The sequence below is a fragment of the Paramormyrops kingsleyae genome, chromosome 16 (genome assembly GCF_048594095.1).
Source record: "Paramormyrops kingsleyae isolate MSU_618 chromosome 16, PKINGS_0.4, whole genome shotgun sequence".
Classification (NCBI taxonomy): Eukaryota; Metazoa; Chordata; class Actinopteri; order Osteoglossiformes; family Mormyridae; genus Paramormyrops; species Paramormyrops kingsleyae.
The window spans coordinates 22,007,528-22,121,818 of NC_132812.1; the positions used below are offsets into that span (position 1 = coordinate 22,007,528).

At 45.7% G+C, this 114,291-nt stretch overlaps 5 protein-coding genes, 1 long non-coding RNA gene and 1 other non-coding gene across 14 annotated transcripts; 3 read left to right on the forward strand and 4 right to left on the reverse strand.

Annotated features, from left to right (window-relative positions):
* Positions 1-4,002: 4,002 nt before the first annotated feature.
* Positions 4,003-9,263, reverse strand: upp2 (uridine phosphorylase 2). The gene is made up of 8 exons (XM_023840125.2): positions 8,622-9,263; positions 8,453-8,526; positions 7,984-8,101; positions 7,486-7,644; positions 7,123-7,237; positions 6,223-6,432; positions 5,548-5,694; positions 4,003-4,374 (listed from the first exon to the last, which is right to left on the reverse strand). The coding sequence occupies exons 2-8, from the start codon at positions 8,503-8,505 to the stop codon at positions 4,196-4,198; spliced, it is 981 nt and encodes a 326-aa protein (XP_023695893.2). The 5' UTR covers positions 8,506-8,526; positions 8,622-9,263; the 3' UTR covers positions 4,003-4,195.
* A 142-nt stretch (positions 9,264-9,405) lies between these two features.
* LOC111858379 (uncharacterized protein C7orf57-like) lies at positions 9,406-19,205 on the reverse strand. Of its 2 annotated transcripts, XM_023840126.2 has the most exons (9): positions 19,191-19,205; positions 17,051-17,189; positions 16,688-16,773; positions 15,594-15,776; positions 14,349-14,451; positions 13,685-13,841; positions 13,027-13,106; positions 10,400-10,506; positions 9,406-10,149 (listed from the first exon to the last, which is right to left on the reverse strand). In XM_023840126.2, the coding sequence occupies exons 3-9, from the start codon at positions 16,722-16,724 to the stop codon at positions 10,082-10,084; spliced, it is 735 nt and encodes a 244-aa protein (XP_023695894.1). In that variant the 5' UTR covers positions 16,725-16,773; positions 17,051-17,189; positions 19,191-19,205; the 3' UTR covers positions 9,406-10,081. The 2 variants fall into 2 exon arrangements, with proteins under 2 accessions (XP_023695894.1, XP_072556404.1); XM_072700303.1 differs by lacking the exon at positions 19,191-19,205.
* Positions 19,206-19,215: 10 nt separating this feature from the next.
* On the forward strand, positions 19,216-40,184 carry LOC111849720 (activin receptor type-1-like). Of its 3 annotated transcripts, none has more exons than XM_072700298.1 (11): positions 19,216-19,579; positions 31,224-31,297; positions 31,782-32,045; positions 32,374-32,631; positions 33,353-33,564; positions 34,320-34,419; positions 34,976-35,122; positions 35,420-35,695; positions 37,795-37,992; positions 38,363-38,493; positions 38,983-40,184. In XM_072700298.1, the coding sequence occupies exons 2-11, from the start codon at positions 31,231-31,233 to the stop codon at positions 39,115-39,117; spliced, it is 1,788 nt and encodes a 595-aa protein (XP_072556399.1). In that variant the 5' UTR covers positions 19,216-19,579; positions 31,224-31,230; the 3' UTR covers positions 39,118-40,184. The 3 variants fall into 3 exon arrangements, with proteins under 3 accessions (XP_072556399.1, XP_072556401.1, XP_072556400.1); XM_072700300.1 differs by lacking the exon at positions 19,216-19,579 and adding an exon at positions 30,545-30,965; XM_072700299.1 differs by lacking the exon at positions 19,216-19,579 and having other exon boundaries at positions 30,992-31,297.
* On the reverse strand, positions 39,290-52,607 carry LOC111858381 (uncharacterized). Of its 3 annotated transcripts, XR_011982914.1 has the most exons (7): positions 52,355-52,607; positions 51,252-51,296; positions 50,527-50,570; positions 49,967-50,011; positions 47,571-48,868; positions 40,402-40,560; positions 39,290-39,517 (listed from the first exon to the last, which is right to left on the reverse strand). It is a non-coding gene; the product is annotated as an uncharacterized lncRNA (long non-coding RNA). The 3 variants fall into 3 exon arrangements; XR_011982912.1 differs by lacking the exons at positions 39,290-39,517; positions 40,402-40,560 and having other exon boundaries at positions 48,432-48,571; positions 52,355-52,606; XR_011982913.1 differs by lacking the exons at positions 39,290-39,517; positions 40,402-40,560 and having other exon boundaries at positions 48,592-48,864.
* On the forward strand, positions 41,199-61,949 carry LOC111858375 (activin receptor type-1C-like). 3 transcript variants are annotated; one of them, XM_023840123.2, is made up of 9 exons: positions 41,199-41,484; positions 48,373-48,603; positions 56,475-56,717; positions 56,802-57,032; positions 57,325-57,492; positions 57,729-57,885; positions 58,382-58,506; positions 60,005-60,135; positions 60,532-61,949. In XM_023840123.2, exons 1-9 carry the CDS (start codon positions 41,415-41,417, stop codon positions 60,649-60,651), a joined length of 1,476 nt encoding a protein of 491 aa, XP_023695891.2. In that variant the 5' UTR covers positions 41,199-41,414; the 3' UTR covers positions 60,652-61,949. The 3 variants fall into 3 exon arrangements, with proteins under 3 accessions (XP_023695891.2, XP_072556402.1, XP_072556403.1); XM_072700301.1 differs by lacking the exon at positions 41,199-41,484 and having other exon boundaries at positions 48,192-48,603; XM_072700302.1 differs by lacking the exons at positions 41,199-41,484; positions 60,005-60,135; positions 60,532-61,949 and having other exon boundaries at positions 48,192-48,603; positions 58,342-58,486.
* trnag-ccc (transfer RNA glycine (anticodon CCC)) lies at positions 49,079-49,149 on the reverse strand. Its single transcript has one exon. It is a non-coding gene; the product is annotated as a tRNA-Gly (tRNA).
* A 3,783-nt stretch (positions 61,950-65,732) lies between the features above and the next one.
* Positions 65,733-75,479, forward strand: LOC111858377 (cytohesin-interacting protein-like). The gene is made up of 9 exons (XM_023840124.2): positions 65,733-65,749; positions 69,298-69,538; positions 70,242-70,288; positions 70,431-70,485; positions 70,656-70,758; positions 70,890-70,983; positions 71,915-71,981; positions 72,282-72,348; positions 72,704-75,479. Exons 2-9 carry the CDS (start codon positions 69,365-69,367, stop codon positions 73,099-73,101), a joined length of 1,005 nt encoding a protein of 334 aa, XP_023695892.2. The 5' UTR covers positions 65,733-65,749; positions 69,298-69,364; the 3' UTR covers positions 73,102-75,479.
* Positions 75,480-114,291: the final 38,812 nt, after the last annotated feature.

Sequence of the window (114,291 nt, forward strand, 5' to 3'; positions counted from 1 at the left end):
AGTCATCCAATAAAATACTGCTCAAGTAAAAAAAGGCAAAATTCCTGATTTAAAAGTACTTAAGCAAAAATACTATACATTCTAATCTATTGATCTTAGAAAAAGCAACATATTCTTTTAAATTCACTGACAAGTTAAGACAATATAGCACTGCTCATTAGAATGCAACACTCTATCTGAGTCGCATATTTTCTTTTAATTAAGGAAAAGCTGCAAAAAAGCTACGTGCACTAAGTATGGTAATGGAGTATTTGTTCCTCTATACCTCTGACTGTTCCTGAACATGGCAGCCTGGGCTGGGTGCTATGAAGCCTCCCGTCAGACTCCAGGGAATATAACCAGGTGCCCCTTTTGTAAATGCCCTCCCAGGGCAGGTGCCAGGTGCCTGTGAGTTTCCAGTTCCCTCTGGGAGGTGCGCTGGTCGTGTACTTTGGGCAGCCTGGTTCAAAGTAGCAGAGCAGAAAATAAAGCCTGATAGAGGACTGGAAGTGTTTAGGCTGGAGGTGAAACCTAGGAAATGAAGGAGGCATGGAGGGAGCAGAGACGCACCCAGCCATGCAATAGACCCTCTGCTGTTAGCAAAAAAAAAAAAAACTGCCTGTGTAATAATGAGCCTGACCACCAGGGGGCAGTCTTTTAGGTGAAGGGGAGCCTGGGAGGATGCAGAGAATGATAACGGAAACTCTGTTCTGGGGTCCCTGGGTTCTGCACTCACCATTGCATCCAGCAGTAAGAAATACAGAAAACAATCACCATCACGCAAGTTCCCTGCCTGAAATCTCATCAGTTTATTAGCAGATAGTTCCTGCAACATTACATAAATGGCGCTCAATATTCTTTGAAACTTAAAATAATAAGCCACGGGCCATCTCTTACTTTGACAGGGGAAAATATAGGCTTATTAGTCACTGATTTTAATGATGAAAGACTTAAGGACTTTCCAGTGCAGTCAGGCAAACAAAACAAAAAAGGTCATCCAAATGAAAAAGAAGATTAAGGTCTGCCTTAAGCTGTCCTTCTTTTTATTGCTCCAGAATTCTGTGTTATAAGGAAATCTTTTTTATTAATTTTTTTTATAGTAACTGTGTGCTGTGATTTCACTGTTTCTTTTGATTAAGAAGGGCAGTTGGGTATGACATTAACATAAGCATGGCAGGCCAATGGAAAGAAAAACAGCCATTTTAGTGACTATGGGTGTGTGTGTGTGTGGGGGGGGTGGCAAAGGGTACTGGTTCAGAAAAGGGTTATGGGGGAGTGCTGGTTGGGCACTAAGGCTCAGGCATGTTTACTGGGGGTGAGAGCAAAGTCCTCAGCATTTCGGATAAATTAATGGTTATTTTACAGTATATGTTATTTCTATTCCTCTGCAGTGTTTCCGTGTGAATCCCTCGTCAGACCATAACCACTCGCTGGGAATTTTGCCAGTATCATCCATCAAATCCCTAACAGTCTAGATTGTCTGTCAGCAGAGTCTTTTAGAAATTATTATTTCAATCACTATTGATGTCACCCCCCCTTAATATACAAAAAGTGCATTAGTAGGACATAATTGTCTAACATATGCATTAAGAATGACGATACAGTTAAAATTTATGCATAAGAAATTACAGTAGAAAAACATGTTCTTTAAAATGATTGGAAGATGGATATATAGATGTATGACAGTTCATCTTCCCATTGATTTCTTCTGATGAGGGCTGTGATCGGATGGATGAAAATAATAATAATAATAATAATAATAATAATAATAATAATAATAATAATTGCTAGGAACAGGACGGGAAGAGGCCTGGAGCTTCTAGGTCACCTAGTCCGCTTAGAAAGAGGAATTACTTTTAAAATGCTTTAAATTTTCATTAAAAGAGCCAGGTTTGTTCACCAGAGACCCAATAACATGTTTGCCACTGCCACCTGCTGGTGCAGTGCAGTTACTGCATGCAGCGTGGCACTGGCCCCTTCAGGTGTTTTGCAAGGTGGCAGATGCCGACCTCATGAAAGACGATGGGTGGGGCTTGAGTCTGGAATGGCCAATAGCAGGAAGAGGAGGGGGTGTTTACCTCACCTCTCCTCCAGAGCCACTGTCTGGTTTTGCTTTCCTGTAAGTTTCACTGCCCAGTGCAGGAGAGTAGGGTTATGGCTGTTATGTAAGGCGTGGGGTTGTTATCATACAATAATATTTGCCCTGTTGAAACTGTATCTAAACTGCCAAGGACACACAGTGAAAGAACACAGAATGGAATAGTTTTATTTCTTCTCAAGCCTGACAGACGCTTACACAACAAGGGCCCTGTCAGGCCAGTCAACTCCCACTGAAATCTCTGAGCGGAATGGCAGGACGGCGGCGCGACACCTTGTTTGGCCACGAGAAGTGAGTGAGACTGCAATACTTCTTCCTAATCTTCTGTAAAAAAGAAAAGGAGTGTGGATGAGAATCACACTTAGAGGAATGTGAGAAAGGCCCACATAATCACCTTCACGGTTCGCCGTCAGTAAGGACAAACCCAGGAAGGTCTGTGTGAGACGGGGAGGGGAGCGGATGTTTTAGGGAGCAGCGCTCACCTGCAATTAGTTACTGACTTCCGCCAGTGTGAGGCAGCCTTTCCTCTGGATGGAGTGAGTCACCTGAGAGCCGCAAAGGCTGGGGAGCCAAGCAGGGAACGAATGCTGGGTCCCCTCTGGTCACCACCTGCATCTTTCCTGTCAGTGCATTGTAGATTTAGAGCAATTTAGAGCTGAAATTCCCCCCCAATCCCATTCTCCCAGCTCCCATAACCGGCCTGTAACCAGCCTTGGGGTAGGCCCAGCTTGGGACTGTGTGGACCAAGCTCACCCAGGGCCTTCTCAAGCCGGGCATGATGTGGCCGAGGGCAAAGGGACTGTCACCCATTGGCTGATCACCCTGAGTAAGGTGCTTAATCTGAATTAGCAGTCAAATATGCAGCTGTATGACTGGTTAAGACTGAGAGCAGATTTCAGTGGAAGTCATCAGCTGACCTGTGTGGTGAAAATCTTAATAATTGACAGGAGAAGAGCAAAGTGACATAAAAACTGACAGTGAGTTACACAGGTGGTGGGAAGCTGGAAAGAGAGAGAGGGAGAGAGAGAGGGAGAGAGAGAGGGAGAGTATGAAGCAGACACTTCTCCCCCATAAAGGTTCCGTCTCTCAGCTCGCCAGCGTAACACATATTGCTTAGACTGAAGCTTCCTGCATACAGCCTGGTTGGACACCAGTGCTGCGCTCTGCAAGGCTGCGGGTTCGATCTCTGGTCCCAGAGCCGTGACTCTGTGCTGTCTGGGTTCTGTGCTGTTCCTGAAGGCCTTACTGAGCTCCCGTGCGGTTAGGTGTATAGTAGCTGTGAACGGTGTGTGAGTGTGTGTCCTGTGAGGGACTGGCACCCCATCCACTCTGCCCCCCACCCTGTGCCCCCCTGCCGCCTCACCATCAGACTGTCCCAGATATGACCACATTATTTCATTGCTGTTATTTTATATTGGAATATATTGCAAGAAAAAGATAAATAAATGTAATAATTATGTAAAACAATCCTGCTAACAAACCTGCCACCATTCAAACACACCCACATGTCTGAAGTGTCACTTTATTTTAACATGGAGTGTTATAAATATGGTTTAATTTGGCTGAATAGAGATGGATGTGCAGTTATAGTTTCAGTGTCACGGGTGCTAATCGGGCAGGTTATGCCTCTGAAGCTGTAGTTCCTCTCCATTCATACTGCACTTCTACCTGCTGAGCAGTAGGTGGCGCTGTAGACGGTTAGCGGGTCACGTACTGGGCCTCCTCTATCTATGCTTCTGTAAGGCCCACTTCAGGTGTCACGTGACCAAAAACACCCCTTTAAAAGCCGACAGGCATGCCGTTCACATCCGACCGCAGGCCAGATACGTTATTTGACATCACGCTTCACAATCATCCGCATCGTGCATCACATGTGATTTCCAGACCTACTCAGACGCCAGCATCCCAAAGAGAAACGTGACTGATTCTGTCCGTACAGTGATTTATTAAAGCAAAACAGCATAACAAAATCAAGATTACAGCAATAAAACATGGTTTCCAGAAATCAATAGTTACCAAACATTCTTATCAAGAAGAACAAAGCCCCCGCTTCAAATAAGGTTGTAAATGCAAATATTAACACTATTTACAGAGGAGGTTCATGCTACCATCACAGCCCTACATCCCCTGCGAGGTCTGGGGTGGGGGTGTCGGCATGATGGGGAGACCCAGGCGCTTCTTTATGAAGTGGGACACCAGGCACTGGGGGCGCTGCTGGTACTCCAGCAGCACATCATGGGGGGTGGAGATCTGGTCGCCCTCGAAGCGGTCCAGAAGAGTCACGCAGACGACCGCCGCTGGAACAGGCCACAGTTTGTCCTCGTGAGGACCAGGGACCAAGAGTCATGGGGTGACACCAAAATACAGCGAAGCATCACCGAGTAGTTAGGAATGTCATGAGTAGGTGGCGGGGGGGGGGGGGGGGGGGGGTGGCACATGCCATTAAGTGGTAAGCTTTATTATTATTATTATTATTATCCAGTATGTGTCTCTTTTCCCCAGCACAAAATGCAATGTTCCCGTTTGCCTGTGTGATGTTCCCGTTTGCCTGTGTGATGTTCCTATTTGCCTGTGTGATGTTCCTATTTGCCTGTGTGATGTTCCCGTTTGCCTGTGTGATGTTCCCGTTTGCCTGTGTGATGTTCCCGTTTGCCTGTGTGATGTTCCCGTTTGCCTGTGTGATGTTCCCATTTGCCTGTGTGATGTTCCTATTTGCCTGTGTGATGTTCCCATACGATATTCCCAATCTTTTCCAAACCAGCTGAGGGGATCAATTAACTTTCCCCATTTTGCCTATGCAGTTCCGCCCCCCCCCCCCCATCTTCAGAGGTGTAAAGTTCCAGTTCCGAAAGTAGACCAAGATTTTGTTTCAAACAACCAGTTGAGTATAAAGAGTCACAGTCACAGAGTACTCGACTGGTTGGTAGAAACAAAATCTTGGTCTGGATTTTTACTTTCTGAACCTGAATTTTCTACTTGTGCCCATGTCCTCCTTTCTCCACACTTTGAGAGAAGGGTAAGTGGCAAAAATAAAACCCGAGCCACCTCTCCCCAAACGCCTTGTTGCATGTGGGGGGGGGGGCTGGGCACCTTCTCAGGAAGCACAGACACAAATTCAGCCTCATGGCAGTGAACGCTGTTTCTGAGTGGCGCAGTTAGGCTTCGGCAGGAATGTAACATCACCGCGCTTCTCACATCCGATCTGGCAAACTGGGATTTTCTGTCAGCTCCATAGCAACTGTCTCCTTAACCTCCATGCCCTCTGGCTGCTATTAACGGTATAGCAGGAGAAAAGTCTGCCCAAGCCAAACTTCCACTGTGCAAATGACTAGATACATTCTGCAGGAACTCTGGTTCAGCATCTGGGATTGAGAGCAGAATACCCACAATCCCCTTGGTGTTCAGTACCCCTACTGTCGGCTGACACATCAGCAAGTCTCAGAAAGGGAGTTCATGGCCCAACCGGTTACCTCTGAGGCCACAGATGTGGCACATGGCGGCGAAGACCGTGGACTCCATCTCGATGTTCCTCACCCCGGCCTTGTGGGCCTTGTGCAGGTACTCCAGCTTCTCCTCGGGGGAGAAAGAACAGAGTGCGCCATCCAGTCGCCCTTGACCTGTAGGGGGAGCACTATTCTTCAGCCAGGAAGCCAAACATCTAAGCCAGCGGTGGCCAATCTTATCCAGATAGGGCCGGTGTGTATGCAGGTTTTTGGGATAACCTTCAGGTAAGCTGTTTAAACCCAGGTGTGAGGACTCTTCAGGCAATCAGTCCTCTAATTAGTAATCTAATTAGGGAGTCGCAGCGAAAACCCACATACACAACGACCCTAACTGGATAAGATTGCTCTAACCTCTGCTCGTGGACCAAGACCACGACATCCAGGATCATGTCAACATTTGCCAGAAACAAACAGCATCTTTCATAGAAGGCTGTATCCACTGAGTATAACTGCATGCATAACCTGTGCCGTACTCTGAACTTTAACCAACTGCTCCACTTGGAGCATGAATCAGCACATATTCTCCCCAGCTGGGTGTTTTTCTAACTCTGCGCCGGTCTCGCCTGTCTGCCACACCTCCCACGTCCCTGCTGAGCAGAATGCTGTCTTGTCACACCGCGGTGGCGTCGAAGGGAACGCTACCTTCGTAGAAGTCGAAGGTGCACATGGTGTTGCTGATGATGGCGGGAAGAGCCGGGAGCTCGCCGGAGCACCGGAGCAGCTCCTGTGCGAGGCCCTTGTCCAGCTCCGTGCTGCGGACGATCACCTGGCCGAGCACCACCTGCTCAAACTGAGGCTGGAAGAAGGAGTCGACTGCCTTATCGGTGATCACCACCGTCCCTGGCGGCAGGCCTGCGAGAGACATTCACCACCTGCTTATTTAGCACCATGGATACAACATCTGCCGATAAGCGCAGTAACACAGCAGCCTAGTACAGCGTTAGCAGCATTTGTCGCTAAGTGAATCAGGTTCAGTCTGCACAGGACACCATGTGACAAGCTGTCCTGTCAAACCAATTTACTTGTTCATAAGACTGTTTTCTAATGGAGCCATTTGCATGACTTTATTTGACGACAGTGCTGGAGATCCGAGTCCGGAAAATTCTCCAGCTCCGACTATCTTATTTAGGGCTCAGATAGGCATTTAAATAGCTTAATTTGCTCTAACGAGGTTTAATAGGTTTAATCAGGTGGTTCAGAAGAACCTCCAGTGCTCAGGCCTTCTGGAACATGGCTGAATTCCTCCATCTCCATCCATGAGAACATTTGAAAAGTGTCATTTTAATTCTGCTAATTTATGCTAAATATTGAAACAATAAAGCCCAATTATAATTATTATTATTATTGTAAAGCATTAGATTTATACAATGATTTTTAAAACCCAAAGATGCTAAAAATTGATAAAGATTGGGGCAGCAAGGTACCATCCTGGTAGATGTTGAGCAGGTTCTTCACTCTGAGGGCCTTGATATTTTACCTTTGAACAAGATACCGAACACAATGCGCCTCAGTAAAAAGGACCGGCTGTATGGATCAGCTCACCGATGCCGCCTGACGTGCCGATGCGGAAGAGGATGACATCACGGCAGCGAGCGTGGTGAAGCAGTTTGATGAGCTCATGGAGCATGATTGATATGGACGGGACCCCCATGCCGTGCTGGAAAACCACAGTGGACAGTCACATGACGTTCTGCCTCTGACCTGACATGCGTGTAACGGGTCATCGTTTTGTCAGGGAGTGTTCAACCCTCAGCGCTAGTACCCCCTCTGTAAAAACAGCATGCGCGTGTGAGGGATGCTGTCACTCGTCAGGGAGACGGGTTCCGTACGGTTGCCGTGGAAACTTCAGAACCCACATGTGGTGGAGGTGTGTGTGGGGAGGAGGTGGGGGGGAAGTTTACTCACACTGATTGACAGCACAGGTCCCACTTTGTACATGCAGTAGCGATCTGTTCCGGCACAGATGTCCTGGATGTCGCCGGCATTCCCGGACAGACCCAGCTCCTGGTGCATGAACTCAGCGAAGGCCTTCATGCGGCTGGTGCTGCCCCCAACACACACAAACTGGGGAGGCAGAAGGCGGCGCTCGGCTTATTATACAAGCGACAATGGCCTTGCTCCCATCTCCAGTGTGCCAGTAGTCCAGGCAGCCTGATTGACCTAAGAATCATTTTTTTCCTCTTTCTTTTAAATTCCTCTAATTGGATTTTCTCCTCTCCTTGGGGCTCTCTCGGTTTTAGATTTTCGCATCCATAAATTTCGATTAGTTGTCATCTGTTTTAGATTGCTAAACATTATTTTAATCATATTTATATGTTTCTGCCGTTAAGGGCCTTACGGCAATGTCACAGGAAAGCGAGCTCAGTTCACTAACAATCTGCGGGAAGCTGAACTTCTCCCCACCTTGGTGTCTCCGAACATTTTCGGCAGGTTGTGGGTTCTTGTGCTCAGGCTGAAGTGATAGAGGATGTCTTCTTCCATGGAGTCCAGGTATGGGTTCATCACATGCACCTCCTGGTCTCTGCAGAATATTAACCCTCTCTTTACCGGGATGCCACCCCAGGGCAGTGTATGTCAAACAAAACCAGGCTGATCTTCGTTGGTTTCACCATTAAAATTAGACCACTCAGCACTCTTGTATTTAAAGGGCTTAATAATATAAAATTTACATTCATGAATCAAACACGGCAAATTCATCTCATCACCTCAACCCTGCTCCTCTTTCCATCAGAACATACTAGAAAGTTTTCGCTGTACATGGAATTTAAACAGATCTAAACAAATGGAGCTTCTTATTGTTTTAGAATGCTGCGCCGAAAATCTTGTTGAGATGAATACTGCATTTTAACAGCAAGTATTCACAAGAACTTACTTTGTATATTCATTGTGCTCATTCCCCGTGCTTTTGAGTAGTTTTAGTGGCATCTTTGACTAACTGCAGTTTTCCTGAAATAACAATAATGTCAGAACACAGGAAGTATGTGTTAGACAAAGTGACACATGGCTCTGTGATGTCGATGCACCTCGGCGCCGGCTCTTACAGAGTGATGAAGCGTCGTCTTGGCTCTCGGTACGCAACCCCACTGTCACGTCTGCGCTTGAGGAGGATCTTAAAGACCTGCCGCAGACTGAGGAGCTGTTATAGCCTTTGACACACCTGGCCCACGTCACCGAACGGTCCTGGGGACAATGAACCTCCGGCTCCGCCCCCAGAAAAACAGCACCCCTCCCCCGCCCATCAGATGCACAGTCGCTCCATGCGACGCCCTCATGTCGGCTGTAGCTACTGTTTTCACATTACGAACTCACAAACCCTCAGAACGATTCGACACTCATTCTCCATATTAAACCAGCAGACCCGTGTGGCTGGTATCACAGCACTGTGCATCCTTGCTGTATGTAAAATGCTATGCAAAATACAAGTAGAGCTCATTGATAATTGCAAGTGGGGGGGCTACAGTTTTTTCACAGACACTGTATATTTGATGTTTGCAGTCTGGGGTGGGGTTTGGTGGGGGTTAGATTTGTTTTCAAAGTTGTTCCTGTCAATGTTCAGCTAGTTCCAGAGCACTGACAGTAAGGCACGTGTCTTTGGTAATACAAGTTAATCAATAAGCATCCAAAGCAAGCACTGTTTATACTGGAACACATTGTGTCCAAAACATCTAGAATTTTCCTTTGATGATTCCTCCGGTGATGAACAAAGTTGGCAGCTCTGTGAAAGTAGCCAGCGGATTCTGACGGCGTTAAGGTGAATGATGCCGAAACTACACTGAAAAGTCCATTTATCAATATAAAGTCCTTTTTAAATGAAACAACAAAATAGACAGTCCATGCACGTGCAGGTTTAATGTTTGGTTGATATGCCTTCAGCAATGACGAACATTTGGTTTTGGTCAAAACATCGGAAGACCTTGCATTTTACACTACAGCTTCCAAAAAAAAAGTAACAGTTACACCAAAGCAAATTAGAATGTCACAGTGAAGCCAGATATATATCAAGAGAAGGTATTCGATGAGGAGAATTTGCTCAATTACTAATAGCAACTTACGAGAAGGTTCCTGCCTAATATCGGACTCACAACCCTGACTGCAATAAGAGGTTGGAAGATGGATTGACAATCATGCACGGCAGGTGAGATGCTTCTGTAAGAGGACAGCTTGACTTTACATAGGCCTTAGCAATATTTGAATGCAGGATGAGGGCCGCCTCAGGCGCCGAACAAAAACTGCTCCTTCACAGTTTAAACAGAGGATTCCAGAGACTGGGTCCCAAGGGGGCGTGGTCCAAGCGAGCGACAGAGTCATTCTGATGCTCGTTAGGAGCTGCTGCGTTTGGTAGACCCAGCAGGGAATGCTGAAAGCAAACATCGGATGTTGGCAATAATAATCATTGAAAAACATTATATATACAGATGCATACAAAAAAATGATAGAAGATGGCCATCTGGAGTGAAGGAGGTCAGATTGTATGGGCGGCATTTGCGGTACGGTTCCTGCTTCACTCTGCTTCACCAGGACCTGTGCTCTCCTCTGCCAGGGTGGGGTCTCTTGGGTCAGAGGTCACACCTGAGGAGCAGAATCGAGCTTCTGAGTAGTAGTTCATAGTGGTTGTACAAGTGAAATTTTCAGCTATAAAGAACGTACAGTTCTAAGTGGTGCATAAAATAATTGGAAGTTACCATTCAATCCCTGGGTAAGAAACTCCGACAAGCAAATCATATCAATGGCAGCATCATATAAAACGTGATCATGAAATCTGTGGCAATGCATTGTGGGAGTCTGCGAAAATGCCTTAACAAAATAAAAGACCCCTTACTAGACTCGTCGTCGTCATCGCCGTTGGGCGACTTCTTCTCGTCTTCGGCGTATCCAAAGCTCAGCAATTTTGACATGCTGACAGGAGTCGGCTTCTTCTCGAAGGACCTTCGGGGAATCGCAAAACAGGTAAGATGTTGCCCAGCCTCTTCAGACTGGAGGACAGGGGGCATGATGTGAAGACTCAGAATTGAGAAAAGACCAGACAAGGTCAACCCTCAAGACGAGTCCACTGGCAGCAGTGAGGCGATAGAACGTAGTGGGACCAGATTAGAGCAGAGCCAAAAGAACAGCTGATTTCACGCGGTGTACTGGGGGTGTGGAGTTACCGCCGTAGTCGTATAGCCAAATGGACACTTCGAGGTCTGTAGGCTTTGAAACCATAACACCTCGTCATTGCATACTGCTATCAGGCACATATACTGCCATCGTTCTCCAAGAATTTGTCATGAATTTGAATTCAAATTCATTATTTGTGCTTTACAAACAGTCACATCATACCCCCCCCCACCCCGTGAGGGGTGTAAATATTTTTTATATGAGACAGTCATGTGATGAGATTAGCATGCTCAAGCAATAAGGTCATAGTAGCGCCAAGAGCAGATAGCTATGTGGTTAAGGATTCAGACTTAGCACCTGAAGGTTGTTGGTTCAAATTACACCCTTTTGAAAGACCCTCAGTCTAATAATAGCTGTAATGAAATATCCCGCTCAGTTAAGGGCTTTGAAAAACGCCTCTGCTTATGCCTTTCATCCATAGTAAATAAGAGTACAGTGAGAGGATCCCAGGAGGTCGGGCCCATGAGGACACCGACGAGTTCAGCTGTCTGCTGCAGACGGCCTTGGAAACGGGGAAAAGTAAACAGCAAGCCTGGTTACTCATTACCATCAAAACATTACATTAACAGCCTTTATTTATTTATTTTGGAAAGGTCAAACCATGCAGTTTCAAAAGAAACCAGAAAGGAATAATTGGTTAAGATGAGCCAGGGAATGAGTCTTGGCACTAATTGTCCATCCACATCCTCATTAAACATTTTCTTCTCCGTGTGCGATCAAAGGTCTCCGAGTTAAACGAGATGCAAATTCACTTCTGATATGGGACAAAAAACAATGCTGGTCTCCAGTGAGGGTGACTGTGTTCCCACCGAGATCTGAGGCCAGCACTGCATGAGTGCTGATGCACTGGAATTGGATGGAGATAGTAATGCAGAGACAGAAGGGGGTGTTATCTGTGCCCTAAGCACACAGAGCGACCACATACAGCACACCCTGTGTGCAGAACCTGGCACCGTGACGACAAACCCACGGCCATGCAGTTCCAGACTCTCTGATGAGGACACGATGGAGGTGCCAGGCTGGAGGGACCAGAGGTACCTGTGTCATGTGTTAAGATCTCAGCCTATAAGCTGGTTCATACTTACTGCAGACGTGCCTGCAGTAACATAAATCTCATCACGGGGGGGTTGGGGTGAGGAGGCCGCGTTTGAGGGCCCTGCGTACCGATGGCAGGACACGGTCACCTTCTCCACAAATAAGTGGATAATCATTTCCTAACTCGTCACAGTGTAAAACACAAGCCAATTAATTGGTAGCTGCAATCAAAACTGCTTGGAAAACTAACTGACCTCCACTGTTTGGTTTTAGTTTAACTTACAGTACTTGTCTTCTGAAAGAGGACAGAGAGAGGTACTTTAGAAAACACCCTATATTACCAGGTGGAAAGTGGATCTTCTGGGACTGTAATCTCTAGTATCCACAGTGATAGCACATAGCACATAGCATGTTTTCTACATTTTCTTTTGGCAATTTTAACTTTAACTCATTTCTAAGGGATATTTAATTCTGACTCGTCATAACGACAATTCTTGATATCAGAAATACAATTTAGTTTGGGAGATTCAAAATGCTTCTCATTTATTTTAAAGGGAGTTACAACTGAAGTCCAGGTATCAGAAAATGGATTTTCAACTAGTTAAAAATTTATTTCTGACATCAACATTAGGTTTTTTTGACCAGTTAAGGCACAAGGGAAAGGCTGCTGTGGTTATCAGTCTCTAAGCATGGCACTGGCGGACTCTGGGGATGATGAGCACTGGGAACATTCCTGGATCTCCCCCTCAACCATGCTTGTTCAGGTCGATTATTCAACAATGTTTGATGAATTTTAAATAAAACTGAAACTTATGGCAGCCTGAAATTTCAGCAGGTGATTTCTCTGTACATATGAAACTTACATCCTGTCACTTCTAATCATTAACGCTAATTGCCTTTATCATGCAGATTAGTAGTTAAACTTGGATTCACATGTTCTGGGACAGGGGTACAGAAATAAAAAAAACACACTTGTGCCAAGATACAAAACTGAGTCATTTTCAGTATTAACGCCACAGGATGAATGAATAATCAAAAAAAATTATTGTTTAAAAATACACACCATGCCAGAAAACTGATTAAAACCTTTTAATTATATCTTATACAATATGTCTTACTATTTGAAATGATATATGAATTGTATATTAGCTGCAGAATATTATTACGCTGTTACTGCAAACTGAAGTGTTGATAAAAGCATACTGCCACCTAGTGAAGAAATGCGTGAAGTGCACGTAGTAAGTCAGCACTCACGTTTTCTTGAACTTGTTCACCTGATGAACATCATCAGACGTTAAAGTCATTTTATCCATTTCCTGGTTCACTTCGGAGATCTGCAAAATGAAAAGGGAGTTAAATCAGGTCCGCTACACATCAAGACCTACGATCACTCAGGATGGGAGCTGGGAGAGTTTATAGTGACACAAAACAGGTGGAAATCAATTGAAGTTAATATATTTATGGCTAAAAGCTAGAAAGCGATAATATTTGCTTCATGTTCCCTAACAGAGTCAGGATAATGATGGGCTCTGATATCAGTCATTTCTGAGTTATTGCAAAGCAGAGAGAGAGATACAAGCCATCTGCCAAAGCAGAGAGCTTGGCGAAACTAAACCGGAGCAACTGCCACATCACAAATTTGTCATGAGCGTGACTTATGCTGGATATTTGTAAGCACATCTCCGGTGCCAGATTCTGGACAGCTGAAATACGACCAAGAGAAAAAAAAAAGGACATTTCATCCCACCAAAGGAGTTTGAAATTCCCGTATTGTAAAAATGTGGATTATGGCCAGACCATGTATTCATGCAGATGGTAAAAATATATTTTTTAATCCAAGGCGCAAAATGAGCAGCTGCAAGGCAGAAAGTGTGAGGCGAAGTAAGTTTGGGGGGCGATTATGGTCACTCACCTTCTCTTGATCAGGAGATTTGATGTCATTCTCTCGCTCCCAAGCTGACTTATTGTCACCCCCAAAGGGAGCAGTGATTGGCTGGAAAGTGCCTTCGGTCAGAATTTTCTTGGTCTCCTCAGGCGTCATGATAACAGCACTTGTTCTTTGAGTCAAGCTGTAAGTAGAAAAGCCATAATCATTTTCCTCTACACCTACGGCTGAAATACAACATGAATTATATAACACTGAAAGTTATGCAATTCAATGGCATCAACACAGACAGTTTTGCTTTTTAAACATTGGATAGTCTGTAACTAATGTATAACTAAATATGCATAACAAGTAATGAATATCCATTAGGAATTCAACAACATGAAACTGGCGCTTAAGGGTGAAAACAGGAAAAGTTTTTTTTAGTTACATAATTAATATGTATACATATGCATGCTTCTCTAATAAAATTTAAAAAGTAACATCTTAAATACTCAAAATTAATAATTTTGAAATTAATTTTCTTAAAAGCATAAAATAATAAAAACCATGAAATATTGGAACCATGCAACTATGAAGAAAATTAAGTTTTATTTCACTGTCAACGTGAAAAATATTGATAATCCACAAGTTCTCACACAAATTATAGCCCAGCACTTGGTGGGTGAGGGTTAATCGTCACATCTCTTACCACTCATTTTCTTTAGAGTCTAATTCGGCAGCAAACCAGTCAGGGGGTTTATACTGACCACCGGCTTTGGTGGCCACACTTGGTTCATCATGCCACAGCAAACCTGGGCATTTACATGAGGGACACAGGATTTTAATGTCAACCAGCCTTCTCTGCTATCCATAATTCCAACATTCAACAGGGTGCCGGATGCATTGACTGAATGTAGGGATCTGTGCATGGCCGGGCCAAAACAAAAACACTGCTATACATTTGAAACAATTCCCCTTATCAGGAAAAAGGAAGCATATTTCATTTACAGTTTATCAGTGGTGGAAAGTTCAGGTTCAGAAAATACAAATCCAGACCAAGATTTTTGGTTCAACCAACCAGTCGAGCATAAAGAGTCACATTCATAGAGCTCTCAACTGCTTGGTTGGAACAAAACCTTGGTCTGGATTAATACTTTCTGACTGGAACTTTCCACAATTTAGCATGTCTGGTTAAGCATGTAAGCAGAAATATAAAGTACAGGTATTTTATGGGACCTACTGAAATAAAGGTAGCGGATTATGAGAAAGACCTTGGTGTGTATGTTGATGCTTCCATGTCTCATTCTCGCCAGTGCGGGGAAGCAATAAAAAAGGCCAATAGGATGTTGGGGTATATCTCCAGGTGTGTGGAGTTTAAGTCAAGGGAGGTAATGCTAAGATTATACAATTCCTTGGTGAGACCTCACCTAGAATATTGTGTACAGGTTTGGTCACCATATCTTAAAAAGGACATAGCGGCCTTAGAAAAGGTGCAGCGTAGGGCCACAAGAATGATTCCTGGTCTTAGAGGAATGTCATACGAGGAAAGGTTATTTGAGCTAAATCTGTTCAGCCTCAAGCAAAGGAGACTGAGGGGGGACATGATCCAGGTCTATAAGATTCTAACAGGTTTGGATGCTGTTCCACCGAATAGTTACTTCAGCATTAGTTCAAATACAAGAACTCGTGGCCATAGGTGGAAATTAGCGGGAGAACATTTCAAACTGGATTTAAGGAAGCACTTCTTTACACAGCGTGTAGTCAGAGTATGGAATAGTCTTCCTGATAACGTAGTGCAAGCTGAATCCTTGGGTTCCTTTAAATCAGAGCTAGATAAGATTTTAACAACTCTGAGCTATTAGTTAAGTTCTCCCCGAGCGAGCTTGATGGGCCGAATGGCCTCCTCTCGTTCGTATAGTTCTTATGTTCTTATGTAGGTGCAGTTGATTGTTACCCTTCTGCCCCCCTTGCTTGGCGAGTTTAACGTAATCGGAATCGGTCTCAAAAATGCCGACACGGCGGCCGCGTGTCCTCTCCTCAGGACCCGCCTCCACGTTGTGGGACAGCCCGGGGATCTGCGACGTCGGGCCCCGTGATCCATTGCTCACTGGGTCACCCAGCTGGAAAGTTTTTATGCCTGAATGGAAAATGTAGTGGGGTTCAATAAGGGGGTATTTAAGGTAGGAAAAATGTCACGGTTCATAATTAACAAAACTGATTGCACTATTGCAGAATAGTGCTACACTAATAATAGATCATAAATCACCAGAAATGTATAAATAAATCAGCATGTCCAGAACAGACACTTGAGCCAAGAGTGAGGTGAGGCCAGGCCGCAGTATGCAGAGTCATCAGTGCAAATTTTTCCTGTGTGGGTTTTTATGAAACTGCACGGTAAACTACACAGGCAGAATAAAACACTATGAAAACCACCTGAGTTACGGATGTATTACTTTGTGTATGAAATAGCGGGGAAAGAAGACAATACCATTCTGATCAGTGCATTTAGTAGCATTTACGTTTGATTTTGTAATACATTGGATATTCGTTTACTGCTTATCTATTTGTAATGCAGACCATATAGAAACTGGTTTGTATTTTCCTTACCAATATTTCATTAAAGATTCATTGGTACATCCATTAGATATACTGAATCAAAACCAGCGAAACCTAGATAACTTATTATAAAACTAAAAACAAAGATAGTTGTGGTGCCAGCGCTAGTGAACTTTACCAAAACATTTAAAAATGAAACAAGAAAACTATAACATGATTATATCTGAACGAGTTTGTAATGTTAAGATGGATGTAAAGTAAATTGATTTTTGAAGTGTTTGCAGTCTACCGTACTACCTCACAAAAACGCGCACTAGAAAATTACGAGCGCTCGTTTTTCCAAAGCAACGATTAACCACACAAAATAAGCCCAGTGCCAAGTGAGATCGTCAGGGAGTATCAGTTGACTGACTAATTACACTCTTTAGTTCAATGACACCTTACAATGACTACGGACAGCCAGCGCTCCAATTTTAGATCTGGGACACTTGCCTTGCTTCTTCCGTCGATGATCTGCATCGCCGCTCATGACTGACGAAGATGTTTTAAACAGCGTTTCTCTGATTCTGCAGAAAAAACTGGAAAAGGGATAAAATAAGCTAAATTACTAATGTAGAGACAGAAACAAGGAACGCAAATGTCATGCTAAAGCAATAGCTACCGCTGTGAGCAAGCTATGCAGAAAAAGGCAAAGGGCCTTCGATTTAACGCCATTTAAAAAGTACATTTAGTAAGACCAAATGATTTTCTATGTTAAGTGAAACGATCCATCGCATAGCTAAGAGAAAAAATATGTCAAAAATCGGAACTCTGTTTCTCCAAATGAAGTGTAAGGCGATGACGAGTATTTGCTACCTGGCTCCTTCGCTTCGCGATGTCAGCGCTCTGACTGTTTCCGGAAGTCCAGCTGAACAGTTGCCATGGCGATGGAACGGAAACCCCAAGGATGCGGAGCATCCAGTGCCGCACGAAATCGCGTGCCGACGAGAGTTACCTATAAATACCTCTATTAGACTGACATTATCATCATCATCATCATCATCATCATCATTATTATGATTATTATTATATTTCCGTCATTGTTGTTTGTTGTTATTAAAGTACATAGCTTACTTAGTTACTCCTGCCAGCAAAGAACCATACATCAACAATCAGGGGCGTCATAAGCATGTTGAATATGTGTACATGTGTGTGTGTGTGTGTGGGGGGGGACACACTGCCATAAAACTAATATTTTATATTAAATGGGGGGAGGGGGTCAAACGAATAATTATGAAATGTGAGGGGGACACGTCCCCCTTAGGTTTCATGGCGTCGACGCCCATGAACAATGGAACACATAGAAGCACATACACATAGTGCAAACAATTTCGTGCAGACCATAAACACAATAAAAACATTTATAGATTTCTTCCTCTTCTTTTTCGACTTCTTCTTCTTATTAATAATAATAATAATGATAATAATAATAAACATGCCCTGCGATGGGCTGGCCCCCCATCCACTGTTGTTCCCTGCCTCGTGCCCGTTGCTTCCGGGATAGGCTCCGGACCCCCCGCGACCCAGTAGGATAAGCGGGTTGGACAATGGATGGATGAATAATAATAAACAGTGGATGTAGCAATGTGTTACGCCCCCCAGCCAATAAAGCGGATTCCACGCCCTCCAACCTGCTCTATTTAAACCAACCGGGCTTAGACGGCCTGTGAGAAGTATTGTTGCCCTCTCACGAGCCGTCTTGAGTGTGCTGATCCCCCTGTCTCACCCGCCCCGCCCCGCCCCGCTCTGCTCTGCTCTGCTCTGCTTCCTCTGCCTGTTCCTGTCCTGCCCCGTCCATGCTTCCTGGTGTTCCTGTCTCCCCGAGTCCCCGTCTCCTGCCTAGTGCTTGCCCCGTGGGTCATCGGCCACCGACTCTCTGCAATCTCTCACTCCGACTACCGCCCCCTGCCTGCCGACTTGGATTTAATTGTTTTAATCCCAATAAACTCCCTGGTCTCCTGCAATTGGGTCCTATGCCTTTCCTGAGTCTCGAGTGTAACAATAGGGACGTGGACTGGACAACAAAAGTAGCAGGCTTGCTAGTGATTTATTTCGTTTTTCCGCTTATGTTGCTTTTGCAGCCGGCTTGGCCAGTTTTACGGTGAACTCGAACCTTTCACCGTATTCAGAAGAATGTTCATATATTTCAGGCGACATAACTCGCTTGATATACGCCGTTTCGTGTAGGGACAACTAGATTAAAATGTTTTTCATTAATCACATATCGTGGATTTGTTGTCAAAGCTCCCAGCTAATGTTTATAAATACTTTCCTATGCCCGTGTATTACTAGTCTTGATTGATTTGTACTTAATTCAGCTTGGCTATATATCTTGAATTGGGTGTCAACGTGCTTTTGGGACATTTCCCGAAAATAAGAAAAAAAGAAAACAACATTAAGATTCATCAGATATGTTATAGCTGTTAATTATGTTCCAGATGAAGTGTATTTTTATTTCTGGCGCACAGCCGCGCTCATACAGCATATTACGTTTAGCGGCTACATAAAAGGCAAGAGCTTCGCACATTGTCCAGACGTTTCTACGAGGCTCGCTAATGCTCGCCCTAGGGACCAGAACTCTATATAGCTAAATTACATTTGGATTTATGGAGCCGATCGCCACTTTAATTTTTTTAATCAAATATCAAATTATTTTGCAGCTACATATAAGCCTACATTAAAATTCAAATTTACCCCGACCATGTCGGCGGAGTTAAAAAAGACATTAATTAATGGTTTCAATTTGAATAATCATCCTCCATTTGGACGCTAACAAAGTCTTAAATAGTTAGATGTTAATGTTAAAGCCATTTGAAGGCTACTCTGTATTTACATAGTCGTTTGGGTTTTAGATTTGTAATGGCAGCCCTTGTTATCTGTAAAGGGAAAACCAAAGGGCTGAAAAAAGTGTGTATAGTTTAGAGGTGACGAGGGACAAAGCTTCCCGTGATCAGACCTGCAGGCGTCCTTCCCAGGTAGCGGCGGTGGGAGTCACACGGAGGAAACTATGTCTCGGTAAAATTCCTTTAATTATTCGGAGCCTCAAGGCCACTTCCTCCGTCTAGGTATGAGACGAGGACTTTCTCGGCCCCCGCAACGCCAACGGAGAAGCAGGACGGGTCTAATCGCCGTCTCGCAGACTTGCGATGCAGCTCGCACACAGTAAAACTTCATGGGAGAAACTGAAGAAGGACGATGTCGGCTGAATTTGGACGCATGCCTCTTAAGAGACAGAAAAAACTCCGTTCCCCGCTTCCAGACGGATGGCTTAATTACTGATCGCACTGGAAAGTACGCATTGGACCTCAGTCTGGAAAGCGTTTTCTTATTGTATTCTAAGTAAAGGTAAGTTTTGGCTTTATGTTGTTGGTTCTAAACTTTGCTTGCTGTTTAGTATAAAGCATGCACAAATAACTCTGCATTAAATGTGAACCTCACTGGTTAGAAGCGACTTTAATTTGGTATCCCCCAGATTTCACAAAAAGGGAAAGCGTGCCTTTTTAATGTTTAGTTGAGATTCTTGAGATTTTCGCGTTATACGCTTAAAGTGAGACTGTTAAATAGCTGCATGTTCTCTGTTTTTCCTTCATATCCGAGAAACACATTTGAACGTTTGGAAAAGACTTCGAACTGTAGCTTCGTCCTTAACTTTGCTTTCCAGTAATGAATCCCATCCCATCCACTATGCATACATATTTTTACATGCCGGGTTATGTTTTCATGGCGTCTCTGCTCTGGCGCTTTTTTGGACGCAGGATTGCGGGGCGATCGCCACTTTACTGCCTTTGTCATGTTAAAGGTGCCCGAGGCTGATCGCGCTGGATCCGTCTGTGCCACGTCGGGCGATGACCATGACAAAAGAGGGGAGGCTGATTACTATCATGCTTGCAATGCATTTTAATGAGTGACCTAAGTGCTGTAACGCCTATGGGACCAATTCCTCATGACCAAAATCTATAGACTACCCCGAACGTAGCGATGGAAAAATAAAATGTATTGCTATTTACTCGCCTTACTTAAAGGAAATCGTTTGGTTTACTGGTTTTCATTCATACGAGGAACAGGATAATGCATACAGTGTATGAAATAAGCCAGTCGTCAGCGTGATCGGCTTTAAATGTCAATACGTAAAACTTAAAGTTGTAGCTATTCTTGGGAGAGGCAGAAATAAATGTGACATCTCCAGCTAACCGTACACACTGCATTGGTGTGAGGCGAGAGTGAGCTCAGGTCCACATCGGGCATGTCGGGACACACGCTGGTAATTTACCGGCTGTCCATACGCCGTGGCTTTGCGTGGTACCTCCGTGAAAGGTTGCCTATGGTTCAGGCTGCACTGAGTGGTTGAGTGAGCTTGAGAACAATTTAGACCATGCTTAGAAAATACTTGGAGGAGGAGTAAGTGTTTCAGACCACTTATTAAACAGTTTGTCATGGTGAGATCATCTTGTCAAGCCAAACCAGGTGTACCTTGAGGATGACTGGTGAGTGCGGATGACTGATGGGCTGGCTGGTGTGTTTTTCGTCTGAGGGGCACCTGGGGGTGCTGAGTGACGGGCCGGTACCATGGTGATAGTTCAGCCTCAAAAGTCTGCACAACATCTGCGCAAACCCATTATTACAGGCAGTGGTGGGGGCCAGGCGTGAATTGCAGAGTGGTTAAATGGGGAGGGGGGGGGGATCTGGAACGATGATGTCAGGGTGCCTGTCTTTTGGCGCCAGGATGCCCTCCCCTCCCTGATTGGTGTGCTCTGGTCCCCAGATAGCAGATAAGTTTCATCTGAGGGCTACATGTTGGGGGGGGGGGGGGGGTTATTAAGGTGGGGTGTCTGATGTAGCTGGCTCTTTGCCTCATATTTAAAAATCACGTTACGTTCCTTCATTTGGAGTGAAAGGCGTCAGATGAGGTGTAGAGCTGAGCGTGGCGTACACTGTGCCTGGCCGTGATTATTATCAGTGTGGGGGCCTAGATGGACGCAGTGGAATGGGATGATATCTACCAGCAGCTCACGCCCCACAGCAATGGTATGAGTTTAGATGGATGTTTGTGTGGGGTGGAGACAGAGTAAAAACCGGTGTCCCTGCATGTCGGTAGCTGGGATTTTCTTAGTCAGTCAGCACACACTGATATCAAAAACTAACCATGTACCTTGAATTTTTACACTTTACTCATTTATGTTTAAGCTTGTATGTAGGAAATGAAGTGTAATCTCTTAACCTGATTGGCTAATAGGCAAAGTTATGTCCATGCCCCCCCCCCCCCACATACACACACAGTCAAAGCTCACCCCCCCCAAGTGCTAGACGCACTAATCTCTTGTAATCTTGGAATATATCAATCAATGGACTTGTTTATCTATCTGTTTACCCTGTGTCTGTTGTTTAAACCACAGACCATCCCCTACAGTCTGATAGCTACTCTTCCACTGTAGCTGTTTGCTTTTTGTTTGAGCAGCATTCTGAAAGGCATTCTGGGTAAGGGCGTCCACTGAGTGAAGGCTCCGTAAACGCGATGGGCAGCCTGCGGTGTCTGACGCCCATCCTCCCTGTGGATACGTGTGTCTGTGAACTGCTTGCATGCTGGTGCCTGGGCGGGGGGCCGCGCTTCTCCAGTTTGCCCCCGTGATGAAAGATACCCACGAGCCCCGCCAAACCGGCTCCCGGCCGATCTGCTGTGCCTCGCCCTTCATTTTCAAAGTACTTTACGGTTGGGAGTTTAAGGAAAAGGCCGTCGTTATTTGCGTATGAGTAGATAAAACAGGATTTTCTTGCCCTTTGATGAACCTGGGGAATGACGACGTCAGTATCTGGGGATCGGACATCGATTCGGATAAATGAAACCCAGGCTTCGGTCGGCCCGGCCCGCTGTGAGAGAACCTGACATCGGTTCCTGAGCGGCGGGCTTAAAACCAGCCGGCAAGCTGAGGCCAGCTATGTACACTAAGCAGCAGAGATAAGATAACAAAGTTTACAGTGTTTAAGGGCCCCTCCCCCCTGGCTTCTTTATGTATGTGAAGAGCACCTTTGAGTTAAAGACATGAAGAAACATGGCATGAATTCAGAAGGTTATAATGGCGTTTAATGTCATCATGCAAGGCTGAATATTAAACACCCTTTTCTGAGGGGTCACTCAGTGGCCAATTTATGGACTTGTACCAGGTGGGACTCACCTTTGTCTCCATAACAGTTTCAAGAGTGAAATTTAGCGTCGTGTTTTTCAACTTGCACCTCGGGGACCCACAGTAAGTCCACAATTTTGCTCCCTCTTGGGAGCTGGGAGGGAGCAAAAACATGGACTTTCTGTGAGTTCCTGAAGACCAGGTTGTGTAACGCTGGTTTAGGGAGTCACTGCACGCCGCTGTTGTACTGAGCTCTTGCTTTTGCACTTGTGGCCTTTCTGTTAGTCTTAATGAGTCTGGCCATTCTCCTCTGATCTCTCATTAACGAGGCGTTTTCCGCCATAGAAATGCCATTGACTTGTGCAATTCTAAACACTCTAGGCCAGGGGTCTCCACACTTTTTCAGCTTGCGAGCTACTTATAAATGACCAAGTCAAAATGATCTACCTACTATAAAAATGCAAAACATATATTTATTTATATATATATCGGGTATTCTTTATTATTCTTTATTACTATTATTAATTTCCCTTTGGGATAAATAAAGCATTTTTTAATTGAAGTGGGATTTTAGTTCCTTCACCTTTCTCTTCCTCAGCTCGCTTTTCGGAGGGAAGTTAATGTCGTAGTTTTTATGAACAGTCCAAAAATGCCGCTCCACATTTCCCTTCTTTGGCAAAGCAACGGTAGACTGACAGATGAAGCAAACGCACTTCGAATATGACATGGTGAAAAAAACCACCTTTTTCCATTCCGTATGGAAGTGGTAGGTTTTTGGCTTACTTGGTCCAGCTCCCCCATTCATTTTTATACCCTTTCTTAAGTTTAGTAGAAATAAATTGGAGGCTAACTGGGCGACTCGATCGCTTGCTGGAGTTTTACAGCAGTTGGTGCGGTTGAACGCGTCACCCATCCTTTATTTTTTTATGCCATGCAATCTACCCACTCTACCTTTGTGATTGACCAGTAGATCGCGATGGACGTATTGGGCACCCCTGCTCTAGGCACTGTAGTGTGTAAAAATCACCAGGAGTGATTCTGGATTAAGCTAGAAGTCGTGATTGTCCAATAGGAATGCTCCTTTCTAAACTATTATTGGACAATCATGACCTGAGAACTTTGTGGAACACCCGCCACTTTGGGCACTAACAAAGATATCATGTTTAAACTCAGATCTTGGCCGTTAATTGCTTGGTCAAACAGCGGGGGCACCTCCTGATCCCGTGTGTGTCCTGTGTATATATTCAGTTGCAGCCTCATAAGCGTAGTAATGAGTAGTGCTATTTTTAGATGATTGACTGGCTATGAGTCCCGCTCAGGGCGGGGTGACGAGCAGGGTCATGTGATCGGGGGACCGGGGCTTTATTTGGGGACGGGAGTGATGGAGAGGAACGAAGGGAGGGGAGCCACAGGAAACAAAATGGAGATTAGGTCATGGGGAGGGCTTGGGGGGGGGGGGGTCCGGGTCTGGTTGTTTATTCCGGGGGGCGGCGATAAATGAGACCCAGTTGATTTTCAATGAACAGGCTCATCATGTGACCCCCCCCAGTGAGTTTCTATGTTCCTGTGGACAAGAAGCACCCCCTTTGTGCGCTATTGCATTAAATATGTGAAAGCTAACCGCCCCCCCCTCCCCTCCCAGTTTGTGTGCGCTGAGAAATGGGAAGCGACCGCAGTCTGCTGAGATTTTGCTGCCCCTGTGACTGGGATAAACGTGCCTGTGTGTGTTTTTTTTCCTGGAGCCGTTTACAGGACATCCTTGGACCTGAAGCTGCTGAAAATGTGTTTTTACCGTTAATGTTACTGTTTTTTTTTTTGATAGCGGTGGGTCAGAATGGAAACTGCATTGTAGTGCAGTCAAAAGTTTGACTGTTTTGTGCTTCTGCCTGGAATCTGTCTTTCCCCTTTGGGAGGGGGCCCTTCACCAAACTGAGTCACATCTGCAGAGCTTTGCACAGAGCTGGGGGCTGTGGTGGGGGGAGGCAGACGGGGCTGGGGGTGGTTAGCGCTTTGACAGCAGTGATTTTGGGCCACGTTGCGATCTGGCTGTTTGGTGGCAGCTGGTAATGTGGGCTGGGGGCGGGGCCAGAGTATGGAGGCGGGGCTATCATTCAGGCTCTCACTAAAGACAGGCTGTGAAGTGCTCGGGTGGCCAGAGACTGCAAGTCTGGGCAGGTGTCTGGGACTGTACTACAATGCTTGGTCTGTGTTTGCGCCTGTGCTCAGCGTGTGTGTGTGTGTATGTGTGTGTGCGTGCGTGTTTTTGTAATTATTGCATTGTGGGGACCGGATTTCCCCACAATGTGATTAAAAACCTGCTGCGCTCTCCTGGCCGCAGTCACTCACAGAGCACCGCCCCTCCCGACAGATGGGGGGCGCTAACCCGGAAAACCGACAAAGCTGCCTGGGATCCAAGTGCAGTTAGACACATGAAACCTTAAAAGTTGAGTGTGACGGTGGAGCTTGTGGGGACGGCGATAGCTAGTTTGGGGCTCTGGGAACCGCAGGACCGAGTCTGGAAGGAAGTCTGAGAGGAAGCCTGGGGCCAGAGCACGCCACTAAAGGCTGGTGGGGGGGGGGGTTTTATTAGTGCAGCAGTGGCACAGCTGTGAATATCTGCTTTAAGGACAGCAAGACGCCTCAAAGGGGCTTGGTTGGGGGACCTTTGTCGTTTGGTCCTGGGGGCAGCTTCTGTGTCTGAGAGGGGCTTTCTAAGGGGCACGGAACTCTGTGGCCGAACAGCGATAAAATGTCAGAATGTCAGACATCTTGTTTCCTTTACAAGGGACGCAGAGGACTGTAATCGGGGAACGGATGCTGGCCCGTGTGAACTGGCATTCCAGTCCTGCTGGAGTGTCTCTGACAGACTCGGGATGGGGAAACTGGGAAGGTACAAGAGTCAGACTGTCTCAGAGTCTAGAGTCGGGGGGTGGGGGGTTGCTAACTGAAAGCTGGAAACCTGTGCAGACAGTTCAAACAGCTGGTCAGGCATCTCCTGTATATCGGGATGAGATTCTGACCTTTGACTTTGGATGTAACTCAATATAGAAGGCTCATCTTTCCAATTAAGGAGGCGTTAATAATATAGTTTTATTAATATGACCGTTAAACTCACGTAGAGCACGCTCAAAGTGACCGTGTAGATTCTTTGTGTTAATTTCGTAGGCCTGAGGTCTCACATGTCACAATCCAGGGCTTCCAGTCGCTCATTAAATCGTTACCACGGCGATGTTGGCCGTGAGGTGGGGTCTCGGCTCAGTTTCCTGTCCTTCCCTGGTTCAGCTTCTCCGTCGGCTCGGGAATATTTTGAGATTTAAAACTCTTCTCTGCTTGGTTGTGGGCTGAGTTCTTTGGTTGGCATGTGTGAAATGGCCCGGCCCCTATGTGTGAAAGCACCCCCCCCACCCCCAGCTTGGGTTAAGGGAGGGATAATTGCCGTCTTATCCTCATTCCCTGTGTTCTTTCACCTGGAACTGCACTAAGGATTGGCAACGAAATAAGGAAACATCCCAAGCCAAGACCTCGCCTAGCTGGCTGGTCTCCTTGTAAAGCCTTTATGAAACTCTGTGATCAACACAACTGGCTTATTTCTATGTCATCACCTCATTCGCTAGTCCATTTAGTCATCCTTTTCTTAGATATAAGTTTAAGGAGTGGCTTCCGCATTCAAAAATTCATTTGTGAATTCACTTTAGGTGTAAGTTTGACTTCCGCACTGCAGGCTGGATCTGTTATTTTCTTAAGTTTTCCTTGTGTGTGTGTGTGTCGTGGTCTTTCCCAGAATGCACTCCTGTCTAATTACTGCCATGCATAATAGATCTGTTGCACGGGAATCACTATGAAGTCGTGTATGCTGTGAGTTTTCCTGAAGGTGCTGGATTTTTGGACAGAGGACAGAGCCACTTGTTGGGATGTTTTTGTAGAGATATTGGGGGGAGGGGGGCCTTCTCCCACCAGCTGAGTGCCCTCCGGGTCCCCTTACGCCGCGCTCTCCTGCCTGCCGTGTGCTGGAGCTTGGAGTGACATTGGAGTGACATTGGTGGCTTCTTCTTGTGAACATTGCCGGGTTATTACCTGTATGCCAGCCCTTGTGACAGTGGTGTAGGGAGCGGCGAATGTGTTTTAATGCTGCGAGGCTGGAGGTGTGGAAGCCCTGTGGGGCGGGGCTAATGGAGTGGGAGACCCCGGGTGTCCTGTGGGGGGGGTCTCTGCCTCGTGTGTAGGGGCTGTAATGCATCTCCCTGAGCTGTCCTGTTTCTGGCTATTCGACTCCAGCCCCGAGCCCTTCGACTTCCAGGTCTAGGCGAATCCGGATCTCCTGTCTTGCTCTCCCCGCCTCAGGGGGGTCCCAGCAGGCGGTTGCACCCACAACAAACCAACACCCCTTCCGCAACCTTCCCAGGGTGCTCATGGAGAGCCCACTGTCCACTCTGGAACCATAGATCCAGCACATGACTCTGAGAAACACAAACTGTCGGAAACTCATATTGGGATTGTATTACATCTGCTGCTATGTGGGTTTATTCATTATTTCTTTAAAAGCTTACTACTGCTTTAAACATATTTCCCTTGGTGACAACCCCCCCACCCCCACTTTGCTGACCTGGGGGGGTTTTCCAGGGTGGGGGCTGGTTGGTTGAGGATCTCTATTCCTATCTACGTGTCTTTAGTCGATGCTCTGCTGGATCTTAAAACACGACAGGGATCTGTATGGGGAGGGGGGCTTGAATCACATTCCTCATAGTGAGACACTCCAGACCGATCCTCCTGGAATGGGGGGGGGGGCGGTCGGGGCAGATGCCATGAGGAGCAGCTGCTGTTATCTCTCCTTCGTGGGGGCCTCAGAGGTATTTTTCTGGGTCTTCTCCCTCTGCCCGACGCCCCCGCACCAGTTCACCTGTGGCGGCCCGTGTGCTTGGGCAGTCTGGATCACTGTAACTCATTAACGTGGCAGACTCGTTTAACCTGGATTCTGACTGGCATCTCGCAGGCTGTTTTCCCTTCTGCCGCCAGTATAGAGCTGCCCTAACCGCCGGAATTCTCCCGCGCCACTGCGTGGGCATTGCGTGGGCATTGCGTGGGCATTGCGTGGGCATTGTGCTAAATCGGGCAGGTGACATGGGGGTGAAGCGTTCCCACAGGTGGGAGTCTTTAAACCGAAGGCCTGAAAAGTATGGCCAGGAGTCTGGAAAAATAGGCCCGGTGGCTTTACACGGTCAGCGTGTTCTGGTGTGAAGGTGTGCGGTGCATTCTGGGGAAGGAGAGGCAGATAGGGATCAGGGTTTAGTAGAAAAGGGTGATTTTTATTTTACATCATTCCGCTTTGAGATTGCTTTTTTCATTCTTGAGGCCTTTGGTAATTCTCTGACCACAGCGGCATTTCGGAAACGTGCACGTTTTTGGAATTTCAATCTGTTCCGTCCCGCGGCGGGATGTGGAATTCTCATCTTTGGCGACGCAGCAGCTGTATCAGGAGGATTTCATGGCCGTTTTTCCCGCTGTGTTGGGGGTGTGCTAAACAGATTGTCCCCATATATAATGCTGCACCCTTACCTCACAAAGCAGACACAGGGTCTGCAGTACGGGGGCATCCTGTTTGGGCTGTGCTGCTGCTTTCTGCTTCCTGGAAGATGCTCCAGGCTCCAAGTGAACCTGACCAAGATGGATGGGTGGATGGATTGATGGCTATTTTCTTCAGTTTCTTCAGAGGTGCTTACATTGCTGAGACTTGCTTCCATTTCCTCTGGAGGATGCAGACCTAAGGGGCAGCCCCTCCATCCATTTTTCTTTGGGGGGAGGGGAATAAAATAAAGATCCATGTCGACGTTTTTCCAAAACGTAGGACGACGGGCAGGTTCGGTAGTATTCATGATGGAAGCCTTGCCTCATGATCTTCGAGCCACGACACTTTTGGGAAACTCGCACAAAACACTCTCTGTAACGGTTAAGAATCTTTGCGCTATGACTATGCGGACGAATGTCCTCTGTTATATAGCGCAAAAAAGTTATTTTTTCCAAGCTGCAGAAGCAATGATTAAGAGCCTGTGGTACCTAATTAATTAGCTAAGTAAAAAGTGATGTTTGCCTTAGACATATTGGTTAATATATTGGCTTCGGGCAGTATTCAGTAAAATCATGACATTGGCATTGAGCAGATGTGTCAGTCTTGGCTGATTAAATTAAACTTTATCAGTATTCTAAGGTAGCAGCACCAGAGCTAAAGAGACGACTACTGAGATAATGGAGATGATTGCATTGGACAAGCAAGCTTTTTCCGTAGTGGAGGATGGGGGACTTTGTCGGCTCATTCGTCACTTAAAGTTTCTCAGAGTACCGAGCCCCAGCATGTTTACAATTGATTATTAAATCTGTTCCGTAAAGGTTTCATTTCTGACAGAATAAAAAAGGATGTAACGCCATTCTGCTAATCTGTGCCAGCCAGCCTAGCAAGTCCCCCCCCCCCCAAATCAGGAAGTGCTTCCTTGATGTTTGTTTTACTTCCTGTACGGTTCAGTGGCTGCTGTGCTCTCCCTGTTTAAAATAACAATAAAAATGATTGTTCAGAGATTCTACTTCATTTGTATTGCATTAAAAGTGTCTAATTGAGCACCCATGGTAATATTTTATCTTTTAATCTTTTTCCGTAAAGTTAAAAAAGGTTTGAATTCACGTTATCAAAATAGTCTAATAATCAAAACATGACGTTCCCACAGTAATTTTAATTGAATCGATTTGCATTGAGGTCAGCGAGTCACACCCCTAATGAATAAATTTTGTTTATTCATTAGGCTTATTATGCGTTATTGATTATAACAATACGGAGATCTGTCAGTGCTTGCTATATTAATTACCAGTATGCTTTTATAATATATGAAGTGCAGGTTATTTCAGTCATTTCTCAGTGTAGTTTTGCTTATTGAAACCCTCAGCCAGTTTGTTTACTGGGTATCAGGTGTCCCTCAGAATTCACTCTTTTATGTGTGTTTGTTGAAGCAGAGCTTGGTCTTCTCCAGATGGGGGTGGGATGGTCTTCTGTGCCTGTTCAGGAGGATAGATGGTGTATTGGCATGTGAGACCACCCCCTCCCCCCATACAGGGCACCATCTGTGTGTCTTGCCCCTTCCAAGGCGCAGGCAGGTGGGCCGGCCTCGGCGATCTGACTCCGCCTCCCGGCGCCCCTTCAGGCCAATGATTCACCGTCTCAATCCCCTCCTTTCCATTATAAAAACAGCTTCTGTGCTTCAGAGTGGCCCATTTATGCCTCTCTTAACAGGCTGCTGGATTTCAACATATCATTCAAAACTGGCGGAATTCCGGAATTTTCCACCCCAGTGCGACTTTAGCCTGGGTTCAGGGGTGTGACGTGGGCCCTGGTGGCTTCCGTGTGGCCCCCAGGCGGTGCCCCTGGCCGCCTGTCTGAGGGATCTGTCCAATCTCTGCTCCGCCTCCTCAGCTTGGGATGTAGTGACACGGCTGGAGACGGGATGCTGCCACTGCCACTTCCAGTATGACGGGAAACTGGGCGGGGGTGACTGGAGGAGGGGGCGGCGCCCTGCAGACCATCCCTTACCCAGATGCGGCCGGTGGTTTCGGAGGCTGACGCTCCCACCCCCGAGAGCGCTGCATGATGGGAGACGCCGTTCTGCTGCGGTTTTTCACAGTACACACAGGAATGTTGTTCTGAACCCAGCAGCCCTTGCTCGTTATGCGTTTTTCCGTTGGTGTGGCGGATGGGCTGGGGATAGAAAGCTATTTATATGCCCCCATCGCACATACTTTTTAGGCGAGGCTCCGAATGGCTGCCTGCGAGAACGAGCGCCGTCCTGCTCCAGGCAGCCCCAAAGGTCCCGGGTATGACAACATTTTGGCATCGTGCGTGATAGAAGTGGCCTGACTTTGTTTAACAGTGACAAACTGCAACCTTCTGGAAAATGCGGTATTGGTTTATTTGGACTAGACAGGCTGGAAAGTTCTGGATCTTGCAGGGCACAACGCCAGCCCCCCCCCCCCCCCCCACCCCTTCTTCTCAACCACCCAGGTGTGACGCCACTGAGGACCACATGGGGGCGATGTGTGTAGCCTGTGGTTAATCATCTCCTTCGCTTATGGAGGAGTGAGGCAGGCCCAGCGATGCTCCCTATTCTGTGTGTTGCCTCGGATCCTGTTTGGGGGGGGGGGGGGGGGGACACTTGTAATGTATTCATCAAAGATTTTACCCCCAGCCTCCAAGAAGAGGAATAACGGGCTGATTTTGCTGCAAAATCCTCTCTGTCGGGCTCCCTGCACGTCCTCCTCCTCTTTCTCCTCCCACGCCCCTCGCGCCTGCAGGGCCTGCCGTCCCTTCCGCCTGCTCCCCAGCCAATGGGAGCGCGCTGGTCTCCCTCTGCTCAGCGCCGTGTTGCCGGGACGACGGAGCCGCATGCCATCCGCTCAGACTGAGCGCTTCAAACTTGGTGTTGACTCTCCGCTGGCGATGGAGCGGCCTTTTATCTCCGCGTGAGAGTCCTCCCCATGCACCGCCGGCCTGCCCCCCCACCCGCAGGGCGCGCTCTCATGCTCAAAATGCCATCTTAGAGCGTGGAGTCCGTCATCTCCGTCTGACTGGAAGCTCGGTGTGTTCGGCGGCCGTCCGCTGTCAGTTTGCCGCAGGCGCTCGTGGGTTCGAGCTGTTGTTGTTTTGAGAAAACACAGCTGTTTTTTTTTTTTGTCTTGTCCTGATTGTTCCTCAAACTGCGCCAGCGTTCCTCCTGTGCTGAAGACAGAAATATTTTGAGGCATCCTGGACGCGGAGAAGGAGCTGGATGCGCGTGAGCTTGGTCTGCAGTTTATTTTTTGTTAATAAGCTCTGCTTCCCTCTGCCCCGTCTCCAGGTCTGTGATGCTGCACGGCATCATGGTCTTCGTGGTTCTGCTGACGTTGGTGTTAAGTTCTCCCAGCTTGGAAGGTAAGTCCTGTTTGGGCTGACACCCCCCCCCCCCCCCCCCCCCCAAGCCTTGAAGCTCCACTTGTCTGCTTAAGCAAGACTAAAACTCTGACTGCCTGTCTGGAAGTTCTGCTCCGTTCTGGATTCCCGGTTGTGTGTTGTGTCCCGATCCACACTGCATGGGACTGCTGGCCTGGCACTTCTCTCCTGACCAGCCTGTTGAGGCTCCACAGAGCACTTTTTAAGGCTTTTCCCCGTATTTGAACCAATGTTTGTTTTTAAGTTTTATTTTTAGTGGAGTCGGATCTTTAAGGCATTATCTCACAGCCGTGCCGCGGAGCCCTGAGATGGTTCGTCATTGTGGGGGTTCAGGATGCACCTTCCTCCGTCTTTCCGTCTTGCCCTGTGCTCGATCACGGCAGGGGAAAATTCCCACGTTTTTCTGTGGGCAGACGGATGGATGATTCAGCTCTCTGCATACCCCCCCGTCCCCCTCCCCACCCAGGCAAGGAGGTGGAGCTCCAGCCCAGGAACAGCGAGTGCGTGTGCGAGGGTCCGGCGTGTGCCACTGGGGCGCGCTGTCTCAGCCCGCAGTGCTTCTCTGCCCTCCTGGTCTCGAATGGGACCGCGACGCACCGCAAGGGATGCGTGGTGGGGACAGAGGATGGGGGCGTGGACTGCAGAAGCCCCGCCTCCCCAGAGTTAGTGGTGAAATGCTGCCGGGGCCAGCTCTGCAACGCCAACGTGACCGCGGAGCTCCCAGTCAGAGGTGAGCGGCGAATGTGCGGGGAAGGTGGTGCCACGCCCACATCACTGAATGTATCCCTGTATCGGGGACGGTCCTTCTACTGCGGCTGCATCTTCAACTAGAAGGTCATGTTGGATGGTGATCCTACAGCCTCTGTGGACGGGGAACAAGTCTGACCTGTTCTTGGATTTTTTTGGTCTTCCCCAAAGAGAGAGTATATGTGTGTTTGTTTGTTTTTCCTGTCTGTCTGTTAGTTTCGAGAGTTGTGGCTCCACCTCACTGAAGGATGAGTAGTTTTGTTGCAGGTGCCCTTTACTCACCGCTCTCCCTCTCCCTGTGCCCCCCCCAGAAGAGAAGCCCTCTCTCCGGGAACATGAGTGCGTGTGTGAGGGCCGCTCGTGCGTCAGCAGCGCCCGCTGCTGGGGGCATCAGTGTTTTGCGTCGGTGACGCTGAGCGGCGGCACGCGGCTCTACCTGAAGGGCTGCTTTCGCGTGTATGAGCAGGGCCGCATGACCTGCAGGACGCCGCCCTCTGCTGGCCAGGTGGTGGAGTGCTGCCAGGGGCACCTGTGCAACCACAACATCAGCGTTGAGCTGCCCGTTCAGAGTAAGCACCCCCCCCACATAGTGCACACACCCGATTGGCTCGGACCTTTCTGTCCAATTTTTTTATGCATTTTTAAAGCCACTGGCTACATCCTGAAACTATTTTTTTGACAGCTCCCTCGCTCCCTCCCTTGATGACTCGACTGTCTAATGTTGAAAGTTTAACTGATGAGGGAAGGAACAAGTGAGTGAGCGAGGAAGGTAGCATGAGCATAAAGCGGTATTGGGACACACTTGCATCCGTGATGACTTACCATGCTCTGCTTCTATGTATAAAATCATCCCACTCAGCCAAGTAACGCGTGGGTGTCACCGAGGGCGAATTTTTCTCCGCAAAGGGTAGTCTCAATATTTGAGTGAAAATCGACCCTCATTGACTCGTTCCCTAGGGTATTGGGACAGCACTTCAGCACCTGGAATTCGGAGACGCTTTCGGGACGAAGGAAAGAGAGCCAGGGAGGGGGGTGCTGAAGAGTCTTTGGATGTTTTGGGATGTAGCCAGTGCGTTCCAGTGTTAGCACATGGCACTGGATTTCTGGGTCCTGTATTCCTGTCTTCCTCCTGATTCTCCATCCTTTGGATAGTATCCCAGGCACTTTGGCGTGAAGCGTGTGACACCGTGCCTGTCGGTAACGTGACAGGTTTAGCGTGCGTTTGGCCCGATGATCTGAGCCGTCTGGCTGATTTCTGACTCTGCCCCCCCTTTCCTCCCACTTGCTCAGGGGAGCCCCCTGGTGGTCTGAGTGACGGCATGTCCTCGCTGGCTCTGGTGGTGGTGGCCCCCGTGGTTGTCCTCATCGTCCTCTCCTCCGTGGCCGTCCTGGTCTTTCGGCGCATCCACCAGAAGCAGATGGAGCGGCCGGTGTTCCGTGACGCGGAGTACGGCGCCATCGAAGGGATAGTGGCGTCCAACGTGGGCGAGAGCACGCTGGCGGTGAGCCGGGGGTGGGGGTCTTTGGGGGGGTCTCCCACATTTACGTCCTGTCACATGCAGAACCTCTGCCAGCTGTCTGGGGCCTCGTTCGTGGGGCTGTGCTGATGCTGGCAGGACTTCTGGGCTGAATTTTAGGGCCCCCTGTCCTCTCTCTGCCCCCCCCCCCCCCCATTCCCTCTCTCCTGCCACCAGTGCTGCTGTCCCTGCTGTGCATGTTAGTTCCTCCGCACAGCTGCAGATTAACTGCTTGTTTTTTTTCTTCTTCCTGCGTCCGACCAAGTCACGCCTAGCCCTCTCATTACAGGAATGCTTTAACTCCGATGGGATAGACCTCCTGGGCGTGTGTATGGGGGCGGTTCTTCTTCAGGAAATCTCCTCTTCAAATTTGTAGCACTTGTGTCTGGCTTTCTTCCCATTTCTTTGCGCACCAGCGCCCTCTTGTGGCAGCTACAGCCTACTGGCAGGGGCTGGCCTGTAATCTTGTGTGGAGAGTGGGTATAAAGACAAGGCTTAACACCAAGCGCCTTTGGAGTGCGAGGAAGGGATTTAATTAGATCTCTCGTCCACCCACTAATCGCAGAAGGCAGTCATGGTGGAGTCGTTGTTCACCCATGTGACAGTTACATTGCCCACTTGCATACAGTGTCTATTTTTCCAGTCATTGTCTCCTGCCCTGCCGTCACCCCCACGCCGCCTTGAAGAATGTCTGGCTTGCGATTGGCCGGTCTGCTGATGCCCTTCCGCTTCCCTCGCAGGACCTGCTGGACCACTCCTGCACTTCAGGCAGTGGTTCCGGACTCCCGTTCCTGGTCCAGAGGACCGTCGCCCGGCAGATCACACTCAACGAGTGTGTGGGTCAGTTTCCCCGTTGTCCTGGCAGAGTGCAGCATGATCATTATCACATCCTGCCGGGAAGGTTTTACTTGTGGTGCTCAGTGGGTGGCGCTGTAGCCTCACGCCTGTGCGACTTTGATTCTCACCCTTGGCTCTGTGTGTGTGTGTGTGTGTGTGTGTGTGTGTGTGTGTGTGTGTGGGGAGTTTGCATGTCCTCCCCATCCCTTGCTGGTGTCCCTGTTTGTTCCTCATACTCTGGCTTAGGCTCGAAGCACAGTGAGACCCTGTAGTGTATCAAAAAACTATAAGTCCTAGAAAAACAAATAAAACAGTAAAATTCTGGCCTGTCTTCTATCGGGAGGAAAAAGCAGAAACCAGATATAAATGTACATTTTGAGGGTTTAACCCTTCCTGCACTCGGCAAAGCGATTAGACGACAGGGGTCAGAGCCTATCTGTCAGCTGCCTCTCAGCCATTTCAAACATTCTTTCATTAGTAAGAGACCAGGTCGGTATCTGTCCATCTACACACACCAGTCGACCTGAACAGCCCATCTGACTTCCCACCCCCACCACAGGTAAGGGGCGATACGGGGAGGTGTGGAGGAGCCAGTGGCAGGGCGAGAACGTGGCCGTCAAGATCTTCTCCTCCCGGGATGAGAAGTCCTGGTTTCGGGAGACTGAGATCTACAACACGGTGTTGCTGAGGCACGACAACATCCTGGGTGAGGTCGCGTTCACCTGTGGCATTTAGCGTTTGCCCTGTTAGCATGTGCGCAGTTAGCATGTGTGCTGTTAGCGCGCGCTGTTAGCATGCGCGCTGTTAGCATGCGCGCTGTTAGCATGCGCGCTGTTAGCATGTGCGCTGTTAGCATACAACGGTGCATATTTACTCCAGTTGTGTTTAGATCATGCAATCCAGTTAAATTGGTTCCATGGCATCACTTATTGCTCTGAAGTTCAATATTTAAGGCTCTTTTAAGGCGTGGTCTGACCCGGCCGGCTGGCTCCGTGCCTCGCAGGCTTCATCGCGTCGGACATGACGTCCCGCAACTCCAGCACGCAGCTCTGGCTGATCACTCACTTCCACGAGCCGGGCTCGCTGTACGACTACCTGCAGCTCAGCACGCTGGACGCCTCCGGCTGCCTGCGGATGGCGCTGTCAATCGCCAGCGGCCTGGCACATCTCCACGTGGAGATCTTCGGCACGCAGGGCAAGCCGGCCATTGCCCACCGCGACCTCAAGAGCAAGAACATCCTGGTAAACAAGACGGGTCAGTGTTGCATCGCTGACCTGGGTAAGTGTGGCGCAGCAGGGGACAGGGGGACAGATCTCAATTCTGACTATGACCATGAAATATGAGCAAATAGCAATGCCTGAAATGCAATTATGAAGCAGAACTTCATAATTACCTACCATTGGAGGACATCTACATCCATAACTTAAAGGTTAATGTTCTGCACACTTATGTTTGGTAGAAATCTGCAGTCTGGTACCTCACCCCACCTTGCCCCTTCATTACACCCCCCACTAATCCCCCATCCCCCCTCCCCAGACGGCACACTGTGCAGAACTGTGCTGAACGGAATCCAGTCTGCTCCTTGTGAGCTGATCAGGGCTGTGCTTCTGACGCAAAGTCAACAGTTATAAACCGATTAAAGAAAGAAACCATCCATGCAATGTTTGCACTGCACATTTCAGCAGATACCGTGTGACGACAGACCTGTAAAGTAAACAGGAGGGCACAACGACGATTAACATGTTAATTTCAGGATCAGCAATAATGATGGATTGTTTGTATTTTAAATACAGTCAAACCTTGGATTGCGAGTAACTTGGTTTGCGAATGTTTTGCAAGACGAGCAAAATTTTAAAATAAATTTTAACTTGATAAACGAGTGAGGTCTTGTAATACAAGTATTACGTATATGCTTTATCTGCCGAGCGTCACGTGATCACAACTGAGCCGATGGTTCTTCTCTCTCTCACTGTGGGATTGTGGGTAATTGTTTCCCATGCTTGGTCTCAGTCGGCGTCCCTCACTCGTATAGTCAAAATTTAGTAGAAAAGCACCACCCAAATAAGGCCGTAGCAGTGCAAGCGATGAATCTGTTGAACGACAATGCAATGTCACATTTCCGCAAAATCGAATAGGAGGCAAAATCAGCTGTCATTGGATAGGTTCCTTGTTAAAGTCACACAAAAAGAAAAAGATTCCAGTGAGCCAACAAATAGCAGTGATTCCGTTAGTTATAGTGAAAGTCGTCCTACAAAATAAACCTCCTCTTCTTCTCTCTCTCGTCTCCCTCACACCATCCACCATTCTTTTCAAAGGTATAGTGCAGGTTAATTTGTATGTATTTTTTACTTTATATTTTGTATTAATAATTTTTTATGAATATTTTTGGGTTGTGGAAAGAATCATCTGAGTTTCAATTATTTCTAATGGGAAAATTCGCTTTGATAAACGAGTGCTTTGGATTACGAGCACGTTTCTGGAACGAATTATGCTCGCAATCCGAGGTTTTACTGTACTTTCATGGTGGAGCCACAAGGGGGCAGTAGGGAAGTAAAAACTGCTGTATTGGTTTCAGCTCCAAATGCATCTCAGGGAAAATTTCTTAGCTTGTGATAGCAAAAGTTACCCAAGCATGTTCAGGGTCATCCCCCCTGTTTGCAGAAACTCGCAGTTAAGAAGTGTTTCAATTAAGGCACCGTAAGTGAGTTTAAAAGTGTCTGTGTGAGATTTAATTTTCAGTTCTTTGTCATTGTACACGACTACAATGATATTGGGATAGCAACCGGGGTCTCCAGTTGTCTGGAGTGAAATTTTCATTGAGAAGTCTGCATAGGCATTTACATGTATGTAACAATTTTATTACCATGTAAATAGTCTTGCAAACTACCCCAAACGGTCTGATGTAGCTAATTTTAGGTTTATGATGGAATAATATATATTTGCCGTACAATTTCGTCTGTGTCACGCCAGATGCGTGAGTATTGGCAACTCTGATAGCAAACAAAACACAAGCCAAGACATGTAATATTTAACTGTAGTTAATAAATATGTGCCAAGTACAAATGGATAGGTAGAATAAGGTGATGTGGTGCTTTTTTTTTGGGGGGGGGGGGGGGTTCAGCCTGGCTACCCCATTGGGATACTGTTCTGGTAGGGTGGCTTGACTGCCCTGTGTCTTCTGCCTGATGCTAACAGTCCAAACAAATGATGTCCAGGGTGTGTGTGTGTTTGTGTGTGTGAGAGAGAGAGAGGATGGATGAGCCATTTGCCCCTTTGCGTTCCTGTTAATGATGCCCCCCCCCCCACACTTTCTGTTGTAGGTCTCATGTTGACCTTGTAGCTGTGTGTTATAATTCCTGTTACCCGTCGTCTTCTAGGCCTGGCCGTGATGCACTTCCAGGACACCAACGAGCTGGACGTGGGCAATAACCCGAAAGTAGGCACCAAGCGCTACATGGCGCCTGAGATTCTAGATGACAGCATCCAGACGGACTGCTTTGAGTCCTACAAGAGAGTGGACATTTGGGCTTTCGGCCTGGTGCTGTGGGAGATCGCCAGGAGGACTGTCAGCAATGGTTGGTGATTTTTGTCCTTGTGTGGCCACCGTAGACTTCCTGTGTGGGAATGGATGCAGCCTGATTTAAAGGTTTAAATACCGTTATTTATTCAGGCTAAGGGATGGACTGTCACCCCTGTTTGTTAAACTAAGGTTGCTAGTAAATTAAGGGCTCAGCAATCCACGTAGTTTTAATGCTAATATTGACTGCTAGATTAAGCTGTTGCTACATTATGGTTCGGCTGTGAGTTTAACTATATTGCCAACCGTTTTGCTGCAGAGACCCTCCTCTAGCAGACCTTCAGATCTCTGTGCCCTGACTGTTTCTGTGCACACGGAAGGACCTTTTCGATGACATGCTTCCATTTCTCCGGGTCCCTTCTGCTCAGGGATCGTGGAAGATTATAAACCGCCCTTCTATGACGTGGTGCCCAGTGACCCCAGCTTCGAGGACATGAAGAAACTGGTGTGCATAGATCAACAGAGACCCAATGTACCCAACCGGTGGTGCTCGGACCCGGTGAGTAGATCCGACCCAGAACCCCATTGTGTTTCATAAACCCGAAAATGTCTGTTGTCGACAGCATGGGCATATTTAAATGAGTTGTCCTTTAAATTACGGATAAGGTGAAGGCAGGGACGGATTATGGGTTGTGTGGGCCCCTGGGCAAAACGTTCGCGAGGGCCCCCCCCCCACCACCACCACCACCACCACAACCACCACAATTCAAGGGCCCTTGGCAGCCAAACGCCCTCCCTCCATGTTTCCATCAGAGGCCCTATAGGGTAAGGGGCCCTTGTAGGCAGAGGATCAAAGAATGTAGGCCCTCTAAAATAGACAAACGAAAATACATTGTTGATAAGCGTTGCAAATTGTTTTGGGCTAGGGGGGGCTCCACGGGCCCCCTGCACCCCAAGGGCCCCTGGGCAGCGGCCCCGCTGGCCCGGTCCGTAATCCGTCCCTGGGTGAAGGCTTGAATTGATGGGTGTCCTTACCTGTGTGTTCCAGACATTAATGGCCATCTCAAAGCTGATGAAGGAGTGCTGGTACCGAAATCCATCCGCTAGACTGACCGCTCTCCGCATTAAAAAGACTTTGACAAAGATCAACAACTCGCTGGACAAAATCAACTCAGATTGTTGAATTTCCTCCAAGAGGGAGACACCAAAGACCTCTGGCAGTCTGCTGGGGAGCTTCACTGGGGGGCTTCACTGGGCAGTAAGACGAGAGGTGTGGCTGAGGAGGCTTCCCCTGCTTCTGTGTGGCGGCAAACCTTATTTATCGTAAGACCCCAACAGGACACGTTTTGGCATCCAAAGAACATTTTGAGGGCTTTCAGAAGACTGCCGGTACTCTGAGGGGTAAAGTCACACTAACAGTTCAGTTCTTCAAGGAAGAAACGCCTTAGAGCTGCCTTTCTCACCATGACTTAATTTCCAGGAACGTTCGGAAATGGTTCCTCCAGCAATACGGATTAATGCTGCTGCACAACCAGCCTCCATTCCTGTGTTGCACTGTTCTGAGGAGCATTCCGGAATCAATCCTGGACCCCAAAAAAACAGGAAGTTAATCCTCACTATCTTTTTTTAGCTGAATAAAGAGTATCTGAAGACTCTAACAGCCTCACCTCTGCCAGTGTTGACAGCTAATATGGGTGTCGGTTCTTAACTGAAACCTGTAATATCTTAAATGCAGCAAAACAAGGAGCATGTGGCCATTACAGGCGTCCCCTACACGGCGTCACCTTGGCAATTCTGCCTCAGACACGTCAGAGCTCCCCTGTTCCTGCACTGTAACCTGTTAAGCTTTAATCAGCACAAATGCTGAGCAGAGAGCAAATAAATAAAGGAAATAAAATATACATGAAAGCCAATGATTCTGTGTGGGAGCAAAAGCGCTTTCTGTAAAGCTCTATTGTCTTAACCCAAAAATGTTAGTTGTAAAATGAAAGTATTTTGTTTTATAATATGTAGTGATTTCTATTAATTAAATTGGAGGAACATTTCAACAAACTTTTAGCTGCTTTATTTATTCACTTTATAACATACTGGTGTTTCTGTTCGGTTTGAGAATTATGGGCTGTACAAGTGACAGCCGCACGTGATAGTCAGCACGAAATTCATTCATGTCTATGGCTCTTTTGTTACTGCAATTGCATATTGTTACACTCTATTTTATTTTAATAATAAACTTAACAGCTAACACTAAAAGGTAATGTGGTCCTGAATGATACTTTACTTTCGACCTAGATGTTTTTATTTTTAAACTGATAAAAAAAAAATGCATGCATATTTTTCTTATCTACAATCACTGGGACTTTTTGCAGATAGGCAGAGCTTTTTACTAAACCAAGTTAGTTGTGGGGGGGGGGTGGGGGGGCAGGGTGGTATCATCCATCCTGTAACTGCTTATCCTGGTGAGGGTCACCTGGAGCCTATCCCAGGCAGCACGGGGCTGGGGTGCACCCTGGACGGGATGCCGGTCCGTCACGGGCCACGGGGCTGGGGTGCACCCTGGACGGGATGCCGGTCCGTCACGGGCCACGGGGCTGGGGTGCAAGCTGGATTGTTTCAGCTCCTCGTGATACTGCAAATATTGGGATTTTCAAAAATTAGATAACAGTACAAAGGCAAGTAACAGATATATGTAACTGGACTGGCATGTTTGGATTCATTTTTGGAATATGGTTTGGAGCAATTCTAAGATATACTAGTCTACAGTAAATGTAGAAAAACCTATATTTGGTACTGTAAACAAATAAAAGACCTGAGACATTTCAAGACATATTTTTCAAACAGTAGACAGGAATGACAATTAGCCTATTGGGAATTTTATGGTGAGTCACGTAATTAGAACTTCCTGGGTCTTCACTTGGTGTAACTTACTTAAAAAACACAAATCACCATAAGATTGCCCATTTACTTCTTAAAAACGTAGACCCAAGAACGTCTGACTCAAAATTAAATTAAATTTCCGTGATTTTAGATTAGTATGGGTCCTTCAGCATGACGCCAGGATTCGCGTGAATGATCAGGATCAGTAATCCTACAGATTTCAGACACCTGACAATGTGCAACGCTGGAAAACGAAGTGAAAAACTCGTTCGTGTTTTTGGCAGGATTTCTGACCCTCTGCTACTCTGAATACTTAGTAAAAAGTCCAAGAAAGTCGGTCGAAATATCACCCAGGGGTACGCGGTCATCTGTGATATGCGCGAAGGAAGAGGAGGTTAATCCTCTTTAGTGCCTGTCGGTCAGCCCCGTTCGGGGGCGGGACATGCGTCCTATTTGCGTGTTCATCTCCCTGCTTGTTTTTTGCCCGTAGAGTAATGCGAGCGAAGTGGGATGAAAGATATTTTTTTTCCGTTTCAAAGGCATCGTATGCATTTAAGTGCGGATAAAAGGCAGCGCTTCCCTAGATGAGTAGATGAGCTTCCTGCCATGGTGAGTCCGAGGCGCGCTGCCGTTGTCACAGCGCTGATCGCCGTGTCGCTCTCGCAGATCTGCACAGGTAGGTTGCGCAACCTCAGTGGGTCGGGAATGTATTTTTTTATATGAATGCAACACTTCGGAAAACAAAATCGGCTTGCACAGAATCAACAGGGACTGCCTTGAGATTGTTATAATCGGCCGAGAAAGGCTGCTGCTACTTACTTAATAACCTAATAATAATAATAATAATAGTATCATTCCATCCATCTATTCCAGACATAATGGGGCACAAGGGTGGAGTATGCCAATGCTGATCTGCTGTAAACCTGGACAACCACAAATACACGTGCAATACAACTAGAGTTTCTGTAGTATGAAGGAACCTCAATTGAACGTGCCAGGGGCCTGATTTGCGAAGGCCCTAACTGGCATACAGCTCAAGATGTTTTTCACATTAATGTTACGTTGCTCTCAAAGACATTAGTAGGTAAAACACCCAGTACAGATTTACAATGATTCAATTCAACATGCATTTATAAATAATTATGGAATAATGGTTCATCAAATGAATATTGACATTATATATGACACGTTCTAAATGTCATGCATTTGACGGATCATTGTACTACAATTAAATATCATATATTGCCAACTATGCTGTGTCAAAAATTCCCATGCATATTTTTATGTTTTTTGTGGAGTTCATTTTTTAAATACCATACTAGTACATTTTCTGCATTGCTGATTTAGCAAATTTCCCCCAAACCTTTGTCCTTTTCACTCAGCATTTAAGGAAAAATGCCGCTTGGTGCCGATGAGAAGACGCAGTGCTACCAAGGAAGGTGTAAGCAAGGCAAGAATAAGATGATTTTTTTACAATATGAAGCTTGCACCTACAGGTGAAATGAGTAGCTAACCACGGCAATATTCATTTGACACAAATCATTTTACTACCTGTTTCTGTCATCATTTGCATTATCTATAACTCCAATTGTCTATAGTGAAAACTTCACTATAGTTTTCAGCTACCCAGTCGTCCCTTATGATTGTAGACTTTAGGTATGGTAACACATAGGGTTAAAACAAAGCCGGTATCCAGGGGCGGACTGGCAACTAGATGCAGCTCAGGAATTTTGGGGGTGGGGGAGGTTCCCCTTGGTATGTTTTGCAGTGGACTGAGGTGGGGGGGGAGTCCCTTTGGTATATATTGCCAGTTGCAATCATCCGGTTGGCCACAAATGATGAAATACAGCATTATCCATTAATCATCTCCTGTGATTAACCTGAAACATGCCGACATCGACGGACAGCTTGGGCACCCCTGGTATAAAGACTATATCAGGCCGTGGCCGTCAAACTTCCCGATGACCAGTCTGCTCCTGCCAGTAGCTGAGAAATGCACCATATGTGGTGACATAACATTAGAAATATGATGGGATGGAAGTGAAAACAAGCCTAATTTTTGAACACAGGCAAAAATGAAAGATTATTGTAATTCTGTTACCATCCACTTGCCTTGTACTCATTTATTTTTTGACTATATATTTCAAAATCCTTTGGAACTGGACCGCGAATCTTCTGTTTAAGAATCAGAAACTAGGAAGCTACAGTGAAGCAGAACTGGCTTCATCTAATTTGTTTGAGTTTGTATTCAGTTTCAGTAATAATCACTTGAACTGATTAATTATCTTCTATCTATTATTAATTTTCGGAGTGTCTTCAGAGTGTTGGTTGTTTCTCGGGCTTAGTTACAGGCACTGTAATTTCAGACAGTTTTTAATTACCAAGAATGCTTTGTGGCATCCCTGAGTTCACTTAGTTTCTCAGCATGTAATTCCATTACCAGTCTGTAATTCCGTTACGTGTGAGTTCTCTTTAAACTGAAAGTCATCAGAAATAAAGCATGATAAGTGATAGAAAACCCTTCGGTTCATGGGTTTCATTATAGACTGTGAATATCTCAGCTGTTTATATCCATCAGCAATTCGGAGCATTCCGTTACACAATATTACGATTTTTTTTGTTACATTTTTGAGGTACTTCAGTTACCAAAATACCATGCCTTTTCCTTCATTAGTGGTGAAGGTTGCAACCCATTATGCAATATAATTTGATAGTTGGGATACAACAGCAGAGATCCGATGGTATTTTAAGCACTGCAAGTCAGTTATTTTCAATTTGTAGCCTGAAATGTAGCCAGTATTTCCTCTGATGGTGATTCGTTACAGTAGAACCACCCAAGAGTGTCACTAATTCTTTTGTTCACACGTTTTAATTCCTACTGTTTCTTCAATTAATTTTTGGCATCTTTTTTTCCCGTATTGTTAATCTCATCTCTAGAGTTTCTGCTCTTTAGTTTGGTGGCACTGCCCGTGCTTGGCACGTCAAATTGGCGTTCCACAAGAGCCAATGAAATACGCGCTGTGCTGCTGTGACTTTCTGCAGGGTCGCTCAGATGTGCCTGTTCCCCAGCCTTTCATGGGTGGTCTTTGGTTGAAGGGTTTCTTGCGGTTTACTAACAACCATCATGGCCATGGTATGACATCTCTTTTGGGCTGTTTACTTGGAGGAATGACTTGTTTCAGGGCTCATTGTAAGAATTTCCCTGCTACTGACAATGTTTGCATATAATGATTGACAGATCTCTAAGATGTGTATGCAGAATGCCCCGCTCAACAGAGCACTGTTAACTAAAACCCTAATGGATGTGGGGCTGTAGATGTGATTGTTTTCTTAACTTATCCATTGGCTCTGCTGGATTCTGGGGATACTCACTAATGTCAGACAGGCCAAGGGGTGGGACCTCTGATCACGTCCTGCCCAGCAAGTCTACCTAACCCTCCTCTCTCCTCCCTCACATGGCCCGTTTAGGCCACACCTGATTCTTTTTGCCCTGCGTTAGTCTATGTATTTAAGTGCCTGTTTTGTCTTTTCCTCGCTAGTCTGGTCATTGGTGTTGTATCATCTTGTTGCCTGTGCACTGTCCTCCCGTTTTGATCCCCCATGACCCCATTATTTCCAGTCTTTGTTCTTCAAGTTCAAACCTCCTTTTGTTTCTCCACCATGCCTGCCCCCCCCCAAGTCCTTTGTCCCGGTGGTCATGACAGTCATTTAATTTAATTTAATGCAGCAGTTTCTGATAATCCCAATAAAAATGGGCAGGAAATCTATAAGCCATGTAGAGTGGTTTGGGTCTGCTTATGATACGATTAACAGATATACTTTATATGACAGGTGCAAAAATACTTAGTAATAACTCAGTTGTTACTGAAGTACAAACCATGAATAAATTATAAACAAATATAGCCGCTACTTGAGATAAAAGACGTGTCATGATGCATTAATGATGAACAAACATGAGATCAGTATGTAACTAAGACTTAGTTTGTGGTTAATACATAAGTAATAGCATAATACTATACCAGGGGTGTCCAATCTTATCCACAAAGGGCCAGTGTGTATGCAGGTTTTTGGGATAACCTGTAGGTCAGCTGTTCAAACCCAGGTGTGAGGACTCTTTCAGCCAATCAGTCCTCTAATTAGTAATCTAATTAGGGAGTTGCAGCAAAAACCCGCATACACACCGGCCCGTTGCGGATAACATTTGACACCCCTGCACTATGCTATCTGTGCCACATCAAGTAAAGTGCATCCAAAAATATATAAGCTTGAGAGAACAGACCCGTTTAATGATCACACACTGTACCAGTGCTTTTACTTCCTGGCTTAACTAACTACTGAAATACTTCCTCCAAATCCGAAGATCACAGATAGTTTGCAAACAGGTCGGGATGCTGTGGGTGAGGGAGAAACGTTAAAAATAGACTTTGTCTTCTGAATCACAAACGACTGTCTCAACACATCAAAGTTCATTTGTATTTATTCGGAAAACCACTGAAACAAATGTTTAAAAGCTACCAGCCTACCATCAGTCTGATGTGACCCCGAGCCACATGAAACATTATCTGACCAGGAAACGACTTCACACTTGAATAAAGCTGAAACTGACGCTTCCTGTTTTCTTTTGGAATATAAGGTTGGACCTATAATTTGGTAGGGACAGCAGAACAGCCGATAACACTGGCATGTGTATGAATTCAGCTGTAGTCCCTGCTAGGATGTCCAGCAGAACATCAGGACCGGGGGTGTTTCTGATTATTGTGGCAGGTTAAGCAGTAATTACCCTGTTTACTAGAGATGAACTATATATAGGTTAACATTTCGGTATCAGCTGATATTCGTTAAAAATCTGTAACGTTCCGATGTGTCAATCTTGCCCGATATTACTGGCCGATATTTAGACTTAATCGATATTCAAAGTTGGCAGCACCAGAACCTGCAACACATTTTTAGGTAAGGGTTAATGCATGACTGCCTGTGTATTATACGTTTTTTAAAGCCCAGAGGTCTTTAGCTACACGTCTTAGCCAGGGGGTGGCTTTTACGTGCAAAGATCCATGACAGACAGTGGTTCATCTTGTATTGTGTTTAAACCCCAGACCGCTTGATAGTAGTGTTATCTTTTTTTCTGCTGTTTGACTCCAAAGTAACAACGTAAACTGACACAGAAAGTAGCGGAAGGGCAAACGTAGCTGATGGCTGTCTGGAAGATTTAGGCTGGCTCATTTTGGCAAACACTTTTGTACATATATACACGATATAAGCAAATGTTAATTCCTTTGCTCAGATTGCCCAAAGTAGTGATATGGTGTTGGATGTTACAGGAATTTCGATAAATGCTAATGTGGCTCCCACTGTTCTGATTGCATAGAAAGTAAACTTTTTAAACTCAGATTTTATGCATGTAGTGGTGTGTTCTTTATACTATGAGGGGTCTCCTAAAATTACATTTAAAAAATGGGAATACATGCCCTTGCTCGCAGTATCTCAATATATCACAATATATTGAATCGTAACTCCTGTGTCTCTCCCCGTCTTCACTGCACAGAGACTCTGCCTCTCTGGGAGGCTCATTTTATACCCAGTCATCTTACTGACCTGCTGCCAAATTACCTAATTAGTTCAGTATTCAACCAGGTGTTTTGTTGCATCACACAACTTTTACAATCTTTTGTTGCCCCTGTCTCAATTTTGAGAAGCGTTGCAGACATCAAATGAAAACTGAGCATATATTTGCCTTAAAACAGTAAAATTTCTGTTTCAACATTTCATATGTTGTCTTTGTTCTATTTTCAGTTAAATATGGGCTTATGTGATTTTAAAATCATTGCATTGTTTTTATTTCCATTTTACACAGCGTCCCAACTTTTCTAGAAACGAGGTTGGATATCTTATTGCCAGATTCTTGCCACTACACAGCCCTACTATTTTATGTTATTTTCTTTTATTGCATGAAAAAAGTAACTATATTTTTATATTTATGGTTTCCCTTATGGGGCGGATCAGGCTGCATTGTGGGCCGCATATGGCTTGGAGGTTGGACATTCCCCAACCCTGCTCTAAGCCAAGTGTGTAGTTAAGCACTCCAAGCTGTGCATTGTGTGTTTTAAACACACAGTTGCAGTGGCAAAGAAATGTAAACATATACATCATACAGCCACAATTTTTTTTTTATAAATTTTTAATTAGGCTTCATTTACCTCTTGGTATTCAAGGCCGGGCTTGAACCAGTGACCTTCTGATCACAGGCACCCCATGTGGTGCAGCTCTATGTTTGTGGAAATTATTTGATCTATCTTTTATTTTCCACTGAGGCAAAAAAAAACAATGTAAAGTCATTTTTTAGGCAAAAATATGATATCAGTCAGTATTGGTAAAATTTGCACATTGGTGGACCACTATATGTGACCCCCCCCTTGGGATACAGTAAATAGGTCGTTCACATTGACAGGTTCATTATCACCCTTTTGTTTGAGTTCTGAGGGAATCGCTGACATAACAGACACTGCTGACTACCCCCAAAAAAAGGATGAGGACAAGCCATGTTAAATTCAATCCCACAGTGGTGGTTTCAGTGTGCCTAAAGGGGCAAGGGTCTCGGGGGGGGGGGGGTGGGGGGGGGGCGCTAAGCAGCTTTACGGCACTCTGGAATGTGGGGCGGCATTACATAATGGCAGAATTCCCATTTAGGACACAGTGAGACAGCGGTTAGTGGCATGGAGCCATCTGGGAGAGTGTGGCTGGAGAGATTAGCAGTGTCCTCACCCCTCTTAGCTATTCCTGGCTGTGTGTCGTGCAGGCGAATACGCCCCGTGGTCAGGGCTTCTGAAGAGCGCCGCCAAACCTGCTGTTAATCTCCACCTCATCGCTCTATGTCGGCGGCCTCCTGACTGGACGTCTGGGGAAACGCATTATTAGGGGTACAGAGACAAGCAATAACTTATGGGTCTGCCAGCAGGATTAGGGTTGGTCGGGGGGTCATGGAGGTCATTTGACGTAAAACGTTAAGGAGAACTTGCTTGTTTGTCTTTGAAGGGAAGGTGATGTAGCTCTATTGACCTGAACAAATGCCTCCACAATGTGATAAAAACAGGTTATTTAGATGTGGTAACATTTGTTTCAGTCCCCACAAGGGGAAACTCAATTTTATGAAAAACAGTGTCTGCAATCAAAAAGCTACCAACAGTTTTGTATTTTGTTTGGTTATGTATGGTTAAGGTTAGGGTTGGGGAGGGGTTAAGGTCGTCATCACTGGTATTAGGGTTTTTCCCATAGAAATGAATGGAGAGTCCCCACAAAGATGTGTGTCTGCACTATGGAGGACTGATGTCCCACCCAGGGTGTCCCCTGCCTTGTGTCCCGTGCTGCCTGGGCTTCAGGTTCCCCATGACTGTGCTGGATTCACACTTACTAAGATGGATGGATGGTACAGGGTTAATGAACCAGCATGCACTAACTGCACGTATACACAATGACACTTTTAAAAGAAAAGGTATTTCCCGTTTCTGTATGTGTAACCTGTGTTTATGTGGACCTAGACAGTTCGGTTCTCCCTCCACCCTCCCAGGCCTGAAATGCTTGTGTGAGCTGTGCACCAACCACACGTGTGAGACCGGGGTGGGCGGGGCATGCTGGAACTCGGTCACGCTCGTGGATGGCCGGGAAGAGGTCGTCAAGTCCTGCCTGTCCCTGTTGGAGATGAAGGGCCAGCTCTTCTGTCATGGCTCCCACAATGTGTCCAAGAGGAGCTGCTGCTTCACCGACTTCTGCAACAACCAGACACTGCGCCTGCAGCCAGGTAGCATTCCAAGGCAACCCCTTCAGGGGGCGTGCAGGTTCAGCTCATGTGACTACAGTTCACACATGATCTACAGATCCAGTGACATCACCAGGTCAGCTGAGGGCAGCTGTTGAGTATGAGTGATTTGACTGGTTTATAAATAGCCTGGAGTGTGCTGGTGTAGAAAACAAATCCCTCGTGATGATCTCTTTTGTGATTGGTGGATCACAGGGAGGGGGTGTGTCAATGCTGCTTTGCCATGGCTTTCACGCAGTCCTGCTTCCTCCGGTCAGCATGGGAATTGAATAAAAACTAGACTTTATTCATCTGGCTCTCTGGACATCTTGTCCAATTGAGTCACAGTTAAGCTTAGAATGCTCACTCAGGCTGGGAGCTGGGGCAGTCCATAAGGAAACAGGGACCCACTTCCAGTAGCAAATACACTTTAATGGTAAAATACACAGGAGGAAATTCTTGAAATACATAATGTCATTGCATTGGCCGGGAATCGAACCCGGGTCTCCCGCGTGGGAGGTGAGAATTCTACCACTGAACCACCAATGCGAAGATATAGAATCATGTGACAATGGAAGATGACATCATTGGTGGGCGTAGACGCACTGTCACTGTCATAACCTGGGAGGTAGAGCTGGGCGGTATGACCAAAAATGTATCGATTTTTGACAACCCCAGTGTCTCATTATTTTCAACTCCAGCGTCAGCTATATCTAATGTTTCTGATCTTCTGCGGTACATTTTTAGCGGTGCAGCAATGAAAAGGGTCGCCCCTTTAAACAGTTTCCAGCTGTGCCACTTTCCAAACGTTTTGTAGGCTGTTTAAACTGGTATTGTGGTATAAGAAAAATTCATATCATAACATAACAATAATAAAAACGGTTTTTGGTATGAACCGGTATACTACCCAGCACTACTGGGAGGTTGTATTTACTAAAGGCAAACTAAACACCTTACTTTGTATAAGGTTTTTACTGGAATTTTAAGTAAACATCACAACATAAACTTAACGATTGGCTAAGGCAGTGGTTTCATGATTAGTGGTACACTTTAATGATCCCAGGAGGAAATTCAAAATGTTATTGCATTGGCCGGGAATCGAACCCGGGCCTCCCGCGTGGCAGGCGAGAATTCTACCACTGAACCACCAATGCGAAGATATTCATTAATGTGACAATGGAAGATGACATCATTGGTGGGCTTAGACTCACTATTACTGTCATAACCTGGGAGGTAGAACTACTAGAGCAAACTAAACACCTTACTTTGTATAAGATTTTAACTGGAATTTTAATTAAACAATGCATTAATTTATTAAGATGTGCATAGAGATGTGTCAAAATGGAAACCAGAAGTTTGATCTTACCATTGGGTTGGTCTTACAGCTTGTCCGGCAAATCACTTTTTTAATCTGCAAAAAAGCGTTGATCAAAATTGATTTTGGATAAGAGATTATGGATTATCCCGCGTGCTCTCTCCACAGAAGGGTAACGCGTGTGAGCATTCGTTTTATGAAACACGGTCATCACACAACATAAACTTAACGATAGGCTAAGGTAGCGGTTTCATGATTAGTGGTAAAATACACTTTAAACTACACTTTAATGATACCAGGAGGAAATTCTTAAAATTCAAAATGCCATTGCATTGGCCGGGAATCGAACCCGGGCCTCCCGCGTGGCAGGCGAGAATTCTACCACTGAACCACCAATGCGAAGATATTCAGTCATGTGACAATGGAAGATGACATCATTGGTGGGCTTAGACTCACTATTACTGTCATAACCTGGGAGGTAGAACTACTAGAGCAAACTAAACACCTTACTTTGTATAAGATTTTAACTGGAATTTTAATTAAACAATGCATTAATTTATTAAGATATGCATAGAGATGTGTCAAAAAGGAAACCAGAAGTTTGATCTTACCATTGGGTTGGTCTTACAGCTTGTCTGGCAAATCACTTTTTAATCTGTAAAAAAGCGTTGATCAAAATTGACGTTGGATTATGGATTATCCCGTGTGCTCTCTCCGCAGAAGGGTAACGCGTGTGAGCATTCGTTTTATGAAACACGGTCATCACACAACATAAACTTAATGATCGGCTAAGGCAGTGGTTTCATGATTAGTGGTAAGATACACTTTAATGGTACCAGGAGGAAATTCTTAAAATTCAAAATTGCATTGCATTGGCCGGGAATCGAACCCGGGCCTCCCGCGTGGCAGGCGAGAATTCTACCACTGAACCACCAATGCAAAGATATTCAGTCATGTGACAATGGAATATGACATCATTGGGGGGCGTAGACTATCACTGTCATAACTTGGGAGGTTGTATTTACTAAAGGCTAATTAAACACCATACTTTGGATAAGATTATAACTGGAATTTTATTAATTAAACAGGCATTATTTTATTAAGATATGCATACAGATGTGTCAAAAAGGAAACCAGAAGTTTGATCTTACCATTGGGTTGGTCTTACAGCTTGTCCGGCAAATCACTTTTTTAATCTGGTTGTATTTACTAAAGGCTAATTAAACACCATACTTTGGATAGAATTATAACTGGAATTTTATTAATTAAACAGGCATTATTTTATTAAGATATGCATACAGATGTGTCAAAAAGGAAACCAGAAGTTTGATCTTACCATTGGGTTGGTCTTACAGCTTGTCCGGCAAATCACTTTTTTAATCTGCAAAAAAGCGTTGATCAAAATTGACTTTGGATAAGAGATTATGGATTATCCCGCGTGCGCTCTCCGTGAAAACACGGTCATCACACAACATAAACTTAACGATTAGCTAAGGCAGTGGTTTCATGATTAGCAATCATAGCAGTCATATCTCAAAAACCGCTAAAGATAGTAACTTGAATTTGTGTTTGTGTCTGTTTGATATCAAAATAACACATTCCCAATTTAAATCTAACCCGCAAGGTTGCCAACTCTCACGTATCTGGCGTGATACTCACGCGTTCAGACTCACGTTCACGCAAGAGATCTTACAGCAAATCTACATTATTCCATTATAAACCTACCTAACATCATTAGCTACATCAAAAGTGTTAGGGTAGTCTTCAAACCTACAGACTATTTACAAGGTAATAAAACGGTCACACACACACACACACGCACACACATATTATATGTATATGTGTGTGTGTGTGTGTGTGTGTGTGTGTTTGTGTGTGTGTGTGGTACTTTCGTTTAAAGTACCCGTCTACCACCGGGACTTTATACTCCAGTCCATCCAACCATCCATTTTTTGTATTGTGGCGATTGCGTGTCATTTAAAAATACTCTCGCTTTAAAGATAGAAGCTGCTGTTTTTTCCGTCTGTCTACCATCGCACACACGAAAGCCATTTACGCGTGACACATACTCAGGCTTAGGAAACTACACGCAGTCCATGGCAGACAGCACACGCTTACAATATTTACTATTTACTGCATAAAACCCCAATAATGATGGAATTTGCTGGAGGTTTAGTTTAGATCTGCACAATTGTTTGGACGGAATTTGTAACCAAATACTCGGACATTTTAACATTGACCGCTAGGCCTGTTCATCTTTGTCACCATGCAGTAGCACCTGTGCATGAAAATCGGTTTCTTGTTTGACGGAGTTTCGTTGTACACGCTCGATGATAATAAAGATATTCTGTTTAGAATATTTATGAAGTACAGGCCGGATGTACTAACATACAACGAAGTTCTTACTTTTCCATAATGCATAAACAATTAGTCTCATACCTTCTGAAATGCAAGGTCCAAGACTCCAAGGCTATTCCCAAACAAATTTGGTCAACGTCTACTACACAATTTTCAAGTAAAATTTGAAATTGTTTGCACTATCTGTACTGTCTTTGCGCCATGTCTGTTTGGCACCATATCTATGTTCGCTGTGCACTATGTTCTCGCGGCTCTGTGTTCCAGAATTTTCCTCCTGGGATCCACCGTAATCTTAACATAAACATGCTAATGGTGCCAACCTAGCAATGCCTGGACTCACCAGCAGGATGTGCTAAAGGCAATGCTGTGTGAAGTTTAGAAAACATGTCAAATGCAAAGACAGAACTAACATTGCTTGACAGGCACAGTTTAATAATTGTTTTTAATTTTGAATGTTTCTGTATAGGAGTCGTAACTGTGCCTACATAGTCAGTCGAAATGTACTTAGAGCACATCCCTAAGAAACAAAGTAATTTCAGATTGTACCTAAGAGTTTTGATTTTCTCAGAGTTTTAGTAGGCTTGTAATGTCTAATGCATGTTTCTCCTGCCCTGTGCTTCAGGAGACTGGCTCCAAGTGCACCTGAACCATTATGGAAGGTGGATGGCTGAAATAAATATACAGTGCCCGTCAAATGTTTACACACACCTACAGAAAACCATTTGTTTTTCAACAAAATAGCGACCTTTAGCATGCTTCAAGGTTATATAGAACTGTATTATCTTGTGAACATGGAAAGAGATGGAGTGCTGTAACAGATGACCCGGCCTCCACAATCCCCCGACCTAAACCCAATAGAGCTGCTTTGAGATGAGTTGGATGGAAGAGTAAGATCAAGGTAGCCAACTTGTGCCCAGATCTTTGGAAACTCCTACCGATCTGTTGGAGAAGCATTCCATGTGGCTACATCTGGAAGCTGGTTGAAAGAGTTTGCAGTGCTGTCATCGAAGCAAAAGGGGGCCAATTTGAGGAGTAAAATTTTAGAAAATATTTATGTTGAACACTTCTCTATTACATTGCAATATTTGAGACATATTACTTCATTGCCTTAAGGTCCTTGACTACAAGGTGAATCACATAGCTAAAACAGAGACGGATGCATTAAAAGCAGGTGTGTCCAGACTTCTAACTAGTACCGTATATTATATAATAGCTGTACGTAATAAATCCAAATGAAAAAATAATCCTGTTCTACAGTAGGGATGTAGGGCTATGAGGCTAGGGATCTGTGCTGGCAGTTGGAAGTTTGCTGGTTCAAATCTTGTGAATGCCAGGATGCAAGGCCTTTAACCTGCAATTGCTCCATCTTGGGTATGACGTTAACCTACATCCAGCCCTGCAAGCAGGTCCTCCAACTTTCAGGGAAAATTTGGGGGTTGGTGGAAGGATTGGCACTCCAGCCACCAGAAAAAAACTTCACACTGTTCTGTTCCACTTAAACTAGTGTGGTCCTGAGGTATCACCCGCTGCCCTCAGGTACTCATTCCTGAGGTGGGTTGCTGTGTGGTGGGCGCAGCTCACGTTCTTTACTTCTCTCAACTGCAGGGGCTAATCAGAACTCAGCACATAAATATGAATTAGCTGGACTGAATACTGCTTTCTCAGTGGCATTCTGAAGTGAAGATTAGTTTAACACAAAATGAATAGTTTCACGTTAAAGGTTATCGTTAACTGGTTTGGCTGTTTGAGAGGCAGGAATGACTCAGTCGAATATAGGAATGACTTTCACTCTCTTTCAGTAACCGTTAACTTGGACGCACTTCATAGGCCTTTGTGCATGTCTGATGATGCACCCGTCCATTGCACAGTACACTTGCATGCCCACACATTCACACACTGATGGATAATAAAAGTAAAGGGGTCAGGAAACAGGAGCACAAACAGGAAACACATGCAAGATATCAACCTTGCACAGAGCCAGGAGCCAATCTGAACCCAGAGCTCTCTTGAGCTGCTGTCCCCAAAAATTAATTAAAATGCATAATCAAGTGCAGAGAATACAGTGCATGCTCACGTCTTGCTGCATTTCCCAGTATCTTCCTGGATGCCTTTTAGGATTTTTTCCATCCTGTTTGCAGCATCTAGGTGTGTAAGTTGTAATCTCTCACTGAATGGCTGCATGGCTATATTGGTTCCTGAAGCAGGCTGACGTTGCGGTGCCACAGAGGGCAACCAGATCCTTGCTCAAACCACTAGAAAAAATAGCCAACATTTCCTCTTGCTCTAGCCCACTATAACTGCAATTTACTGGCCACCTAAAATCATCAAAGGACAACATTTTCTGGGAGAGGAAAATCGTGCAAGTTTTGTTTATTAAACAACTGGACATGGAACTACTTAAAACAATGATCATGACTCTTATGGTTCGAGCCAAATTAAGGATCTCGCATATTGCGTTAAGATATTGGTTGCATGTTACAGGCAAGCTTACCAAGAGTCAAAAAGTTTATTGGCCATGTGAAATGGATGCATTGGAATGTTTGCTCGTTCAGCTACACCTGGGCTATATAGAGACTACAGTCAGTCCAAGATTATACAAGACAGTGTAGTGCAGAAAGTCAGACACAGTGCAAAAACTAGAAAATTATGCTGATATATAGAGCTCACAGAAAGTCTTGGGATGCTTGATTCTGTAAAAATGTTGACAGATTTATTGGTTTCATAACAGGAGTTAATTGACAAGCAATGTTTAATGTATCTGCTCAAGTTTAATGCACAGACATTTTCTTTGTATTAGAATTTAGTGACTAATTGTCATTGTTGACACAACAACACAATGTATTTTCTACATTTGACCCATATGTGACATAGCAGGGGGCCAACTAATTAAGTGCCCGGTGAGCAGTACTTGGGGGCGGTACCTTGTTGGGCACGGATTCGAACCTGCAATCTCTCAATTATAAGTGCACATCCCTAACTATTAAACCAACACTGCAGACATGTACATGTACATTTACAATTTAAATGTACAAAAATTGCACTGACAGTTCTTGCCTTTTTGGTATTAATTGCGATCATAGTCATTGGCTCCCAAAGGAATATTAAAGACATTATTGCAGAGGTGTTGCTAATTAAAACGCACCCGATAAGACTGCTTGTCGATTAACTTTTTAACTTTTGAACAGCTCCTTCATACTTGAAGCATACATTATGATGGATGGCGAGGATCAAAATGTCATTGATTGAAATGAGTGTGAAAAACTAGCGGCCTCTAATTGAACAATGGCCTCTGTACTACAAACATCGAGATCGAGGGTGGTGCTGCTCTGTCAGGTGCACTTTTACAGGAAGTGGAGGAGATGACAAACCCTTCCTGGGACAATTCTTTTGCCTGTTTGCTAACAGAGAGAGTATTTCAAACCTTGACATGCTAAGCATCTTTCTGGTTAATATCACTTTCTAGTTAAGTTCATGACTTTTCTGCAGACCAAAATATTTCAAGATATTGTATTGTATTATGTTGATATATTGAAGATGTATAATCGATAAATAGTTACACCAGAACTCGAACAATTCGTACTTCATATTTTTTTGATAGGCCACTAGAGGGCAGATGTTTTACATGTGATGCCTTGTCACATCACCAATTATGGATGAAGTACTGGTGTATAAAAGGGGGGGGGGGGTGTGGCCAGGTGTCAATGGCTCATGCATACACATAAGAGCTCCTAAGTATTCAAGGAAAGGAGCCAGAAATAGTGACATGAGTTAGGTTTTTTTATTTATTTATTTACTCAACTGAATGTTGCAACTACACCATTTAGTCATCCTCATGTAGCCAAGACTTTGGTGATCAGATATCTGGGATCAAAACAAGCTGCCAGCATTGCTTAGTATGTACTTTTATAATGTTTCTGCAAGTGTTCCAATCTGCATTTTGCAATGTCTATACTTTGATGTCAAATTACAAACTTAACAAAAATCTGACATATTTACAATATATATTAAAATAAAGATGAGTGTAATGGCAAAACAAATATATAAGAAATAATTTATTTGCCATGAATTAATATTACGATATTTGAAGAAATATGTGATCATGCCCCAGTCAGTGAAAGTGTGTTCCCAACCCCTAGACCTCAGAGGGTTAAAAAGGGCTGTGAAAATTGCAGCAGTTTCCTGTGTTTCTCTCTTTCTGCAGAACAACTGCAAGGTGAGTCCAGCTGGCACAGGCTGGAGGTGGCTGCAGTGATCCTAGTGCCTTCCATCCTGATGTTTGTAGCTATCCTGCTGGGTATGTGTATAGCTCAGGGATATCGCTGTGCTCGCTGCAAGGCCCAAAATCCCGATGTGGAGGAGCCACTGGATGATCAGAACCTCATGCCCCCCGAAATGTGTCTCAGGGACCTTATCTACAATCTCAGCACCTCCGGATCTGGACCAGGTGTGATGCTATGTTGCATTCTATTTACAACCATCATCCACATTCAAAGCCAGATCAACATGGCGCCTCTTTCTCCATTACCAGGACTTCCGTTGTTGGTCCAGAGGTCTATAGCTAGAAGCATTATCCTCCAGGAAATCATTGGGAAGGGCGGCTTTGGTGAGGTGTGGCGGGGAGAATGGCATGGGCAGCATGTGGCCGTCAAGATGTTCTCATCCCGGGACGAGCGGTCCTGGTTTCGAGAGGTGGAGATCTATCAGACAGTCATGCTGAGGCACGAGAACATCCTGGGCTTCATAGCAGCTGATAACAAAGGTTCAAATCACACTCATTTTTACTCCTGTAGACTTAATTGCCAAGTTTATAGAAAGTCCTATTCTAAGTTTAAATGGATTTTAAAATGATTTGCTTTACCTATGCTGAGATATCTCTGGGCCTTTCGCGGTGAATTTGTGTACGCTTAATCCATTCACTTTGAACCAACTTCCAACAAAATGTCAGCATTTACCGGCACCATATTTCATTTGCTAGTTTTCATTTTTATAATCTGGATCCAAACATGCAGAGGTTGTAAACAGTCCGTTGTAAACAGTCATTCTCGTTGCAGATAACGGGTCGTGGACACAGCTGTGGCTGGTGTCGGAGTACCATGAGCACGGCTCCTTGTTCGACTACCTGAACAGGCACACGGTCTCTGTGGAGGCCACACTTGTCCTGGCTCTCTCTGTAGCCAGCGGGCTGGCCCACCTGCACATGGAGATCATTGGCACTCAGGGTGAGCTATTCGCCTGTCACTGAGGTGTACAGTCTGTCACTGTTCCTCACCAGTTTGATGTAGCTTCTCCCGCTTTTCAATAAAGTAATGGGAGATGGTGAAACTGGAAAGATGCTCTTTGGCGGCAGCTTTTGCTCTCAGGACAACCAAGGCCGATCGTGAACTTTTCTCAAAGTACATTTGGACGATGCCAAGGTAAACTTCCGGTAAAACCTGGGCCACTATCGGTTTGGCAGGAAAACCCGCCATCGCTCACAGAGACTTGAAGTCCAAGAACATCCTGGTGAAGAAAAACGGCAGCGCGGTTATCGCTGATCTGGGCCTGGCAGTGAAGCACGACTCCATCGCCAACACCATTGACATTCCATCCAATCACAGAGTGGGAACCAAAAGGTAGGGACTCGCCTTACCTGAAAATGACTGCATGAACGTTCGAGCTAGCTGACCTATAATGCATTCTTAAAATATGGTTTTTATTCAGATTTATTGTCTAGGTTACTATAGCCATTCATACTAAATGTGTCCAAGATGATTCTGCGAGTATTTGAGCTATCTGTGTGGATGGTGGCACAGCACATCACACCTGTTTTCCATGTTAACCAACATCTACTATCATCTATATATCCCATAACAAAGCCACCCTCTCTTCAAACAATTAAAAAGTAAATCTCATTACCTGTGACAGCAATAAAGAATTTCATGAATACCCCATAATCCTCTCCACTATAGGGACCCTCTTAACTCAGTACCTATGACCAATGAGTATTTTAAGTCATATTAGATGTGTTTTCTTAGAATAAGCCTATAAAGAGAATAGTGGGCTCCTCATTTGCCTGTTTTCATTCTCAGGAAAAGTGTTCATGCATAAGTACTGACGAGTTCACTGCAGGTACATGGCCCCAGAGATCCTGGACGACTCGATCAACGTCAGCAATTTCGAGTCCTACAAGCGGGCAGATATTTACTCCCTAGGCCTGGTGTTCTGGGAGCTGGCCCGCAGGTGCTCCCTGGACGGTACGTTCGCTGGGTTCAGCAATGCACAAGTATGCCTGATAGTGGCAGTGTAGTACGAGAACTGATTCTTAAAGCTGTGTTATGTGGTGATGTGCGGTTTGGTATTTGGTGCAACTCGTGGGTAGAATTTTATTGCTGGGCTTTGAGCAGCCTTTTTAAGTACAACGAAAGTTGGCACACAAGCAAGTATTATGATATTATACTAGCATGAGTATAATTGACTCATACGAATTTTGAGGGAACAAAATGCTTTAAACTACACTATATGGACAAAAGTATTGGGACACATTGAATTGGAATAATTGAATCCAGGTGTTTCATTCAGACCCATTGCCACAGGTGTATAAAATCAAGCACCCAGCCATGCAGTCAGGTTTACAAACATTTGTGAAAGAAAGGGCTGTTCTGAAGAGCTCAGTGAACTCAAGCAGGGTGCTGTCGTACGATGCCACCTTTGCAATAAGTCAGTTTCTGAAATTTCTTCCTTGCTAGATATTCCACAGTCAAATGTAGATGGTATTAATGCAAAGAGGAGCATTTAGGAGCAACAGAAACTCATGAAGTCATGAAATGGCAGATCATGTAAAATAACAGAACGGGGTCACAGAGTACGGAGGCACACAGTGTGTAAAAGTCGCCAACGTTCTGCTGACTCAATAGCTGCAGAGTTCCAAACTTCCTGTAGCATTTACCTCACCACAAAAACTGTGTACCAGGGGCTTCATAGAATGGACTTCCATTGCTCCATTGAGCAGCTGCATGCAGGCCTCACATCACCAAGTACAATACCAAGTGTCAGGTGCAGTGGTGTAAAGCACACTGCCACTGGACTATGGAGCAGTGGAAACATGTTCTATGGAGTGATGAATCACACTTCTCTGTCTGGCAGTCAGATGGTTTGGTGGATGCCAGGAGAATGCCAACTGTAAAATTTGGTGGAAGGGGGATTATGGTGTGAGGTTGTTTTTCAGGGGTGGGGCCCTTAGTCCTACTAAAGGGCAGACCTTTTGGAAGACATTTTGGACAATTACATGCTTCCAACTTGGGGGGAACGGTTTGGGGAAGTGTCTTTTCTGTTCCAACACGACTGTGCCCCATTTCACAAATCAAGGTCCATTAAGACATGGTTGCAAGAACTTGACTGTCCTGCACAGATCTATGACCTCAACCCCATCAAATACCTTTAGGATGAACAAGATCGGCGATTGCGTGCCAGGCCTTAACGCCCAACATCAGTGCCTGATCTCACAAATGTTCGTCTGGATGAATGGGGAAAAATTCCTACAGACACACTCCAAAATCGTGTGATAAGCCTCCCCAGAAGAGTACCAGCTGTTACAGTGGCAAAGGGGGGGGGGGGACAAACTCCATATTGTTGCCTTCGGATTTAGAATGGGATGTCATAAAAGTTCCTGTGGGTGTAATGGCCAGGTGTCCCAATACTTTTGTCCATATAATGTAGATTTATAGTTGCTGATGCTTCTTCTGTCATCTGTAGGGAGCTGTGAAGATTACCGGTTGCCTTACTATGACATGGCAGGATCAGATCCTTCAGTAGAGGAAATGAGGAAGGTGGTCTGTGACCAACAAGTCAGGCCCAGCATTCCTAACCAGTGGCACAACTGGGAGGTATGGAGGATCATTCTTAACCAATGGCTATGAGGCAGAAGAATGAGGATCGCAAATTACATAAGGGGGGGGGGGGAGCATTTCTAAATAATGGCAAAGCTGTTTAATAAGGATGGATTGTTCCTAATCAATTGCTTTTAGCTGGGATAATTAAGCTGAAATTTGAAGTTTGGATAGTATCACACTAAACCTGGGATAGTTGTGGTATGAAGAGGCTGAAAAGAGGTCATATGACCAGGATAAAATGTCACAAGTTGTCATTCATGCTGGTGCTGGTGGTGGTGCTGCTTATCCGTGCCAAAATCCTGCCGATTTGTAGGTCATGTTAAAAATAGTCCTTCAGCCGGCTACAAGAATTAATGGAGAATGAAAATATATGTCTCTGTGTTGATGCAGGCGCTGAGGATCCTGGGAAAGACGATGAGGGAGTGCTGGAATGCCAACCCTGCTGCCCGACTCACTGCCTTGCGAGTTAAGAAAACCATCACTCAGGTGACCGTTGTCAAGACCAACTGATTAGCTAAGTTCGCTGCTGCACCAAGGTGGCTGACCCATCCAAGCAGGACACTATTCTACAATCTATCGGCCATGTTGTCTTCTTGCTGTGCTGGCCAATGTACGTCACTATGCACAAGAGTATCAAGTTATATATCATGTCAAGTTATACCGTCAGACATTATACCAAACAGCCGGCAATCTAAAGCTGACACAGAAGTTGACCTCCACAGGTGAGATGTCCTGCTTACATACTACATGAATTTGTGCAGGTTTCCATGTTACCTCATAAACACTGAAGCTCCCAGACTTGAAGCTGGCCAGTAACGCACACTGGTGCTATAAGGATAACATAAGAATTAACTAGGATCGCATCACAGGGCTGTCATGCAGAATCACGTACAACACAGGTGTCCTGTCCGTTTATCACGCATATCTCAAGGGGACCTCTTACTTTAGTCGCCATACCAGACAAAACATTTTTGTCTCCTTGTGTAGGAAAAGTTGGTCTGTATTAAGTGCTGCTGAGGAATTGTAGGGCAATGTGCTGCTGGACCACAGGGTTAGGCAATGGAGAATGTGACAGGAGGAACTCAAGGGAAGTCAGGAAATAATCCACTTAGCCAACTTAAAAAAGTTCACATACCTCACAGGAAGGACCTCTTGCAGTTCCCTCCGTCTAGCCGTCCTACCCTATAAACCAGTGTTTCCCCAATCTGGTCCTTGGGGACCCACTACCAGTCCATGTTTTTCCTCCCTGTCAGCTCCTTACCAGGGCAAGAACGTGGACAGTCTAGGTTCCCCAAGGACCAGATTGAGAAACACTGCTATAAACCAATTAGTGCAACAAGGATTATTAGATTTTAATTGCTTACGTTATTATGGTCGCAGAAAAGCTAAGAAACTCAGTTAAACTCAGGTCTATGTGCTTTATGAGCATCATCAGGAGGAAGAGGAAGGTGAAGCAGTCTGGATCACCGGTTCTCAGATCTCTCCTCAGGAATTGCCTGCAGCTCTGTGACTGAGACTGCAGGATTTATGCAAATCACGCCATTAATCAAACACCTCATTCTGTACATGTTTTTAAAAGGCCAATGTAAAATGTAAATAGCAGAAATATTTATATTATATATAAAAATTCTTATGTCCTTTGTTTTTTGTTGCTTGTGTTGTAAGTAAAGAAATTGTATTATTATTTTAAGTGCATAGTTTGTATGTAATGTCTCTTTGGACATACTTGTGTCTTTTTTGTTTGTTTGTGGAAACTGTTGGTTGATAAAGCTCACGGTGATGTCAGTGGTGACATGAATGCATTAAAATGTAGTCTCCAATGTTAACAGTGTCATAGTTTTTTCACATCCCATGCAAGTCATTCCTGCTCAGACAGTGATCATTACACTGCTTCCTGGATAGTCTACGTCAGTGTTTCCTGACCCAGCCCTTGGGGACTCCCAGACAATCCATGCCAGACTCCTACTGGGAGCTGGGAGGGAGCAAAAACATGGACCTTTTAAAATCCTTGAGGACTGGGTTGGGAAACACTGGTCTGCATGTATACAGTTGTTGTAAGGTTTGGGGGACATTGTGACCTGGACAGAGGGCAGCATAAAGGTAAGGTGGCCCAGTGGGTGACAATGTGACGTCACACCTTAAAGGCTGGGGCTTCAGTTCCTGGCTGTCCATTTCGAGTCTGCATGTGCGGTTCTGTTCGGGTGAGTTGGTGTCTCTAAATTGGCCAGAGTATGTGTTAGTATGTGCCCTGGGGTAGACTGGCATCCCCTTAGGGTGTCTCCTGCCCTGTGCCTCCTGGGAAACCCTCCAGTCTCACCCCAACCCAACTAGAGCCCTTTTGAAATATGGATGGGCGCATGGGGGGGGGGTCTGGAGCCTAACCCAGATGCTACAGGCACAAAGGCAGAGAACAACCTAGTATGAGACACCAACCCATTGCAGGGCAAAGCACACACAGGCAATCTGCTAACTCCAGTTAATCTCAACATGTTTTTTGACTGAGGGGGAGAACCAGAGTACCTAGAGAAATCCCCACCACAACACAGAAAGCGCATGCAAACTCTACACAGGCAGAGCCATGGCAGAGACTCGAACCCTCATCCCACAGATGTGAGGCAACAGTATTAACCACTAGGCCACCATATTTGAACATGCTAAGTTTAATACATTTAAATTATGTTAAAGTTATATTTGAAAGCGTCGCTGGGGATAGTCATATCAATGCATAATAATAATTACCGTATTTACAATTTTTTACGTTTGAGGTATCCCGTAATGAATGACTCATTTTGCTCTCTCACCTTCCCCCCCCCTGAGAAAAAAGCCCAGTCACCCATGTACATAATACCTATTTTTGCTCAGGTTTGCACAGTTACTACAATTTAGTTGCTCGGATTAGTTGTTACTTAGTTACACCCCAAATATGATTTCGTAAATTAGTCCATAATGAAACCCATCCAGCTGGTGTTTCCAGCACGTTTCCATGGAGACGTCGCAGTCAGCTGCGTGGCTGACCTCTGCCTGCAGAATCGAGTGCATGGCCAGCGGTGGCAGCACCGACCGCGAGCACAAGGCTGGCCTCCTTCAGCGGGCAGGAAGGGAACACTCAGTAAGCAGCGGCTGATTTAACAAACAGATGAAAGTGATTCAGAGAAAAACAGAGATAAAATCGATCGAGGCGGTCTGTCAAACAGTAAACCTGAATGAAGAGCAGACCTCTGTTTCCAGGCCACCTGCAGCTTAATAATTGAAGACTGTCCACTCTTGCTGTCTTTTTTTTTACTGAGAGTATAACAGAAACTGGACTTGCAGTTTGAAAGATGCCAGGTTTCAGCATCTTCTAGGAAGTGTTTATGTCATCTGGTTCAAGGAACTGCTCTATTCAGTCCTACTTATCAATGCTTCATTTATCAAACCTAAATCTGAAACTTCAAGCTAAACTGCAGAGGTCAGGGCCACAAATGTACATGCTCTGTTCTGCAATCTTGCAAGGGCTACATTGTTTGATGGGATGTGGAGATTTGCACACAGCCACTAGTTCAAAAGATATGATTGATGCTTTAAAACTTCAACAAATTCATTATAGTTGTATCTAAAGTAAAAATGTTACTCTGGGCAGGATTGGAATATCTTGGCTGCAGAAGGCTACGTGACTTGCACAAACTCTCTAGTAGATGGTTGTAAACACATTTCTTCCAAAAGCAGACTCATAAGAATTGGAGGTATTTGGCCCTAATTATCCTTTAAATCATTGTGTAGCTAATAAAAATTACCCAGAGACATAAGTGTAGAAAGAATTCCAATAGCTCCCACCACCCCTGTAAGGTAGCTAATGGTATGAACTCCTAGGAGAAGGTTGTTAGTTCAAGTCCCAGGCTGGAGTGCTGGCATGAAGTGATGTTTTATTTGCACAAGTACACTGGATTGCTGCTTTTTGCATATTCCATCTTGCTCTCCCTTGTAAGGTATATACAGGAGAAATTGAAACTTGGAGTCCTAACACAGGTTCAGCCATTCATCTGGTGCCCTTTCCTCAAGGACCCAACAGCAACATCACTCTGCTGGTCCCCAGGCTGAAACCAGCAACATTCTGCTTATGAGTGCAGAGTCCAAAACTGCTAAGCCACAAGCCACTCCTGCGGGGGCTATGGTACTGTCATTAAAGGTACGGTACCTCAATCGTACCGGGACACCCCAGGACTTCCTTATTGCAGTTCAACAACGAGCCTGGAGTCTCGCCAGCTGCATAAATGTGTGAATCACTTTCCATTAAGATCATCAGCTAAGTAAAGTAGAGCAGGCCACTGTGAATTTTTCAGTGGCACATGCTTCAAATTTACATTTTCCTCGTTTGAATGATTTGGTTTCATTGTGGGGACAGACACTTCATGCTTTAGAAATCGTAAATTCCAAATGAACTCCCTTCATTTCTGCAGCATATAAGATGGAGGAAAGCAGAACCACTCCTTCATTCTACCTTCACTTAGCTGGTTCTTTTATTGCTGTTCTCTGTGTCTGAGAACTTGCCAGACTGGGAGATACAGCCATTTCTGCAGACACTAGTTGCATTCTGCAGGATCACTTTCTGACATTAAGCAGTACAGGCTCTCAGTAGGCCTGGATCCCATCTCAGACTGCACAGGAGTTGGGGACAATCTGGATGGGTTGTCCACCAACCAAAGAGCTCCTTAACATTTATGTTGAAATTTCATCCATTCACTCAGTGCAGGCCTACATAGCTTCTCTCGTTTACCATCTTTACATTTGTTGTGTATGACTTTGTGCATATGATGCTTACTGGATGAACTGAAAGTATGTTGCCACCACAAGGACCCATGTCGGTTTTACATATAAGCTCCAGCGATTTCTATAACGGGCAAAATATTACCCTTCTGAATTTGCATCCCATTTATAGGGTTTGCTTCTCCAGGGCTCTGGACGCCACTGCAGTGACTCCTAAAGAGCCGACCTTCGTGAGACTGTAGGGCTGAACTCCTTCAGCCTGAGGATTCTGGGATCGATACAATATGTTTTTATTAAGGCTTTTGTTTAGCTGCGTCTGTCCGTTATATAAGACTATGATCCCTGCACACTGGTCATTTGTAAATGGATCATGCTTAGTAGGGATTGCTGACTTTTCCAGAAGTTTTCACCGTTGAATGAAAAAGGCGATTTCAGATATGTTAACCCATTTCTGTTTCACACTATTGTGATACTGTACTTGTGAGAAGTCATGATTGAGGACTGAATTGGGGCTGTCAGTTGGCCAGAGGAAGCCTTTACCATCACACTTGGCCCATTTGCGATACTGTAATGAGTCAACCTGTGTGCTTACTGTGACTGACAGGACTGCAGCGTCAGCAGTGAGGAAAAGCCAGACCCGAGTCGCGTTTGTGGTTTCCGTGCCTCGCCTTTCAAAGTTCTGGCGGTTCTCGTAAAAGGGAATTCAGAAACGCATTTCGGTAAAGAGAGAAAAGTCGTGCGCCACTAAGATAAATTAACACTACGACAGCTATTTTCTACAAACCAAAAGAAAATCCTCCTCACTCTGCTTCGCCTGTCGACACACGGAAACAAGCATCGCCACAACTCCATCAACCGCGTCGGGGTAAGACAGGAACACAGGCAGTTTCAGAGTTATTTTTCAATGATGCGTTTCTGTGTTTCTTCCGCACTTTCATCCTGTATGCAAGGAACTGCCTTTACAAACTGAATGTAAGAAGGTACTGGTGATTTAGTCTAAAGCTGATTTTCATAGCACTCAGTAACCTCTGCCAGCTGTAATGAACCGCAAACTGTTATATAATAATCTACAATATAATTGTCTGTTCTAACAGTCTGCATAACAGGTATTGTTTTACTACTGAATAACCTCCTGTTATATGTTGCAAGGTATAAAAAAAATCTCCACATTAAAACTGCCACATATCTACTGGCACCCAGGTTCAGCAAGTAAAAACAAATAAAATCAGCTTTTATTTGTTCTTACTTCATGTTTACACACACAGACATTGCCAACGGTTACTGCCTGAAAAAATTCAGCTAAATTTACTATAGGTGACCCCAAAGTCCAGGGCTGATCTTTACTCCCGGTCCAGCAATGCTGTCAATGCAGTTACATGTTGCACTGTGGCCCTGAGCTATGCTATTTAATGCCACCATATACCTGTATATACGCCATCTTGATTTTTAGAATCAATGTCATAAACAGCTGCATGGGAAACACGATGTGGCGCCGTTTGGAACACGTTTAAGGTGCTCCTATTTCCTAATAGCTATTTTAACAATTGGTCTTGAGATAAACAGTACTGTGCGAAAGGCAGTCAAAAGAAACGTTTAAAGCTATTTATCTGGGTAGCATGTGCACTTTTGCTCAGAGCAAAAACCACAGTTTCACATTAGAACTTGTGAAAATTAAGAGTAACACAATAAAAACTCTCAAGAATCTCTTCTGTTCTCCAAAACGTTACTGATATCTAGTTGGACAGTTAGATGAACAGCTTCAGTTCCCAAATCTCCCCTCAGGGGCAGCCCAGTATTTGTTAAAATTTCACCACTAGTTTAAAAAATCGATGAGATATTGATTAGCTATATGAGTTGTGCTAGTGGTCCAGTCAAAAAGTACATGGGTGCATTGGATGGTTGCTGCAAATACCGGGGTGGTTATAGCAGACATTTTGAAATGGCCAAGCTGACACACTTTGACAGACATAATATCATAGTTTTACATCAATGTGAAGATCATTTAAACTTCATTTTCTTTGGCTGCCTATGACATTTACACAGTACTGTACAATCCATTCAAAGCATACATTTTCAGAACATCGGGCTTGAGTTAAATGATGCTTCTACCACCTTTGCGGTCTTGAACTCCACAGAGCAGTGTGTCTAGAGTCTTTGTGGTTGGAGGAGGATTTCATTTCAGGTCATTTCATTCTTCGACTTCTGAGGTACTTTTCACACCTTGCCCAGCTAAGGCAGGAAGATCACGGTGAGGCAAGTTGGAGATGCCATGCTTATCTAACCTGCAGGCCACAGCTGACGCCGTGATGGGGGTGACCCCAATCAACACCACTGCCACCATTCCTGATTTTTAATTACAGCACAGACTCCATGTGATCTGGATCTCTAGAGGTCTGTGGGATGTCTCACTGAAGGAAGAGAAAGGAAAATAAAGACAAATGTTTGGTGGAGAGATTTATTTTTGGGATGGTGAAAAAAAGAGGAAACCTGCAGGTCGGTGCTGACAAAAGACTTCAATCACCATCGAGAGAGGGAGAGAGAGAGAGAGAGAGATGCAGTGCTATAAGTGTCTTGGCATCTACAACAGTGACAGGTTGGACTGGCAGGACAACATTGAGGAGGACTACAAGGCTAGAATCCTCTGATTTGACCAGTCTGTCGTAGCCAACGTCATGATACTTACTGAGTCTGGACTCTAGAGAAGTGTGGGGTAACCAAGCTGTACTCCAGCCTGAAAAGTAAGGCCCCTACTGTACCGGTCAGCTCCTTACCAGAGCTGATGATGATCACAGGAGTAACTAGCCCTTTGATTATGGGTCAATGTAGGCCCAGGCCAGTCAGGGTGCCCATGCGGACGCCCTAAAATGGGCACACAAGCATCAGAACTAGACCTTGGAGCAATGGAGAAGATCATCTGGTCTGACGAATCCAATTTCATCATTTTATGCTTTGTATCACACAGGCCAGCCTTCATTTACATCCCACATTGATGAGTCCTGGCCGCCCAAAACCCTGTCATGGTTCATGGCTTTTCCCTCCTCAGCCCGCTCTCAGTAGGTACTCACCACAGCGGACCCTGAGCCCACAAGCCTTACCGTTTCAGAGATGCTCTGACTCAGTCGTCTGGCCTTAATGACATGGACCTTATCAAAGTCACGTCTTATCACTGCCCATTTCTAATGCATTGTGTGTCGACCACAAGAACTGAATGTTAGCTTATGGTCTAAATTATCCCAGACCTGCTTGTATTGTTTTTAACAAGACCATTAACGTTATTTTTTTAAAATGGAGGTGGTCATAATGTTTTGACTTATATAGTATTTATTTATTTGGGGAGAGTGCTACTGGTGTAAAAAGAGCAACTTTTATGAATAACTTTAATCTTAATCCTTAATCCTGCCCAGTGGTGGAGGAAGTACTGAAGCTTAGTACTTAAGTAAAAGTACAAATATCCTGCAAAATATGTACTCAAGTAAAAGTAGAAGTGCTACATCAACAATCTTATTTAAGTGAAAGTACTAAGTACTTACTTTTAAATTTACTTTAAAGTATTTTTTGAAGTAAAAGTACTCACACAATGGTTTGTCTCAACGTCTGGGGTGTGCCATTTTGTAAAAGAATAGTAGATATACTGACTTACGCCTCTACCGATGTCATTGCTCATAATAATTACAAGCAACTAAACAGTATATGTGTATTGGCTCTGGGTCCATGTCTTCTTGAAATCCAGCCAGTCTACCAGCTCGTGCTGCTAATTGACGCGCGCTCTGCCATCATTGGAGCTAATAAAGCCACCTGATTGGTAGGAAATGGCAAACAACGCCAGAACGCAATAGGCTAACTATTTTTTCATGCAAGATTTTGAGGAAATTGTGTTCATAAAATGTAACGACTAACGGGATAAATTGTAGAAATGTAGTGGAGTAGAAAGTACAGATAATTGCCGCAAAATGTAATGGAGTAAAATAAAAAGTATGCATTATTATTTTTACTTAAGTAAAGTACAGATACGTAAAAATGTACTTAAGTACAGTAACGAAGTAGAAATACTTCGTTACATTACACCACTGATCCTGCCACGTATGGCTACCATACCATTACTTTTCATTAAGTGCACATTATACTCATAGAGGCCCAAATAACTCCTGTTAAGGCTTAATGTCATTTTTAATGTTCTACTAAAATAACAATTAAAAAATAAACATGACCTACAGGAATGTAGTCCATATAGCTTGGCCCACATGGCAAAACGCATAGAGATTCCTGTCCCTTGAAATGTAAAGCAGAGCTGTCACTAACACAGATTAATAATGGAACGGGGTGGTACCTTATTGTGGGCGAAGACGCCTGGCAGGTTCACAGCGATCACATGGGGAGCATTTCCGTTCTGAAACACTTTTACTCTTCACGCAGCCCAGAACCCGAGCTCACAAGCCATGCGACACTCTGCCGTGACCAGGGGACACCTGTGAGCTCCACAATGAACTTCAGCAGGATCAGAAGGCGAAACAGCCAGGACAGCTACGTCCAGAACGGCGCCCCAACGGGGAAGGCGCAGCTGTGGCAGCGGCGATCGTTCAATAGCTGTAGCGATGTGAAATCCATGCCGAATGCGGTGACAACCTTCGGGACTCTGCCCAGGGTGCAGAGGCAGGTGAGCAAAGTGCATTGCTGCATTAAAGTGCATTACTGCATTAAAGTGCATTACTGCATTAAACTACATTTACATGCATTTTTGAGGAGTATAGAACAAGGAATAAACAAAACATTTTGCTTGCAGCTTTTTAGTGGGAACAAATGAAATATTTTGCATGCAACTTTGCAATAAAATGAAGCATTTTCCATGAAAATGTAAGTTTTTTGCCATTAAGGGGAATGCATCCATTAAATACAGTTTGAGTATACTACGTTTCCTGCATCTTGATTTGAAATTAAATAATGTGTTTAATCGATCTAAAGGGCATGTCTGGTATATGCCTGTGGGCAACGATGGTTTGATTGTTGAACCAGTGTGGGCATTTGCGAATAATCTGCATGACAAAAAGAAAAAAAACAGCTATGCATCATTTCGAGGCTACTGTTTTTTTCTTATGATTTGTTTTTTTATCTGATGACTGTGTGTGAAATTTTTGTGGGGAGATGATTTTATGAATGAGAGCATATAAACATGTTTGCTGATGAAACCTACTAAGCACGTTTTGTTCCTAAAATGTTGTCTTGCTATCTTTATGACTAAATAATGTTGCACGATATCATGACCAGTTGCATATACTCTCGATAGTGCAGGCGTTTGCATACTTAACAGCAAGACAGTGAGAGTTGTACGTGTCTGATGTAGTGCAATGTCGTTCCCTCAGGTCAGTCGATCTCGCTCTAACTCCCTGGTAGACTACACCGATGTCAGGTAACACCCCACTTTCCTTTATCTGTTTCGATCAGCGTCCTTTTACAGCATCGAGGGCTTGGGGAGTTATTGCTGATGTCGATGTCTGCCGCTTCCATATTCATTGAGTCTGACTTGTCTCTCTTTAACGTGTGTTGCTCAGGACAACAGTTTCGCTGGAAAAGCAAGACAATGAAACATTTGGATTTGAAATTCAGGTAAGGCTCTGTTGCTGCACTGTTTCAGTACTGAGTCTTTACAAAACCACAGATCAGTTGTGTAGCATTCATTGCAGTTGGGTTGACTCTCTGTGGGTTGCTTCCCACACTGGGGGATGGGGTCCTCCTCAGCTGTTGATGATGTTTGGGTGTTTATTTTGTCTGGACAGACCTATGGTCTGCGAGCACAGAACAGCACTCTGATGGAGATGTACACCTTCATCTCATCCGTGCAGCAGGACAGCCCGGCTGAGCGTGCCGACCTAACAGTAGGTGAGCCCACCCCTCCTCCCACTTCCTCCACAAACTTCCTCTGAAATGCTCTCTTGCAGACACCCACCCATGTAACACAGCTAACCGCTGAGGTCCACCACCCCTCAATCACCCCCCGTTTCTCATGCCAGGTGACATAATCGTCACTGTCAACGGCGTCTGCACGGAGGGGTCTGCACACCAGTGCATTGTAGACCTGATCATGGAGTGTACCAACATTTTAACGTGAGTATGCTGTAGCGCTGCATTGCTGGGGTGCCCCTGAGAAGATCCCATGACAATCAGGAATCTGAACTTGCGACCAAAGCCTGAGAATCCAGGAAGGCTTTGCATGCTAATTATATCATATTTAGACATACAAATGCAACTAATGCAACTTTTCCCCAATATTCACTAAATTTAATTTAAGAGATTAAGACTGATTGGTATCAATGTGCTCTTGGTAATAGTTCCCCCTTACAGACTGCACTCATAAATTATCATGATATATTATGCTAATCAAAACATGTTTAACGGTAAACTGCACGATTAACGATATCTGGTGACAAAATATGACATCTGACATAAACAGGGCCTGCGATCTCAGTTTTGGGGTGGCTGCTGTTACTCGCAGTTCCTATATTTAGTTGCGCCACCGTTACTTACAGTCTAGAGCTGAACAGAGAAAACACGAAAATAGGCGCGAACCGAAATCCTTTCTGCATCTGCCTTTTCTCGTCAGACTTATTCTGGCGAAAACGTGAGGTTTTGTTTCAGTACCATTTACGTCGTTAGACTTCACAGCCACAGCACTGGTATCCCCACTGCCATGCATTGCTGTTTGTTCAGTCCCATCAGCAATTCATTCATGTTGGCGGATCTCACTTGCCCTCTTAAACATTGTATTTCCAGCACAATAAGTCTGATTGCGGTGCTGAATATTACACTCCCTCAGTCCGATTATGCACCCCCAAGTGGGAAAAAATAAGAAAAGCAGGGGGCTTTTTTACATTGATGTGTATTTTAAAATTATATTGAGGATTTCATCAGTGTAATTTTAGGTATGTTCTAAACGTCATTGTAACTTACGCTGTAACAAGTCATTGTAACTTACGTTACACTGTAACTTAAGTCACCGTAACTCAGCACCTCAATTGTCTTTTCACCTGGCCGACAGGATCGAGACGGTGGGGGGCACGGCCGTGAAGATGATCGAGCTGGATCGGAGACTGAGGCAGTTGAAGGTACGTCTCCCCCCTCCCCTTCCCGCTTCAGCTGATCGCACTCTCCAGGAGATCTTTACCGGATCCGGCAGCATAACATCCGCTGACCTGAGCGTAAAACTAGAGCTGATCACCCAGAAACTAAAAACAGCTGAGCTTTTTTCTGGGAGTGACCCGTGCAATGAAGTCATGCAGTAATCACTTTAGCACGGCTTTCGAGCCTCAGCGGTTTGTGAGCGCTGAGGCGTTTCCGCCGCGTGAAGAGTCCGCGCATCTTCTCACGGCCCTTTTCTCACGTGATCCTTTTTTTCTCCCGCTCAGAAAAGCCTGCGTGACAAGTGCGTGGAGCTGCGCGCACTGATGCTGAGAGAGCGACACCTTACCGGAGGTAAACCGACAGGTGCAGGATGTCCTCTCTGCTTGCATAACAAAAAACAATCCATGTTCCTGTAAATGCCCGCTTTCTCAGATCATGTCTAACAGGCTGACGGCTTCCGTTTACCATGCAAATAAATTATTTGGTGAACATGTGCTTATCAAATAATGTACTTTAATTGAGACCATCTAAAACAAAAATCTAAAAAAAAAAAATCGTTCAAATTTTTTAGATGATTAAAATGCTGCTGTGACATCCCGGGAAAAAATGGGGGGGTCCTATTATTGCTCAAGGTCCTGTGCTACAGCTCAAATTAGCCTATGTGCAAGTGGCCGACCCAATGAGGAACCCTCTCTTCTGTTTCCAGGCAATCTCAACGACTGCCTGTCGCTGGACTCGGCGGGGTCTGTGGCCTCGCCTGGTGGGCGGAGCGGTCTGCGTTTCTCCAGCGACAGCAGCTGCCGCAGCTACACAATGGAGGACAGCGAGGACACCAGTGTGTTCGAGGACCCGAGCCCGCAGAGCCCAGCGGGGGACGACGCCTGCTTCTTTCCCGCCGACTTCCCGCTGCGTCCGCCCCAGACCTCCTTGTGCCGCACACGGAGCGTCAGCCAGGGCAGTAGTGGCTCGGTCTCTCCGCGGTGGGATCTGCCAGAGGCTTCCTCGCCATTCGGGACAGTCCCCCGCAGGCTGAGACAGGGCAGCGTCAGGAAGCGCTTCCTGAAGTTCATTCCTGGGCTCCATCACTCCGTGGAAGAGGAGTGACCGTGCAGCCGGCCCCAGGGACACGTCAGCATTACCGGCACGACACGAGATGGGACTCGGTGCCGACCTCCATGCAAACACGTTCGGAAAGACTTTCTGCCACACTCAATTTTCACAAATAAGAAACATTATAAATGATCATTTTCCCGTAGAGTGAAGCAGACTTGAATGTTTGATATGAGTTACAAGTGATGAGAGGTTGATACACCCCACCAAGTAGCATTATAATTCTGAAAAATATATTCTGGTATTTGTGTGAATATATGTGAGGGCACAGCAGTTGTTCCTGTCTGAAGTTACACATCTGTGACCTTTTTTGCCACTGCGCCTCTCTACTCATCACTGGGTGACTTTGTGCTATTTAGGATTCAGGTCACGTCATGCTTTCTATTTTTGTTATGTTGTTTTCCATTTGTTTATCTGATGCCTTTATCTCATACATCAGATAGGGTAATCTTTTAAGTATGCACCCTGGGATTTGAACCAACAACCTCGTTAATGCAATGCTCTCTTTTTTGAGCTGCAGGATGTACTTTTTCAGTTTAAGGTTTGGTTTTCAGCAGGTTCAACTTTAAAGATGGAGAAAAAACTCCATGTGGTCGTGCTTAGACAGAAAATGAATTCTTCAAACAGAGCAACAAGCATTAAGCGATGGACGGATGGATTTTTTAGGCTAACTAAACTGAGAATCCACCTTCATGGACGGCTTTGGCTGAAGGCAGCGCCATTATGAGCCCCCTGACGATGGTCTCAAGCTCACACTTCCTTCTGGGTTTCTTTTCTGTTGGCTTCAGCTGTCTGTCACACTCAGTACATGCATCTGTGTTCATATTTACAGTTAAAAGGAAGGTTCCCACGTCAGAACTGTGACCCACCCTGTAAATTACATGTATCTTTGTAATTTTTTAACACTTGCACACATCTTTTGTGAGTTTGCATTGCAGAACTGGATACTGATTTTTTTAGGCCCCCCTGTCAGAGTTAGGGGCCCCTATCAGAGGCAAGGCAGCAGCAGACTGTGGCCCCTACAGCTTCAGAGGTCCTGGGGCAGTGGGGTGAGCTGACCTTTGAGGGCAGTACGCCAGCAGCATGTCTGCTCGCGGTCCCTCAAAAAGCTGCAGAGAAGTTGAAAACAGGATGTGGGTGTCTGAAGGTGTGAAGCGTGCTGGCTGTCTTTCCGCAGCAGCATTCTGTGCCCCCCCGCCTTGGATATTTACACACGCCAACCCATCTCGGTCGGCCAGTGTCTGGTTCTGCTGTTTTCTGCATTTGCAAAACTTTGTGTTCTTATTTTCAACGCAGGACCTCAATGTCAGAAGGGTCCAGCTTGCTTTTTTATACGAATATCGACTGCATGACATTATTTTCCCATGTTTGTTAACAGCAAAACTCCATCAATTACATGTTTATATTAAAAGCACAAATTAAAAAAAAAAATGTAAAAAAAAAATGTTGCTTATTGAGAGAAACATTCATTATTGAGAGTGACATTTAAAAGTACATCATTCAAGGCTCAGAGGGTACATCTGTAACGACTGAAGTATAGGGTTGGAGGTTCGAATGGCAGCCCTGCTTTGTGCATGTGGAGTTTGCCTGTTCTCTTCCGTGTTGAATGGATTTCCTTAGGGTAACCCCACTCCTGCACAGGTAGGCGAACTGGTGCCTGTGAACCATATTGACTGTCTGTGTGGGTGTCTGCTTTGCTATTAACTAGCATCCTATCCAGGGTGTTCCCCAAACACAAAGGTGTTCCCCTAAAGCCGTGTCCAGCTTGCTGATAAGTATTGAAATATATTCATTTCAAATGCAGAGTGACCCCTATATAGTGTTAAACTTCATTTGAAGTCATGAACACCTGGGGTTGAAGTTCTGTTGTGGTCCTCAGCAAACTGATGCGGTCTGATTCTGATTTTGCTTTTGCTGAAAGTGGAAATGTGGTTTTGGAAAATGTGAGTTTCACACTTTTCAGCTGTGCACTTACTGCGTGCAACTGTGTTCCTTTACAGGTTTGCCAGGACTTTGTAGCCCCCTCAGTAACATACAGCCATGCTCTGGGGAGAATCAGAATCAGGTTTATGTGGTACGTTTGCTGGCATACACAGGGATTCTGCCTCCAGGTGTCAATGGCTCTCCTGTGTCTTTACATGGCAGCTTTTGGAGAACAGGAGAAATTTCTGTTTATTTTTTACAGTGTTACTTGTAATTTTCATATGTTTTAATGTTAAATTGTTTTCCCCCCCTATGCAAACACACCTTCCACCCAGATAAACAGCCTTAAACATTTTCTTTGACTGCCTTAAGACTTTTGTACAGTACAGTATTGTAACCCTCTCTGTTTGTTAGCGCTCCAATTAAAAGAGCATATCATTTAGTAATCAGTTTGACTTAGATGTCTTGTACTTCAACCATAGTTCCCAGTATAAGGAAGTAAGTGGGGCGCTGGAGGGTTTGGGTATTTATAAGGCACAAAGAGGTGTGGGAGGTTTGACGTTGTTCTCTCTGTAAGGGGGCCGCAGGCTGTCGCCACACCCAAACCACACCAGAGACGTTAACCCTCAGGTTTCGCTGTGCCCTGTGCTCTCTGCGTCAGCCACGGAGTTCAGCCATGCGGGGTGTCTGTGCAGAGCCCTGCCGTCCATCAGAGCCCAGTACTTATATGGGAGTCTGCTCAGTGTGGCCGGGGGCAGGGGGGTGCTGGTCTATGTGGGAACCACCCAGACTGGCTAGTCTATACTTCCTGCTGGCTCAGAAAGACAGGGGAACTGTGAAATTGCCGTGGTAAAGAGGACTTTTTCAGAACCTTCTGTCTTCTATAGGGCAACAAGCTTCTACTGAATCAGCGCTAAAATTCAAGCCTCATAATTAAAAGAAGATGCTGCAGATAAATCTCACAGAGGTGAAGGCTGCTTCTTTGGACCCGTTAGAGTGTCAAATCATGTGATGTGAAAATGGATTTCTCATTTTGTGGAGACAGTTTACTTTTGAACTTCCTCATTCCTTTTACATGCATACGAGAGTAAACCACCCAGTGTAGTACGGTACTAAAATAGCATCCTCTGATGCCACAGGTTTAAGCTCACACAGCGCTGATGGCCAGTATGTTCCATTATAATTCTTACTGGACAACCTCGTATCCAGTCAGTCTTTAATGTCAATCAGTTTTAGAACAGATTCTAAAGCACTCCTTGTGTAACTTCACCACATGTCCAGCAGGGGTCACTACATTGGGTCAATAGTCGCACCACGCTGTCCTGTGATCTTTGGTCTATGCTTACACATAGTAATGCATTATCACAGATTTTATATGATGTGATCCATTTTATTTACTAATTCATTTAAAATGTTTTTCCAGCCTGTGTTATTGTTGGATAAAGGATGGTGTTCATGGATGTTTCAGCCAATCAGCATCCCAGTCTGGAATGACTTTGAATGTGTTTCCACCAGTCAGGCTCCTGGTCCTGCCTCGCTTTACGATTTAATGTCTGCAATATGATGTTTTATCCCTTTATGGAGATATTTCTAATAATCTAGCTTTTCCACTCACATTGACTCACCCACAAGTCCCTGGTTCACTTCATTTGGGTTTATTTGATGCTTCTGCTCGTGCTTTTATAATTTTTTTTTCTAAAAAAAAAAAAAGCACCTTGACGATTTTTTGCGCATGTGTTTTGTACACATGAAATCCCCCGACTTCTGAGGTACAGCAGCACAGCACATCGCCAAACCACATCCCATGTGCCTGCATGTGTCTGTGAGTCAAAGGTGTCGGTGACCCAGAGTTGCCCCGTGAAATCCCCCCCGGTGCTGCTTCTGCCTCTGATGTCATCACTGGCCCAACAACTTAAAACATAAGAATTTAGAGATCAATGTTGACACACCATAGCATAACAACAACATATGCATTTAACCAAAATGTGACATCATGACATAGCAGGGGGCAGCTAATTCTGCACCCGTTGAGCAGTGCTTGGGGGCGGTACCTTGCTCAGGGTACCTCAGTGGTGCTTTGCTGGTCAGGGATTTGAACCTGCAATCTTTTATTTACAAGTGCACTTCCCTAACCGTTAAGCCGCCACTGCCCACAAAGTGAGCCATAAAGATTAATTCAACCATCCTCCATAACTGCATGCCCAACTCAGGGTCACGTTCAGCAGGGAGCCTATTCCGGAAAACATAGGGCCCATCATAGGGGACAGGAAGCCAGTACATCTGGAGACATATGCTCACACATTACCAGCAACTTGGAGATGTTAATTCAGACACAAATTTTTTTTTTACAAACCACGCTCTATTCATGTACATACTGTGTGTCTGCAGTCCTGCTGTGTTATGTGCTCTATGTTTGGTCTGTGTCCAACCCCCATGTTTGCATTTGTATATTTAATCTGCACTTTACCCCTGTAGTTGTGTACATAAAGCCCCCCTACCACGTGTCTTATGTTGCACCATGGTACGGGGGGAATGACGTCTTGTATCACTGTATACTTGTATATAACTGGCACCAAAATAAAGTCTCTTGACTTCACTCGAGCTAAATGCATGATATTGATCTGGAACACCGGAAGGAAACTTGCAGAGAATGTGCAAAACACTACATTTGGGGGGGGGGGGGGTTCTGAATCAAACCCGTTAAACTGAAGGTGCCAACAGAACTGCCCCCATAACAATGATGATAATACTATTCAGGTGAGAGAGGTAAGGACGTCTCATCTCTGACATCTAACCGTGCATGTGATGGAAACCCAAGACCAGAACCCCCAGCTGGGGGGCTGCACCTTGGCTGACTGGCCGCACCTGTCTTCACCAAAACATGGATGGTCCAATTACGCATGGAAAAGTACACGATTCATGCAGAGTGAGGTGGCTTCGATGCCTGTGGACACCAAAGCTCATGTCTGGCATCTTTTAGATCTCATGGGTGAGTTACATGGGTGAATTTTTCCCCATTTATCCAGAAGAACACTTGTGAGGTCAGGCACTGATGTTAGACGTGAAGGCCTGGCTCACAATCTCTGTTAATGGGGTTGAGGTCAGGGCTCAGTGTGGGTCAGTCAAGTTCGTCCACACCAAACTCACCCAACCATGTCATCATGGATATTGCTTTAGCACTGGGGCACAGCCATGCTGGAACAGGAAAGGGCCTTCCCAAAGTGTTCATACAAAGTTGGAAACATAGAATTATCCGAAATGTCTTGGTAGGCTGAAGCATTAAGGGTTCTGTTCACTGGAACTAAGGGCCCAACCCCTGAAAAACAGACCCATACCATTATCCCTCCTCCACTAAGCTTTACAGTTGGCACAGTGTAGTCGGGCAGGTAATGTTCCCCTGGCATCTGTCAAACCCAGACTCGTCCATCTGACTGCCAGACAGAGAAGTGTGATTCATCACTCCATAGAACATGTATCCACTGCTCCATAATCCAGTGGCAGTGTACTTTACACCACTGCACCAGATGCTTGGTATTGTACTTGGTGATGTGAGGCCTGCATGCAGCTGCTCAGCCATGGAAGCCCATTCCATGAAGCTCCCAGTATAGAGTTTTTGTGCTGAGGTTAATGCCAGAGGAAGTTTGGAACTCTGCTGTTATTGAGTCCATAGAGCGTTTGGTGACTTTTACACACTTTGTGCCTCCATACTCCGCAACCCCGTTCTGTTACTTTATGTGATCTGCCACTTTGTGATTGAGTTTCTGTTGCTCCTAAATGCTTCCACTTTTCAATAACACCACTTACAGTTGACCATGGAATGTCTAGCAGGCAAGACATTTCACAAACTGACTTATTGCAAAGGTGGCATCCTATGACAGCACCCTGCTTGAGTTCACTGAGCTCTTCAGAACAGCCCTTTCCTTCACAAATGTTTGTAAACCTGACTGCATGTCTGAGTGTGTGATTTTATATACCTGTGGCAATGGGTCTGAATGAAACACCTGGATTCAATGACTGAGAGGTCATTACTTTTGTCTATATAGTGCATGTGGTCCCAGTTCTAGATCTCAAATTTATCTCTTAGCTGGGCATACTCATTCACAAACCTGACCCACAAACCAAACAATTATCTAGATTTGAAAGGCAGCCAAACAGAAATTATGACAGAATTAAAAGTCTCTTTTATGCTGCCATTGGAAAATAAAGTGCTGTTCACTGACCTAGAAAAATAACTCAAATTTCCTGCTCTTCCTGCTACTCACTTAATGATTTACACAGTGCAAAATGCATGCTTCAAACAATTATATTTGTTCAGACAATTAGAGTGACAGAAGATTTGGCATACATAAATGAAACAGTAGCATCCAATCAGATTTTTGAAGGCTTTCAAGTTGGCAGGAGATAATGTTTGCATAATGTTAGCACAAGGGAGCAATTCTGAATAATAAAAAAACAGAGAAACAGCAAACGTGTGATGAGATGTAGCGTTCAGTTGGAGGTTTCCCAGAAGCTGTCGTGATGTCCACGCCCTGTGCAAGGCAACCAGAGCTGCTGTTGCTCCATGAGAAGAGAAAGGAGAAGACTTCTTTACCCAAGAGAACTGTGTTGAAGGACAGTGGCTGGGGCTCTGTGGTGGCATCGCTGAGCCAGAACAATGCTGAGATGGATGTATGGCGCATGCCCAAACGGGGGGGCAGCGGGTCATCTGAGAGTGCCGAGATGGTCAGCAGTGACGGTCCCTCCGCATTCCGCGCTGCTCTGACCACATCGCCTTTCTCTGTATCTGCCTCCACATCCCCCAGTACAGAAGCACTCACAACGTAGACCACTGGGAACCAGGCCGCTGGCGTTCCCAGAGGAACTCCTGAAGGAACACTGAACGCAGTCCATCTGAAACATCAAGGTGAGGAGATCTTTGGGGCACTATATCAATTATTTTTTTATATCATGCATTTGTTTATTTGTTTGTTTATTGATGTATGTATTTATCTATTTGTTTGTTTATTATTTTTGATTATTGACCTTCAGCAGGGCCAAGTAGGCCTCCCTAATGCTACCTGATGCTCCTGGCTGCTGGAATTGGCGGAGAGGGATATTGAGATCGTTGGCAGCTATAATAAAATGGCTGAGGGTATTACTGGAGGATAGATCAGGGATTTCATAAGTCTAATCTCTGTGAAACCCCCGGTGTTCGGCAGCCCGGCTGAACACAGTTAATGGACTGGGGATTGGGAAGCCCTACTTCAGGCCCCTTGGACCAGAAAGAAGAGCTTCGTATGCTCTCTCTCTCAAATGCGTGAAAAGCAAAACAGATTAACTTTCAGGAGCCAACAGTTATGGAAACGGAAAGGTGGCCGCGAGAAGGGCGTAGGCTGGTGATGCTCACACTGTACCTGCAGGAGCAGCAGCTCCAGTCCTGATGGAGGAGGAGTCCAGGGAGGTGATGCATGTGGCTGATCTCTCCCCTGTGCCCGATGAGGGAGCAGCCGGTCCGGTAAACGGGGAGACGGAGGTCCTGGAACCAGGAGATGAGGATTCCCAGGGCGAGGGCCACGAAGAGGAAGAGGAAGCAGCAGGCAGTAGCTCCCAGGAATCTGCAACCTGCCCTGTGGCCAGTCCTCCTTTCAGCTTGCGATTCCCTGAAAATACGCCCCCTAGTGACCAGGGGAGTGCCACAGCCAGCCACAGCAGCCGTGCCAAGTACAGCACTGTGTCTTACCGCAGAATCCGCAAGGGGAATACCAAGCAGAGGATTGATGAGTTTGAGTCCATGATGCATATTTGACAGTAACTGTTCTGCCTTTACCAGCAGCAGTTAGATAATGTAATGCAACGTTGCAATGTAGTGTTAAAACATGTTTTTGATTGCATTCACTCATTTCTTAATCGATAGATTTAACTTTGAAAAAAAAAATAGATATTTTTTAACCTTTTGATTTAGGGTCACTTTGGCTTATTGATAGAACTTGTGGGGCCTGTTCAGGCACACTTTGGGATGCCATTACTGTATGATTGACTTGGGACCTTTTTTTATATAAAAAGAGCATTACATTTGTCATGATTATAAATGCAACTCTAAATGTGCATTAATTAAATTAAAAGTCAGTTATAAATTTAACGGAGGAAACACCATTTCCAGTTGGGTTTCATGGATGTGAATATGAACAAATATGGCGAAAACTACAAGCTTGATTTCAGACGCCAGAAACCTTTCAGTTTCATAGCAGACAGGGTTGAATTCTTCTCACATTATTTTATATTTATCTGTGTACGGTTTTGCTATAACCCCTAAGGCGATTAATTATATTTACCGTTGCGGCCTGTGTTGATAGTACAAAAAAGACGGTAACTAATCTTGTGTTTCTATTGATAAAGAAATTTGTTTTTAAAAACTATTTGGGCAGGCGTAATATTTTTGGAAATTCATTTACAGTGGCCCATTGTGACTTATGACTTAAAACAATTTGATTGCTTAAAACAATTAACTTTGCTGGCATTTGTTTTTAACAAATTAAATCAATAACGTACAGTTAAGTAAAAAAGTATATAGGCGCCATTGGAAAAAACACTCCAAAACACGAGCAACACTGCCGCGCAGTGGTAGACATTATATTGCGGATTGAAGCCTTCCACGTTTGGTAGCTACGTAAAGGTATCCATGCCGATCACTTCGATTATTTCATTATTTCCACCCTTTTCTTGTCACATGTCACCCGAACAGCGCTACATGCTTCATTACATGTATACAATGCCGTCTCCCTTAAAAATGTACACTCTTTTTTCTTTTTAGTAACATGTGATTGCATACGGAGACCTTTATCACAGTTTTTCTGTTGCTTCATTACTAGTTGCATTCATAATCCTTTCTGTTATTTCCAGCACCACCAGAATTCATCATGCTACACAACATGTTAATCAGGTACAGCCCCGCCAGGAAGCCCCACTGCCTTGTGATCTCTGTGCTGCTCTTGGGGTGAAGCCTACAGAACGATCGTAGATTTCACCAGTTGTCCAGGAGTTTTATTTTTTATTTTCGCGATGCTTAAGGAGATTGCATCTCCTGAAACAAATATTGCAAGTTTTGCTTGCCTTACTGTGTGCAAAGTGTTCTGCAAATTAGAGAGGCTGTTCTGTGTAGTTGTCTGACAGTTACATTAAAAAACATGCTAATGAAAACCCTTGATTAAAATGACAACAGTTGGTGTTTGTGATTTGCATAGAGGTCATGTTTTGTTAATATGCCTCTTGTTACAACGGTCAGCCAGATACAGACTGGTGAATAGTGACCCGTGACATTAACTGCTCCTGATTATGCACGAGGTAATTTAATTAATTCATTATGAAGTGTGGCTCGCTAGAGCCGATTAATGTTTGGTTATGTAAAGCAAATTTGGCTTCATTGGCAAATGGAGGGTTTCACTGCGTTACAGTGGTAGTATGATATTTGCAACTCCTTAACAGTTTTATTTAATTACTTTTAAAGGTATAAAACGGTCGATACATCTGTGCCTTGAATCAACGGTAGGTCTATATATCGAGGACCCGTGAAATAAATTAGGATACGTTCATGTAGCCTACTGTATTCGAAACTCGCTGAAGTTGTGTGGTATGTTGAATTGCATGTTAAATATTCACAAACTAGACGCATCTGCCCTTTCTAGACTACCAATGTGCAGAATAATTTAATGATTTTAAGTTTCTTGACCGTGAAAAGAGGCAGTTATTGTACAAATTTACTTTTATCTGCTTTTAAATTTCAATGACTATTATCGTTATTATTTGCTTACTCAACGGGGCGCCACACAAAAACTTTGCTCTACTTATTTCTGGAACTTTGTTTATCTACAACAGCTACCTTGAACCTGCAACCCTCAATTAGTAGCCCAGGTTACGTCACAACTGGCGCCCCAGGATCTACCAAGACCAGAGAGGTGAAACAATGGGGAATATCATGTGGACGGGTTTCACGTGGTCTCTCAGAATGTAAGGAACGGTCGTTTAGATCTTTATATGTTGTTTCCTGTATGAATTCATGATATTGGACATGAATGGATGTTAAATGGCCAAAAGGCGGCGCAGAATAAGTTCCTTTCGCCACAAGATGGCGCCTCCTCTCTCTTAATTCATTAGCTGAAAAGTTATTTATTCTTAAGACTTTATTATTAAACTTTTTGATTGCTGGGAACAAAAGACTGACCATTAAATCGAAGATACATAAAACATCCGTGCATGATACGAAAGAGAATACATAGCCTATGATACTGGGCGACAGGGGCGTCCAGCTTAGCGCAGGCCGGGGGCGGCGTTATACCAGTAATGCTGCCTTCACGGGTGTCGGAGTCTGGGAGACGGTTAGTACATTTTTGGTCACCTGCGCTCGTATTGCTTTCTGCTGCTTGTGGGGAATGTGGTGTTGTTGCATGCCGGGGGTGGTTCTTCGCTTGTAAATGTCAGGCTGTAATGTGGTCTGAGGCGAGACTCGCAGGCCAACCTACAGGTGTCCTGTTAATTTTTATTTATTTATTTATCTTTTACAATAGATGCATGTTTTAAAGTCTTAAAAGAAAATGACTGTCCTTACTGTGGCTCACTGAAACGCGAGCGGCATAGGGGATGACGATTGATTTTGCATAAGCAGACTGATCTAGCCCCTTTGTATGGGAGTCTGCGCAGGATCACATGTATGTCATGGCAAATTTCTCTAAGTCCATACTTTCAACTTGCTCCCCACGTAGTTAATCATATATCTAGGGAGAAAGCCAATGTAGATCAGCACTGTGGCAAACTATAGCTAGCATCGGGGAGTTTCTGCTCTATTAGCACTATACTACACAGAGTAGATACGTGAGGTACGTGACCGCAGTAAGTTTGTAAGCGTGGCTTCTGTCACTTTAGCAGCCGGTAATTCCCGATTGTGACAGATGGGAATTCAAGGAAAGTCTTTTTCAGTCTCGGCCCCTTTGTTACAAGCCGCGTTAGGTACCAGGACTTTTATCTCATGGTGGCAAGAGAGATGGCGGAATATTGAATCTGAATGAACTTTCCTCTTTCTTCAGTTCCACCCTTTATGTGTTGCTCTCCATCCGCCTTTGTCTTGTTGCCGAATACGTTTCCTGCTCATTCATCTGTTTTGCCCTTTTCGCTGATCTGATAGCATTAAACATATAATTAAGCCATAAAGCCGGGCGACTGATGAGTGGGGCAGATGGTAATTGCCTCCTATATTTGAATGAAATTATATGCATTGCTACAATTTACAGCTTTCGCCTCATATTTTATTCAGCAACCTTTTATCTCCGTTCCTGCGGAGTTACTCTGCAGTAAATTTACACATCTTATCAACAGTAGGAGTAACAGAGCCAGTAACACCGTGTGGGGTGCAATCCCAATATTGTAATTTGTCTTTAGATTAAACTCGGTAACAAAAAAAATTCATTAAACATATAACAGCACAAGTGCAAAACGGAGGGACTCGTATTTTTGTTTCGATAGTGAATACATCTGCCTACTTGCTGCCTGATTTTGGGAGACTGCCACCATATTACAATCTGATAACCTAATGGAAGTATTTAAAAAAAAAACAAACAAACAAACAAAAAACTTACTTATAGTTCTAAGCCTTGAGTCTTACTTAGCACACTCATTAATCATTCCGTGGTGGTTGTTATAATTACAGCCCTGCATCAACCTTATAGCGTATAATTAGCCCATCACAGGTGAGACTCCCACCTTCTGTAGTTTCGGTGAAATGCCGTTTAACTCCGTGTCAGCTTAGTAAGACTGCATAGAATAAAGGCATCCAAGTGAATTGACTGTGTAATAAGACCTTAGACACGTAGTGTTTAGTCACGGTACAAGATCCCTTACTGTTGAATAAAGTGGGTGATATTTACCTTGGGTTTTGCCTCTATCTGAAAGTGATGAGTGTACCTTGTGCAGATGGGCTGTATCGCAGCTCCGTAGGACTCCAGCTGCCCGTAATAACCTGAAAAGGGGGCATTAATGCATCCGATTGATCGGCATGAACAAACTTCATTTGCGGGATCAATGACTGCCCACTTGACAGCGCCGAAGAGCTGCATTCATTAGTTTTTTTTTTTTATCCTTGTACTTTTCAAATGAAGGAGTGACCCTGACGGCAGCCGCACATCCAGCCCAAAAAAATGTGTCGCCTGCGACGCTATTAAAACATTAAAAATAACTTGATGATTTAACAGGTAATTTACTTTAATCGAAGTCGAAATGACTTCATTTACTACATCTCTGCCAGAGTGGCTGAAATATTAGAGTGGAAATAAAGGAAATGTTTGTCCGGTGTTTGTACTTTATTTATGATGATGATCTTTTTCTGAAGTCATGACCTCAGGCTCTGTGGCCAAAGGACTGGGCACAGACTCTTGTTTTCTCTCTGGTTGGCCCTCTGTCTTAATCCCCATTGTAAATAGGGATAATATCACCATCAGTGTAATATGACAGTCGTACATTTTCTCACATTCTTGTCACACTGTATTCTCACAATTACCCCCCCCCCCCCCAAAAAAAGAAAAACATTATTTTTCTTTGCCTATCAAGCAGATCAAATAAGTAAATTTATTTAGCAAGATATCATGAATAGCCTGTTTCATCTCCTGCTCTGAATTTGGGGAGCTAAATTTTTACATATATAATAAGTATTTTTTAAAAGTGTCTGTTTATCTGGTAGCCAGGTTGCAGTTGGGAGGGGGGGGGGGAGTGCAATACCCCCCCTGAGTGCTGATTTAAATAAGGGACAAATGTCATATTTCCATGGCCTGAGGGCAGCCCGTGTGTCACCGGGCCTCAGGCGGGGTCACCAGGCACTGCTTCCAGGTCTGGGTCCATGGCTGCGGGAACGCAGCTCGCCGGCCAGGAATAATTACGGTCGACTGGCGATCCTGAGCTCACTGTCCTGTCAGGAAAACCTCCCGCTCCTTGGGTTTCAGGAGAAATAATCTATTTTTATGTTTCGCAGTTTCTTTTCTTCACCTTCCTAGATTATAGAATTCTATGTAATTAAGCGATAAGGTTACGAATATGTCTGTGTGGTTATATATACTGGGTGTGTAAACTGGCCGAGGAAAGTGGTTTCATCCTGCCTGGAAAGCAAACGTACTTGCCGAGATGATCGTACAGTATAATCAGACATAGATTGTAAACACCCACCCCTGACCACCCATATTCCCACTCTCCCCCCCGAGGCTTCAGTCTGGTCTCTGCCTGCCTCCTTGTCAGGCTTCCCAGCTTCTGAACTCAAGAAGGCGATTCGGTCCTTTTTCTTTATGGATTCCTGTGTAAGCTTCACAGACTCGGCTGACATATCCGTGCAGGTGAGTATGAGTGGCATCTACTGCTGGAAGGATTTTTTCTCTCTCTTTCAGATAGACATAGGTGTGTGGAGCAGTGTGTAGTTTTAGAGTGTGGGGGAGGGATGGGTGTTTTAAGCATATTTACTGGTGTCTGGAGAGTATTTTCAAGATGTATGAGAACATGACAAATGTGAATGGAACCCCCCCCCCCCCAAGAGGCTTCGTGTTGGGGAGGGGGGGGGGGGTACATTATTAATAAGAGCACATGGTTTTGTTTTTTTTTCTCCGCTCCTAGCCAAAGGGTTAATCATGTGGCACGCTTGATGATGGAGTCAGGCAGCCACAGTGCAGGGTGCTGGAAGGGATTGGGGTGGGGGGGGGTTTGGAGGGGGGGGGGCTTAGTGCTGGAGCAATTTAGGAAGAGAGTGTGGGGATCTGGAAGCTGGGGAGGTTCTGTGACGGACTGCTGGAGATGACCTCACACCCTGTGCTTTCTGTGATGCAGCGGCAAGAGCAAATGATGAGAACAGGTTCTGTAGTTAGCAGCAGTAAACAGCATTTGAATGATGCAGGCTGAGTTACTCGCATACTGTGACCATGTGGTTTCCAGGCCCCTTTTCTATAAGTGGTCATAACAACACATATGCTTTAAACGATTAAGGAATGTCAGGCCTGTATAAAAATTAATAGACCCCTCTATATTTTTAAGCAAATCTGCATTTTTAAATCCTGGTTTAATTGTGGTTCTGCTGGCAGAAGGCTGCTTCCAGGTTTAATATTTCTAAGACGGCAGTACGCAAGAACAATGTGAAGCAGGAGACACTGAGAATGACCAAAAACAAGCCACATAGATTGCAAAAGCGACTTTCTAATGGCAGAGATGACCGTTACCTTATCCAACGGTTTCTCATGAATCATAGTGGCTTTCAAAAGGAATGAGAAACATTAAGTGCAGGTGTGAGGTTCACTGCTAGGAGAGTTTATGTTAGGCTCCTAGAAGCAGGACTGAAGTCCAATAAAGCAAGGAATATATATATTTTTTTAATTATTCACCAATGCACACCCATAACTTGAGAAATGTGTGAAACTAAAAATTATGCTGTGGTCTCCCAATTATTTCCTGTTTGATAACCTGATCAGAGGTACAACCAGTGGACCTTCTGGATTTATTCCCAGAATCCTTTGGGCTGCTATGCTTGCCATTTTGCACTGACAGCAGCTTCCCCGATTCACTGAAATACAGGCCTGTAATCCCATAATAAAGCACAAATTGTAGACATAATACTAGTATTCTGTGTCTAATTTAGACGAACCTGCATTTGACCAGTTGATATATTATCAATGCCATGTGTTAATAGGTCTTGTTACAGAAGAAGTTGTCTTGCATCTTATGGATGGGGAAAATGGGGGAAGTGCAGCTGGAGATATTAAGGACAGTCTGCAGGGGGCGCTGTTGCATTTGAACATCAGTACATCATCCATCCATCCATCCATCCATCCACCCATCTTCCAACTGTTTATCCTGGTCATGGTCATGGGGGAAGAAAACCTCACCCACGGCATCTGAAGGTGTTGCTCTCTCTATCCTGAATGGAGCTCTTGGTGTTCATTTCCTGTCCCAAACATGTTTTTTTTTTTTGCTTCCTTTCCAGTGGTTCCATTTATGGAATCCATCGAGCGGATGCTTCATGCATCCCTGTCGACCTTGGGCACTCTTTCTCTGTACAGTACAGTATTTACAGTACGATAAATGTGAAGGAGACACCTGTACAAATGTTTGCTCAGTTGGACTGATAGGTTGCAGCACACTTGATGCACAGGTGGATGTGAGATCACAGCCTCCAGTATTCATAGTGTGGCATGAGCGGGGTCTCGCCTCCTGTAAAATCACTGAGTTGCGGGTCATCGGGCCCCCCCGCTCTGACACGGAGCGACAGCTCGAACACAAAAGTTGTCCCGTCGCTCCAGAAATGAGAAGAGAAACTGAGCCTTAATTCCATCAACACAGTTTCATCATTGCCTATAAATTATGTTATTTAAAAGACCCTGTTCATTTTCCCTCCTCCTCATTAAGGGTCCGCCCTGCTGAGCTGTGAATATGCAGTTTTCTAAAAAGGCCTGTGACAAAATGAAGGCACCTAATTGGCGTTAGCGCTGAGATGAGCCAGATGATGAGGACTGTGGACAAAGCGAGTGGCCATAATTAGGCTGGGGAGGGTCGCTGCTCACTACGCTGGTCACAGCGGTGGGCATTTTAGGAGTCTTCTCATGTCGTCCTCTGGTTTATATATATGAAACTCGCGACCTAAAGAAGACGAGCTCTGTATCATTGCGGAGAGATGGCCGAAATGTCAGTCGGTGCCTCGGGCCCTCTGAGCTCCCTCTTGCTCCCCCGGTGGTGGGATCGGGAAGGTCTCTCCTGGCCGTCACCATGCTGCCACTTATTTCATATACTCTGGTGCAAGCAAATCAAGCAGGTTAATTAGGCCTTGATCGGAAATGGCACCTCGGATGGAAGAGCGGATGGGATTTAATTAATGGGGACCGATGTGCCGCTTGCTGCTGGGGAGGCTGTGGGAGGGACCGCAGGGGGTGGGGGGGCACAGGCCTGTTCATTTTCCCCACGAACATTAAAGATAATTAGAGTGCAGTTTCCCGCTTGAGTCTGCAGGAATGTAGCAGCTGTGTGACTTTCCTTGCAGATGCTTCTGAAACGCAGGCCTGTGTTTTTGCTTCTTGTCCTTCACGCGTTGGTGGCTTTGTCGTAGAGGTAACGGAATCTTCTAGTGGCCGTACTAGGGTGGCCCTTGCTGCCATTGTTGGACTTGAGGATTCTAAGTGGGCCTGAAGCCAAGATTCAAGGCACCTTTCCAGACTGGAGCAGCTGCGGAGATCCTGACGCGACCGTGCCCTGATGGGAGATCTTCACGGCCCCTTGCAACCTCACTGCTGTCCCGGTCCGCTCATTGTTGAGGGTCACGCTCCATTATTTGGTCTGTTGGCAGATGCCGGCAGTCAGAGTGATTAGTTATCCGGCTGGGGCTGATGTTTGTGTTTGTTTAATCTGATTTGGTAGTTTTTTAGACTGTTGTTTTCTCAGTGCTGGAGCAGCAATGAGCTTCCTTTAGAGGATTAGTGAACGATTCGGTTTCCAGATTTTGTCCCTTAACTCTTCCATGGCTACTTGGTTGAGTCCAAATAAGTTGAGGCCAAGCCTGTGATTCCCTCTCCCCCCCTCACCCCCCGGGCTTGTGAGTCACAGTGGAGCGTAGCTGCTGTTCATTTAGACGCAGTCTGGTCAGTAGCCAAGGCCTGGCTGCTTGACTGGAACACTGGAGGGTTTCTGCACTGGGTACCTGCCCACCCAGTACCCCCTCTGCCCCGGTCCCCGGTGAGGAGCATTTAAATGCCAAGTGGACCCAGTGCTAAACGAAGGTCCTCAAAGATGAAGAGAGCAGCTCTGCTCTCCTAATGCATACTGTCCCTAAAGCATGTTTATTCAGATTCAGCAGTTCAGACGTGCTGAGAAAATTCGCTAATTATACATGTTAGCTTTGTCGGTTACTGTGATGACGGCATGTGCCCAATTCCCAGCCTCTCCTCCACAGTGCCGGGTCTTTCAGAGAGAGCTTCTGTCTTGGGTGAATGAGTGTCACCTACACGCTGAAAACCGTCCTTGGCTAGAGCTCATTCTGGGCGAAACGGAATAGCAGCGACGCACCGGTGCGTCACCACGGCGACCCATTCTCTGCCCGGGCATGAAAGTGGACATTGACGTGTCTGAGTCACATCTTGAAGCGCACTGCCGTGCCAGCCCTCCTCCGGGGTCAGAATCACAAAAGGCGGATTGTTGGGAGTGCCGTGGATCTGTCTGTTCCAAAGGGACGAGCGCTTTGCTGGAAAGACCCTCGTTTTCCGATGGTAACAGTGAGATGTTTTCCATGTCTTGTCACTGAACTCCAGGGCCCGCTGTCCACACAGCTCAGCGCATTCCCCTGCCGGCCCGCACGTCTCAGAGGGGCGCCGTTTCCCGGGGGCACACTGTGTCATTGTGTTACGTGCTTTGGGTAATGACACTCGCAGTGTGTCGCAGTGGTGTATCAGTGGGCTCACTGGATGAGTGCAGTGTTTTCTGTTTTAATCTGACATCTTACCAGCGGCCTAAAGTAACAATGTGAAGTAATTTGTGCCGCTACTCTGGTGACAAAAAGCCAAAAGAAACGGTTGTATGTCGTTCACACGTGATTTGCTGTGTACATCCTGTACATCATGATTTGCTGTGTGCTAATTTCTGCTAGCAAGTCTGTGAGAATCTCCTTATGTTAGCATCAAATGCTAGCAGAATTAGCACTATGAATACATTCTGTTCAGCCGTTTTACAATACTTTTTTTTAATTAGGAGGTTGGAAGTTCCCAGTTATCAAGAATGCATCAATACATGACAATATGCGATACTACTAATAATGAATGAATAATATATAAAATATGCCTTTTTCCATCAGATAACGATGAAGCATAACAACTCATCAGATAAAGCATAACAACTCATTGATCACCGGTTTTTTCTTGTTTCCGTGCATTTTGACCAATCGGGTAGTGCTGGCACACTACTGTCTCTAGGGCCCATAATTTGGTGCTACGTCCCTGCTGGAACCTAGTGAACATCTTTGGGATGAATCTGAATAGAATGACCTGGTCCTTGGGGATCCACCGGGAGCTGGGAGTGAGCAAAAATGTATACCATATGCCAAGGACCGGGTTGGGAAAAACTAGAATAGAACCGTCTGTGGGTCCCGAGGACCGGGTTGGAAAACACTGGGATAGAACCATCTGTGGGTCCCGAGGACCGGGTTGGGAAACACTGGAATAGAACCATCTGTGGGTCCCGAGAGCCGGGTTGGGAAACACTGGAATAGAACCGTCTGTGGGTCCCGAGAGCCGGGTTGGGAAACACTGGAATAGAACCGTCTGTGGGTCCCGAGGACCGGGTTGGGAAACACTGGAATAGAACAGTCTGTGGGTCCCGAGAGCCGGGTTGGGAAACACTGGAATAGAACCGTCTGTGGGTCCCGAGAGCCGGGTTGGGAAACACTGGAATAGAACCGTCTGTGGGTCCCGAGAGCCGGGTTGGGAAACACTGGAATAGAACCGTCTGTGGGTCCCGAGAGCCGGGTTGGGAAACACTGGAATAGAACCGTCTGTGGGTCCCGAGAGCCGGGTTGGGAAACACTGGAATAGAACCGTCTGTGGGTCCCGAGAGCCGGGTTGGGAAACACTGGAATAGAACCGTCTGTGGGTCCCGAGAGCCGGGTTGGGAAACACTGGAATAGAACCGTCTGTGGGTCCCGAGAGCCGGGTTGGGAAACACTGGAATAGAACCGTCTGTGGGTCCCGAGAGCCGGGTTGGGAAACACTGGAATAGAACCGTCTGTGGGTCCCGAGAGCCGGGTTGGGAAACACTGGAATAGAACCGTCTGTGGGTCCCGAGAGCCGGGTTGGGAAACACTGGAATAGAACCGTCTGTGGGTCCCGAGAGCCGGGTTGGGAAACACTGGAATAGAACCGTCTGTGGGTCCCGAGAGCCGGGTTGGGAAACACTGGAATAGAACCGTCTGTGGGTCCCGAGAGCCGGGTTGGGAAACACTGGAATAGAACCGTCTGTGGGTCCCGAGAGCCGGGTTGGGAAACACTGGAATAGAACCGTCTGTGGGTCCCGAGAGCCGGGTTGGGAAACACTGGAATAGAACCGTCTGTGGGTCCCGAGAGCCGGGTTGGGAAACACTGGAATAGAACCGTCTGTGGGTCCCGAGGACCGGGTTGGGAAACACTGGAATAGAACCGTCTGTGGGTCCCGAGAGCCGGGTTGGGAAACACTGGAATAGAACCGTCTGTGGGTCCCGAGAGCCGGGTTGGGAAACACTGGAATAGAACCGTCTGTGGGTCCCGAGAGCCGGGTTGGGAAACACTGGAATAGAACCGTCTGTGGGTCCCGAGAGCCGGGTTGGGAAACACTGGAATAGAACCGTCTGTGGGTCCCGAGAGCCGGGTTGGGAAACACTGGAATAGAACCGTCTGTGGGTCCCGAGGACCCAGGAAGCCTGTCATAATGCACACTGCAGCTAGTAGTGTAACAGTGCAGCCCATGGACCTATAAGCCAATGCTCATGTCCCTGGAGGTGCTTTGCTTTATTAACTTTAATTAAAGTTCTAAAAAAGCAGTTATTACGATTGGACATCACGTTGACATGGGACCCCTTGACATTACCTGGTCGCTCTGTGCTCTTTTGTAGTTCTAGATTGAGAGCTTTGTTCCAGTTTTTGTACACTATTAAACCTATACAAATGAATTCTTATCACAAATTAATAATCTCTTTAGTCCAATTACTGTAGTTCACCTCCTGAATCTGTAAGTCAAAGGTCAATATGGCATCATACAGAATGGAATGTCCTAATCGGGCACTTATTATTGCAATTAACCTGGTGTATTCAGTGCCTAAAAACATTAATGCAGTTGTTATGTGTATGATTGTTAGCATATATTTATAGGGTTGAAAAAGTAATTATCAAGGTTGCAAAATTCTGGGAATTTTCCTGTTAATTCCCAGGTATTCATGTTAACTCCCATGGAAAATTTCCACCTTGGAATATTTCCAAAATTGTCCAACTTAACTTGCCATGGAATGGAAAGTTTCTGGAAAGTTTCCTAAAATTGACACCCCTTTCCAACCCTAGGTCAAGTCTCAAGAACCTGTCCACATGTTTATGTTTATGTGAGGAACTGACTGATCTATCCATGATGTCACATTAAGTTGTGAATTTATTGGGGTCTCCCTTAAGGGGCTACATCTTGCATGGATATTCTCTGTACATCTTGCCCCTTGGTGATGTCCTTCACCACTGCAGTGTTAAATACCACTGTTCTGCTCGTCACACGTGAAACTGTATGTCACACTGAGAAATGCCTTTCAACTCTTTGTACTGAAATCCTTTATGAAGCATAAATAAGGACAGTAAGAGCCAGAATTACCTCCTGGTCAGCCCTGATTAGACAGACATGGTGTTAGTCACTCCTTAGTAACTCAAATTTTCTGTATCAGAAAATTATCAATGACGTGCAAAAATTCTGGCTCTGGATCTGTGATGTTGAGATTCCAACATCATGGTATCTGGCTGCACAAATACATATCTATCTGCAGTCTTACTCTGAGTAACGTCTGTGAACACACCGATCCGCTGAGCCTCTAGTAGTCAGCCTGTCAAGCTTGGTGGGGAATTTAAATCGCTGTCTCATGCCCTTAAACCAACTTGGTCGTATCTCTGCACTCTGCTCCTTCTGTAGACTGCGGTCTGATTTCTCCATTTGTGGTTGTTTTGTTGTGCCAGTGGCAGCGAGGCTTTCTCATACAGAGCTCCTGTTTTATGGAATAATAGACCCATTCATGTCAGGGTTCTGTGCATATACTGTAGATTTATAGCTTCTAGTACAGAGGTGGGCAATCTTCTCTGCAATGGGCCAGCATGTTCACAGGCTTTTGGGACTTTTTAGGTCAGCTGTTCAAACCCAGATCTGCAGACTCTTCAGCCAATCAGTCCTCTAATTAGCAATCTAGGGAGTTGCAGTGAGAACCCGCATACACAACAGCTCATTCTGGATAAGATTGCCCACCCCTGCTCTAGTAAAAGATCTACCTCTTTGGTCCATTGCTAAGAGTGAGCGGTCTGTGAGTGTTTGGCATTTGAGTATCATATGGCCCCTTAGTTCCAATAGAGCGTCACTCGGAGGCCATTGTAGTAATTGCACATACTCCACACAAGTATAGGTAAGGGTCAAATAGGGATTTATTAAAATAACAATGGTAGATGATGTATGCCCCCATTCCCAGAAATGAATATCTACTCACAGTTGTCACAGTGGCAAAGCCACTCTGGCACGGATCTGCCCAGCTGTTAGTTGGGGGTTGGGGGGGGGGACCTGAGTTCCCTTTAAAGGTCGAAGTTATGGGGATTTCATCCAAAATGGGGAGAACCAGGGAGTGTTTTTGGGGTGAGTTGCGGAAGACTCCAGCTGGATGCCACGGGATGACCTGCAACAGCAGATGGGGTCGGCTGTGCCCCCATCTCCTCTTCTCTGCGGGGAATAGAAAGTGGTTTGGATTTGGGGGGAATGTTTCGGGAACGCTCATGGCCAGATCCGTGGATTTCCGTGCTCTGAATTCTCCCCTCGCTGTGCCGCCTGGTCGAGTCCCTTCACCTCCGAGTGATTAATTATCAGGGATTATTCGCCGGTGGCTGGAGGGGAGACGGGGTGCTGTCAGATTGTCTGTAGGAAAGGCGCCCTAATCTTGAAAGATTTCAGAATTCAATGAGAATGGAAGAGGCCGCTCCCCTCTCGCCCTGACGCCCCGAGGACACGCATTGTTTCGTTTGTTTTTTCTCTCACAAAAGTTTAATCTAGACACAAATATTCTTCTCGTTCTCCATCCAGCCAAGTTATACAGCTGACTGCTTCTTCAGAAAGTCCTTTTGTATGTTGGTCTGTTTTCTTAATCACTCTTTCAGTGATTAATCCTCGTCAAAAGGACTGTATGTAGGAACTGAAACTATGATTAATGTGTTTTTTTTTTTAGTGATACATTTTCTGTATACATAAATAATTTCCAGTCACAGGCAAAATGTCCTATTAATCTTCACATGCAGGTCGTGGTACACAATGGACATTTGTACACCATTCAGACGAGGTTTGAGAACTGGTTTCAAATGGTATAAATGGAAGAAATATTTTAGGGGGGAAAACCCTTTTAAAAAGTTGACCAGAATGGCATTTTTTTGGCTGCAGGGAAGGGATGTGAAAGGTGTTCCTGCATAGCCTTGCAACTTGCAGAATATCTGGGCCGAGATTATTTTCGCAAGATTTATGCGGCCCGCCTCACTCAACACAAAGCAAATGCGATCTTCATTCATAAGGATCCCATGTGGTGCTGTTTACTCTCCTGCAGGCCGCTGCACCACCGCAGCCTGCGCAGCTCCGGGCCGCGTGCGCTGCAGCCGCATTAATTCACCATGTCAGCCTGTCCCTGCGGAATATTTATGATGCTAAGTACGTTTAATTAGGAGGCTGCGTCGTTTCCGTTGGCCAAAAAGAAAAGTGCACTGTAAGTATAAAAAGTCCCAGTTGTTTTCTATGGCCATGTTGGTGACATATTTCCCAGAATCCTCGGGGCTGTGGAAATGACCCCTGGATACAAAGGTTGTCATTCAATTTGGGGAACGGCTGAGCAGGACCTCATAGCCGGTGGATGGATGAATGGGAAACAACAGAGAGGCTGACATTATGGCGAATGACAGCTTGTGTGAAAATTGAAGTTTAAAGAAGTTTTTTTTTTAATACCATTTCATGCAAGGTTATGTGATTTGAACTGGCTGGGGGGAGGGGGAGTGAGCTGATTGGTAAGGTTTCATCAGTGACGCGGCTGTCAGTGGCCCTTCTGAGGGTGGCCCACAGGGGATGGGGGGGGGGGGGTTCCTTCTTAAGCAGCCTGGTTTTCAGCTCTGTTGCTCAAGCTTGTTGTGTCACAGGCGACGATGCAGTGGAGTGTCGTGGAAATACACAAGCCTTCATTTGGCCCCGGCAAGAGAGCGCAGACATTTTACGGGCACGGTCGGATGGTAAACAATCCCTGTGATGTAATTAGGGGAGATTTAGTGAAGGTGGGGCCACGCGGCACGTCGGGGGGCCTCCTGTCGGCAGAGCGCCGGAGAAAACAGCGCAGCTACGTTTTAATACTTCGTAGAGAAAAGCTATTAAAACACTCAATTTGAAGCTAGCAGCTGAGACTCCATGGGTCTCGTGATGACAGTGCACAGACACGCTGTGCACACACCCCGCCAGACCCTAGGCGGTGCTCCAAGGGGGGGGGGGGGGGGGCGTTTACATTCACGTTTTCGTTAGCAGCACCTGAGCATGAGCAAATAAAATGGGCATCTTATTTGTGTTATGTGATATGAACCAACGCCACAAGGTTTTCACAATATAATACAAACATGCTGTAATAACTGGTAATGGCAACATGGAACAGCTCGTAACGAAAGAGGAGGGCGGATTATATGAAAGGGTGACGTAACAGGCTGAGCGGCGACAGTATCGATGAGGACGGGCGTCGGAACCTTCTGGAAAAGGACACGGCATGTCTGGCCTTGATAAGAGGCGCATTATAACGCAGGACCTCTGCTGTGACACCTGTCACATGAGGTGGGGGGCAGGGGGGTGCATGTGGCGGCAATGAAATGATAGCATCTCCGGCAGAGCCGAGTGACATTACACCAGCTCTGACGGTGCCGGGATGCTGGTTATCGGGGACCAGGGGTGGGGGGTTAGGGTGAAGTGTGCTGACAGGGGGCACAATGAAGTCGTCAGAAGAGTGTGATATTTTAGCGGCGAGCCGCGCCGGGAGGGACGCTCTGCCTGTCAGCGCAGCGCTGCCCTGTATGCCTGACCCCCTCTCCCAGTGCATTGTGGGAAGACATGCTGCTCTAATCATATCCAGCTGCCTTTTACACCTAACACTTTTCGTAAGATTTGGAGACAACTAGTTTCATCTTATTTGTAATATTGTACTGGTCTTTGAGTTTTTATTTTTCTGTTTTTAATAGTAAAGCTGTTCAAACCTGAATTACCTGAGCCAAACTAGGATTGTGTGCCAATAATTATCACAGGTACGTTTCTTGACACCATACTACTAAGTCTTAGAGAATCTCATTGTGTTATGCATTCGTTTACTTACCCACTTGTCTTTTTATTCTCATTAGTTAACCCTCAACAAAATACTACATATGTTTGTTTGTCCCAAATATTTATCCCTTGATTATAAACAAGATCAACTGGCATCCTGGTCCCCCACCCTGACCAGTGATAGGTGATGATGGATGGATGGATGGATGAAATCACGCATGATAAATCGCTGTTCTTCACATGTTAACCATGGCTTGTGTACTTAAGAATAAAACCTTAACATGTTCACGTTGATACTGACTTTAATTTTTAAATATTAACTATTAAAATTTCTGTTAAATTACCTGGGGTTGTCCCTTGGAGTTGTATTAGTGTGTTTCAGATAAATTATTAAGTAAAGAAAAAGTGCTATATATTACTTATAGCATTTAGGCAGTTAGTAATTTACAGGTCTGTATGACCCAAACCGGCCGTTTGAGAGGGATTCTGTGGGCGGGGGGGGGGGTGGGGGTGAGTATGGGGGGGTGCACGGAGTATAGGGAGCAACCAAAAGGTGGCAGTGTTGCAGTGCAGAATTCCCAAAGCGCCTCGCTCCATCTGACCTTCCGCCAGCTACCGTGTGGATCCCCCCCCCCCCCACACACCCCCCTCCCTGCAGGGTCACGTTCTCAAAACTGCCACGAAACAACTGATATTTACAGTGTTATTAAAAAAAAAAATGTGTAGTGTGGAGCCTGTTATGGGGGGGGTCCCGATCTCTCTCCCTCCAATTCTCCCCCCGTTTTGAGATCTTACCATATTAGACGGAGACGCAGGGCGTCTGGTAAGAATTTCAGAAAATGGTCAGTGGGGGGTTGCATTTTTATTCACGTTTACATGACTCAGGGGATGCAGAAAGAAGGCTTGTGTATCGATGCCTGGTCCCCTTTGTGGGTCAGCAGTTGCTGTTAAGGGCAGTTAGGTTTTTTTTTAAGCTCCTTTAAACTTATCAGTCCATAAATCTGTGTTATTTGTTCGTTTGTATGCCGCATTTCTCAGAGAAATGGATTACTCATCATGAATTCTTGGCTTCGAAGTTCTCTACCTCCACCCTTGCATGTTTTAGAAGTAATTACGGTCCGTGGAACAGAAGTGCAGTGCTTTTCCAGGTGGACAAATGTACACTCAGCAGGCCAGCAATTCTACACCTATTATAAGAAATCCTGAAGAATGTACCACCCTTAATGGGTTAGAAAGCCGCCTCTGCTAGGGGAAGGGTTAACGGCAAGCGAGGCCCATCAAAACCTAAATTGGCACTCTGGGCTAAATTACATCCTTCCAAAGATGCTCGCCGGGATTATACGGAAAAACCTGAAAACTGAGAGGCTGATGTCACTTTTTGTTAATTATGAATGGTTTCTAATCCAGGGATGAAACGCAGTAAGAGCCCTTAGAGAGGAACAGGCACAAGCCAGGGAGCCTTAAAGGACAGGTGCCTTGTTCTTGGAATAATCTTAGCCCGACTACTGCCCCCTACAGGTCACACACTCAATTCACCCCCCCCCCACATCTCTGCTTCTGTGACTGTTTGTTAACCAGCCTTCTGCCATGGTCACAAGTTCTGCTCTAGAATTGGATTCCACCATACATCAGTCTCTGGTTTTTATAAGCAGAACCAGATGTTGAGTCATTTGGATCCTGATGAGCAGAGCTCCAGTTCATAGTGGCTCAAACTGGAGTCCGATCTGGGAAGTTTCCTTTGTAAGGTCAGTGAATGTGCCGTACACAGAAGCGGGTCAGAGGCTGGGCTGCAATCCGGAAGTTTCCAGGCCGCAGGGCGATTGTTGCTGCCGTTCATGGCTGATTCGCTGTCTCGTCTGGCCATCCACACATTCGGCCAATCCGGTTTTCTGAATGCTACTGTGAGTACCGCCCCCCAGACTCAGGAAAAGAAGCTTGTGAGTTTGCATAATTGATTATCTCCATCCATCCGCTATAAGTGCTGATCCAGTGCAGGGCAGTGGTCAGGCTGGAGTCTGTCCCAGGATGCCAGTTCCTCACAGGACAGTATCTCCAATCTTGGCGTGTTAGATGAAATCATGCTTGTCTGCTTTTAAAAACCAGCATGATCCATGAATGAATGAAACATGTGTGTGAGGGTTTGCTGTCTGCTGTGCCTGGGTGATGTGTCTGTGAACGTGTATATGGGTCTGTCTGTCCAGAGCTGTGAGAACGCAGGGATTTCACAGATACCTTGGCTTTGTGCTCCCGAGGCCAGCCCTCTCATCACAGGAGCCCCGTCCCCAATGCGACTCGCAATGCCTAATTACCTCTTTCTGCCGAGGAGGAAGATGGATTATATTTTAATATGAGGAGCCCGCAATGAGGGGGCATGCCCGCATGTCAACACTTCGCAGCTGATTTAATCACATGACTGTAGAGTCTCTCAGCCAGCAATTAGTCATTAATCACACCCTGGCCGGTGTCCTGTTAAAATTATAATACTAAAATAAAAAACACCAACATTAAGGGATCTCTCATTTCATTTCTACTTTCAAAACAAACATCCACATCATGGCTTTCACATCCTGTACTACTGTATATAGTGTTTTATTCTCTCCACATCTCTTCTTGGAGTATTTAAATACACAGTAAAGCTTTTCATATCTAAATGATAAGAAACTGTTTCTTGAAGGTGATATTCCTTGAAGGCCCATCACTTAATTAGTGTAACAATTTAAATTCATTAAAGGGCCAGATGCCAGTGGTCTCTCTCCTGATGTCAGGTTCTAGACAAAAAGCCCTGTAACACAGACCCAGACAGGCCTTTGGAAGTTGTTTATATTGAATGGTGTTGTTAACGGTGTCTGTTTTGGCATTCTGGCCTGTATTTTTGCTGTTTTTTATATAACCAACAATTAAATGGACAACAAAGCTGGTTCCATCACTGATAATGCTGTCAGCCGCTTCTACTATTAATCCTGTTTGCCATGGGGTTTGTGACTGGCGTGAGGTTTGCTGGAGAAGATGGGGAAAAGTACAGAAAGAGGAGATGGTGTGGTACAGGAAGCAGGAGAATCTGTGTTGTTTTTGATGAATCAGGACCAGGAGGATCTGTGCCCTGTCTGGAGGAGCTGATATTTGTTCTGAGAGGATAAGGATCAGAAGGATCTGCATCCTGTTTGGTGGATCAGGAACCGGAGGGCCTGTGTCCTGTTGGCTTGGTGAGGAACTGGAGGATCTGCATCCTGTTTGGTGGATCAGGAACCGGAGGGTCTGTGTCCTGTTGGGTTGGTGAGGAACTGGAGGATCTGCATCCTGTTTGGTGGATCAGGAACCGGAGGGTCTGTGTCCTGTTGGGTTGGTGAGGAACTGGAGGATCTGCATCCTGTTTGGTGGATCAGGAACCGGAGGGTCTGTGTCCTGTTGGGTTGGTGAGGAACTGGAGGATCTGCATCCTGTTTGGTGGATCAGGAACCGGAGGGTCTGTGTCCTGTTGGGTTGGTGAGGAACTGGAGGATCTGCATCCTGTTTGGTGGATCAGGAACTGGAGGATTCATGTCCTGTTCAGTGGAGGTACATGTCTCGGAGGAATCAGTCAGAGCTCACCAACTTGCCCGTTTTCCTGGCAAGCTCTGCCCCTGAGGTGCGAGGCAGTGCGGGTGGGGGAGGGACAGATTTCACCTAACGCTCTGGGTGTATTAATTATCCCATCCAACCCCCCCCCCCCCCCCTCCAGAGCTCCACCTCCTTCCCCCAGGAACCCTCTTCTCTCTGTCTCAGACACCCCTCCCCCCTCCAGATTACCCAGAGCCTAGAAAATGTCACCAAAGCCGGGACTTGATGCAGATAATCATTTTAATAATATTTCCCCATTTGTGACCCTCCTCCCAGCTAGGAACCAGGGGAATAGAGCTCTTCCCGGTCAGGCATCAGATGACAGATGGGAAAGGCCAGACAGGTGGAGCTATGGATGGGAGCCCAACCTTTGCAGCGCCACCTGGTGACCAGCAGTGTGAGTGCCTCTGCTTACCTGGGGCAGACGGGGAGGTCAGCTTTAGGACGTGGCTGGAGCTAAGGAATGAATCATTGCTAAATGACTGCTGCAAACAGCAATCCAAAGGAACTAGATGGCTACAGGGAAGAGAGGGATGATGAGTGTAAGGAAAACCTAGGTCATGTTTGATCAATTATTTAAAAAATATTCAGATCTGGTTGGGGAAAGCTGCAAATGCAGTTCCAAAAGAAGTTGTGGGAATTCCACATTTTTCGTGCTGCACCAGTATTGTGTGTGAGTGTTGCTTTTACGCTCGTGTCTTTAAGAGGCATTTTTTTAAGCTAATGTTTACCTTAAGAAGGGAGGAAATCCATTTTCAAGAGTCACTTGAGAGACCTGTAATTTTCTAGCTGTTTTTGTCTCATTCAGGTGATGTGTATTCAGCCTATTTGCACATCCATATCTCTCCATGAGGGCCACATGAGTGGCATTTAATGTAGATGGTGGGGATGTGTGGGGCGACACCACGTGTGAGGATGTCAGCCGCTAACATTGTGCATTGAGCACAAATACATTTTCAAACATGTGCTGGTTGATATTTAAGTTTTGTCCCAATTAAATGTGGCCATTAAAATGTGAGCTTTTTTGAATATGAACAAACTATAATCAGTACTTTGACTGGAATAAAAATTCTGTGATTGTTTTCCTAACGGGAGGTCGGGACCTCTCCCCACCAATTTCGCCTGCCAACATATCTATCGGATCACACAGGAGATAATGATAACCATTAATCATTTCTATTAAAATATTAATAATAAATATTTACAGGTATCATATTAGACCAATGTGGCCTAGAGGTTTGGTTGCAGTATTGTCATTGTCCTCTGAATAATCTGGTCTCTTCCTGCAGTCCTAAAGCATATCATTTATGGGAATTGGTGTCTTTAAATTGCCCATAGTGAGTGTGTCCCTGCACCCTGTGATGGACGGGCCTCCCCTGCCTCCAGGGCCACCGCAGTATGGAAAATGCATGTAAGCAATTACAGCAATTGAGACCCTGCTTTGGATAAATGGTTCTGCAAAATGGATGGATTCAGTGACTAATTTCAGTTGTGTGCATTTGGGATCTTAAACCATGTGACCCTCCAGGAATCTGTAGTTTCTGCAAGGGCTACATGCCCAGTCCGTGTGCTGCAGCACACCATCCTCCACGTTCGGCTCTGCCTCGTGCCGCCCTCCGCTTTTGGCTCCGCCTCGTGCCGTTGTCTGCGTTCGGCTCCGCCTCCTGCCGCCCTCCGTGTTCAGCTCCGCCTCCTGCCGCCCTCCTCGTTCGGCCCCGCCTCCTGCCGCCCTCCTCGTTCGGCCCTGCCTCCTGCCGCCCTCCTCGTTCGGCCCCGCCTCGTGCTGTCCTCTGCGTTCGGCCCCGCCTCGTGCCGCCCTCCGCGTTCGGCTCTGCCTCCTGCCGCCCTCCACGTTCGGCTCCGCCTCCTGCCGCCCTCCGCGTTCGGCTCCGCCTCCTGCCGCCGTCCGCGTTCGGCTCCGCCTCCTGCCACCCTCCTCGTTCGGCTCCGCCTCCTGCCACCCTCCGCGTTCGGCTCCGCCTCCTGCCGCCGTCCGCGTTCGGCTCCGCCTCCTGCCACCCTCCTCGTTCGGCTCCGCCTCCTGTCGCCCTCCTCGTTCGGCTCTGCCTCGTGCCACTGGCTGTTTCCTCGCTCCCGGCCCGGCTTGCCGGAGGTCCTCCTGCTAGATTATAAGGTGACAGAACCTAGGTTATTGGTGACCTTCTCCGAAGGCTTTCAGCGCTGACCCCATTAGAGGGGCCGCGTGCCGCTCGGGCCCCATCCCCAGTCTGCAGACCCCCCCCGCCCCCTCTATCTGCAGGGTCCTTTATGAGTGGGATGAAAGACCCCCCCTCCCCCCCATGGAGCCACTTCAGAAGCACAGGGTGGGGCCTGCATGTCCTGCCTCCCTCTCTTCTTAGCAACCTCACCGGAGACCTCAGTGCCCCTGGAGGTTTGTGCCTCCTGCTGCCAGGGATGGACCAGTCCAAGTAGGATAGAAATATCAAGGACAGGATGGAGGGCCAGTCACTTGCAAGGTTCTTAAAATAACAAAAAAACAGACCAGCACAAAGTATGTGCAGTAAAAAGGTGTTAGGATTCTCACCCGCAGCATCGCATTCAGTGGATTTCAGAGCAGTAGGTAGTTAAACCACTTTGTCTTCACTTAGCCAGGCATCGTTACAGCTCGCTACAGATGACCCCTTAAAAGTTCTTTCTTTCGCAGCAATGTTTCCCCGTTAAGGTGCTCTCCACCATCGCTCGTGGCTTCCTGGTTTCATCCGGCGGACTCTTGTGTTTTGAGTTTCCATGGTAACGTCTGTCCCTGTGAACGCATGGGGGCGAGTAAGGAGACCAGTATTTAAATGGATTTAACTAAGTGTGGCTTCATTTTAGGCCCATTGTAAGCAATAAAACCTGCCGTTATCCATTATCTGTTGTGCTTTTCCATTAAGCGGGATATTTTTTTTTGTCATGTGACAAATGTAGGTTTTAACATGTGTGGGGGCCCTGTGATGGACTGGCATCCTCTCCGGGGTGCCCGCTGCCTTGTGCCCTGTGATGGACTGGCATCCTCTCTGGGGTGCCCGCTGCCCTGTGCCCTGTGATGGACTGGCATCCTGTTCGGGGTGCCCGCTGCCTTGTGCCCTGTGATGGACTGGCATCCTGTTCGGGGTGCCCGCTGCCTTGTGCCCTGTGATGGACTGGCATCCTCTCCAGGGTGCCCGCTGCCTTGTGCCCTGTGATGGACTGGCATCCTCTCCGGGGTGCCCGCTGCCTTGTGCCCTGTGATGGACTGGCATCCTCTCTGGGGTGCCCGCTGCCCTGTGCCCTGTGATGGACTGGCATCCTGTTCGGGGTGCCCGCTGCCTTGTGCCCTGTGATGGACTGGCATCCTCTCCAGGGTGCCCGCTGCCTTGTGCCCTGTGATGGACTGGCATCCTCTCCGGGGTGCCCGCTGCCTTGTGCCCTGTGATGGACTGGCATCCTCTCCGGGGTGCCCGCTGCCTTGTGCCCTGTGATGGACTGGCATCCTCTCCGTGGTGCCCGCTGCCTTGTGCCCTGTGATGGACTGGCATTCTCTCCGGGGTGCCCGCTGCCTTGTGCCCTGTGATGGACTGGTGCTTACTTTGACCCTATCCAGGATAAATGGGTTTGGAAGATGGATGGGCGCCAGCTAGATGGATATATTGTTGAACTCAGGGGCGGTTCAGGAGGGGGGCAGTGCCCTGTGACACCATGCATGCCCCCCCTAAATACATATGCTACTTGGGTCTGAAATAAATGTATAATAATGATAATTTATTATTATTATTTATTATTATTTACATTTATATATGGCCTAATATTTTGTGCACTGGGAACAGGCAAAACAGAAACGTAAGCACATTTTCTTAACTCTTAACATGAGGGTGCCAGGTGGTTATGTCGCTTCAGTTGGTGAAAAGCGAAGTTAACGACAGAAAAAAATAATCAAGCTTGCGGAAGCAAGACAAGTCTAAACAAGAAATCAGAGTGAGTTACATATTTGTAAATACTGTCAAATGTAACTGCAAATCATTCCATAAATAACATCAGTTTTCAAAGTTCTCTTTTGCTTCTTAATGCTGGCAGTCTAGTGTAGGTAACAGACAGCAGAACAACTAGCCCTGGTGTGGCCCCCCAGTTGTGATGGTCTAGAATCACCACTGGCTAAACTGTATCTTCTCTTATGTGTTTGCTTCAGAAAGGGCTTCTTTTTCTTATGTATGGAGTGGTGCTGTGATTTCAGATGCTGAAAATGAGCCATAATCATTATGAAGAAGATTCTCATGATTAGGTCAGATTGTGATTTTGGGGAGAATCCAGAACTGGCTCTGCAGCACTGCATGCCCCCGCCCTGCTCCTTGCTGGTAATCTCACCAAGACCACACACCATGCAGCATGAAATAATAGAAAGATAATATTGATTCTCCAGCACCATTTATGATGTTGATCTGATTTATCAGCATTACTGCCTACGTTCCCTGCTAGGTTTCCCCACATCTTCTTCGTTAATTAAAAAACAAAAACAACATCAGGAACCTTATAGCCCTGATAATTCTTGAATTCACAGGTAGCTTCATGCTGTGAGATAAAACCTTTGGGCTGGATACCAGAGCGGTTAGAATGGATGCCGCTTATACACTCGCTCATGCTGTACTGATGTTCCTGTTACTTCAGTGTCTTTGTGATTGCCGGCTATTGACAGTGTTGAATGCAGATGGAGTCAGTAATACTGGGCATTAAGTGTCCAGGTCATGGGTGGGGGGTTGTGATATTTCACTTCTAAGGCTGCTCCCGGTCCTGGGTTTCAACTGCCTGAAAAAGAGGAGCAGGCCAATGACAGCTTAGATCAGGGAATCATGTCCCCCCCCCCCAATCTCACATGGGTCCACTCTCCGCACCCCTGCAGACGCAGACCGGGCCGCCTGTCACAGCCTGCAGCCCTAGCCCCTTGGCCGCCATCCGCGCCCTCTAATTGGTCATCTGGGGACGGTCCAATCGGGGTCTGCATGCAAATGACCAGGCGATCGCAGTTTTCAGACACCGATCTCCCGGCGGACGCACGGGCGGCAGCTGCGGGGGTGAGCAGGGCGGGAGGCATGGGCCAGGAGGGAGGGGCCACAGCAGGGGGTGAACATCATCTCTGGGCCTGTGCCACAGAGCCGCCGACCTTCAATTTGTACGACAAACCGCAAAGAGGATTATCTCCGACGCATCGGCGCAGATGTCACAGGTGATGACTTGGCAAAGGACGCCTGTGACATGTCTGGATGGGCCACGTTGGCGTGTGGCCAGGCGGGCAGTGCCACTGCTCTTTACGGTGTTAACAGCAGTGTTTTTGTTTGTTTTTTACAGCGTTGTTGAGATCGCTAGCCAGAGAAACTTCTAACAAGCATATTGTTTTTCAAATCTAAACTTCCGTTCCCAACAGTTTCATGCCTGTTTACAGCTTAATATTTTACTGACGCAGTTGCAGCTCTATGTTTGTAAAATACAACACATGCCCTTTTAATGACTTGAAGTCTCAGTGCCTTAATTAAAAATCCCCACTCATTGTACCCCCTGCTGGCCAGATCACAAATCACATTTAATCAAAGTTTTCCCTTTTTAGCTGGGATGGTGCAAGTACTATTAATGGCCGTCATTCTGCTTGTGTATCGGTTTACAACAAAATTACTAACAAAATTGACAGAGAAATTATTTTCTGTTGGGATCAATTTAATTTTTTTTTCCTGCTCAGCCAGGAGAGTTTTCAGCAGCTATTGAATTCAGAGATGATGGTCTCCCTTTATGTATGTTTGCCTCAGATAATGGCCTTAATAAGTGAATGAAAAGCTTCTTTTAGAGGAAGATCTTCAATGCAATTGCGTAATGGAATACTGGCTCATAATGGGAAGATTAAATTGAACTATTTTTTGTCCAATGGGAAGTGGCCATCAGCTTGCTTGGACTTGAGGGGTGGAGCTAAAAATGGCAGGAGAACACGAGGGTTCGTACCCGGGTTTTACACTGAAAATAGCCCCCCGAGACAGAGCTTGGGAAAAGAGGTTAATAAAACATGCGAGATTCAAGGAGCAAGATCAAAGAAGTGAGGTGGCTCTCGACATGAGCTCCACAGAGCGGTATTACACTCAAGCTCACAGTGTACTGGCTATTTGCAGGGACATGATGTACTGTAGTGCTTAATTATGAAAGATGCTTAAAAATAAGCTTTGATGAAAATATTTGAATGTAGTCTTCTGTTTTCCCAATTCCCCTCTCCTATTTCTTCTACAGCATAAGTGTTGTTTAATGGAAAACTCTCCATTGTTAGCGATAGCGTTCCCTGGACTTATGCGAGGGCTGATGTGGAGCCTTACGTTCCGCCAGCGGGTCGGTATCCATTTCCCACCCGGTGCATCCTTCCGATGCATCAAATGTGGGGTGTTTTGTGCTTCATCTAGCAGATGGCATTTGGACAGAGAGGTAACCTGCACTCATCACCGGCTCTGACATGCATGCATTACCAAGGGTGTTTGGCATGAGATCGGTGCCCAGATTTTGGAAAATTGGGGCCGGAGCTCAGGACAAAGCTCAAACCAGAAGATGAGCTTGGATAGTAAATAGCAGTAAATAGCATATACTCTTCTGTTTAATTGTTACCCATAACCCCTGGCATTGTCTGCCATGTAATGGTGTCCAGTCTACACTTCTTTGAAGGACTAATGGTGATACAATTACTCGGCAGGCCATGGGATTCAAACCCACAACATTCTGATGATGGGCACCAATCATTAATCTGCTGAGCCGTACACCATTGGGTCACATTGGCCAATTTTAAAATCTGCCTCAGCTGCTTTTAATTAATTTGTTAATAATTATAGTAATTTCAGAGCAGAGTGGGTTTTGAATGAGTCAGCATGATGTTTCCCAATAATTATATTATACTTAGAAATGACACATGTGTGGACCTTTCCTGGTATGGGAATGAGGGGGTGAGGCGTTGCACCCAGCACAATGGGGTGTGTGATAATTAGATCCTTCCAGTTTGCACGGCACAGAGACCAGCATGTACTGGTCTGACCCCCATCACTTTCTCCATGTTGTATTAACTGTTCACTATGTTCATTCTTTTATGGAACCTGATGCTACTTTGCCTTTAAGCTTTGAATATATTTATGACATTAACCCGTTTGCATCTCTGTCTGAGCATCCTCTGCGTCCCATTTGAGGTCTGGAGTTGGCCATTGGCTGTCCCCATCATGGAATAGACCAATCGCGAGGACCCACGGGGTCTGAGTGAAGCCATCCGAGGCAGAGCCGTTGATTCAGCTCGTTAATATTCTGCTGCCGAGCCTGTGTTTTTCTCCGCAGCTCCCGTCTTGCCTCCCACTAATGAGGCCCTTTCCTTTTAATTAACGAATTTAAAATCTGATCAATCAATTTAGCGTTCTGTCAGTCCTATTCCCAGAGTACTGGATGTGGAGGTATAGGGACTGATGCTCTAGACATTATCTTATGGGCTGTGCCTTCCCTGCTGACTTAAACAAATTCTAATTAAGACTAATTAAAGCATCGTTTATGAAAGCGCTTATGATGGTTATGCAAACATTGTGGGTGAATATGCCTTGCGTGTCAGTTACCCCCCCGTTACAGTTAGGGGTGCTGAGCTGTGGGAAAACAGACTGTCATTCAGCTCTGGCAATTACCACGAGGATCTGCAGGCGGTCTCATTCCTATGTCCACTTTCACTCTTCAGCCAGGGGTCACTCAAGGTCAACCCGGGGTGACCCCAGTGTGGGTAAATGTGGAGCGTGATACAGCCGCCTGCCTGATATGCCATCCTGTGAAATGAAATCAGGCATCATTTCCCGTGATATTCACCTCCATAATGTGTCTTCCTGTTGATTCTCTACATTATACCTTTTTTTTTTACTTTATGCAGAGATTATGCTGGTGTCAGTTGAACACACCACCTAGAATTTCTGCTGAAATTGTTCAGAACCATGGTTCTCTGTACTATACTGAAGCGTACCAAAGCCTAAGAGGCAATAAAATGGGACTGTGGCTCTGGTAGAAGGACTGTCAGTTTGGCTTTGGTGTACTCTGACCTCATGATTGGGTTTAGCTTTTGGCTTTTGCAAAGCGCTCCCTGATATCCAGATTTGTTGTTGAAGTTCTCTAAAGATCTAGAAGCATCCTTCCTTCCATCTTCAACATTCATCTTCTCTCCCAGCACATGCTGGTGTTGGCAGTACACCCCCTCCACGCCCACCCCCTTGCAAGGCTGGAGGAACTTCACAGTCCCCTTCAATCTCACTGCACCTACAACACCGTACTTTTTCTTACACAAAAATGTTCAGAGGGCAGAAGGAAAAATGATTGCTTCAAAGAGAGAGCCAATCAGATTGTAGAGGATGTGCATCTAAGCAACTAGAGGAGGTGGGACCAACCAGTCAGATGTTTTGGTCCCACCTCCTCTAATTGCTTAGACCCACCTCCTCTACAATCTGATTGTAAAACTCCCATGAGTGTATTTTGGGCCTCAAGTCAAAACAGACTTGTCCGCTGGTGTCATTCACGGCGATTAATCGCTGGAAGCCGCCAGAGCCGTGAAGTGTGTGGAATTCCACTGCAAACGCCAAAACCACGAGCGAAAGACATTGCCGCTGTCATGCAGATAGCAGGCTGACCTTTAACAGAGCTGCCGCTTCAGAAGCTGTGGCAGGGTGGGCTTTGTAACTGCGGTTTCATCGTTGTTTTTTTTTTTTTCTTCTCCCAAATAGCAGGTAGATGGCTGTTCCTGGCCGTTGTCTCGACAACGTAGACAAGAATGGGGCCTCCTGCCCATCTCCAGAGATTGTATTTAGGTGCTTGTTAAAAGTGCATTACATAAGCCGAGAACAGGAGACTGGACGTGGCCCACACAGCTCGCTGAAAAAAATCACACCAGTACCAGTAACTGGTCACATTTGTCAGTCAGTGTGTGTGTTTCGGCTAAATCCTGGAAAGGGCTAATGTGAGGGGCTGTTTTTAATTGTAGGAATCACAGAAACTCAGTGGACACTTTGTTACGAGGTTGCCAACTCTCACGCATCTGACATGACACTCACACTGTCAGACTCACACACAAGAAATCTGGCATTAGCTACGTGAAAATTGCTGGGGCAGTTTGCAAACCCTACAGACTATTTACAAGGTAATAAAACTCTTACATACATGTAAATGCGTGTGCAGACTTGTCTCAGATTGAAAATTCGACCAAAGTTGCAGACCCTGTTGTTAGGTACACCTAGCTACCCCCAGGTAAAGTCCACTTTCGCTTCCAGAACCACTTCTAGGGTAAAGGAGTCCACCGACGCCATTCTGCACAACACTATTGTACTGGGCTGTTATTTTCGCACTTGTAGCCTTCCGGTTAGCCTTAACTAGTCTGGCCAGTTTCCTCTGACCTCTCCCATTAACAAGGCTTTTCAGCTATCAAAATGTCATTGACTGGATGATTTTTATTCTCTATAAACGCAAGACACCGTAGTATGTGAAAACTCCAGGAAGGATGGCTATTTCTGAGATGCCATAACAGCCAGGTCTGGCAACAGCAATCACACCACAAATGCTTAAATTGTGCTGCCCGAATGCTTGGCTGCCCAGTAACTAAAGATCTTGATCCTGTTCACATGCTGTACTGTGCATATTCAGTTGCAGTCATGTGATTTGCTGTAGAATAGTTGTTTGCATTAGTAATCAGAAACGTTTAAAGGGGCAGGTTCTTAAGCCCTTCCCACATACATTAATGGGCAGTCAGAACTTTTAAACGGAGGCACTTTAAATAGTCTGAGCAAAACACTTGCACGTGACAGAGGTATACCTATTAAAAATATTTTATTTTGAACTTTTCTGTCATTATTGTTATGCTTGTTGTAATTCCTTTCTTTTAAATGTCTAAGCACTTTGTAAACCCTGTGATTAAAACAGTGCTATTTAAATTATGATTGATTGATTGATTGATTGATTGATAAACTGGCCACTGATTATTGTAGAGTGGGGCTTGGATGGAAGTGGACATCATGCCTGTGATATTTTTATATATTTTCTGCGAATCATTAGTTTCTACTAATCAGTATTTCATTCTCGCTTAAAGGGCTGGGTTTCCATTTTTCTATGTACTAAATGTCTTGGAAATGTTACTGTCATCATTTTCTGTAATACCATTTGCTGGTTGGACAGTTGATGACCCCCCACCCGGTGACCCCCACGTGGCCCTTTGCTTTCGAGTCTCTGCGCTGAATATCGACGTCTTACTAGCGAGGAGCACGACACACAGCAGCTGCTGCCATCCGCAGCTCGTCGGAGGCCCTGGTCGCTATCGGCAACGCCGCTGGGGAGGGGCAGATTGCCCCGCGCGTCCCGTGGGTCTCCAGGCAGAGGCAGGCTGGCGGGAAAAGGCAGACGAGACCGACGCTTTTTTACATGTCCTCTGGCGCACCTGCGGACACCGGCTGTAAAAATCAGAGCTGCTCTCTGTTCGTGTTTACGGGGATGGGGGGGGGGGGCTCGGGCTGCCAGCTGCAAGGGCTTCACTGCAATGTCTCGTTCGCATTACGCTTCCAGGAAAGGCTCATAAACAGGAAACATCCACACGGGCCGGGATTGTGGACAGACTGCGGCTCAATAAACAGATTAACGACCTGAATGCTCACCCGTGTGCCCCCAACTTTTGGTCCTCACCCTGTTTTCTGTTTTGTTTTCGTCCCTCATTTCGCGCCCCCGACTTCAAAGTATTTTCCAGTGAGCACTAAACAAGACTGCAGCCGGTGACTCAAGCGAAAATACTTTCCTTTCTTCGCCCCCCCCCCAAGACAGGCGCCTGGGGCCACAAAGACATCAGTGTGGCTGGTGTGGGGGTGACAATGTCGCCCTGTGTGGCGCTAATTGTTAGTGGGACGCCGTTAGCTTCACGCGGCCCAAGCACAAGGCGCATTCTTCACAGCATGCCGGTGCGAGCTGGGGACGGGATCCACATCCCAGGCTGGCCGGGATATTCCAGGCAGACTAAAACCGGCCGAGGGGGCCCTCTGCATTCCTACACTTCCTACTTCGCATTGTTGCGCTGCTCGGGATCTCCTCTCTGTTTAAGCTCAGTATGCGCGGGGGCGGGGCCTGAACTCCCACACGCGGCCTTGAAAGGCAATTCCCTGTGTTCGGGCACAGAGGGTCACCGAACACCTCACCTTGCTATAAGACTCTAAATCCATGAGCGCTGTTAGCTTGTTTGTAAAAGGGGACTCTTTAGCCAAAGGGGGCTGTGTGGATTATTGTTATGGATGGGGGAGGGGCGGCTGGCAAGTATGGTGAGTCATTTGAAAGCTGGTGACTTGGTGAGCTGATCTGAATCACTTTGTGTGGTGCGAGGGAGAGACCCTCTCACTATTTCCATGGCAGGACCGGTTACCGTGAGAACGCACTGCTCATCCTCAGATACTTACACTCCACGTAACTCTGACCGCACCAATACACCCTCAATCGATGCAGGAGATGTTCACCCATAGATGTTTCTGGTAAAACAACAAGAGGACGATGGAAGACCAGCTCTGGGTAGAACAGCGGGCATTTCATTTGGGTGCCGCCTGATGCATGACTGAGTTACGGACAAACGGCAGGACATTTCGTATTATGATTCTGAGGATGTTCACAGGAGAATGAATGGGCTTGTTTCTTGACGTCTCCCTGGGGGCCCACACGGCCCCGGCCCCCACCTGGAGCCGCAGCAGGTCGTGCGGATGGAGTCCTTCTCAGATTCGCTTTAATTACATTACATTCATGCACAATTACTTTTCAGGTACCCCAACCCTGCCCCTTTCTGAGAGATTTTAAGGGGCATTTTTGAGAATGCTTAATAGTAACTAACTAGTTTTTTTTATCCTTTCGTATTGCGATTCTTGTAAGGAGTGTCAATGTATTTTAGTCGTGATGAAATTGTAAACTGAAAATGACACACATAAAATGAAAATTTGGGTTCAATTAAACCAGGTATGTGCAAACCCCACCCCATTCCCCCAGGGCATTTGCTTGGGATTTTAGTGGAAAGGTTAGCATGTTCTTTTGGTGTGTGCAAAACTAATTTAGCCTGCATCTGTACACTGAGCTGTCAGACACTGAAATGCAATGCCCTTCATGTAGGTGACCTTTGACCCAGCTTCCTTTATAGTTCCAGTCAATTATGAAAGTGGAAAGTAATGCATAATTATAAGGCACACGCTGGCATATTGTAATGCACAAATAATTTGTGTTTATGCCAAGTTACTATGTGCCATTGGCAGTCATGCATAGCTAATACAGCTCTAGCCTAAAACTCGTCTGCTTAGTACAGGAGGGAGAGAAGGCTTCAGACTCCAAGCTCACGGGCTCACATTTGTTTTTTCCCCCACTGAATTACACCCTCCTGAGCAGTCAGTAGATGTAGAGTTAGTGTAAAATGGAGGATGTTCGAGAAATTAACAAAACACACAATAGTCAATCTACTCTATGACCCCTAAGATTCTATGTGTAATTCCAAAGGACTCTGTTTTATTGCAGATTTCTGGAATTCCCGAAAAATGCCTTATATTTATTTACAGTGGTTCCAAATAAGGCATTTCCCATCACGGTTGGTGTCTATGTTGATATCGTTCTGAAGTTAATCTACGTTCACCGACGCCCCAACTGTGTGGTGCTAATGATCCCGTATTTCCCCCTAAGCGCCCAGTTCGCCAGCCAGACCGCCGGCCTGACGCTCAGGTACGCATAAATTACACTTCATAAGGTCAGACGCTCACCAGGGTGAAATAGTGAAATTACACAGTTGACCACTCCAGGTCCCGGAGGCGTTTAAGCTAATGGCTCTGGAACAGACAGCGATTCAGCCTGGTGAGGCTATGATTGCACTGCCCCTCAAACCTGCCAGAATCCCCGTCGTCAGTGTGGGGCACAGAACTCCCCATCATGAGAGGACTTATTGCTTGGGCCCCAACAATGTTGATCTGGAAGACAACCTTTTGAATTTCTGACTTGGTCTGGAGAAAGGACCAGCCAATCACATTCTCAGATCTCAGTGCAGGCCAGCCAATCGCATCCTCAGATCTCAGTGCAGGCCAGCCAATCGCATTCTCAGATCTCAGTGCAGGCCAGCCAATCGCATTCTCAGATCTCAGTGCAGGCCAGCCAATCGCATTCTCAGATCTCAGTGCAGGCCAGCCAATCGCATCCTCAGATCTCAGTGCAGGCCAGGGTATCCAGAATCTGCTCACTGCAAGTAGTTGAATGCTTCCCAAGCAATCCCGCGTAGACTCCCACTACACATGGCTAGTGTGCAAATTTCCAGTGTCAGTCAGCAGAGACATTTGTGGAGACAGCGTATAATACATTTAATAAATGAATTTAAATATATGTTAAAATCCCAATGTGCTGCTTCTGTTTAACATTCAATAAGTGAAGGCATATCTTTATCATTAACCTTGTTGGTGGTGAAATCAGTCCAGCAAATTGCCCTCCCAGGTCAGGGGGGGTCAGGCCAGCTGGGAATAATCGCAGACAGGGGGCCCAAATCACACAGTGCTTCATCATTTTGGGACAGTACTTCTGGACTCTCCACACCAAAACAAATCGTAGTAATTAAGAGATGCTATAAAT

Bases quoted from the DNA above. Each gene is read 5' to 3' on its own strand.
- upp2 (XM_023840125.2), bottom strand. From the start codon at position 8,505: ATGCCACTAAAACTACTCAAAAGCACGGGGAATGAGCACAATGAATAT. The intron at 8,102-8,452 runs GTAAGTTCTTGT...AATATTCTGCAG, and splicing joins GAGCACAATGAATATACAAA to AGACCAGGAGGTGCATGTGA. The intron at 7,645-7,983 runs GTGGGGAGAAGT...CTGCCTCCCCAG, and splicing joins AAATGTTCGGAGACACCAAG to TTTGTGTGTGTTGGGGGCAG.
- LOC111858379 (XM_023840126.2), bottom strand. From the start codon at position 16,724: ATGAGCGGCGATGCAGATCATCGACGGAAGAAGCAAG. The intron at 15,777-16,687 runs GCAAGTGTCCCA...TTTTCCATTCAG, and splicing joins TCATCGACGGAAGAAGCAAG to GCATAAAAACTTTCCAGCTG. The intron at 14,452-15,593 runs GTAACAATCAAC...GTAAATGCCCAG, and splicing joins CAAGCAAGGGGGGCAGAAGG to GTTTGCTGTGGCATGATGAA.
- LOC111849720 (XM_072700298.1), top strand. From the start codon at position 31,231: ATGCTGCACGGCATCATGGTCTTCGTGGTTCTGCTGACGTTGGTGTTA. The intron at 37,993-38,362 runs GTTGGTGATTTT...CCTTCTGCTCAG, and splicing joins CAGGAGGACTGTCAGCAATG to GGATCGTGGAAGATTATAAA. The intron at 38,494-38,982 runs GTGAGTAGATCC...TGTGTGTTCCAG, and splicing joins ACCGGTGGTGCTCGGACCCG to ACATTAATGGCCATCTCAAA.
- LOC111858375 (XM_072700301.1), top strand. From the start codon at position 48,192: ATGACTGTGCTGGATTCACACTTACTAAGATGGATGGATGGTACAGGG. The intron at 56,718-56,801 runs GTGTGATGCTAT...CTCCATTACCAG, and splicing joins CACCTCCGGATCTGGACCAG to GACTTCCGTTGTTGGTCCAG. The intron at 60,136-60,531 runs GTATGGAGGATC...GTGTTGATGCAG, and splicing joins ACCAGTGGCACAACTGGGAG to GCGCTGAGGATCCTGGGAAA.
- LOC111858377 (XM_023840124.2), top strand. From the start codon at position 69,365: ATGAACTTCAGCAGGATCAGAAGGCGAAACAGCCAGGACAGCTACGTC. The intron at 69,539-70,241 runs GTGAGCAAAGTG...TCGTTCCCTCAG, and splicing joins TGCCCAGGGTGCAGAGGCAG to GTCAGTCGATCTCGCTCTAA. The intron at 70,759-70,889 runs GTGAGCCCACCC...TTCTCATGCCAG, and splicing joins GCGTGCCGACCTAACAGTAG to GTGACATAATCGTCACTGTC.